Here is a 132,946-nt window from a genome sequence, read left to right as displayed (position 1 = left end):
TAGGTCTTAGCTTTCTAGCAGAAGTCAATGTTAACAAGTTGAACACTGTCTGTTATACATGCCTGCTGTCAGTTACACTGGATGAAAGAGAGGGAAAATTACCACAGTTGTCTGCTTAGAATTGGTTCAGATCAAAGCAGATTGAAAAGACACCTCACATTATTTTCATTGTCCACCCTCAAATGTATTTTGCAGTTTCAATTCAAAACAGGAACGTGAAAGGCATCTCTCTGAGTACAATTAGGAGAAAGTTCAGAATGAGAAACAAGCAGCCTGAACACAGAGCAGCTGCAAGCAGGCACTCTCTCCAATCCATTGTGGTCTGGACTACCTACTTCTTACAGAACTATTGGCTTTTCATTTTACATTGCCTTTTATTCAAATGTAAAAACAAGGGATAATAAAAGAGTAGGAAAGAAATGTAACAGAAATACAGCCAGTGCAAATTCCAGCTCACCAGCTTTATGCACATAATTATTCCCCTTTATTTCTCCAAACTCTAGCTCCTCCATCCCATGCAAGTAAAAGAAATGGACAACTATCAAAAATTAAAGTTATACCAGCATGTTTTCCCCTTTTCATCAGGGGATTTTGACAAGGACTAACATAATTTTGTGCGTGTAAGAATGAGTTCTTATATTTGAAACAAACAAACAAAATTTAGACTACAATCAGTTTGTTACTTTTTACCAGAACTGTGTCTGGCATGCATCCAGGCTCACACAGCTGGCCATAAATACTGGAAGTATTTCAGTCACGATTCCCACGTCAGATCAGAGGCTCAAAAGAGATCCATGCATCCTGTTCTTATCTTTGTATTTTCTTTTTATCTTCCTCTAATACAAACTCAGGATCTGTCTAAAATCAGAATATCCAGGTAACATAATTTGGTAATACTAATAGTGACAGCAATAAAACAATAAGCAGCCAATCATAAAGTGCAGGCTTCAGCAGTCTTAGCACATTAGGTAAACCATATGATAGTTTGTCTTCCATGGTCAGTGACATTTATATTTCATGTCTGCAGACGAAGTCTTACAAAATCTAAACAGATGAGGCAGAAAGGGATATGACTTCACAAAAGAGGCACAGAGAGCTGATCTTGTGAAGGGAGGAGAGCCTGGTACCAATCCCTGAAGACCCTGAGATGGCCCTAATTTGGTCATAGAAAAACAAAAGAGTGGCCTTGCAGAAGAGAATACTTCAGTGCACTATTGCAGGGGCAGGACCTGGTGGAGACAGAGGAGTTCCAGATAACATGCTGAAAATACATCCCAATGAGGAAACCTACCTGTGCCACAAGATACACCACCTGAGCAATCCTGAGAGGACAGCTGGTCCTGTGCATGCTTCTTGTAGTTATACCATACCAGACAGAAGGCAGAGGAACTAAACACCTTAAAAGCTGTTACATTACAGAGGTTCATGGTCAGAATTTCTGCTGATGTACACTGGCAAGAAATTTTCATGGATCTGTCCTTCAGTTTAATTCACCTCTAAAGAAAGATGCAAATAAAGCAGTTCAGGAACAGCTTCCTCCTTTTAAAGAGGCCCACCTCACTTACCTTTATGCTGTCCACACTCTTCATTTAAGCACTGCATTTCAGTGTGGACACCTTGAATTGGTTGCAATCTACGGGCATGTTATCCTCACAGCCAGATATTGGTGGGAGCAGCATGGAGACTTGGGGCTCTGTGGACAGCCTGCAGGCAATTCTTGGGATGCAGCAGGTTGAAATATTCATTACTTCTGTTACTACAGGCTGCTGCTCTGAGGCATGATATCCCTTCTGGGCATAAAAAACAGCAATTAGCAATGGCAAACAGGTTTGGATAACAGTCTGCTCTGAGATAGTCACACACATCTACAAGGGGGGTCTGCTAAAATGGTCATGTTCACCACTGTATTTGCTATGTACTCAGCTGCAGTAAACACCAGGCAAAGAGAAAAAGTAAGTCGGAGATCAGAAAGGGCATTTCCAGTGCTTTAGGTCAGATGTCAGACAGCCCCAGGGCTTTCAACTGGCTTGCTAGGAGAACTGGAAGGGTCTTCAGGAGAACAATAATTATTATTAGGGCCCATGTTAGCAGCTGCTACTAAGAGTAAAAAAGTTAATTGGTTTTGTTATTTCCAGGATAGATGCCTGTGGTAGCACGGTACCTACCCAGCAGCTCAAGGTGAATAGATGAAGACACTGAATATGTACTGGGGCCCAAAATGATCTTTAGATGGAAAAAACAGGCTTGACAATGCCACAGAGCCATTCCAGGCTTTGTAGAGTCTAGAGCTGCCTGGGAGATGTAAAGCTCTGTATCAGTAGTGATAGTTAGACTTGAACAACCTTCTTGAAGAGAACCCAGACACACCATCATTAAAAAAGAAAAAAGTAACAAGGATGATTTTGCTGAATGAGAAGCATTATAGAGTAACATTCTACATCAGCAAGCCTTAGCAGCAATACTAAAGCATCAGTACTTGTTTAGAGCGTAGTCCTTTAAAAAGGTATGGAACACTTTAAGTGAAAGCCTAACAACAACATTCCAGATAGGTCAGGAAAACAGGAACTACCACAAAAGAGGACACGGGACAGAGCAAGCATGACTGACTAAAGACTGGCAAAGAGGAATAGAACAACACAGCTTCCCTGAAGAAGCACATAACAAGACTTATGTCATGGCAGAAAAGTTCATGCTACACCCTAGGAAAAGTTTTCAAGCAGTAATGATAGTTACACTTGAAGAACCTTCTTGAAGAGAACCCAGACACACCATCCAGACACTTCAAGAATGTGCTATACAGATCTGTCATGGTTTCTTTAAGTATAGTTGGTTCTGCATTAGGGCAGTGGGGGAAATACGGCTTTCGTAAAGCCATGTGTGTGTGCCCAGAGCCCATATTGGTAAATGCAGCATAGGAACTAGGTGTAGGGTGCCTGGGGTTCCTCTGAGCAAACACATCAGTTTCTTAAGTATCACCCTGACTTTTCAGACTACTGCTTACTCTTAAGCAGTTCCTGGCCTCTATCCCACACAAAGAGTGTTGCAAGCAGACAAAAGCAGCAAAAAGAAGCGGGTTTTTACAATACACCTTGTACACAGATCTATTTATTAATCCAAGTCTAAAGTTAAAAGAATATGTATTGTAATGCACAGGAAAATCTGGGTAGTGTAAAGACTCATAAAAACAGCCCTTGCTCTTCTGTATCAAAACGCTTCTGAGCCAGCATGTTCCACCAGTCACTTTTTCTTCACAGGAGATTTTTTTGTAATTTTCACCCCACTTTTCTCTATAGATAAGAAGTATCACACATCTTGTGTATTCTCATTTTCTGGACCAGAATGCTTACTTTGTTCACACAAAGACTTCCCTTTCAGTATCTTTGTTAGCAATCAAGGACACATAACCACAGGTGTAGTTATATGTGGTGCTTTATTTCAGTGCTGGGAAACCAGGGGTTCACACCCAAAGCTGGCTTCCCAGGTCAGTTTAAGTTACACAGTATTTATACAGTCCATTCACATACATATTCATATATTCATTAAGGTACATAACGGTTACTCAGTATTGATTACAACATCGATTGCAACATCTTGGAACTATTTTGATCATGTGCAGTGTCCTCACTCTATGCGTATTTAGGTTAAGATAAAAGCTAGGCTGTTAAGATAAGAATATACTCGAACACGATATGCTTGAACATCCTCTCAGGGACAGTTTACAAAACTGATTCATCCTTTCAGGAACATTTTGTAAAACTGGTTCGGTTACTAACATTTCCCCTCTTTGAAAATGCTTTTCTATTCTTAGACAATGCATTTTCACCTCAATCAATTTCTTCAATTATTGATTGGTAATTCCCTTCAGGTGTGATAGTTCCAGTCATGCCTCTTCATAAGCTGGAGGGTTATCAAATATAGGATTAGCATAATTCCTACTCAGGGTACTGAAAATGCGATTATTCCTAGCAATCGTTTGACTAATTATGCGCTTAATACCTACATACAACAAACAAAGAAGAACAATCACAATTGCAAGTACAACTACACTTTCTAGTAGTGAATGTACCCATCCTCCCAAATTTAAATCGAATTTATTCAACAGAGCTTCTATCCAGCTCTGTTCTGCATCTTGTCTTTCCTTTTGCAGCTCCACTTGTGTTTGGGTCAGCTCGGAGATGTCTTTCTCAACCTCTGAAGTTACTTCTGGAATATTGATGCAGCAGTGATCGATTCTGTCTTTCAAATATCCACAGACACCATTTTCTTTCAATAACATTATGTTGAGTGCCATTCTATTCTGCAAGGTCATTTTAGTCGTAGTTTGTAATTGTATATTAAGATCCCAAAAACCTTTTTTAGTTATTCTGGCCAATCGATCCATTTGCCCGATCAATTTATCAATCATTTCTCTATTCCTATAGCTGCAATTGGTGCAAAGAAAGATTCTAGTGCCCAGCTAAATTTAACACTGCTTGATGGTTCATGCCACACATCATCCTCGTTTATTTCTCGTTTATGTCTGACCTGTAAAAGTTCTTGCTTATTTTTCAAAGGTGACCTTTTCCAAATGGGACATAGTGTTGGCAACCCCAAAGTAATTTCTCTAATTGGTCCTCCCATTGGCAAATGTGTAGTCCAGGTCCCATCACTTAAGGCCCAAACTAAATGTCCCATACTGCCTATAACTCCTTTACAGTCAATTTTGTCTTTATCAATGCCAATTTTAAAGGCTGCCTGTGAGTCTAATTGTTTCCGACAAATGCAGCCTGTAATCACTGCTACTTTGACCAATGGACAAAGGTATCTCTTTAATGTCTGTTTGACAAGTAATCACCCGTGAGCAATTCCACCATGGCACTGTCATTCCTTCTGTTACATCGGACCATCGTATGCACCATGGAATTGCTTCACTGTATTGGTATTGTTGTACAATACTTAATGTCCACATATTGTTCCATAATTCAGTTATGTTTTTGTTATCCTGATCTTTGCATTCCCAGTAGGTCTGTTCAACCTTTTGATTCACTATTTTAGTGGTCCACTTGTCATAGAAGCACCATCCTACATTGTGGAATTGTCCTATTGTAATATACCTTGCTTTAGGTAATTTTAAGCAATCTGCCCTGTGTCCTGGCATTTTCCATTTTTGTCATTCCCTTATCCTTTGTTCAGTTGGAACTTCTTCTATTCTAGTGTGAGATTCACATGCTATCTTACCAGTTCTGTTTATTTCTGGTAAGGTAGTAGCGATTATTCCCCACTGTACTGAGTCCTCAGCTGATTTTGGTATGGGAAGGCAGGCAGTGATGCTACTGATATTTTGTGTTCGCGCAAAATCTCAGATTAATCCTATCATTAGGTTCTCTGCCTGATTTTGTACACTTTGTACTACCTGTGGTATCTGGGTACTTTCATTACTATCTACTGCTCTTCATGGCCTGATTTGCAACTCCATTCAAATAGTCTCATTTTTGCATTTATAAATTTTCCATGCATCGGGCAAGCTTTCCCATTGTCTATCAGGGGCCTTGTGGAATAGAGTGGCACTTCCCTCTCCAATTTTCAAAAGCACAGAAACTCCGGGTATAACCAAAACCAAAGCTTGGTAATGCAAACCAGGCATTATTGCGATGTAATCTTGAGTGTGGTTGGACCTAGGATATGTGATGACCACGCTCTCGGAACCTTCTTCACACGGGTGTAATGTATCCAGGAGTCCACTCCGGCAACTTTAACTGCGGTAAATGTGGTCAAGAGTACTTGGTAGGGTCCGTCCCAACGTTCTCTCAAAGGCTCTTCATTCCAGTTTTTCACATATACAGTGTCCCCAGGTTCTATATTATGTACTGGATTTTCAAGTGCCAGTGGTCGATTCCACACTAATGCAGATGGGAGTCGATTCAGTGTCCTGCCAAGAGACAACACATAATTGTACAAGTCCTGATTACCCTTTATGTGGACCTCTGGATTTGAGTTTGGTGCTTCACAGGGTTTGCTATACAGAATTTCGTACGGACTTACTGACATTCCGCTCTTAGGTTTTATCCTGATACGCAACAATGCTATTGGTAAGGCCTGCGGCCATTGAATCTTTGCCTCCTGACAGACCTTACTAAGTTGTCGTTTTAAAGTTTGGTTCATTTTCTCTACCTCTTCACTGGACTGGGACCTCCAGGGAGTATGCCACTGAATCCTTAAACATCTGCTAACCTCCTTTACCAGTTGTGCCACAAAATGGGGCCCCCTATCAGATGATAATCCTATTGGTAACCCAAATCTAGGGATTATTTCTTTTAATAACCATTTCACAGTTTCTTTTGCTTGGTTGGTGTGACAAGGGAAGGCTTCTGGCCATCCAGAAAAGGTATCCACCACAACGAGTAGATATCTATATCCACGAGTTCTGGGGAGTTCCATGTAATCTATTTGCCAATAATCCCCGGGTTGCGTGCCTGTCTTAATTTTCCCCATTTCTATTTTTCTTTTTACTAGAGGATTATTTTTCAAGCAAATTTCACACTTAGCTGTAATAGACTTTGCCATTGTTAACATCTGGACCGAGATAATTTGTTTTCTTAGATAAGTTACCAATGCTTCTGCACCCCAGTGACACTTCTGGCGTTTCGTCTGAAGTATTCCTCTCATAATAGTGGTTGGCACCACAACTTGTCCATTGGTGGTTACTTACCACCCAGAATTATTCTTGCTGGCTCTTACTAGACTTGCCAGTTTTTCATCTTCTATGGAATATTTAGGTGGCTCTGAAGGTAATAAATCAATTTCTCTTACCTTCTAGGAGACAAGACCCACCATTGTTCTCGCTGAGTTCCAATGCCCTGGTTAAAGTGATTAATTCCGCTTTTTGTGATGAGGTGTTTGGTGGTAAGGGTTTGGCCTCAATTACTGTCTTGACAGTAGTGACCGCATATCCTGCATACCGTACTCCACTTTCCACAAAGCTACTGCCATCAGTAAAGAGTTCCCAGTCAGTTTCTGCCAGTGGGGTGTCTCTCAAATCAGGACGACTTGCATGGGTGTATTCGATAACTTCCACACAATCAAGTTTCAGGTCTCCTTCTTCAGTACCTGCACCCAAAAACTCAGCAAGATACATTAGGTTAGTAGTTTTTAGAACAACATCATCTTGTTCTGTCAGAATTACCTGGTATTTCATCATTCTGCTTGGGGAAAGCCAATGACCCCCATTTTGTTCCAATACTGTTGTCACCATATGGGATACAAACACTTCTATCCTTTTTCCCATAGTTAATTTTCGGACCTCCTGGATCAGCATTACTGTAGCAGCTACCACCTGTAAGCATGCCAGCCACCCAGAACTTACCGGATCTAGCTGTTTGGAAAAATAGCCAACAGGTCTTTTTCAGGATTCTAGTCGCTGGGTTAATACTCCCAAGGCAAGTCTTTGTCGCTCGTGTACAAACAACTGGAAGTCTTTGCTCAAGTCCGACAGGCCCAAAGCAGGTGCCTGCGTCAAAGCCTGTTTTAGCTTTTGGAAGGCCTCACATTGTGGCTTTCCCCACTTGAACGTTTTACTCCCTTGTGCTTCATACAAAGGTTTGGCGATCAACCCATAGTCCATAATCCAGAGTCTGCACCATCCTGTCATTCCTAAAAAAGATCTCAACACATGTAAGTTTTGTGGTTCTGGAATAGCACAAATAGCATGTATCCTGTTCAGGCTTAGCCTTCGCTGTCCTTGGGAGAGCTCGCATCCTAAATAGATCACAGTCTCGGATGCAATCTGAGCTTTATTTTTCGATACCTTGTACCCGTTCATTCCCAATGAGTTCAATATTTCAATTGTTACCTGGATGCAGAGTTCTCGTGTCTCAGTCGCAATCAGAATATCATCTACATATTGTAGCAACAAATACCATTGTCGAGGGATCATGATACGACCTTTTGTAGTCCATTCCTCAAGTTCCTTGGCTAGTTCCTTGGCTAGAAAGATGGTTGGGCTATTCTTGAACCCTTGTGGAAGGCGTGTCCAGCTTAATTGCGTTTTCCTTCCATTGTGTGGATTTTCCCATTCAAAGGCAAATAGCTTTTTGCTTTCATGATCAAGGGGTATGCAGAAGAAGTCATCTTTTAGATAAAGTACAGTAAACCATTTATATTTCTCTTTCACAGATGTTAACAAGGTATATGGATTTGCAACTACTGGATAAAGGTCCTTAGTGATCTGGTTTACAGCCTGCAAACCTTGGACTAATCGATAACTACCATCAGGTTTCTTTACTGAAAAAATTGGAGTATTATATTCTGATTCACATTCCTCTAGAATACCATATTTCAAGAATTTTTCAATTAGAGGTACTATTCCTAACCTAGCTTCTAGTTTCAGTGGGTACTGCCTCAACTGTACTGCCTTGGCATCTTCCTTCAGTTCCACTTTTACGGGCTGGGCTGTTTTTGATTTCCCAGGTATGTCAGTCTCCCATACCATAGGAATCACAGCCTCCTCCACTGCTTGCAGTATTTTCACTACCAGGTTTTCTTTTAATAACAGAATTTGTCCTACCTTAGATTCTGGAATTTTCATTACCAGGTTTCCATCCTCAAATGTTATTACGGCATCCAATTTGGTCAATAAATCCCGTCCTAAAAGGGAAACTGGACAGTCTGGAACATATAAGAACTTGTGGGTTAGTTCCTTTTCTCCAAAACACAAATCCAAGGGTTGTGGGAATGGCAGTATTTCCTCCTTCCCTGTGCCACCAACAATTGTTGTAGCTCTGTGACCTACCAACCCCTGTAAGGAATTCAGTACAGACTAAGTAGCCCCTGTGTCTACTAAAAAATTTTACATCCCGGTTTTGGCAGCTTCTTTTAATCTTTCTAAAAAAGCCGAGGGAGACTCATTCTTTTCCTGCATCACATTATACAATTTTGACCAATTCATTTGCTTTGGCATAGCAGTTTGAACGCCAATCAATAACCAATCCTGATACCTCCGGAGACGGCATAACCCACCTCCTGTATCATAATTCCATTGGGGATCTTCTTTTGGAAAGTTCTCATCAATGTTAGCCTCTACTTTCCCGTTCCGAATATCTTCTCTCACTTTATCCCTCGCAACCTGTATAACCACATCTTTTTCTGTAGAGTTCACTAGTGTATCCAAAATCACTTGTAAATCATCCCAATCAGGATTCTACATTTTAATTATCATCTTAATTATTGCAACCTTATCTGGATTTTCCCGATAAGGACCAGCCAATTGCTTCCAGATTACTAAATCCCCTGGCGAAAACAGAACTTTTACATAGACTGGTTTGCCCCCACACCTACTGCCTGCCGCAGGGGTGCTATTACATTTGATGATCCCCCCCCACTTCGTCCCCCACGGGCGGTGAGTCAGGAGGAGAGGAGCTGCAGCCTCAGCATTTTTTTTTTTTTTTTTTTTCCCTTAGTTATCAAGGAGAAGCTGCCGGGCACAGGTTTGGGCTCCTTTTGCCCTTTTCTCTCTTCATTTAATTCTTGTGATTATAAACTTTATATGTAATTCCAATTAGCTGAACAATAGTTACATCCCTCAGCTCCAACCTTTTGTAACTTCTTACAGCATATACAATAAACAGCATATTAAGCATCAATCCCTGACATTAATTTTAGATCCAAATCAGTCTATCCAGAGAACAACACTAACTGCAATACAGCTAACTCAATTTACTTTCATTTGTACAGATGCATCTGAAGGAGGAGCAAGGTGGCACTTTAGTAACGGAACCGGTTCTTATTTTGTAATTATTTCCCCAAACAAATTCTTTTGGTACCAAATATAAACATACAAACTAAAATACTGAGCTCAGACATGCAAACCGAATACCGAATTCAAATATGCAAACAGATCACAATTACACTTCTTTTATGCATAAACTCTCCAAACCCAGCCGCCTTCTAAGGTTTCAGAAAGCAATTTGACAGCGATATGTTTGAATTGGACATATCAACACAGAAGGATACAGATAACTAACACAGAAAGATAACACAGGTAACTTTACCAGAACAACAGTAAACAGGATCAAATCACCGGTTTCAACAGTAAATACAGATTAAATCACCAGAACTACAGACCAGGTGCTGAGCAGCACAAATAACCAGACCAGGTGCACACAAATAACAGACCAGGTGCACACAAATAATCAGACCAGGTGCCGAGCCTGCGGCACAAATAACCAGACCAGACCAGATGCCGAGCCTGCAGAGGTTTCCCTCTGTCTGACGGACGGCTGCCTAGGCAATACCCTGGGAGCTCTCTGCCCAACCGAGCATGGCTTTCGCCGCGTCTGACCGGCAGGCTACCAGATGCCTGACCAGCAGGCTACCAGACCAGATGGGTACACAATAATCCAGATAAAGCACCTTCTTACCAGTCAGAGGTCCGTCGTGAGCAGCAGAGGGTCGGTCGCATCCGATGCACTCCCCAAGAATACCTCAGTGCTAGCCAGAGCAGGATCGGGATGCGATCCACCTCAGCAGCCCACGACGTCCCATCTGTGTCACCAAAATGTTAGCAATCAAGGACACATAACCACGGGCGTAGTTATATGCGGTGCTTTATTTCAGCGCTGGGAAACCAGGGGTTCACACCCAAAGCTGGCTTCCCAGGTCAGTTTAAGTTACACAGTATTTATACAGTCCATTCACATACATATTTATATATTCATTAAGATACATAACGGTTACTCAGTATTGATTACAACATCGATTGCAACATCTTGGAACTATTTTGATCATGTGCAGTGTCCTCACTCTATGCATATTTAGGCTAAGATAAAAGCTAGGCTGTTAAGATAAGAGTATACTCGAACACGATATGCTTGAACATCCTCTCAGGGACAGTTTACAAAACTGATTCATCCTTTCAGGAACATTTTGTAACACTGGTTCGGTTACTAACATCTTAACAATCCTTATGTTCCCTTTTTCATTCCAGACAGCAGAAATCCAGTGCTTTGGTAGTCAATTTGTTCTGGATATTCACATATCCTTTCTTAAACAGTGGGATTTTGCAGATAGAGTGCAGTCTTCCACTCTAACCTTTTGTCTGTTGAGTGCATCCAGTCATGCAAGTGACAGGAGCTGAACAAACCTTTATCTCCATTCAGTTGCCATGTTTGTTCTGAATACACTGTTAAATATTTACTTCAGAAAGAAAGACTTACATAAACAGCAAAGGCTCTACTGAGGCAGATATGAGCTGCTTTTTAGCTTTTTCAAGCCAGTCTTGACTGTCAGAAGAGAAATGACTGGCCTCTAGAGGCATTCAAGTACCATTATGAACAATTAACTCTTGTAATTCTGTTTTCTTTACATGATGGCCATCCATTAAAAATTCATAGTCCTACTTTGCTATTCAGTAATTTTACATAAAAATTAATAACCATTTTTAACATCATATTCCCACTGTTGCATACTTTTGTCTTGGTTTGGATTATTTTCCCAACTATGTCCTATGGTTCACCATGCAAGAAAAGCTATCCTGGAATAAGCAACTTGGATGTGTTGTGCTATCAGACTGCTAGACAAATCCTACCACGGATCATACAGTATTGGCATCAGTGGTCATCCACATATAATAAAATCACCATTGAAAATGACTAAACAGACAAGTTCCACTTATTTCTGCAGTACTTCTTTATTCAACACATCAGGAAGTCAAGCCACCAGTCTACATCCACCTGTGGACTTAGCCTAGCTGCAGGCTATTGTGTTTTATTCTGTTTACAAATTTTTTAATTATTAAAAAAAAATCAATGAATCATAATCTGATTAATACTCTCATAAAAATTAAGACATTGATCTAAACCTAGTCTCCTAATCTATGACAAAAGAATCGACATTATACTGAAGTACAGATGTACAGAGAATCAGATTAGCATATTCCAAATCTGTTTTCTGTTTTGATTAGAAACAAAAGTCTTTAGTCTTCATAGTACAGAAAAGATCAGAAAAATATTTTTTCACTTGTAATTTTCTATTTCAATTAATTGAATATAATAATTTTATTTAATATTTTACATTTTACTGTATAAATGAAAATTATTATTAATGAAAACTGTTGTTTTTAAATATTTGCATTTTAAGACTATTTAAACCAGTGCAATATTTCTGACTTTTATCTTGTACTCAGAACACTTTTTTAGTGTTGGCACTATTCATGAGATTAATTACTAACATAAGGTATGTCAAGGACCATTTGAGAGAAAACAGATTGTTACATGAGAGCAAGTCCAATTTGTTTAATGGAAATTCCTCAAGTAATACTTTAAAATATTTGCTTCTGAAGTTAGAAAACTAATTTTATTTAAAATTAGCCTTTGACTGTAAGTGAAAATTTGAAATTTCGGCCCATAGTCTCTTTTTTAAATCAAAGTGACGAAACTGAAAATCTGAAATAATTATCATTTACACAAATTTTCTTCCATTAGAGGTAAAGGGCAAAAGGAAAAGAGACTTAAAAACCACTAAAACCCAGAAAAATACTTAGAGCACACTAAAAAAGTTCCAGAAACATTAGAAAGTTGCTTTTGCAAAGCAGTAAGCATTTGTTATCTTCTATAGAATTGCATGCTTTTTGGACAGTGAATGTATCACAAAACCCCCACCTATGACACAAGTAGGACACATATCTCTGTCCTGCTGAGTTGTTCAAAAGCTTGCCGTGACCTAAAGTATTCAGCAGCTGGAACAGACTATGGATGTTCAGAAATGATATATGAGAGGACACATGGAAGCTGTACAAGAAACTGAGCTCTCCCAGAGAGACCACCAGACCACCACAACTTTCAGGAAGAAGTATCACACATGGAAGGAGGACTCAAGATCAAAATAATCATGAGGAGGAGGCTCTTCATACATCTCGATGGGCTACTAATACTTCTTGCCAAAAGATATAAATACTTGACGTTCTCCTAGAAACTGAAAAACACCAGAGAAAGACTAAGGACAGATATTCCTTAACAGAAAGAAACATCTGATACAGAAAGTCCCCATAGCAGATGAAAGCCAGTATGTTCTTAGGGAAAATACATAACTTGACCTGTTCTCACTCTTTTTCAGGCATCTGTTCAAAGCCATGGTGTTTCATTCCTGATTTCTTTTTTTAGCTTCAGAAATACTCTGTGTTTGTCAATAACATTAGAGTCACAAACTTCATCTGGGTACAAACAGAGCTAACAAACACTTAAAGCACGTGCTGACTCATTGCTCCCATCAACCACATGTACAAGACTGAAATGTCAGCACCTTGTTATACTGAGCAGGGGGGTTCTTCTATGCATACAGCCAGTAGAAAGGCTGTTACTATTCTGTTCAAAGATTGAATGGAGGAGAGGTGTTGAACTCAGACACCATCAGTCAAGGGGAACCCTGAGCAGAGGCCTAGTTTTACATAACGTCCAAGAAAAATGGAAGACCAAGGCTAGCATTCAGGTGTTCTTATGCAAATATCCTAAATAACAGATGAAATCAGGATAATTCAGCACAAAAATGACAGTTAAGGAGACTTGACTTAATGTGTGATATTGCAGAAAACTTCAAAGCCTGCCATGGTTGTGCAGAACTGTGTAACTGCAGACTCACCTTTTAAACATCCACTTTAATAACTTGTGTAGCTGGGCAAGATAACTTCGTGGTGAGAGAGGCTTGACTGTCCCAGAAGCCTGACATCCCCATCTGACCTGCAGCCAAGAGTGCCATAAATGAGGACCTTTACCCAGACTTGAAGGGTACCACCCAGATCTATGAAGAGACACAGAACAGAGCTAAGCTATCCCTTTTTTTGAGTATTTTTCAGTCTCATGGTATCCTACTAAAAACCAGCTAAATCTGGTAATATTCCTCTCTCTCCTTGCACATCGTAGGAGAAAACAGCAACAAGACTGGCTGCCTATAGAAGCACACCCAAATCTTAGATGCCTGCATCATTCTCTGCACCTAGCCGCTCAAATGCATTCTTTGAAACAAATAGAGGATATGTCTGAAGTGCTGCTGGAGATACAACAGGTCTACAGCTATGAAACTAGATAGTCAACAGTTTTGGAAGCATAATAGTGCACATACAGTGACTGTCTCAAAACAGACCAACTAGGCCAGCTCAGGCCACATAAACCACCAATGCTCCTGGCACTGCACAGGTAAGCTGCATTACTCTATATGTCTTCAGGACTGGAAATTCTTCTGGCTCATAACATTCTGATTCATTTCCCCGTTGTTATTCTCCAGGTAAATGAATACCAAGGGACCAAGAGACCTGTTAATTCCCTATGCATAACATTAATCTCTGCTTTTTCTTCTGTGAGTGAAGCCGGGAAGCTCCGGAGTCCAGAAAGCTCCACTGATTGTTATGGTCTTCAGGATTCCAAGTTACTTGTATTTATTTATTTTGAAGCCCAGGTCTTTCACTGTAACAGTTTCCTAAGAGAGGCCAGCACTGGCTGTTTGCAAGGGACAAAATGAGTCATGGAAGCAAGAGAAGTCATCAGAATCTTTGCAGTCAGCAGAAATATGACCATAGATGAAAATCGCTCAGAAGCAGTTCAAGCAGCCAAAAAGGAGAAGATAAAAAAGAAAGTAGAGAAAAAGAGCATAATATTTCTGGAGACAGACAGATGGGGAGAAGGCTGCTTCCTGTAGTCTGAGGGGAATGAAGAATGATTTCAAGGTCTTGGGAAGGATGGTGAAAGACTCAGGGGCTCAAGTGATCTTCTCTTCACTCCTTCCATCTTCAAGTGATGATGTGGGATGAAATAGGAAAATTCAGTCTCTAAATGGTTGGCTCCAGGACTAGTGCTACAGGCAGGGCTTTGAATTTTTTGATAATGGTTGGTTTTATAAGTCTCCAGTCCAGACAGTGTTACGCGGGAAAGGTTTATCTCGCAGGGGCAAAAGGATGCAGGGGCAGGAATTAGCTGGGCTCGTTTGGAGAGCTTTAAACTAGGCTCGAAGAGGGATGGGGTTGTAGCTGTGCTTGTCCCAGTGGGGCAGCATTCTAAAACTGATGAGGACCAGGTGGCCTCCTATGCCCCTAGGGAGAAATTGGTGTGCTCTGCTCGCTCCCTGAAATGCCTGTACGCCAATGCGAGCAGCATGGGGAATAAGCAGGAGGAGTTAGAATCCTGTGTTCAGTCGGGAGATTATGATCTGGTGGCAATTGCAGAAATATGGCGGGACAGTTCACATGACTGGAATGTGGTCATGGATGGCTATGCCCTTTTCAGGAAAGATAGGCGTGGTGGTGGAGTTGCTCTCTATGTGGGAGAGCAACTACGATGTACTAAATTCTGCCCAGGAGCGGATGACGAGCGAGTTGAGAGTGTATGGGCCAGAATTAAGGGGCAGGCTGGCAGGGGTGACTCTGTTGTGGGCATCTATTACAGGCCACCAGATCAGGCTGAGGAAGTTGATGAGGCCTTCTATGGGCAGCTGAGAGTGGCCTCACAGTCACAGGCCCTGGTTGTTGTGGGGGATTTTAACTTCCCTGATGTTTGCTGGAAGGACCATTCAGCCAGCCAGCCACAGTCCAGGAGGTTCCTCCAGTGCATTGATGATAACTTCCCTGATGCAACTGGTGGAGGAGCCGACTAGGAGAGTTGCACTGCTGGATCTCATCCTCACTAAAAGGAGGGTCTGGTCGAAGCAGTAAAGGTTGAGGGCTGCCTGGGTTGCAGTGACCACGAGATGGTGGAGTTCAGCATCTTGTGTGGCAGGAATAGAATAGCAAGTAGAATTGCAATCCTGGACTTTAGCAGGGCTAACTTTGGCCTTTTCAAGCAATTGCTGCGGGAAATCCCATGGGCAAGACTGCTTGAAGGAAAAGGGGCCCAAGATAGCTGGATTGCATTCAGAGATTGCTTCTTCCACACTCAGGATCAGAGCATCCCCACATGTAGGAAGTCAAGAAAGGGAGCCAGGAGGCCTGCGTGGTTGAATAGGGATCTGTTGGGTATGCTCAAGCAGAAGAGGATACTTTACAGGTCATGGAAGCAGGGGCTGGCCACTTGGGAAGAATATAAAGCTGCTGTTAGGGGATGTAGGAAGGCAGCTAGGATAGCCAAGGCCTCCTTAGAATTACAGCTGGCGAGAGGGGTCAAGGACAGCAAAAAGAACTTTTTCAAATACATAGCAGATAAAACTAATACCAGAGGCAATGTAGGCCCACTGATGAATGGGGTGGGTGCCCTGGTGGCAGAAGATACAGAGAAGGCAGAATTACTGAATGCCTTCTTTGTCTCTGTCTACTCTGCGGGAGGTTGTCCTGGGGAGCCCTGTACCCCTGAGACCCCGGATGAAGCCAAGTCAATGGAGGAGTTTGCTTTAGTCGATGAGGACTGGGTTAGAGAGCAATTAAATAGTCTGGACATCCATAAATCCACAGGTCCAGATGGGATGCATCCGCGGGTGATGAGGGAGCTGGCTGAAGTCATTGCTAGACTGCTCTCCATCATCTTTGCCAAGTCTTGGGAAACAGGAGAGGTGCCCGAGGATTGGAGGAAAGCAAATATCTCTCCAGTCTTCAAAAAGGGCAAGAAGGAGGACCTGGGTAATTATAGACCAGTCAGCCTCACCTCTGTCCCTGGAAAAGTAATGGAACAGCTTATCCTTGGTGCCATCTCAAGGCATATCAAGGATAAGAGGGTTATTAGGGGCAGTCAGCATGGCTTTACCAAGGGTAAGTCATGCTTGACCAACCTCATAGCCTTTTATGAGAATGTAACAAGGTGGATGGATGATGGCAGAGCGGTGGATGTGGTCTACCTTGACTTCAGTAAAGCCTTTGACACAGTCTCCCACAACATCCTCCCAGCTAAGTTGAGGAGGTGTGGTCTAGACAATAGAGTAGTGAGGTGGGTTGCAAACTGGCTTAAGGAGAGAAGCCAGAGAGTGGTAGTCAATGGTGCGGAGTCTAGCTGGAGGCCAGTATCTAGTGGAGTGCCTCAGGAGTCAGTACTGGGGCCAGTATTATTCAATATATTAATTAACAATTATAGAAGAGGTAATTGAGTGTACTATCAGCAAGTTTGCTGATGACACAAAGCTGGGAGGAGTGGTTGACACGCCAGAAGGCTGTTCTGCCATCCAGCAGGACCTGGACAGGCTGGAGAGTTGGGTGGGGAGTAACCTGATGAAATTTAACAAGAGAAAGTGTAGAGTCCTGCATCTGGGCAGGAACAACCTCAGGTTCCAGTATAGGTTTGGAAATTACATATTAGAGAGCAGTGTAGGGGAAAGGAACCTGGGGGTCCTGGTGGACAACAGGATGACCATGAGCCAGCAGTGTGCCCTTGTGGCCAGGAAGGCCAATGGCATCCTGGGGTGTATTAGAAGGGGGGTGGTTAGTAGATCGAGAGAGGTCCTCCTTCCCCTCTACTCCGCCCTGGTGACACCCCATTTAGAATATTGTGTCCAATTCTGGGCCCCTCACAGAATCACAGAATCACAGAATCACAGAATCGACTGGGTTGGAAGAGACCTCAGAGATCATCGAGTCCAACCCTTGGTCCAACTCTAGTCCGTTTACTAGATCATGGCACTAAGTGCCATGTCCAATCTCAGTTTAAAAACCTCCAGGGACGGCGAGTCCACTACCTCCCTGGGCAGGCCATTCCAATGCCTGATCACTCTCTCTGTAAAGAATTTCTTCCTAATATCCAGCCTAAATTTCCCCTGGTAGAGTTTAAGCCCATGCCCCCTTGTCCTATTGCTAACTGCCTGGGAGAAGAGACCAATCCCCACCTGGCTATAACTTCCCTTCAGGTAGTTATAGAGAGTGATGAGGTCACCTCTAAGCCTCCTCTTCTCTAGACTAAACAACCCCAGCTCCCTCAGCCTCTCCTCATAGGTCTTATGTTCAAGTCCCTTCACCAGTCGTGTTGCTCTTCTCTGGACCCGCTCCAGCACTTCAATGTCTTTCCTGAACTGAGGGGCCCAGAACTGAACACAATACTCCAGGTGTGGCCTCACCAATGCAGAGTACAGGGGAAGGATCACTTCCCTTGTCCTGCTGACCACGCTGTTTTTGATACAGGACAGGATACCGTTGGCCTTCTTGGCCACCTGGGCACACTGTTGGCTCATGTTGAGCTTCCTGTCAATTAGCACCCCCAGGTCCCTTTCTGTCTGACTGCTCTCCAGCCACTCTGCGCCCAGCCTGTAGCGCTGCAGGGGGTTGTTGTGACCAAAGTGCAACACCCGGCATTTGGCCTTATTGAACTTCATCCCATTGGAATCAGCCCATTTTTCCAGTCTATCCAGATCCCTCTGCAGAGCCCTCCTGCCTTCCAGCAGGTCGACACTCCCTCCCAACTTGGTGTCATCAGCAAATTTGCTGATGATGGTCTCAATCCCCTCGTCTAAATCATCAATAAAGATGTTAAACAGGACTGGACCCAACACTGACCCCTGGGGAACACCACTAGTGACTGGCCGCCAGCTGGATGCAGCCCCATTCACCAGCACTCTCTGGGCCCGGCCCTCCAGCCAGTTCTTAACCCAGCGTAGAGTACACTTGTCCAAGCCACGGGCTACCAGCTTTTGCAAGAGTATATTATGGGAGACAGTGTCAAAGGCCTTGCTGAAGTCCAGATAGACCACATCCACAGCTTTCCCCTCATCCACCAGGTGAGTCACCTGATCATAGAAGGAGATCAGGTTGGTCAGACAGGACCTGCCCCTCCTAAACCCATGCTGGCTGGGTCTGATCGCTTGTCCATCCTGAAGGTGCTGTGTGATTCCATTCAGGATGATCTGCTCCATAACCCTGCCAGGCACCGAGGTCAGGCTGACAGGCCTGTAGTTGCCAGGGTCAGCTCTGCAGCCCTTTTTGTGGACTGGGGTAACGTTGGCCAATTTCCAATCATATGGGACCTCCCCAGTGAGCCAGGACTGTTGGAAGATGATGGAGAGCGGCTTGGCAAGTTCTTCTGCTAGCTCCCTCATCACCCTAGGATGGATCCCATCTGGTCCCATAGACTTGTGAGGATCCAGATGGCTCAGTAAATCACCAACTATGTCCTCCTGGAATACAAGGGGCCTATTTGGCTTCCTATCTCTGCCAACCACCTCCAGAGATGAGTTGTCCTGAGGGCCACCTGTATTACTGGTAAAAACTGAGGCAAAGTAGGTATTAAGTACCTCAGCTTTCTCCTCATCTTTGTTAACTATATTTCCTTCAGAGTCCAACAGAGAATGGAGGTTTTCCTTGCCCCTCCTTTTGTTATTAACATATTTGAAGAAGGACTTTTTATTATCCCTGACAGAATTGGCCAAGTTAACTTCAGTTCCAGAAGGACAGGGAACTGCTGGAGAGGGTCCAGCGTAGGGCAACAAAGATGATTAAGGGAGTGGAGCACCTCCCTTATGAAGAAAGGCTGAGGGAACTGGGTCTCTTTAGTTTGGAGGAGACTGAGGCGTGACCATATTAATGCTTATAAATATATAAAGGATGAGTGCCACGAGGACGGAGCCAGGTTTTTCTCGGTGGCAAACAATGATAGGACAAGGGCTAATGGGATCAAGCTGGAACACAAGAGGTTCCACTTAAATTTGAGAAAAAACTTCTTCTCAGTGAGGGTGACAGAGCACTGGAACAGGCTGCCCAGGGGGGTTGTGGAGTCTCCTTCTCTGGAGACATTCAAAACCTGCCTGGACATATTCTGTACGACCTCACCTAGGCGTTCCTGCTCCAGCAGGGGGATTGGACTAGATGATCTTTTGAGGTCCCTTCCAATCCCAAACAAACTGTGATACTGTGTGACAAGATTTGGCCATGAGAAGAGAATCTCTGAGGTGCTGGGAGAAAGTTGCTACAGTTCTGCAGACCAGAACTAAGCTAGCTCCAGTTTCCCAACTAATCAACCCACAGGAGATAGGGAATAACCTTGACAAGGTTAAAATGCAAGAGCTGAGTGCTAAAGAAGACAGACCAAACTGTCAGAAAATTGGGATATTTAAAGTATCGTGCTAGAACTGCCCCAAAACAGCGGTATGCAGAAACATAGAGTGTCTGCAGAACACTAGCAACCTCTCTGGTTTATATGCTGATTTAAGTCTACAACTCGGTGGAGGAAAGGCAATGGAAGGATAGGATGTAACTGTGTGGTTCTGGTTTGCATTTTAATAGACCCCCAAAGCTTCTTGCATATGGCTTAAGGCTGCAGAGGGGAGGAGGAAAATATGTTTTTTTCCACATATGCTTACTGATTCAAGGAACAAAGCAAACGAGAAGCAGGCAGGCAGAGGAGCACACAGGAAATACATGTTATTAGTACACAGAATGGCTGGCTGTGGGTATGATAATTCAAACTTTTCCTAGAAGTAGTACAGCAAAGCAGTATTTTAAACAAAGAAATTGGGAAAATTCAGGATCAGGTGCTGAAAGTCTTTTCCTTTATAACCCAGTTGATTTAAAGAAAGAAACAAAGAGGCAAAAATCTACTCCAAGAACACCTTTTTCTGAATATTGCTGCTTCTGTGCAGCATTCTCATGCCAATAAATATGGGACTGGATGAAGGGTCCCAATCAAACTTTGCAAAGTGTATTGATAAGAGCTGTTAAAAGTTTAGGAAAAAACAAACAAGCACACAAAAACCAAACCAAAACAAAAGCCACAAACAAACAAACAAACACTACAAACAAACACACAAAAAACAAACAAGCAAACCAAAAAACCCCAAACCAGCTTATAATGTCTTCATTTGGTTTGGGGGTCTTCACTGTAGTTATATCTCATATTTTATGATCTTTTAATAGTCTAAATTCTGTGGCTTAGGATGTTGAGCTTCAAATCAGAGCTCTGTTACAGATACCATTGCATGATCTTGAGAAACTCTACTTAACCTCATTTTTCTTTAATCTATAAAACAGAAACACTACTTCTGCTTTCCATTGTTAGGGTAAGATGAGTAAAAATATTCACATCATCTCTATAGACAACTGCAGTCATGCTGGGAAATTAAGTAGAAAGGGACAGAAACAGCAGTTATGTGATCTTACCATATACAAACATGTATGTAACTACACAGATAAAGTAATGTACATATTTTTAATGTTAATGTTTATGGGGTTTTGTGTTGGTTTGTTTGTTTGTTTTCTTTGATTTGTTTTCCAGGGATAGGATTGTGAATGACTCACCATGGTAAAGTTACTTTCAGATGAATATTTCTAATACAGGTTTGTTAGCAACTGACGTATAATTTCATAGTCCCAGCACAAGTTTCACCTTTCAGCATTCTGTATGTGCATTTTATTCAACAGCCAGACATTATTGCTTAATGACAGAAGTCCTGTAAAAAAACACGTGACGAAGTTTTTAACTCAAGATGCCTGTTAACCGTTAACAGCATTCAAGCTGTTAACAGTATTCAAGCATTTACATATGTGATGTCCATGAGTGAATAGATCCCAATATCTAATAAAAAAGGAATCATGAAGGGAAAACAAACAGTAATTCACCAAGGGGAAAAACAAACAAACAAAGAATCAGACAACTAAACAAACCAACCAACAGAATTATCTTCTGCAGATGTAGCAATTCCTAGCTGCAGGAACAGGACATGAGTCTCCATATAGCAGAACATAGGGAAATTTTCCAGCAGGAAAGCTACCAGCTTGTGTTTGTTCCTAGTTTGGTCATGGAAGCAGGAACTCTATTTAAAAAAAGGAAAGACACATGAATTAGATCCCTAGATCTCTTTATTTTCTTTTTTTTTTTTTTTTTTTTTTCCTGCAACTTACAAGAATCCTGTCACCATCTACAAGTCTAGGCAAGCACAGCAATGACATCCAAACCCATGACACGTAGATAACTTCTTTCACCCACAGACTCATCAGGCACCCTAACAGAACCTGCCCATTTTCAAAGGCAGACTTCTTGGTGGTGATTTCTCACTGTTCTTGGCATACTCTGGCTGTTGGAAACTGAAAAGACAGTTTTTGATTGTGTAAGCCACCCGAAGTTCGTTGTTTATGTTTGCAAAATGATCTGCAGAATTTCGTATTTTTGATAATACAGGGATTCTCCAGGCAACATTGGTTTTGTTTGGTATGATAGGATGCTGAATTATGGAAAAAATTCCATTAAGTTTTTCATCACTAAAAGACTGAGTAACTCCCTGTGAACTACAAGTGTCCTTCTCTGATTTATCTCTTTTTGCAGAAGGACAATAGGGTGCTTGGAGGCCTTGAGGAAATACATAATTTCCAGTTGACTGTTACTGAAAGTTTATATCTGAGACATCTGCAGTCCCAGCTAAAACTAACTCACAGAATTGGAAAGCAAGCATAAGAATCTGTCTCTTCCAGTTGGATGACAACAACTTATGTTATTGTTAGCAGTATGTCACCTAGTTTATGCTGAAAATGCAATGGGAACCATCAAGTATCAATGGCTGTACAACTGCTGTTTGTCTTACTTCATCTGCTGGGACATGCAGCTCTCTGCAAAAGCATAGCAGAAGGCACAAACTTCAGATGAATTTGTGACATCTGAGTATGCTCCTCTACTTATGAAGTGAAGTTACAATGTCAAACAAAGTAAATACTAATAATTTGTAAACTGCTAGAAACATAAGATAAACATTCACCTCCAGTTCATACATGGAAAGTGAACCAAAGAGGGATGGCATGCATACAACAACAAACTCATCTAGTAAGCACAGCAAGGGAAAATGAAAAGTACCTTTCTAGCACTTATCATGTGCTCAGTATTTTACAGTGGTAAGCATATTCCCAGATCAGATTGTGCTTCATATTGTGAATGGGGAATTAGTACAAAGAGAGCTTGCCTGTGCTTCTCTTTCTGCAGTTGTCCTGCCCTTTCCAAAACAGTAGCAAAAGACAAGACAACCACTGCAGAGAATATTAAAGAAGAACTTCAGACACAGACACTTTCTGCCAGCTTGCAGAAGGTTTCCAGAGCGTAATTTAATTTAATGTAATTTAAAACAGATTCTGTCAATGAAAGGCTTTCAGCCTAAAATGTCAAAAAGGGTGGGAGAAAGGAAGGGTCACTGCATTTAGCAGACAAAAAGCTAGCCTTGGAGTTCTATCTTCTGAACTACAGAGCCTATAGGTTCTGCAACAATATACCTCACCAGTGCATCTGAAATTTTGCCAGGGAAGAAGTGTGTTACGTCTGTTATTAACTCTGGAAATAAAGTGAGTATGTCACTAAATTTTATGCTCACAAGCATGCCATGCAACAACATAAACAGCAAACACTACCACCATTGGGGTAGTGTGCCTTCTCCTTCTAAATTGATATCCAAAGTGCCATCAAGTACTGATTGTGCCCAGGCTTGTTTTCCCTTCTGCTATTGCAAATGAAGAAGCCACTCCAATATTCTTCGCTGTGCTCACACCAGGGTATAAGTATTCTCAAATCGAGTACTACTAGTTTTCATAAATGTCTTTCAGATTCTACTTTCTTATCAGTGCTGCAGGAAATTCTCCACAGGGAACTGAAAAAAACTCATATTGCATGGAAAGAGAGTACATGCATGTGCACAAACACATACGCAAACCAGAGGATTAGGTTTCAGGTATTGTATGCAGCTGGTGAAGATAATCAGATGATTGCAGTCAAACTAGTAGCTTCATAAATCTATTGAATAGATATTCTCCTAAAGACTAAACCAGTTCTCACAATTCGAAGGGGCTGTTAAAGTTTAGCTCCAGCCCCCCACTCCTCACCTGGACAGCTAAAATCATGTGCTGCTTGCTGGCCCTCCCCTGCCCCCAGTGGGATGGAGAGGAGAATCAGAAAACAAGGGCAAAACTTGTGGCTTGGGATAAAAGCAATTTAACAGAACAGTGAACAAAAATGAACAAACAGTAACAACAACAGTAATGATAGAACCTACATAGCAATGGACACACAGCGCAACCTAGTCATGTGGCCGTCCTTTGGCAGCAGCCTGCGCTGAAACCACCCACCACAGCTTGTGCTGAAACTGCCCCCCCTTGCCCAAACTGTGTCTTGCACCCAAAATACAAAAAACCTAACTGCACAGTCCAGAAAGAACTGAGACTGCCTCGCTGGCCTGCCCACCTAGTAACTGAGCATGACCTTATGCGGTATCGAATACCCCCTTTGGCTAGTTCTGGGTCAGCTGCCCTGGTAGTGTAGAAATTAAACCTATCTCAGCCAACCGAACACAGGGGCTGAGATACCTGAGCGATACTAGGCTGATTTTGTAAATTACAGAGGTAAATTGATCTCAAAATGGCTAACCTACAAAATTACCCACACCAATTATCCACACAATTTCACATACAGCACTTAGATCACATCAGCTTGCAACTTGAAACCCGTACTCAGTTCAGACAACAGCCAATCCAGATGATCAAGGATTGCCTAAGAAGCCCTAGGTTTATTACATACTTTACATCTATTTCACTTATCTTAAAATTGGAGCAGATCAAGGAGGGTTCAGTTCCATTTGCACTTGTGTGGCAGTTGCACATCCCCCTCCCTCCCCTTTCCTTTGATGTGAAAGGTGCATGCACATCCCCCTCTTCCCCAACACATCCCCCCTGCTCCTTCAGTGGGGCAGTTAATATCTCCTTTTGTTTGCTGTTAGCCAGGAGAGGAGAGAGGCACCGAGAATTTGGGAAGTTTCTGGGCGCCTATAGCCAGAGCCGGGGCCGGGGGGGTGTGCAGAGAAGCAGAGAAGTTTTGGGGCGCCCACAGCCAGAGTGGGAGGGTGCAGAGAAGCCGAGAAGCTTCTGAAGTGCCCACAGCCAGATCTGAAAAGATTATAAAAATGGAGTTCCTACCAACGATCCCCTTTGTGTGGTCCTCTCGGACCCATGGGTCTGCTGCCGTCGCGAGCCCTCCCCTTAGGCTGGGACGCCATCTAAGGTAACCTCCTGGAACTGGGACTGCCTCACCTCCGCGTGTGGGTGAGTGATAACTTACTAGATATTTTCCTCACTGCATAAGCATAAACATTTGACAGACAGCTGTGTGGAGCTCTTTGGAGACGGCGAAATAACTCTGGCAAAACTAAAGTCTTAAAACAGTGTGCTTCTTCACTTGGTCTGGCTGAAAAACAGTGGGAAGGTAATTTCTTTCTGCAGTATAACTTTCAGGTAAATTTGGTACACTGATAACCCTGGTGAAATAAATAACTTACGTTTTTTCTATGGATAAACAACATTTAATCCAATTCCTTGTATTCCTTAAACACGTGTTCATTAGAGCATAAGCAAAACAGCGCTGGGTGCGCGGGGGATTCGCTCCGCCCAACACGAACACCTTTAAACAATAAGAAGTGTGCTTAAATACAGTAAGGTATTACATATTCACAATGACCCCAGGAAAGCCTATACATATTCATAACCTTTCCCCGCTTCTGATTAAAACAAGTCTCAGATAACCATTTCCATAGACCCTGCCCTGTTGCGCAGTGCCACTTGGTGAATTTGAGGAGGGGTCTTTGGATGAAGGCTATATTCAATATTTACACAACAGAGAAGGGGCATTTAGTCCAGGCAGATGAATAGAGGTATGACATCATGAAAGCATGTGACTGAGGATGTGACATTTGCAGCAGTGTCAAACATTTGCAGCAGCATGTGGAAAAATCTCCAAAATACTGCTGTAATACACTGATTATTATCTGCCTTGTATTTAGTCTTCTATGCTCAACACAAACTGTGTGCTGCCTTGTTAAAGAGTTTGAACAGAGCTGTATTTCACAACTTAATTATCCAATGCTGCTAGCTTAATGCAAGCTGTGTCAGGTGTCATGCATTAATGGGGTCAGAGCTCATCACTGCCTGAGTTTTGTCCACTTATCTACTAGAGGTTTTTGATTGCGCAAGCCTCATTTTGTATAAGCTTTACATGTTAATGCAAAATGAGGCTTATGCAACACAAAATCTGTAAGAATTTAATTCTACTAATATATTTATAAGATCAGCAAGAGATGTAACTGTGTTAAAAATAGCTTGAGAGAGCTGCCTTCACCCAGGCTGCCAGCATTTTAAGAAAGCAGAGCTGAAGTTTAATCTATGAAGTGACAGCAAATGGAATTAAAATCATATAGCTAATGCTAGTAGGGTCAAGCCACAGTGTGATCTGTAATTGAAAAGATCTGTTGGTGAATTTGGTAGTGCTCTTAAAGCCCTTGAGGGCCCTTAAGCTATTTATGTTAGTCAAACCTGGTGCATATACAGCTGTCATAGCACAATTGTTTCATTGTATTTCCTAAACTCAAGTGGCTTGGAAACACTAATGATCATACACAACATCATGCGCTACAAACCACTGTTGACCTGTACACTCACACATCAGTCAAGTCAGTGAAAATATATGCTTTTATATAGGCTTGGGATAATTTACTAATTAATTTCCAAGGCATAACAAATGTCAATCGCTGGGTGTTTAGAGACCCCCTCTGAATTTATCATTGTCCACTGTCCAAAAGATTGCAATGGGAGTTTGTTTAGGCCAGACAGTAAGGTGCCATATCTTGCTATCTAGACCACAGAAGCTTTACTATGGCCTTTCTTGAGAGAAACAAACTTAGTCTCAGATATTATTCTTATTCCTCAGCAATTCTTGTTCTTTATCTATGATCTATTCCATTTCGTCATATATCACCACTTCTTGCTTATAGGGATGCATTGGTCTTGAGCTTGGAGGAAGTGATGTTTGAATATTAACCAGCTCTCTTGGACTCTCCTACCTTCTAGAGCCCTACCCCATGAGCTTCTTCCAAGCAGGACCTTGAAGAGGCCAAAGTTCACCCTGCTGAAGTCCATGGCTTTAGTCCTACTTATTGCTCTGCTTCCCCCATGCAGGACCCTGAACTCTACCATCTCATGGTCGCTGCAGCTAAGGCTGCCCCAGCCTTCACATCTCCAACCAGTTCTTCTTGGATTGTCAGGACAAGGTCCAGCAGCATACTTCTCTGCACTGATTTTTCCACCACCTGTGTCAAGAAGTTGTCATCAATGATCTGTAGGAACCTCGTGGACTGTGTGTGCTTAGCTGTGGAGTTTTCCGAAGTAGATGTCAGGGTGATTTAAGTCCCCTATGAGAATCAGGGCATGTGATTGTAAGGTTGCTATCAGCTGTCTGTAGAAATCCTCATCAACTTCCTGATCAAGTGGCCTGTAGTAAACACCCAAAATAGTGTCCCCTTGTTAGCGGGTCCCTCAGTTTTTAACCATAAGAACTCAACTCATTCCTCATGTCCCCACAGGCAGACTTCAAGACATATGAGTTGTTTTTTCACACGAAGTGCACCCCCTCCACCTCACCTTCTTGGCCTGTCTTTCCTGAAGAGTACATAGCCTTCTGTTGTGGGGGAGTGATTTAGGCCACACCTTCCATGACAATATTCCATTGATGTGAGCTGTTCCACTATGCCTCTGTAATTGTAATGAGATCATGGCCTTACAACCGCACATAGAACTCTGATTCTTTTTCTGTTTATTTCACATGCTACATGTGTTGCTGTACAGACACTTCAGAGAAGTAATTGAGCATGCAGGTCTCCCATGAGGGGTGCAGAAGGATTCAAAATAGTCATATATACCCTTGAGGTGGTGTGCTGGTTTGACTGAAAATGACTTAATTTTCTTCGTGCAGTTAGAAACCTTTCTTTTTCATAGCTAGCACGGTTATTATTTGGATTTAGTTTGACAACAAAAAGATAACATCCTGGGACAGGGTAGCAATACAACCATGATAGCCACTCACCCACCCCCTTTCCCTCCCCTTGCCCCCCCCAGAATAGGGGAAAATTGAAAGGGAAGGGAGAAACTTGGATTGAGTTAAACACAATTTCATGAAATAACAAAATACTAATACAGTACTAGTAAATATATAAAATAGAAATAAAAGATGCTCCATGCAATTCCTCACAAACTCCAACCACAACTGAGCAGCCGCTCTCAAGAAGCAGCACTCTGGTCCCAAACAGCGAAAAAAGAGGAAAAGGGCAGAAAAGCCCAGAGGCCTCTGAAAAATGGCAAAAGGCCAAACTAAATGTCCTGAACCGAACTCCTCAGGCTCTGATAAAAAAAACCTTAAGAAAAAAATACAAACGCACAAGAGGGAAAACACCTGAGAGTGAGCAAAAGTGAGGACACCCGAGAGAGATGGAGACTGGAAGATCCCTACTCTCCTTGAATATGAAGCATGATGCTAATGGGATCAGTCTGGATGTCAGTCAAGCTCTGCCTCATCTATGTCTCCCTTCCTTTGTGCCTCACACTGTAGGCAGAGCACTCAGAACACCCTTGGCTCTCAGACCAGAACAATTAAAAACATTAACTCTGTGCTGGGGTGTTATCTCTTGTTCTCAAATTAAGTCTAAATACTGACTGTGCTAGCTATGAATAAGAAAGGTTTCTAACTGCATGAAGAAAATCAACTCATTTTCAGTCAAACCAGCACACTTTTCCATACCAGCACAAATAGGAATGAAAGTAAATATACCTAAAGGATCTGTGCTGTTTTTGAAGGTGATGGAGTGTACTCCGCACTGCCTTCATGTTGATACTCAAAATACAGGACCGAAAAAGGAGCTAGCTATGACAATTAACAAGTCCTTGAGATGGGGCTGGGTGTGAACAAAAGGGATGTGTTGCATGTTGGGGACACAACACGTCTCTCAAATCCCTGAACCTCAAGGGAAGGTCTGGGGTAGCCAAGTCCCTCCCATCATAGGAGAAGATCAGGTCTGAGACCATATAAGGAACCTGAACATACAGAAGTCTGTAGGACCTGATCAGATGCATCTGAGGGTCCTGAGGGACCTGGCAGATGTAGTTGCTAAGCAACTCCATTATACTTGAAAAGTCATGGCAGTCAGGTGACAACCCCCAAGTGACAGGAGAAAAAGGAATATTGCACACATTTTAAAAAAGTGTAATGAGAAGGACTCCAGGAATTACCAGCCAGGAAGCCTCATATCAGTGCCCAGTAAAATCATGGAACAGATGATCCTGAAATGTATCTCAAAGCATACAGAAAACAGGTGATCAAGGACATCCAACATGGCTTCAGAAGGGCAAATCGTGCCTGACTGATCTAGTGGCCTTTTACGATAGAGTGACTGCATCAGTGGACAATGGAAGAGCAACTAATGTCATCCACCTGGAGTTCTGTAAGGCCTTTGACGCGGTTCCACACAACATTCTTGCCTCTAAATTGTAGAGATATGCATTTGATGGACTGACTATTCGATAGATAAGGAGTTGGCAGGATAGCCATATTCAAAGAGATTCAGTCAATGGTTCAACGTCCAAATGGAGATCAGTAACAAGTGGTGTTCCTCCAGTGACTACACTGGGAATGGTACTGTTTAATACCTTTATTAAAGGCATAGACAGAAGGATCAAGTGCACTTTCAGCAAGTTAGTGCATGACACGAAGCTGAGTAGTACAGTCAATAGGCCAGAGGCATGTCATCCAGAGGGAGCATGACATGCTTGAGGAGTGGGTCAGCGTGAAAGTCATAAAGTTAAACAAGGCCAAGTGCAAGGGCCTGCACCTGGGGGCAGTTCCTCACTCTCAATACAGGCTGGCGGATGAATAGATTGAGAGCAGCACTATGAAGAAGGACTTGGGGATATTTGTAGATGAAAAATTAAATATGAGCCAGCAATGTGTACTTGCAGTCCAAAAACCAATTGCAAACTGAGCAGCCTTTTTAAAGAAGTGTGGTCAGCAGGTTGAGAGAAGTAATTTTCCCCATCTGGTCTGCTCTCATGAGACCCCATTGAGAGTATTGTGTCCAGCTCTGTGTCCCCCAGTACAAGAAATACATGGACTTGTTTGAGTGGGTCCAGAGGAGGGTCACAAAATTTATCAGAGGGCTGGAACACCTCTCCTATGAACAAAGAGTGAGAGAGTTCAGGTTGTTCAGCCTGTAGAAGAAAAGTCTCTGGGAAGACCTTATTGTGGCCTTTTAATTCGTAAAGAGGGTTTGTAAAAAAGATGAAAAGTGACTCATTACCAGCACCTGTAGTTAAAGGACAAGGAGCAATGCTAGATTTAGATATATGGAAGAATTTTTTTTTAAGATGAGAGTGGAGAGACACTGAAACATGTTGTCCAATGAAGTTGTAGCTGCCCCACCACTGCAAGTGTTCAAGGTCAGGTTGGAGGGGGCTTTGAACAACCTGATCTAATGAAAAAAGTCCCTGTCTATAGGAAGGGGGTTGGATCAAATGATCTTTGAAGGTCCTTTCCAACTCAAACATTCTACCATTCTACAGTGCAAATGCAATGACCACGTGCTGAAAATTAAATAGAGTGCACCTATTTTTCCTATTAACTGCAGCTTCCAGAGATATAATGTCTAAGATCCTTCAAGGAGTGGAAGCCTAAGGCCTCTGAAACATACAAGTTCCTACAAGAACTACTCACTTTACAAAACTTAATTTCCTGCCAGACACTGATTACTCTTGACCTTTTTGAGAGCAAGGAGAGGAGCATGGCACTCCTCTGTAGCATAATACAAATCAATTCAGCTGCCACTGGACACATGCAGCACCATCTTCTCCCACCTCTGTCCTGGGATGTCTCTGCCCAAAACACATGTAGGAAAAAGAAATTAACGCAATTCACCCACAAAGACGAGTATTTAGAAGCCCTTTGAACACTTTATAATTGTCCCTCAGAAGCATGAGAGGGAAAATTTGCAATCAAGAATTCAGTAAAGAAAACCAGGCTACAAACAGTTAAACAGCTTTTATCAGTGATTGTACCTGAGCTGCAGCATGAACAAAAGCTTTTTCTGTTGTTGTCAAGTCACACCAAAACACAGCTGGCTCCATATCAGAACAGGAACAGAGCCACTCTGGTTTTGCAGTCCCACATTGTCAGTGTAGAGAGGGAAGAAACACAGAGAAGCTCTCCAGAGAACACAGTACTTATTTTATTCTCGTACCATTTGCTTATCGCTTTCCAAAAGAAATGGATCAGATCCTACTGTGAGTGAATGCATTCCACCTTGAACAGTTATTATGCAAAAAAAGAATAAATTAAAAAGCAAGAGAATAAATTCGAAACATCATTATAAATATATATTTATCAGCAAGGCTCACCTTATCTCCTATACTAGGTCAGCCTTGCTCGGATTTTAAAACTTATTCAGAGCTCCTTATACAATTCAATCACATCCTATCCAAGCAACGGGGATTTAAGGCCTTGTCTGGCTGTTGTTGCAGTGAAGAGACTAAATTTTGATTCACACATGTATTTTCTGCAAGTACAGGCTCATAGACAGTTTATATATTATTATATTTTATAAAGACTATGTATTAACTATCCATTGTGACGTGTATCAATATTTTTGAATGTCTGAGATGCAATTTATGAACAGAATTCAAATATAATGTCCTTCCAGAAGACCCAAGAAATGCTCACCTATTTATATATATAAAATACACATGCATGTCTTATTTTCCATAGCTGAGTATGCCTTGATTTTTGTAGAGAGAGCTTATTTACCATGGACAACAGAGTCTGAGAAACTGTCTCAAAAACCAACCAAACAACACAGATTCATAGAATCATTTAGGTTGGAAAAAGCCCTTAAGATCATCACATCCAACACTTACTTGAACATCATGGTACCCTCATTCAGGTTTCATACAATACTCTTATTTTGATATGCATTACTAAGGTACAAATATCCAAGCTACTGTGGGAAATCTGAGAAGAGCAATTTGTCTGATAAGTGATTGTACCGTGGAAAGGACTGTGACTGAGAGGAGTAACATAAATGAAGGTAGATAGGAACACTGGCTGGCTAAAATAAACCACCTTGTTCATTTGTTAGTGCCAACATATACCAGGGTGTAATTATGGCTGGTGTTGCACAGTCTTCATGCCAGGGAATCTGCACCCTGGAGTAGGAAGACAAGACAGGGACAGGTAGCACACACTCAGCTGAAGCTGGAGGTACACTCAAGTCTCCAGCAGAAACAAAATCCCTGAAGTCCCTTTCCAGTGTTTTAGTCAGCTGTGCTGCAGTTTGAAACTGACTGGCATATGCTCAGCCTCCAGGGGTCCTCTGGTTCACGTCAGCTCATGTCCTCGTAAACTAGTAAAGATAAAACAGAAAGACTGTGATGCAAGTCTGCAAATATAGGGCCAATATTCTAGCGATTCATACATGGGTGAAACACCAGAACAGATGCAGAAAATTATTTGAATCACAGAGGTTTAACTATAGTTAGGTTCATCTGACCTAGCCAATATTCTAATTCAGACACAGTCATTCATAGCTCCTGTCAAGGAGAGAACTAATTGTTTTTAGAGACTAAATCTTGTTGTCTGTTTTCAGACATCCACCGTAGGATGGTAACATTTCCATCCATACAGTGCCTGTTTCTCACTGGCAACTAGAATTCTGGTGGGGACACATACAACCAGTCAATCAAGTTCCAGATAGGATACCTCACACTGTTAGGTCTGTAGGAATTGGTAGTTTGCATCACCTACTATGGCACTGGAAGACACCTGTTTTAACTAGCAACACTAAAGAACTCTCTGAGAATTAACCTGTCTATTTGTGAAAAACACTATTTGTATTTGGCATTAGTGACTCACCTCTTCTCCTGCATTTGAGAGCAATGGCATGGCTGCTTTCAGGGTTGAGAAGGGAAGTGAAGGATATTGGCTGTTCTCAAGCGCATTCGTATTTTTCGATAGTCTTATGGATGGAAACAGCTGAAATGCAATGATGCAGAAATGTAACACTAATGGACATGTTAATTAGCTTTATTAATGGAGGATAATGATAATAAAAAAGTGAAATTAAGCAAATCTGCACAGGTGCAAATGAATGTATCAAAAACTTTGATAAGCCCGGTTAAAAACATGCTGCAGAATTACATCACTGCAAATGGAGGTTGGCTGACAATTCATGTAACTGCCAAAGCTTCTCTAAGAAAGAAACATCTCCAAAGTGAAGACTTTTGGCACAAACTGGGAAGTCATTTTGGAGGAAGGATCTTTCCATACTTCTGTTTCTTTGAATAAGTGTCTTCAGCCTTTGAATAAGTGTCTGTTTAGAAGAAGGTAACCGACTGACAGACCTCCAGGCTAATCTGGAATGCATTCTTTGTCAGCATCTTTGACTTACATGTGCAGTGTTTTTCCATTTTTTTTTTTTTTTCAGGGTGTTGTGTCTGGTGACAGACAGAAACCTTGCTGCTTCCATTCCAGACTTCTGAAAGAATATTTTTTATAAACATACCAAATCAAGAGCTCTTCTAAAAGACTGGAGTACATTAAGTCCAGTGCTGCATGTGGGAAATGGAAAACATCCAGGCTATCATCTTGCCTGTAGTCAAGACGACAGTAAGCATGCCTTAGAGCACAGTGAAGCACTTCTAAATTGAAGAAGGATCAATGCACAATTTGTGCTTTTATCATAGATACTTTATGTCTAACTGAATTGGTGACTTTCCTTAGTCACTTATTTTCTAGACAAAGGAAATGTGCTGGTGTTCTTTTGTATGGATTTCAGTGAAGCATTGATCAGCAGTCAGATATGAAACTTATGATGGAGATAAAGAAAATTACCAAAAGAAGCTAGATTTTGGGAGATAAGTAGCAAAAATAAAGAAGAGCAAACAGCACTGAAACAATTGAGCTTGGCAGATACTGAAGACCTGAAGCAATTTCAGAGAAATTACATCCACCACACTGATGCTGCTGTGTGACACAAGGTTTCCAGTATAAAAGCCTTTGTTCCATGGGTGGAAAAAGACAGGGGAGGATAAGTTTCTTGAGTGAGTTTCTAGTATCTAATCCATGGCTGGGTGAAAAATATTTTTTCTCTTGGTAGTGACTCAAATTTAAGTCTCTTGCCTTCATCCAACTGAGACAGATATTTTATTAAAACTTTAAAGCAAACTTTCCTTGAGACCTCTGTCCTTTTATAAACTTGCCTGAAATCAGCTGTTTTATAAACTTGGCTGTAATCAATTGGCAGGTTAAAAATTTTGTAAGGGAACAGAAAAACTGTTATAGTTTCTGCATGCCCACATATATTATTCCATAGCCTTTTCCCTCTGGGAAGCCTTGTTTAAAATATTCATTATATATGAAAAATGTATTAAGTTATTTATAATTATAATACTAAAAAGAGCATCTGTAGCATTGAAAGTGTAAAGCATTATATGAGGTTGTCACAAAGGATGGTCTGCATTGCTACTAGATGTTCACAGCTCTTGCATATTAACCCCCTCAGCTTGCAAGCCTTTTGTTTGATACTAAATTTTGGCAGTCCCTTCTCTGAAGGACAGTGGAAAAAGGGACCTGGTGAGCTGGCCTGGAGATGGTGTCTGCTGTTGTTGCTTACAATGTTGAATCTGTCTTCCTTGAAGGTAGAATAAAGCAATCAAGTTAATGAAAAAGGAATGCCAAAGTACAATAGAAAAATACAGCTTCTCTGGCTTAGCACCAAGTGTCCAACTTTGAAAGTCCCCCATGCTGGTGGAGGGCACAACCAGCACTTGTGCCCATTTTCAGGCTCTGCATAAGATTCTTATCCTCATATGCAGTCCTAAAGATAACTAAATTAACTACAAACTTAGTTAATTACACAGCCTCTGTCAAGCAGAGGACAGATGGTAAACGGTGTTTTCCTAGCAGAAACAAAAACATAAAACCCCAGTTGTCTTTCTTCTGCTGAAAGAATAAACTCCAAACAACAAATATGTACCCCTGGGGATTCAGCAGTTTCACTGGTTCAGTGAGATAACCGGAGGACCTCAGCGTCCCACTGTTGTGGATGAGTGATTCAGGGTTCTGCTTACTACAGAGCAATGTTACTATCACTTAAAGTACGACTTAAAAGAGTTCAATGGCAAGGTTCACTCTATTAATTACTACATTGAGGAAGCATGCCAAGCAAAATTGGATGAGAGTTGTTTTAGAGTGATTTCTATAGGGACAAGAGATATGAAAGGACAGAGGGAGGCCCTCCCGTTGAGTCACAGTTCAGAATGGACCCCCTTGCTTTCTGACCTCCTTCTCAGAGAGGAGCCTAGGTGCGGCTGTATCCAAACTTAGTCCCAGACTTGATGTCTAAGACACGTAGAGAGCAAGGGAAAACAGTTAAGGGTTTCTATGTACTTATGGCCAAAGGATTGTATGTGCACACCTGATTCTTTGTATTGCTTGGCTAGGATTTCAAAGTTTCACAAATCCACATCTCAACCTGCTTACTTCCCCTCCAGGGCCTTGGTGTCAGGTTGTTCTGAAATCTGGATTCTAGGCCTTTCAAAGCAAACTCTCAGGCATCAGAGTTTGTGTAAATAAATAATTTCGTAGAGTAGTATAGCAGCAGTGTTAGCTTGAGCTGGGTGCCTTTGCAGAGGTCCCAGCCAATCACAGAAATCTCTGGGTTTTTATACCCCTGCAGACTATTCACCTACCCCTCACACCATGATTCAGTCCAATAGCAATATTTGAGTCTGAGGTCTTCTTGCTTCTCATTGAATCTTTTTCACTGATCTCAGATGGGCCTTTGTTTTGTTTAACTGTAATATATTCTTTATAGCTCATAGCTTTGACGGTGGTGTTCTGTCTGAATGAATCCTATTTCTTCCCAGTAAAGTGCAAAACAGGCCTTATCTCACTGATGTTCACTGTAGCGGCTTTGTTTATGTTAAGTAGATATAAGTTTGGCAAATATCAGCAGAACTTTACAGCATACAGCTTAAGATTTCAGCAAATTCAGCTCACTAGGTAACATGAAGCATATAGTATATTAAAAATCACTCAACCTTATAATTCTAAGTGATTTGTTCTATCTAGTATTTCTTTACTTAAGCTAAATGACTGGTATTAAACTTAAATTTGGCTTATCCAGGGATCTGTGAGTAGTAAAACATCATTGCCATGTATAGTAGAGAGACCTCAAAGTAGTCTCACCCAGGCTACCACATTTATAGAATAAAGTGGCTGATTCACAGTCAAATTGTATACAGTGGGAAAAGTAAGCACAAGCCTCCTTGTACCTACAATGTATCGGTGTTCAGTGTGCTGTTCTACTTCCTTGTGGATTTCCTAAAAGGAGTTCTTGGCCTCGCAGCATCTTACGCCTTTGCCTCCTTCGGAGTCTGTACCAAACTGCTCCTGGTTTGGCTGGTGGGGGAGGAAGGGTGTTGAGTGTATCATCTGCCACATCCACGTGGGCAAAAGGGTATATAAAGGACTAAACAGCTAGAATGTTTCATACGTTTGGCAAAATATTTTGGCAAGGATGAAACTACACTGGCAATCAAATTGTGCAGGAAGAACCCATCTTGCTTTTGAATAAACTGACAACGTGCCCAGATACAGAGGAAGGACACATCTTGAAGGGCTTCCAGCTTCACCTAGAGACTTATTCTCTTCCTGGTGTACTCTTCTACAGTATTCTCTCGTCTCACAATCCCTCTCTGTCAGAAAGTAAAATGTGGGAAAGCAAGATGTGCAGTTCCAGCCACATGAAAGATAAAGGAAGATCAATACTAACATGACCATCTGGATGATCAAAGACATAATACTAACATAATAATATATAAAGGGCCTTGGACAGATTACTTTGAAGTACACTTCTCATAATTGTAAAAAGTTATAGCCCAGTCTCGTGAGAATGGTATCTCGGGCCGGATAACTGCCCCCAAGTGCATGGGATGTGTGAATGTCCTTGGGCCTGGTCTGTGAATGAGTGGAAAAACAAGTGAGACAAACATCACATGAGTTCAGGGTGTTTTTAATCACAATTAGTGGAAAACCACCTTTTGTAAATATCTTAGTCCAGGCCCATACCTGTAAATCCTATACATTGTCAATGTTGAATAAAGAAGGCAGTCTAGGCCTAGGTCAGCTCTCTGCTTGGCCAGGCTCTGCGTTCCTTCCTGAACAAGATCTCTGCCTCTGCGTGAATTTCTGTCTGCGTCCTGGTACACGTCGTTTCTAATTGCCGCACCTCTCCTGTCCTGTTAAATTTGAAAAGAGGAACCAGTTTTTAATCCAGCTCAATGGAATCCTCTTCTTAATAGGAACTTTTAGAGACTTGTTTAAAGCAAAAAATTAATAAATAATAATTATGCACACAGTGCAGAACCATGGTTGCAAGCTTCACATTAGTATTTCCTGTCTTTCAAGTGCCCAACAACACAAAATTTATACCCTTTTAACACAGGTTTTCTGAGGGAGATTGAAGTTGCTTGTAAAGTACTTTGCACATGAAAAGCCTCTGTTTAAATGATGTATTTATGATTAATAGTAATAACGTAGGTGCAGAGCAGCCAAGTGTGATTGCCTTTTTGAGGATCACAGACGCTTCCCACCAATAAGAACAAAAAAGCACTTCAAGCTCTAGACCCAACAGAAATATACATAACTACTTCAGTCCAAAGTTCTTGACTCAACACTAAATAAAGTATGAGGAAGTCAGAGTGGCATAGGGAAGAGCTATGGAGCAAGGAGATGCTGGCTAATGCCCTCTACATTTGGGACACTCATTGATCCACGATGAAGAAAGCCTCCTACCACTTAAATAGGAAGCAGAGTTCCTACGGGCCTGTGAAATAAAAGAGACTCCAGGATGTATGTTGTTTCAGTTGGCACAAGTAAAAGCAGCAAAAAAGCAACAACAGAGTCTCTAGCACAAGCTAAAAAGCAGCATGTCAGTCCCCTGCCTGCTGATCCAGTCAACATCTCCACTTCTTTCCTTTGTACCAGGAAGCAGCATGGTGGGAGGTGCCTGTAATAGAGACACGTCAACTAATGTCTCCCTTTTCTTACCCTGCTCAACTGGGAAAATTGTGTAATCTCCTACACTTTTGTTCTTTCTTTCCCTACAGCTCAAGGTAACAACAAAATGGGAGTTTTTCCCAAAGCATGCATGGCTTATCCTGAGATCTCAGAGTGGCTCTGATATACAATTCAGGCAGCACATGACCCAGGTGTGGTCTTCAAATTAGAAGCAGATATTCACATTTTCCTGCCTTTCCCTCCCCTGGATATCTAAATTCAGATTCATGGACAGACCTGTTCTCATCTTTGCACTGTTAAAGATGCCAATGTGACTGCTGGATGGTTGATGTCAAAAATCACCAGCAATATTTGATGTGGCTCCAGACTATTCTGGGGCTGTCAAGTTAAAAACTGAGGCTTCCAGGTTAAAAACTGACTGACATCTGTAAAAATGCATTACAAAACTCCTTCCAGGACTTTGGATACCACAGAATCACAGGATGTTAGGGATTGGAAGGGATCTCAAAAGATCATCTAGTCCAATTCCCCCGTCAGAGCAGGAACACCTAGATGAAGTTACACAGGAATGTGTCCAGGCAGGTTTTGAATGTCTCCAGAGAAGGAGACTCCACAACCTCCCCGGGCAGCCTGTTCCAGCGTTCTGCTACCCTCACTGTGAAGAAGTTTCTTCTCATATTTAAGTGGAACCTCCTGTGTTCTAGTTTGTATCCATTGCCCCTTGTCTCAGTTGTCACTGAGAAGAGCCTGGCTCCATCCTCGTGACACTCACCCTTTACATATTTGTAAACATTAATGAGGTCAACGTTTGTTGGTGTCCTGTCAGGAAAAACTAGCCAACAACCACACTTGGGGAGAGTGGCACTCAGAGAAGCTATGTGGACTGAGTTGTGCATCATCTCCCACCAGCTTCCTACCCTGAAGTTCCATGGGGATGCAAGGGAGTAAAAATCTGCAGATCGAACACTTACCACAAGCCAGATGGGTACAGGAGGTGCTGTCAAAGGTATAGCATAGTTTATCAAAGTACTAAAGGTACTGCTTTCTTTACCAAAGACTAACATTTACCAAGATGCACAGAACTTCACAGGCATGTGAAACAGAGACACACTAAACACAGACATGGGAAATTAGGTTACTGTGAAGTCAGTAAAGCTGTAATGATGTTTGAAGAGAACAAGGCAGATGTGATGGGGGACATCAGATGGGAACAATTCTGTTATTTGGAATGGTGAAAGACCATCAGGCTACCAACACTTTCCCTATAGGGCAACTTGTTCGGAATCTCATTCTCCAGGGTGTTCCCAAGGAGATCACAGACGTTACCACGAGTTACTTAGGTTTATTCATATGACCAAGTTTGAGCCTGTCAGGGACCGTATTTTAAGTTGTCTCAAAGTTTGCTTGCTCCTCTCTTTGCTGCAAATGATGATGTCACTCTTCAGAAGCCTGCCCAGCTACAAGAAACGTGCCTAGCTACAAGTAATAGGAGACCTGTCCTGTGGGGATCCTGCCTGGCTACAGGTAATGGGAGGCTGGCCTGGTCACAGGCCAATCACCTGCCTCTGCCAGAGCATGTGTGGTGCTGCACAGGATCAGCGTGCCGGGACTGGGGAAGTGTGTGTAAAGGCACTATAAAGAACTGTATGACCATGCGGGATGTGTGTGACCCGGGGATCCCCACCACCAACCAGCACCATGCGTATACCTCCCAGGGATGTAAGGGGCAGGCACATCATGAGCAACAGATGACCTACCTCCCTGGGACATGCCGCTCTGCCTAACAGAGAAGATGATTGAATCCTGGATCCATGGTGGTAATTTCTCTCTTGCAAACCTGTCCCCACCACCTGCTAAGTCTCCTACTTTCAAAATATTTTCATTTCCATCCTGTCCTATCACTATTTTCTTTACCAGTGTTCAATAAAGTTCCCAAATTTGGTGGCATTTGACCTCGTTTGCATCTTAATCTCACTCCAGGCAATATTAAAGAATCTCTCTGGTTCAAGGCTTCCTGGACCAGAAGCTAAGAGAGCCCAAGAAGCCCTGCAGTTTGGTGTCTAGCTGGAGTACAGCTAGTTCAAGCATACACAAACAAAATCTCAGCATAAGTCTTCCACCCTCAGTGAAATCCATCCCAGCCTTTACAAAGTAAATCCCGGCTCACCAGAGTCAAAAGCTGTTGTCAGTTCCTCTAAGCTGGCAGAAGATACATAAACACCTACATGATTGTATTGATTACTTCTGTGGGATCCAGAGCCTCACTGGGGAACAATTGTAGATCACCACAACCATTAATGTCAAAGACAAAGTATTAGAGGTCTGAACCACAAAGACTCCAACCCCAAGACCAAAGAAGTCAGACAGATTTTTTCGAATTACTTCCACACACTCTGAAATTTGAAAGAACCAACACTCTGATCACTATTTTCCTAAGAGAGTTAGTTGTAGCTGTGTAACAGTTATACAGTTGAATACAAAGAGCTAACCCCATAATAGTCGTATAGCTACCATTTGAATCTACATCAGCTCTTAGGTATGCTCATAAGCCATGATGACCTCTATATAAGCAGACTTAAGAGATGAAGCTTCTTTCTGGTTTTGAAACCAAAACCTGTAATTATCTTACCCAGGAATTCTAACACAGATAATTTTATTTGTGAACACTGTTGCACAAGTTTCAGCAGCATGAAGGTATTTAGCATACAAAGGGCAGTGTTAAACATCAGTGAATTAAGTCAGGTGGCAATATTTGGCAAGAGGGTTGTTGGTCAGATATCTTTTAGCATCTTATTAATGACCTGGAAGATGAGGGTCAACAGCATGCCAGTTAAATTCACTGAAACACTTAATTTGGAAGTGTCATTACCATCTCTGGGTTCTCAGAAAGTGATGTGAAACACAGAAAGGAAAAGTAAACGCATGGTTCACTTGGAAAATACCATATTCCTGAACCCGAGAAAAAGCTCCAGCTCTTCTGTGGGGAGAGGATATTTCTTTGGGGACACACAACTAACAAGTAATAGTTTGTCTTCTTTACAAACTGACCTTTAGTGGAGTTTAAGCACAATAATTGTGCTTAATTTGCACCTTCAGAAATACTTAGGGGTTTTATGTCTTGGGTTTTGGTTTGGTGTTTGTTCTGTTTTTTTTGGTTTGGGGGTTTTGTTGTTTTTGGTTGGATTGGAATTTTCATTTGTTTGTTGCTTTCTTTGTTTTGCTTTTAAAGCTGTGAATAACCTTTCTTACAATATTCAAAATCCAGGTCACATTCCTTGTTAGGAACAATCTAGTGAATTCTGTCATACACTGAAAAGAGGACACTACACAGAGATGAAAAAGCAATTTAAACTTCAAATTTTCGATTTTGTGTCATTATAAACACTTTGTCTTCCTGTCATCCCTGTGGTAACTTTTATAATACTTCCTGCTTACTAAACTATCATGGTTTAACCCCAGCTGGCAACTAAGCACCACACAGCCACTCCTGCTGGGATGAGGGAGAGAATCAAAAGAATAAAAGCAAAAAAACTTGTGGGTTGAGATAAAGACAGTTTAAGAAGTTAATCAAAAGCCATGCAAGCCAGGAAAGCAAAACAAATAATTTATTGCCTGCTTCCTGTCAGCAGTCAGGCATTCAGCCATCTCCAGGAAAGCAGGGCTCCCTGATATGTAAGTTACTTGGGAAGACAAATGACATAATTCTAAACATCCTCCCCATCCTTCTTCTTCCCCCGGGGTTTATATACTGAGCATGACATCATATGGTATAGAACATCCCTATGGCCAGTTGGGGTCAGCAGTCTCTGGTATGTTTCACAGAATCACAGAATTGACTGGGTTGGAAAAGACCTCAGAGATCATCAAGTCCAACCCTTGGTCCAACTCTAGTCCGTTTACTAGATCATGGCACTAAGTGCCATGTCCAATCTCAGTTTAAAAACCTCTAGGGACGGCGAGTCCACTACCTCCCTGGGCAGGCCATTCCAATGCCTGATCACTCTCTCTGTAAAGAATTTCTTTCTAATATCCAGCCTAAATTTCCCCTGGTAGAGTTTAAGCCCATGCCCCCTTGTCCTATTGCTAACTGCCTGGGAGAAGAGACCAATCCCCACCTGGCTATAACTTCCCTTCAGGTAGTTATAGAGAGTGATGAGGTCACCTCTAAGCCTCCTCTTCTCTAGACTAAACAACCCCAGCTCCCTCAGCCTCTCCTCATAGGTCTTATGTTCAAGTCCCTTCACCAGTCGTGTTGCTCTTCTCTGGACCCGCTCCAGCACTTCAATGTCTTTCCTGAACTGAGGGGCCCAGAACTGAACACAATACTCCAGGGGAGGATCACTTCCCTTGTCCTGCTGACCACGCTGTTTTTGATACAGGACAGGATACCGTTGGTCTTCTTGGCCACCTGGGCACACTGTTGGCTCATGTTGAGCTTCCTGTCAATTAGCACCCCCAGGTCCCTTTCTGTCTGACTGCTCTCCAGCCACTCTGCGCCCAGCCTGTAGCGCTGCAGGGGGTTGTTGTGACCAAAGTGCAGCACCCGGCACTTGGCCTTATTGAACTTCATCCCATTGGAATCAGCCCATTTTTCCAGTCTATCCAGATCCCTCTGCAGAGCCCTCCTGCCTTCCAGCAGGTCGACACTCCCTCCCAGCTTGGTGTCATCAGCAAATTTGCTGATGATGGTCTCAATCCCCTCGTCTAAATCATCAATAAAGATGTTAAACAGGACTGGACCCAACACTGACCCCTGGGGAACACCACTAGTGACTGGCCGCCAGCTGGATTCACCAGCACTCTCTGGGCCCGGCCCTCCAGCCAGTTCTTAACCCAGCGTAGAGTACACTTGTCCAAGCCACGGGCTACCAGTTTTTGCAAGAGTATATTATGGGAGACAGTGTCAAAGGCCTTGCTGAAGTCCAGATAGACCACAGATAGACCTCCTAACTTTTCATGTACTCCCAGCCTCCTCACTAGCAGGGTGGTATGAGGAGCTGAAAACGCCTTGACTCTGTAAGTACTGCTCAGAAGTAACTTAAACTTCCCTGTTTCCAGCTCAGATCCAGAACATAGCCCCATATCAGTTACTATGACAAAAAAATAACCTTATCCCAGCCAAACCCAGCACATAAACAAAAAGTCAGTGGTATCATAAGGTGCCTCTTTCATAAAAAATTCAAAAATCAATACCAGGTGAGATTTTGCTCTCCTGTTCCATAGGAGTTTTCTATCTTCTCTGGACTCACCACCAGAGGCTGCATTTTGGTTTGACAGATATAATGACCTAGTGTGAATCCCTATCTGATGCTGTCTCCTGGCACCTGGAGCTATAATTTCTGCACTACTGTGAATGTCACATTCATATAAGCTGAGGGGCATGGCAAGGAACAAGCTAGACCAATCTTTGCTTGTGTTGTCAATAGTAAGGTGGGCCATTCTTTAAAGTATAAGTGAACTAAAAGCAGTCAGGTGGCACTGAACCTCTGTTACCTCCTGAAGTCCTATCCTCCCCTGGCCTGCTCTCCTGGAATTATTTGAGGAATTGCCACAGAGTATATCTGCCAGCATATAATCCAAAATGACATCCCTCAAAGGTCTGGTGTCACATCAAAACACAGAAGACCCATTATGGACACAGCAGACCATCTTTCATGAATTCTCAGGAGGTCAGCTCAGAATACATGATTAATAGTTACCTTTGGCAGAAGACACAGTATTTGGTGAAGCTCTTTCCTTCACATTCCAAGATTGCTGCAAGCATTCTTAGATAGACAGCCAGGACCATGCTAGTCCCTTCCACCAGAGATCAACCTTCAGGTTTTTCAAATCTGTTATCATGCAAGAGGATTCCTCATGTGTTTTCATCATGTTTACAGTCTCCACAAGTCTCTTTGACCTTCGGCCATAGCTTCCCAAGAGCAGGGCATGGAAACATGGAAACTGTGCTAGATTCTCTCCCCTTCCTTCTTATCAATAGAAGATTCACTTGCAGAACTCTCTGCAGACAGAGATCCTGCTTGGTCGCTTTGTAGAAATAAATTCACCACTTGGAGGAGGTGAGTCAGCTCTCTCTTCTGAGAGGAAAAAAAAAAAAAAAGCTATATGCAGTTTGGTCTTGTTGTTTTGTTTGTTTGTTTTTGTTTTGTTTTGTATTGTTGTTGGTTTTGGTTTTTTTTTGGTTTTGTGTTTTTTTCCCCTCGGTTCAGCCCTGAGCTATCTTCAGGCTCAGACTATATTTCAGAAAATAAGGGCAAAGTTCATATCTTCCCCAGCTCTTGCTTATCTCCTCCTTCTCCCTTCAAAACTCTTTGTTATACAAAACAAGGCCCTGTCATGTTCAAGGCTTTGGTACCCCTTATGGTCAAAGGATAGAATTGTAACTCACCATCAACATTGTCTGTTAAGTGACTTGTTCAGTAGCTGTTAGTTCCTGTTGCCTTCCCAAAGAGACTGAACCTTGCACACCCATCCTAAGGTGTCTTCATTCATTGTTTCCCACATTCTCTAAATGTAGGATGAGGAATAGGTAAAGAAATGAAGAAACGAACTTAATAACAGAGTCAATTATACTTTTAAGCAGCATTCTTTGTTTTATCAACGCTGGGGAGCTCTGGAGATTGTCCTCCATAAGTCCTCCAAAGACCTAATGCTCTTGCCTTGCTTATATTAATGTAATTATTACATATGCGTTACAATTTTTGAAAATTTTGACATACATCTATACTAAAAAAAATTGATGATATTAGTTATAATGGTTTAGTTTCTTTCTTACAATACATCTATTAATTATTAGTTAAATATAAACTAAGCACTCTGCTTCTAAACAATGTGTTACTTTATCTTCTGTCTCTCTCTTGTCATGAAGAAGGATCTAAAACTTGAAAAATATCCCCTTGTTTTGCAGGTGGTCAGAAAGCATTTATCATGTCAATCGGTTAATGATGGGTACATCTTTTGTAACTTAATAACAGTATACATTAATTTAGCAGCTTCTCTTCAGTAAAACAAGAGAAAGCATTTGCTAGGTCATCACTAAGTCATAAGAAAGCAATTGACTCCTGACTCCCAGCCTCTATCTCGGCTGCTTGCACCTGAAGTGCTTATATCACAGATGCAAAGTGAATACAGAGTTCAATTAGCATGCATTGAAAAGTTTATGTGGATGACCGCCCTTCTGATTCATAACGTACAGAGCTGTTCTGTGTTCTTTGAAGTTTTTTTTTTGTTTTCCCACCAGTGTTTTAAAAGCACTGAGAAATTTTCATCTGCCTTCACACTTTTCACTCTTCCTTATTTTTCAGTTCATCCAGGGTCTTCAATTTTGCACACCTGTTTGCAATCAAGACTACTTCACTGTCACATTTCCCCTTCTGTGTAACATCCACATCATTATTAAGACCGCATACAGTTCCATAAGAAACTGGACCATTTCTTCTAGGAAAGGAAACAATCAGCGCAAGAGTATTATTAGTCCCACCATTATTTTTGGTCAAAGTGGATTTATGATGGTCTTTTTAGTGTTTGGTGTGCTGTTTGTTTTACAGTGTGGTCAGCCTGAAGTCAGCAAAGAGATATATTACTAAATATCTAGAAAAACAAAATTGTTCAATGGAATCTACATCTAAATAAAAATAAACTGGTTTTGTAGAACACAGAGTTAAACAAATGAAGTGTAATCTGATTCTTATCTTCTTTCCATGCAATAAGTTTATCAGGTTTACCTTTTTTCCATTATCATTTGTTTCCTAAGAAGTCACATTTATAATGGAGGTTAGTGGGTCTGGAAGGGTGTTGAAGGCAAATATTAAAAAAAATTGAAGCAAGTCAAGCTACTGAAATTCTGATCAGAACCGGTCCCTGGCTAATCAAACTTGTCTGCACTAGAGTCATTAAAATGGGATAATCAGAACACTCTCTATCCATGCATAAGTCCTGTGTTCTAGGAGAGGCTTGTCCCAAAAGTTGTTATAACTGATCAGTTGTAATTCTTCTTTCCATGGAAGAACTTTTTACTTAGGTCACCCAAGCTGCCCTGCCTGTAGTGCCAGGCTTGAAATTTCTCCCAGCATGCCCTTGTTACAGGACTGAAACCGCAAATATGAAAGAAGAGTATGGAAAGAGGAAATAAGAATGACTTTGCAGGCAAGGGCACCCAACCAAGCAATGCTGATTTCAGTGTTTATGTTCAGATGTAAATCTAGACAAACTTCTCTGAAAGAAAAGGGGGAAGAGGAAAGGAAAATGGAGAAAATAATTAAACTAAAAAGACGAAAGCAGCAGAGACATTATCCTTCACTAAGCCAAATGCACAACAGGTGACTATGCAACCCCAGGAAACACACTCACTCTACCACATCAGAGAAAACATCTCCCAAGGCAAATGACAGTCATGGCATGCTGGTCACACCTTCAAGTCCTCCAGAAGTCTTATTGAGTTCAACAATAGCTGTTGGCAGCTCCAGACTTTTGTGAGATAAGCTGATGATGATAAGCACAAGTCTTCCCATGTATGTGAGCTTCGGTAGCAGAATAAGCACAACAAGCACTTAAAGGAAGTCACACATCTCAAAGTGGGAAAGGAGGTTAAATCATAATAATAAAAAAATTGGAGTATGTCAGTGACATTTCAAGTTCTCTGGATTTTTTTTCCATTCAAAATCATGGTTTTGTTGCCAATAGTCCCAGTAAGCAAAACACAGGATTTTTCAATCACTCACTGTAATAAAGCAAAAAGAACTATTTGACAGAATCTGAAAATAAATCACTAGGAGAACTAGATCTGCGTTGTCACTTTCCAGACTGGTTTCTCAAATCAATAAGCTAGCCTAGAGGCCTGTTTTTCATCTCATTATTATTGAAAGGAGTTCAAATCAAATGAAACTATCAGAAATCAGAGTAGGTTCCCCAAATTAAAATTATCAGTAGAAGTGTTAAATTGTAGTGCTTGATTACACTGTATAATCATTTCAGGTTGTATAACTGATGCAACATTAAGTGACAGAACTGATGAAATGCCAAGAATAACACATTAACTGAGAACAGGTTCCAGGCTCTCAATGCAGAATAGTTGTAACCAAGAGCTGCAGCTGTGGAACTTTCATTTGGTGGAGAGGTTTCTACAGGTCAAACAGTAATTTGGATCAAATATCTTTTTCAGCAACAGGTACATATGCAAATTCCTTCAAATCCTACCAATTCTTCATATGATTTTAACCAAGAGATTTGAGGTCCTGTCTGTTTTTCTCTGGTGCTCTTTTCCACTGATTTATTTATATACTACTTTGTCACAGAGGCACCCCAAAAGTCAATTTTAGGTGGACAAGAAGTTCCAAAACAGACTGTATTCTAGCTGGAAAAATGTAGCCCATAAACCAACTAGAAATAGGGTTTATACAATTATTTAGCACTCCAACAACATAAAATACAGATTTGGGTATTAGTTGAGGAGATTATTGGGGTATGACAATATAAGAATAATGAGGGTCCATAACGTGCACTCATTCACTCACAAGAAACAAAACAAGAGGCCTCTCACTCATGGCTACCCAGAAGAAATAATCACTCACCTGCGTTAGGCAAGGGCTCACACTTGCTTGGGTTAGGCAAGGACTCCTTCAAGGATATATCCAGTAGAGAAAAATAATCACTCACGGAGACAAGGACGTCAGTCACTCTCAGTCCTGGAAAGTCTCCTTAGACAGCTTCCCGGTCTAACGAGAGCACTCCAGTTGGCAGACCTGCTGCTCTGAGAAGACCACTCAAAGGGGGTCTTTGTTGGGGATCCTGTTTTATAGTCTGGTCAGATCTGGCTGTGGGCATTACAACATGGTCCAGAAGCTTCTCAGCTTCTCTGGGCACCTCCTTTATTGAGGACGCTGTTAATCGACTGAGGGTCCCACCCTTCCTACACCACCCAGCTGGGTGGAGGTGAAGTCACCCTGCCTCAGGACAGGGGATGTCACAGCTATGAAGTAAAATTTCTAATACCAATAATACCAACAAGGAATATTTTGCAGTTTCAGATTTGACCTGTGCAGACATTTCTTTTAGTTCCTTTTGGGCTATAATAGCTTTCACTAAAGATTAGTGTAACATCTAACTAGGAATAAAAGCATTTGTTACTGCAGTTATACCTTCTAGAGTCACTGAGGTCAATGCTGAGAAAACTGTGAAGTGGTAGGTCTACTAGTTATGACCTGTTCTGCTTCTTATCTGATGCTTTCTTCACTCTTGAATAGTGAATCCAGGCAGGTTGCTCTTCAATCTTGATTGCAGTAAAGGCCATCAGCAACACCTGGAACGGTTCATTTCACTTCTCTTCTAAAGGTGGACCTGAAAAAGCTTTAACATAAACTTAATCTCTTGTCTTGAAAGAAAATACCCCTTGGCTCAAGGCTTAACTCTAATTCTGAGCAGCACTAAAGGTAGTGCTTGTTTTTACTCCAAATTAGCTTCTTGACAAATTTTATTTAACTGCTGTTTGATTATATGACTAATTTGCTTTTCTACCTGTCCAATTGCTTAAGGCTTGTAGGGAGTATGCAACTACCAATCAATCTCTAACGTTCTACTGACTTATAGTACTACCTATGCAACAAAATTGCCCTCTATCAGAGGACATCACAGTAGGCACCCCAAATTGAGGTATGATTTCATTTAACAAAGCCTTAGTTACTTTTCTGACTTTACTAGTTTGGCAGGGGAATGCTTTTGGCCAACCTGAGAAGGTATCTCTTAATACCAGCAAATATCAATACTCCCCTTTTCTAGGGAGTTTGGAGAAATTTATTTGCCAATATTGTCCTAGTACATTTCCCTTTTCCAATTGTTCTTATTTGTACCCAGTTTACAGTATTGAGATTGTTTTCCAGACATAATTCACATTGCTGTGTCACTTGTTTCTAAATAGTATATAAATTCGCTCTTACCTTTTAATCAAATCTTGGTATGAAGCATAAGCTCCCCAATGAGTTTTGTTGTGTTCTAATACAATTTCCCATAACATACTGCAAGGCGTAGTTTACTGATGTTGGTTTGAGAAGAGAGCCCTCCAGGATCAGATGTATCACTTTCAAATCTGCCTCTGTCATTTCAACAGCTTGTCTCACAGTATAATCTGCCCATTTATTTCCAATTTCCTGATCAGTGTTTCCCTTTTGATGCTCCTTGAAATGCATGATGGCAACTTTTCTAGTAACAGCACAGGTTCCAACAATTGGAGTATCATGTTTAATCTGTTTTCCTTGTGTTGTTAATAAACTTCATTTTTTTTCAAATGGATCCATAGGTATGCACCATTCTAAAAGCATACCTTAAATCAGTCCAAGTATTAACATTCTTCTCTTTGGATAATTTTAATGCTCATGGGAGTGCAGCTTCCTGGGCAGAAGTCCTAGGAGGCAAAGGTTTAGCTTTGATTACCTTGTGGGTAGTTGTCACCATAAACCCAGCTTTACATGCTCCTTACTTTACAAAGCTGCTTCAGCTGATGAACAATGAGTCTTGAGCATCTTCCAGTGGCTGTTCCTTTAAATCCGGTCTGCTGGAGTAAACAGCTTCTGTTGTTTTCAAACAATTGTGAACCACAGGCTCTGAAACAGATCCACTGAGGAAAGAAGCTGGATTGACAATGTTAGCAGTGACTATATTTACATCATCTTGTTCTACTAACACCACCTGGTATTTCAGGAATCTTGAGGGGGATAACCAATGCTTACCCTTCTGCTCCAGTACGGTTGTGACTGTATGGGACACAAACACAGTCCTTTTCTGTCCCGTAGTGAATTTGTGAGCTTCTTGTATATTGAGTACAACTGCTGCTGCAGCTCGAAGACATCCAGGTCAGCTTTTGCTCACTTCATCTAATTGCTTAGAGAAGCAGGCCACTGCTCACTTATAGGGTCCTAATCGCTGTGCTAGGACACCCAGAACAATGCCTAGCCTTTCATGTGAGAATAACCAAAATGGTTTGGTTACATCTGGGAGGCCCATGGCCAGAGCCCTCATCAGTTCCTTTTTAAGTTGTGAAAAGCCCGCCTGGCTTCTTCTATCCAATTCAACTTGGAAGTGTTTTCTTTTCACAGTTCATACAAAGGCTTTACTAAAAGTTCATAATTATAAATCCAAAGTCTGCACCAATCTGTCATTCCAAGAAATGTCTGGAGCTCTTTTACCATTGCAGGTTCTGGTGTGCGGCAAATAGCTTCTTTTTGCTCTGTCCCCAGCTCTCTGTTCTCTGGAGATCTTGAATCCCAGATACGTTACTTGGTGCCATATCAGTTGGGCTTTCTTTTGGGAAACTCGATACCCACTTAATCCCAGAAAATTAGTAAAATTACAGTCCATTGCACATGATATTCCTTGTGGGTTTTTTTTTGTGGCTATAAGGAGATTACAAAGTCCCATTTCCTGGAAGAGCTTCCCAGGCTTCAAGTTCCCTGCAGTAACACTGTCCAGGTTAACTGGGTCTTTCTCCCAGTATTGGGATTTTTCCATTCAAAAGCAAAAGCTTCTGACTCTCTTTGGCTAATGCAAGACAGAAAAAGGCGTCTTTCAAATCCAACAAACTAAACTATTTGTGATTATCTCACAATGTATTTAACAATGTATAAGGGTTAGCAACTACTGAGTGTAAATCTCCAGTAATTTTGTTTATTGTTCTCAAAAATTGCACTAACCTATAGCTTTTACCGTCTGTTTTTTTACCGACAGCAGTCTGTTCTGTCTTTTCTTGACTACCTCTCTGCATAATCTCACTCTCTATTCTGTGTGTATGAGTGTTGCAAGGACTCAGTGCCAATGGCTGGGCAACTGATGTGAGAGGACTGGGTGTCAGATGGGGGGTGTGCGACTCACTGGAGCAAGTGGGGGATCTTAGTGCCAGCAACGGGAGCAAGGGAGGTCCTTAATATCCAGCCATGGGGGCAGAAATGGTGTGTGTGTCCCCAAAGCCAGCTGCAGGGGAGATCAGAGTGACAAAGGGGCTCAGTGCTGGCAGCTGCACCTGGACCATGAGTCATGATGTGTTGCTTGTGCAGGCTGCTGAAGTCAGTTTAATCTAATTATGATTCAGTTAGAATGGATCTGGCAAAAAAAAGCAGGGCAGTGGAGATTTTTGCATGCCAAAGTAAAATTGCTAATTGACTGACCATCTAAAACAGTTTGAAGGATAGCCTAAAATCAAAAGGAAACAAGAAACTAGAAGATGTCTGGGAGATGGACTTGATAGAGAAGGACTTTCTCAATCACGCAGAGACAGTATAAGATCCAGGGCAAAGGAGGGGCTAAGGACAGATGCATTACTAAGTGGGCTATAGATGCTTCCAGGGTGGATTCAGCTGGACTGCAGGATAAAAAGGGAATGAGAAAAGTAAAAAATCAATGATGCATCAGAGAATCACATTGCAAGCCTATCTACAACCCAACATTAAATTTTGACAGCAGAGTCTGGGTAACAGCCACATGGTAAAAGACACGGAGGCTGGCCAGTCTATAAGCATTAGCTTATCATGGATGCAAAAGGAAAAAAAAGAAAAAAGCAAATCAGTCACCAAACAAAAAGATTTTCCAGGTGTATGATCATGGGTGAGGAGGCTTGCATTGAAAGAAAAGGCACTGCTTCCACAATACACAGCTAAAACCAATGCAGATTGTTCCCAGACAGCAGGCAATGATGCAAGGTGTGCTGTATAGCATGAAGAATACAGGATTTCATGCAGAGAGAAGATGACTGATGTGGCCTTGTGAATCCATCTCTCCTTCCAGCCTATCTCAGCTAAGTGCATCTCTTTTCTTCATATATCAATGAGGTACCAGGTAGTATCCAAGATATTGGTTACTTGTGTAGCTTCCCCTGACTGTACAGTCCTGTAGGACTAGATCTAGGCTGAAGATTATTTGGTCTTGGCCTTGTAGAAGCAGCTTTTAAGATTCACGTTTCCTCCTGTCTTACTGCCCTCTCCCATATGCTACAAAACCCAAGTCTGGCTTTTCCTCCTATTCCCAGTGGCTTAGATCCAGAACCATCTCTATTAGCTAGCCATTGCTATTCCCTCTCTAAGGCATTTCTTACACCTTTCACATACCCTCATCAGGCTACAGTTAAGATGCCACAGGAGAAAAAAAAAAAAGAAAAAAAAATCAATTTATTCCATACATATCTTCTCTGCTGGACTTTTAAAATTCAATTTGCCCAGGTCCAAACTGTGAATAATTCTACAGCTCTCCAATTTATTTCGTTTAGATGCACTGTGAGACCTGTATACTCCAAGACAAGTTCAAAAAGTCTGCTGCATTGGTTGTAAAGATTGCCATCTGTACAGTAAATTCACTGCCAACAAAATCAGCAGGAACAGCCAGTCACATTACCTGAGATGCTAAAATGGATCATTGTTAGAGACATCTCAAATTAGCATTTTTATTAAGTTTTTTTAAAGAAAGCATCAACTTTTTCTTAGGTTCGCAGATGACATATCTGACTACGGGGTGAACAGCCTTTCCTGTCCAGGCTGGTGGGACCAAGGCAGGAATGAACACACAGTTCAAGGGGAAGAGCCTGCATAGCAAAAGATGAGGTCTTCCTCTGAAAGAGTGCAAGGCAGAGAGAGAGGTGACTTCTAGAAGCATTATTTGCTGGTAGGTGCTAACAACTGGTTAGTAGACTGCTATAAATTTTCACATACTGCAACACAGTGCACAGTCAGTGCACTTCTGGGCAGAAGATGACAGTAGTAACCATATAACATCTCTACACAGATATCACAGTATGTTTGGGATTGGAAGGGACCTCAAAAGATCATCTAGTCCAATCCCCCTGCTGGAGCAGGAACACCTAAGTGAGGTCGCACAGGAACATGTCCAGGCAGGTTTTGAGTGTCTCCAGAGAATGAGACTCCACAACCTCCCTGGGCAGCCTGTTCCAGTGCTCTGTCACCCTTACTGAGAAGAAGTTTTTTCTCAAATTTAAGCGGAACCTCTTGTGTTCCAGCTTGATCTCATTACCCCTTGTCCTATCATTGTTTGCCACCGAGAAGAGCCTGGCTCCATCCTCATGGCACTCACCCTTTATATATCTATAAACATTAATGAGGTACCCCCTTAGTCTCCTCTTCTCCAAATTAAATAGACCCAGCTCCCTCAGCCTTTCTTCATAAGGGAGGTGCTCCACTCCCTTAATCATCTTCGTTGCCCTACGCTGGACCCTCTCCAGCAGTTCCCTGTCCTTCTTGAAATGAGGGGCCCAGAACTGGACACAATATTCCAGATGTGGTCTCACCAGGGCAGAGTAGAGGGGAAGGAGGACCTCTCTCGATCTACTAGCCACCCCGCTTCTAATACACCCCAGGATGCCATTGGCCTTCCTGGCCACAAGGGCACAGTGCTGGCTCATGGTCATCCTGTTGTTCACCAGGACCCCCAGGTCCCTTTCCCCTACACTGCTCTCTAATATGTAATTTCCAAACCTATACTGGAACCTGGGGTTGTTCCTGCCCAGATGCAGGACTCTACACTTTCTCTTGTTATATTTCATTAGGTTATTCCCCGCCCAACTCTTCAGCCTGTCCAGGTCCTGCTGGATGGCAGAACAGCCTTCTGGCGTGTCAGCCACCCCTCCCAGCTTAGTGTCATCAGCATACTTGCTGATAGTACACTCTATTCCCTCGTCTAAATTGTTAATGAATATATTGAATAATATTGGCCCCAGTACTGACCCCTGAGGCACTCCACTAGATACTGGCCTCCAACTAGACTCCGCACCATTGACTACCACTCTCTGGCTTCTCTCCTTAAGCCAGTTTGCAACCCACCTCACTACTCTATTGTCTAGACCACACCTCCTCAACTTAGCTGGGAGGATGCTGTGGGAGACTGTGTCAAAGGCTTTACTGAAGTCAAGGTAGACCACATCCACCGCTCTGCCATCATCCATCCACCTTGTTACATTCTCATAAAAGGCTATGAGGCTGGTCAAGCATGACTTACCCTTGGTAAAGCCATGCTGACTGCCCCTAATAACCCTCTTATCCTTGATATGCCTTGAGATGGCACCAAGGATAAGCTGTTCCATTACTTTCCCAGGGACAGAGGTGAGGCTGACTGGTCTATAATTACCCGGGTCCTCCTTCTTGCCCTTTTTTGAAGACTGGAGTGACATTTGCTTTCCTCCAATCCTCGGGCACCTCCCCCGTTTCCCAAGACTTGGCAAAGATGATGGAGAGCAGTCCAGCAATGATTTCAGCCAGCTACCTCAGCACCCACGGATGCATCCCATCTGGACCCATGGATTTATGGATGTCCAGACTATCTAATTGCTCCCTAACCCAGTCCTCATCAACTAAAGCAAACTCCTCCATTGATCTGGCTTCATCCAGGGTCTCAGGGGTACAGGGTTCCCCAGGACAGCCTCCGGCAGAGTAGACAGAGACAAAGAAGGCATTCAGTAATTCTGCCTTCTCTGTATCTTCTGCCACCAGGGCACCCACCCCATTCATCAGTGGGCCTACATTGCCTCTGGTATTAGTTTTATCTGCTATGTATTTGAAAAAGTTCTTTTTGCTGTCCTTGACCCCTCTCGCCAGCTGTAATTCTAAGGAGGCCTTGGCTATCCTAGCTGCCTTCCTACATCCTCTAACAGCAGCCTTATATTCTTCCCAAGTGGCCAGCCCCTGCTTCCACAACCTGCAAACTCTCCTCTTCTGCTTGAGCATACCCAACAGATCCCTATTCAACCACGCAGGCCTCCTGGCTCCCTTTCTTGACTTCCTTTGTGTGGGGATGCTCTGATCCTGAGCGTGGAAGAAGCAATCTCTGAATGCAATCCAGCTATCTTGGGCCCCTTTTCCTTCAAGCAGTCTTGCCCATGGGATTTCCCGCAGCAATTGCTTGAAAAGGCCAAAGTTAGCCCTGCTAAAGTCCAGGGTTGCAATTCTACTTGCTATTCTGTTCCTGCCACACAAGATGCTGAACTCCACCATCTCGTGGTCACTGCAACCCAGGCAGCCCTCAACCTTTACTGCTTTGACCAGACCCTCCTTGTTAGTGAGGATGAGATCCAGCAGTGCACCTCTCCTAGTCAGCTCCTCCACCATTTGCATCAGGGAAGTTATCATCAATGCACTGGAGGAACCTCCTGGACTGTGGCTGGCTGGCTGAATGGTCCTTCCAGCAAACATCAGGGAAGTTAAAATCCCCCACAACAACCAGGGCCTGTGACTGTGAGGTCACTCTCAACTGCCCATAGAAGGCCTCATCAACTTCCTCAGCCTGATCTGGTGGCCTGTAACAGATGCCCACAACAGCGTCACCCCTGCCAGCCTGCCCCTTGATCCTGACCCATACACTCTCAACTTGCTCCTCATCCACTTCTGGGCAGAATTTAGTACATTGTAGTTGCTCTCTCACATAGAGAGCAACTCCACCACTGGCTGGCCTGTCTTTCCTGAAAAGGGCATAGCCATCCATGACCACATTCCGTGGGACTCCTCCAAAAGCATGCACCCCATCTTGTCTCATTGCTGGCAGTCAGTGACAGAAATGCCAGAAGTATCCATTTAGAGTTGAAAGTAATGAACTATGACATGGTTATAGCACAAGTGAACGGGACTACAGTGGTCTACAACGTGTATCTGAAGTATTAATTACCTCATAGGAAGGAGGAAGTACTCAGAGCAGCACAAAGAAATGGAAAAGAGAAAAAGGACCCAGGAAAACATTCAGGTTGTCATCAGGAACTTCACATTGTCAGTACTAAGTGTGAGAGCCAATTTTAATTACAAGGGGAGACTATGCAGAGACATCAGACACTCCAATAAACTAGGCACTGGAAGTTCATTACATTTAACTGCTGTGCCTTAAGCAAGCAGAGAACTAGAAGGTTAACTCATTATATCTTACATCTACAGTCTTTGTCATGCTTGAGCTTTTGCTGTCTGTTAGATCACTAAGAGAAATTCACTGAGATTTCCACTCAGTGGAATTACAGCGAATAGTGGCTTGGCAGAAGTTTGTAACTGTATCATAAAACTTGGCAAGACTTTAACAACAAAATTCACAAGATATTACTCTTATGTGCCCACAATAAACTTAGAAAAAGAGAAAGAGACAGGAAAAAGAAATAGATTAAGATATAAGAAGAAAGGTAAGATCTCACCACTCCATTGTTCCATCTTGTGGTGGGTACGAAACTTGGTTAATGACACATGGCACACACATACACGTACTTGCAAACACACACAAAAAACCACTAACACAAACAGTAACACACAAGTATCCCATGAGGAGGTTTTATAACCCAGTCTATTTGCATGCAAGATAGGAGACAACAGCTCCTCTCCTCCCTCTGTTCACTATTCGTGTTAATTAAGAGAATGGTTCCAGAAGTTAGTCTGATGGTCAGAAAATTAGAGGAAAGGTCGCACTGCTGACCAGTAGTGTGTTGAATGTCCATTCGGAGTAGCTGGTGGTTTTGATTTATCCTAGCCGTTGATAGTCTGCTAGATGATCCATCTTGGCCATCCCAATTAACTGGGAATGAGGACTGATACCTTGGTAGGCTTCATGGAAGAGACATGGTTAATTTTCTCTATTTCAAAAAATTATGCCTTCATTTTGCAGGGCATTGAGGTGAAAACATAGAGTGTATGCCTTTGCAACACCTATGTTTTCCCATCCAAAATTGCAAAAACCAGCTGATTAAGGCATAACCTATACTGTTAATGAGTTGTCTGTTTTGAAAAGGATGGGGGTTGCTTCAAGGCTGTCACACTATCGTCACCCTCGTCAAGCTCTAGACAATCAAAAAACTCCCTAATGTACAGGGCTACCCCATCCCCTTTCCTTCCTTGCCTATCCCCTGCACCAACAGAGGTTGGCAGTTCACTTGATGATGACTAATAGAACAGCATGGGGGATCACTGCTATGAAAACAGCCCAAACTTCCAGAAGACTTCTAAAGAAAAAGCTTGTTGCTAGAAACAGCTCTGCATTGATGCAGAACCAGATTTTCTCTGCTTCTTTCATCTTAATTCATAATTTCATTATACAAGGTTTCAAAAATCAAATACATCTAATTACATAATTTCAAAATGCATCCAGAAATAGGAGGAGAGCAAGCTCACAATTAGCACAGTCCTTAATGCAATAAAGCCCAAAGCAATTAAGATGCAAAGCACCATAATTTACATAGGCAGACAAAAATAGGGGTGGGTGTAGAAATGTTTGCTTCAGAAACAAAACAGATATTACAAACAGCTCTAATACAAGACTGTACAAGCAGCTACAGCATGGATAATTGTACTGGGTTGGCTGAGATAGGGTTAAAATCTACACGGCCAGAACAGCTGATGCAGAACTACCCAAATGGGGTATTCGATACCACATAAGGTCATGCTGAGTTTAAAAAGTGTGGGGGGGTGTAGCTTCTCTTTCTCTTGCTCTTCCTGCTGGGAACAGGGCAGTCAGTGAAGCTCCTGGTTCTCTCTGGACCATGCATTTTGGTGGTTTTGTATTTCAGACACAAGCTGCAGTTTGGGGCAAGGGGGCAGTTTTGGCACAAACTGCAGCCAGGGTGGTGGGAGGTTTTGGTGCAAGCTGTGACCAGAAGTCCCCTTGATGCTTCAGAGTTGGAGTGGGCTGCTGTGGCAGGACTTCCACGGGGTGGTTGCGCTGTGTGTCCATTGCTTTGCAGGTTCTTCCATAATTGTTACTGTTGTTCGTTTTTCTTCTCTGTTCCATTAAACTGTTCCTATCCCAACCCATGAGTTTTGCTTTTGTTTTCTGATTCTCCTCCCCATCCCACTGAGGGAGTGAAGGAGGGGTGAGTAAGTGACATGTGGTTTTAGCTGCCAGCTAGGGGGGTCTGGAGCTAAACTACTACAATAATATTGTTTAGTGATTCTGACTGCTGCCTCCATAGACTTGGCTTCCTTCCAGATGGGACAGCAGTTGAGAAAGAGAGGCTGGGAAAGGACTGCTTCTATCAGAGGTTCCCACAACACAGCACAACAGCTAAAATATGCCAAGAGCTAGGGGACAGCTAAGAAAAAGCTCTTCCACATCAGTGTCTGGTCACAGAGCATCCAGGATGCAAAATGAGAACTTCACCCCACATTTTATGTGACAGCCTGTGATTACACCCCTGAAACTTCTGCAGGAATGTTACAAATCTCAGCATTTACACACTTTGCTGGACAGCAAATCACTACAATGACAGGGTGCTCCCAGGAATCCTACATATTCCAGCCCTCCCACCTACCCACTGCCATGGCGAGAAGTGTCTTGACCCCATAAGAGAAGGGGAGTACAAATCACTCTCTGAAGACCTCTCTGAGGAGTAACAGCCCTTAACTTCATTGGGAGAAGTTACTCTGCACCCTCATTGAGTATCTCCTCAACTACTCAGTTAGTGTTGTGGCTGCTCAAGACAATGGGAACAGTTAATCTTAAAGCTCCCTCACAGCCTTTGGGCCATGATGTCTAATCTGAGTGGGCAGGGGTCAGTCCTGGCCCCAATGGCCAACGTTTTCATATAAACAACTAATCTTTCAGGATCTGGAGAGGACACGCCAGTTCTCCAGACTGCTTTTCACCTAACTGCCTGATGGGTAGGGGCTCTGGGGCTTCCAGCTTATTTCAGCCATGCTGCTGGAAAACAGGAGAAATTTGCCTCTGAAGTATATTCACAGGCTGTGAGAGAAATATGTCATTTCCCCTTTTCATAAGAGTGAAAAGTATGTGGAAATGTCACAAACAATATCCCCACAGAAGAGGAATCCCTCTTTCAACCAGTTCACCTCTGAAACTCATCAGCATTCTGGTGTGCTTGCTGCCACTGTGGGCAAAACAAGCATAGCCAGAGGACTGTTCAAAGAGACCTCAGCCAGTCAGTCTCTACATAAACAAAACCTGCCCTACCTGGGATCACTACAGCATGTTCAACATATTTCCAGCTGCTCTGTATTTGTTAGGCATAGTCACTGTCAAGTGAGACAGCACAGGTGTTGACTCTGAGCTCTGAGTCATCAGACCAAAGACCTGAGTGGTGCCTGTTCTCCAGGGGTATATCCAAACAAAACCGGCCTGACTGCATGGCTCCCACAGCAGCCATTGTATTCTCTGGGATGTGTCCACCACAGTGTATTCACAATTCTCTCCTCTTAAGTCTGAGGAGCAACATAGGAACCTCACTGCCAAATGTTACTGATAGCACCCAAGAGCTGGTCCCAAAGCAGAGTTTGCCTGGTAACTCACTTCTCTGGAAGACAGCCAGCATTTTAAAAGTTAGAAGCCATTTGGGATCTGGCTGCAGGCGGCTCCCTCACAGCTCTTCACACATCAACACCTGCATACACCCTCTCAGAGAGGCAGCTGGGTCCTGGCTGGCATTAATAGGCACAAATTTCCATCCTGTTCCTGGCACTGCCATCTGCTGAGTAAAAGTACCATGTCAGCACATGCCAACCCACCAAAAGACTTCAAGCAAAACCAGAGTGTCAGTACAGATCTTTTAATCCTTGGAATTATTCTCTTCCCCCTGTGCACTAGATGGAAGTTATTGTAAAAAAATAATGCTCTGAAATGCTACAAAAGGTCAAAATCATTTAAAAGTAAATCACAGATTCAGAACAAAGCTGCTGTGTTTATGGACTGACATCTCTGGCAGGAAGCATCACTATGGAATTCACAATTGTACTGGCCATGGCCACAAGTGAAGAATATAATAAATATTTAGGAGTTTTATCTTCAAACACTTCCCAAGTGTTAGAACAGTGAGAAAAGCAAATCTTCTGGTCAGGCCTGTATCTCCTTACTGCATTGTCAGTGCAAACCAAGTGGCAAAAGAACTGACCTTCTCCTTGAAAGCAGTTTGGCTCCTTGCGAGAGGTTGAATTTGTGCCAACTTAAGCAGTGGATGGACATTGCTGTAGGATTTGATTTGCTATCGGGATGGATTGAGTAAATTTTTATATCCACTACAACATCTAAGCAGTTCTGCTGAGGAAGTTGTATTTGAGCCCATACCTCCATCCTGCAAGATTTAACACATTTGCTGAGGGTGGCAGCTTGAAAGGTGCTCAACTGCACCTCCTATAAACAAATCAGCTGCATTCATACTTGATGCCTATGGACCTTCCCCTGTCAGTGTGGATTAGAAGATTTTTAACCTAAATGTACTAGGGTTGAGAAGATTCATAGCCCTCAAAGGACTGCGTATCTACAGTTTCAAATCTGACCTCCTTGGCACTACATTACTTTCAGGTAGTTACCTACCTGCAACCTATTTATGGAAATTTTGAGGGGCACAAATCATGTAAGAAGCTACTAAGCCTTTCACTATCTTTAAACTGTGGTTGCAGAGTAGGAATTCATATAGTTTACTTTCCTGCTGTACTGGTTGATTTTTACTATTTGAGAACTTTGTTTTGCATTTAACCACAAGACTCGGGATTGTGTAATGTTGTATTTCAACTACTAATACCACATGCTGGTTTGATTGGATTTTTTAAACTTCTAAGATTTATTTGTCTTATTTTGGGCTGAAATTTCCTGTGATTTTTTTCATTCCCAAGATGGTCTAAGAAAAAAATCTGATCATGGTTGTTTCTGAATTCTGCTTCCACATAAGCTATACTATTTCTTCATGTTTCAACTGCAAACTGATAACTCAATATCTAAAACATTGCATACTCTTTACATTTTTCCTATATGCTGAGATGGCTCCACTAAATGTTAGAGGTTATATAAAGGGAATTCACTTAATGAACATGTGTTTCAATATTTGCAATTGGCAAATTTGCTAAACTTCACCAGTATCACCTATCCATATGCTGACTCCAATAACCACACCTCCAATATCAAAATGTTGAGGTCTGTGTTGCTCTTTAATATCTAGCTCTCTCTGACTGTAGATTCTGTGGTCCTTAGGATACACTGGAAAGTTCCTAACAGCTCAGAGGGAGAAATCTGGGCAATTACAGCTCCATGCCTATGAAAAGCCTTGGCTATGAATGCTTATGCTTCACCAGCTGAAGAGAGACTTTACAGGGTCCTTTATCTATTAATTCAGAGAATTTCTATCCTAACCTCTTCTCTGCATTACTTTCTTAAATACAGAGTTAAAAATCAGGAAATGCATCATTGGGTGAAAAAGATTTGGATTAAATCAACATGTCTACACCACATCTACAACTTTCTTTATTCATTGCCTCAAAAATCTGACAAGACTCTTCATAAAACAGGGGTTTCACAGTCCTGAGGCTACTAAGTTAAACAAAAATTCTGTTCTAATGTGTTTGAAACAGAAACTGTGCCTTCACACATTAAAAAAAAAACAAAAAACAAAAAACAAAAAACAAAAAAACCAACAACAACAAAAAAAAAAAAAAAAAAAAAAAAACAAAAAACAAAAAAACAAAGCCACAAGCCAGAGCATCTTTTCTCCAGTCCAGTATTAAAAAAAAAAAATTGACAGTAGCTGTGAGATTCACATCAGTTTTTCAGATATGAGCACAGGTCTCTGACACCCTGAGGAAGTCTGTGCTGTCCATAGGAGCAGGTCAGCCTGGACTGAGAGCAAGAAAAGTCTACCACAGAATAGTCAGCGGTGACATGAGCCTTTGATTTCCAATAAACTGAAGACTTGGTGGAAGCAGGGGGAAGGGATTCAGATAGTTTTGTTATTTGCTATAGTTGAGGAACCTGTTTTTAAACTCCCCTCTGTGCAGCAAAACTCAAGAAGATTTCCTTTTTTTTCTAGATTTCTTTGTTCTGCAAAATCCATTTTTCTTCTTAAGAGTTTTTTTTTTTTTCTCACAGCAGAATGGGGATATATTCCTTAGGACAAATGACTTGGTGTATTTATATACACCAAACAATAGACAATATAACTATGTTTACCAGAATACTCTAAATTGCTGAGTGACATATATTTGGATTTCTGTTGCATACTGAAGTCATAAAGCAGAGGCCAGACCTTTCAGCAAACACAGGCAGTTTTAGTATTGTTCTGTAAGGCACCTGCTGACAGGCAGATCTCGCAGTTGGCCTTCTATCACAGCACCCACGGACAAGGCCACATAGAAACCCAACAGCAGCTTGAGCCTGAAAACCAGGAGAGCACATGAGGTGTCAGACTTTGAGAAGGTACCCTGTCCTTCCCAAGACTTCACTAAATTGCAGAGGTAATGAACTGGGATACACCTTGCTCAACTGTGCGTGGGAGCTGGAGACACAAATACTGGCCATATAATGTATACCAAACCAGGACCATCCATTCTCAAAGGTTTGACTGCTTAAAAGAACATTTTACATTATAGATCCAGATTTTCATCTTTCCTCACTTTACCGGTACAAGCATTGACAATTCATAAAATCATAGACTGATAGAATGTCTTCAGCTAGAAGGGACTCCCAGGGATCATGAACTCCAATTCCTGTCACTGCACAGGACAACTCCAAAATTCACTCCATGTGTCTGAGGGCACTGTTCAAATGCTTCTTAAATACTGTCATGCCGCGATTGAGAGACGGGACGCAGTTTGATGCAAACAAAATGTCCGCTTTATTAGTGTGCTTCACATGCATTTATACTCTGCCTCAGCAACGTGCTTCGCGCTGATTGGTCTACATTGCACACTAGACATTTACAGATTGGCTAATGCCAAGACACCTTCTCAAACTGTTACCACCCCAACTCAAGCAATCTTCCCTGTGCAAAAACAAGAGTCCCCTTTTTACAGGACAACCTCATTAACTTGTGAACCTTGTTTAAACGTAGAATCAGCACTCTCCGCTCCTAATTAAGGTTCTCGCCTCTATCCTTCCCATGGCCTGTGACCAACAAGTTCCAGCACATCTCCTTTTACCAACTGATAAGTGCTGGGAGTTTTGCTGAGGCCAGCCAAATCCTGTCCCACACTGTCAGGCTTGGCCCAATGACTACCTACTAGGGGAGTCTGATCCAGTGTTCCATAACCCTCTAGTTGAAGAATCTTTTCCTAATATCCAACCTAAACCTCCCCTTGCATATCTTCCTGCCATTGTCTTTGGTCCTATCGTTGGTCACCAGAGAGAAGAGACCAGCATCTGCCCCTCTGTAAGACACTGAGAGGGTGATGTCTCAAACATTGTAGCAAAAACAGTTCAGCATCATCCAGCCAGAGAAGATGGGACATCCCTAGAAGCAGGAGGTGGGAAATTGTGAATTTACATTGTGATGAAATGTCAATGACAAGCTAAGAAGGACAGACAAAGACTGACTGGCTGATACAGGAGATGGGGGACATGTTGAAGGACACATAGCTTCATGTTCTGATAGGCCCAGCATGGCATTAAGGGAGAAGACCCTCGACCCTTCAAGGTGGCCCAAGACCCTTCAGAACTCTTCCCTCCTTCACAGTCACTGCCCAGTGACACCTGCACAAAAGATCAAAGATTATGCAAGCAGGCAATCCAAGGGACTATAAAAACCCCACCTCTACAAGCACTGACATTGCATCCGCCAACCTGAGGACTACTTTGCTCACAACACTCACCACAGGAACTGAACCAGACACCACAGGACAATGCACACTGCTGGATCGAAGACTACAAACCCCATCCTACTCATTGTGGAGCCATAAGGGTGGTGAAATCTCTCTCTCTCTTTTTCTTTACTATATTTCTAATCCTTTGCTTTCCTTTTTATAAGTAAAATAGTAACGTAAGGTTTGCAGCCCCATATGTGCCGGCAAACTTTTTACGTTTACCAATTGAACCTATAACAAAATTCCTTCTGCCAACAAATCATTTGCCATTTGGGCCAAGCTGCAAAATAAAAGACTTTCATTTATGGACCTCAGGTATTGTGTATACTCTTTTCCAATCAAGGGACTGATGAATCTTAGTCACCTCTCCCCCCCACACACACCTCTGAGCAGGACGTGACAACATGGCACAAGGCAGACCCACCCAAAACATAAAATTCAGGGAAAAAAAAGGAAAAAAAATCATTGCCAGTGATGGGGGTGAGACAAAATCTCCTCAGACCCTGATGACTGCTACAAGTCTCAAGGAAGACCAATGGCAGATCAATGGATAATTGCATCAACTAACCAAAGGGTAAGTACTAAAGAACTAGTCCCATGGAGTCAGTCAGCCAAAGACAAGGGTTGGAATGAACAGAGGATCCCAGAGAAGAATAAATATGCCCCAAAAAAGTTGTCAGCCTGCAGCCTGTAGTAAAAGCTCAACTGCTGACACGATTGCCACAAAGACTTCTTAAGAAAACAGGTTTATAATTGTCTTTGTTTTAAAAATGTTTGTAACTTAATTTTGGTAGCAAATTCACTTTTCCTTTTGAAATGTGTGTGTGCAGAGGCTGATGATTTCTTCTTTCCTATTTTCAGTCCACAGTTCATTTTTAGATCTAACCTCTTGTTTTAAGCCACGAGGGGAAAAAAAATACAGCAGTGAAAATTCCCACAGAGCAGAAAAAAAAAGATGTTGCAGAACACCATTTCTTGAGGAAGACACAGACTGACCTCAGCCCTTACTCAAGCCCCCACAAGATGATCTGTCTAACTTTGCCTGTGGCACTGTTTTAGCACCCTCTCCTTCCCCAGACTGCTACAGCCCTGCCCTTTAGAAGACTTCCTCCCTGACACACTATTTCCATCTGTTCCCAAGATCACTACAGGTTGCTGCGATGTGCAAAAGCCCCATAGCAGGCAGGTCAGCCCAAACATTGCCTAAGATCACCATAATTGCATAGATCATTGTAGACTAGCAAAGTTCATTAGAAAATGTGATTATTTAGAAAATACTGTAACATCGAAACATCCCGTAGCGACATAGGGAAAGATGGAAATATTTCACAGAAAGAAGACCAAAAAAAGAAATGTGCTTTACACAAAACCCATTTAAGTGCTTCTGTGTACAACTGATGTCACTGCTGACAAACTAAGCTGTTTATATTACAAAGGGGGGAGAAAAAAGAATAATAATAATAAAAAAAAAAAAAAAAGATTTTCACCAACTGGGGTTTAGCTTGATTCCAGGATAATATCATGGACACAAGAAGTTTCTCATTTTTGCTTCCTTAGTCTATCATTTCAAAAAACATTTTTCATAAGGAGAGTGATGCCTCTTAGTTTACAGTGCAACAGGCACTTACAAATTTTTCAGGGCAACAGATATTGGCACTAGAAAGCTAGACTGCATTGTTTAAAATTTGAATATGCATAACTGCTCTAATTTGCAACCTGCTTTGGCATGTTCAAACCCAGAAACTGCATCAAGAGCCACGTATTATTACATGGCTAAGAAACTCAAGTGGCTGTGAAGCACTTGCCCAGCATGGTTTGAAAGAAACAACACTGGCTAGGGGTGGAAAAACGTATGCATCACACATGGATCGTGATTACCCAAGTCCTTTCACTTGGAAGAGCAGCAACTTTCACACTCTCAGCTCTTTCACAAAGGTACTGCCCAGATGATAAGGTTAGTGAACTCCTTTGCACACACCGACTTTAAGCCTTTATAAGTACAGGGGCTTGGCAGTGCAGCAAATTCTGATTGTAAGCTGCATGTCCTTCCTCTAACATGTTGTCTGGGAAACAGCTGCATGAGTGGAGTAACCTATTGCTCTCCCTCCTTCTCTAAAAGATCCCACACAGTCCTCACAGGCAACCAGCATGGGAAGCTATCTTCTAAAGGGCAGCTCCTCAGGAATGCAATCCCAAAAGAACAAAAACCTGCAGAGAAGCAGCATCTCTTTTCTTGTTATTTAGCACCCTGAGATGCCAAACTCCACCGCTGTGCTGCCAAACTCCACCGCTGTGCTGCCAGAACAGAAAAACAATCAACTAAGTAATCTTCTAACTGAGGAAAATTCTGCCAGAGGAGACAGATTGGAGAAAAGCATTTCCCTGTTTTTCTAGCAGAGGGACATCTATTTCTCCAGTCATGTGCTCAACACAAATTTTTCCCATTTATACATCTGTCATGATACAGAAAGGATCGTGATTGAAGGTAATCGATCACTAAGGTCAGAATTAAGGCACAACCGAGGTCAGATGGCAGGAAGATACCAAAACTTTATTATATCATTCAACTCAATTTGAGAGGACAGAGCAAGAGAGAGAGTCACCACTATAGATCCAGCAACATCGCCTACAACCATTGTCCTCTTACCTTGGAGAGTGGTGGGGGGCAGGGCAGTGTCACTTGTGATATATAAAGGGTGAGTGTCACGAGGATGGAGCCAGGCTCTTCTCGGTGACAACCAATGATAGGATAAGGGGTAATAGGTTCAAACTGGAACACAAGAGGTTCCACTTAAATTTGAGATGAAACTTCATCTCGGTAAGAGTAACAGAGCACTGAAACAGGCTGCCCAGGGAGGTTGTGGAGTCCCATACTCTGGAGACATTCAAAACCCGCCTGGACACCTTCCCATGTAACCTCATCTAGGTTTTCCTGCTCTGGCAGGGGGATTGGACTAGATGATCTTTCGAGGTCCCTTCCAATCCCTAACTTTCTGTGATTCTGTGTGCCTGTCATCAGCTTTCATAGTCTTTGCCTCGGTGAGGATCTTCACCTGTTGCTATGTCTGCACTCGTCATGACACATTGTTACACTGTGCATGGGCAGAGCTGCCAGTAGCTCAGGTAGCTGTTCCCGCCATGACCGCACCATACGTTGTTGCAGTCCACGTGACACTGCACCATATATGCCGCTCTTCCAGCACATACGCTAAGGAGGGGGTAGGGGTTGCCAGGAGCATCCCCTCCTGCTTTGGGCAGATGCCTTCTTGTCCTTGTTCCATTGTATCAGAAAGCAGGGACTGCTGCTCTTTCCACCGAGTCCAATGTCTATCAACTTAATCCTTGAGAAATGAAGTCCATCAGAGCATTACAACATATATAGCTGAAAAGATTTTTTCTTTTCAAACAGTTCCCCAACTATTTTTTTCCAAGTGGGATAAGGCATGGGATGGCCCAAAATAGCAGCATCTTTCTCCATTGGTGAACTCCTACACCATAACACTCTTGTACAGATACAGGTTTTGCCCTTTCTTTGGCTTTCTTCCTATGGTTTCTAAGGTTCCCAATTTCCATTTGATTAAAGCATGGAAGAGGATACAGGCATTTTTTTCCCCGAGTATTAGATGGTGCATCTTTGAAAGGACTTCATAATCCTCTTCTCCCAGTTTACGGAATGCACTTGCTGGTGCATGCACCACAGCAGTTTTTCTTTATGATCTCTTTTCACCTCTGCAGTATTTTTCCTTTCCTTTGTGTCATAACAATACACAGAGGGTGCTCTATACTGCCCACACACACACTGCAAGAAGAGGCGCAATAAGGCCATTCTGAATTACATGCCTGCTAACTCAAACCAAGAGTAGAGCACAGCACAACACCATTCTCAAAACAAGGGAGATGAAGAGACATGCCAAATCACGTGCATTTCTACATATTTTTCCAAGGTGTCACAGAGCCTTCTCATGGGATGAGAGGGGGGAGGTAATAGAAGCTGTGAACCTGACTACCATCACAGAGGTGCTTAGGAAGAACTGTGATTCAGCTTATTGATTCTCAAAGACTCGGCAACTGCAAAGGAGCAGATGCTGTCACAAAAAGGCTGTGACTGTGAATTCATCAGCAGCACCACTAACCATCTAACATCTTTAGAGAAGCCTAACTCTACAGAGTAAGAATGGTCTAGTACCTAAAAATTCATATGTTGATCCCTAAGTATGTCTTCTGGGGGAGGGAGCGGAATCTTCATATATCTGCACATGCATACTGGCCATTCGATGAATATATATAAGAAAGATTTATGGTGCTGATACAGATCTTTTTCAGTCACCTAAAGGAAAATGCTTACATTACTATGAAACCAATGCTGCTGAAAACTGAACAGAAAATTATGGAATCGGTGATAACACCTTTGGAGAGGGGGAAATTCACAGTATTACATTTTACAGCTTTGGAAGCCTTTATGATCTGGAGACAAGGTTACCATTTTTCTATTATATCAACATGGAAGTGATCATGATGTGTTGAACATTAAATGCATCTCTAGGCCGTAAGCTTTTCAAGCTAGGAATCATCACTTTCTCCTATCTGTATAGCATGTAGTATAATGAAGCCTTCACTCTAGTAGTAACATGTAAAATGAAATCTTTCTGCTATTACTACTGATGATTGCACTATGCATTTGCCAGTTTCTGTTCTTTGAGAAAAGTTTAATGTCACATTCATGGGCCAAGAATGGTACAGAAATGTTTTCTGGCTCTGGCTCCAAGGTTGCTCCTGCAGACCTGAGGAATACCAGTGTCAGCCGTTTCTCCAGAAGTTGGAAATGGCTCCTTCTGTAGAAGGTATTAATTAGCATCTTACAACATCATCAGCAGGGGGGTGGGAGATGACAGGAAGCAGGGAAAGGTGAAAGCCAGTCAGAGCTTAGCGCAGGGTTAGTGTCCAACCCTTTGTCCCCCAGCCTGCGGATCTTGGAAGGATTTCATTCTGTACCACCCCAAAGGGACAAAGTTTGCTTACTGTGTGTGACAAAGCATCTGTGGATTCAGAACAAAGAAGCAATTCATGTTTTAACACAGCTGAATCCAAAGGATGTTCCTCCCCAACTCTCCCCAAGACTTTTCTGTCTCCACTGGGGCCAGTTTCCCTGGCCAGAGCTTGTGACATGCCCAGCTGCTCCTGCAACAAGGCTCCTCTGTAATGTGAAAACAACCTTGCTGTCTTTCTGGAGATGGAAAAAGAGAGTGCCCCACTGCAGAGTGCTGAAGGTTTGGCCATGCTGCTCAGCCAAGGCTGATGTCATTGAATTGGTCTCTTAGCCCAAAGCCATGTTGGAATTTCAGATGCTCCTAGGCAAGGATCCATCTAGCAATAGCTAGCTAAGCGTGAAATATGTGTAATATTTCAATGAGAGCCACCTCACATTATTAGATCTATCTGTAAAATTCATGCTCTCTTAAAGGGAACTTACACACAGATGTGTGACAGGGATATCACTTCCACACAATTTTTAAATTTAGTCTGTCATAATAATACCCTCTCTCTTTTGCCAGCAGAGAGCTGTCAAGAGCACTTGTCCCCTGAAATGCTCACTGTGACCAATTTTTTTACTGTTTCTCTGGTGAGGAAACAAGGCTCTGAACAAAAGCACTCAAAATTCTTCACCAGTTCTTATCGAGTGCGCAAAATTAGTAAACAGTGGTTATTTCAGGCCTAAATCAGTCTGATGGTTAAAAGCAGAAAACATTTGTCCTTCCCATCTCTGAGCTTCTTTCTTTGCCTCTTGTCCACACTGACATGCAGAAAAGTTCCACGGACAATCCATTCTATTGCAAATTCTATACAAGAACACAGAACTGAAAGCAAACACTATTCCTAGCCAGAGAAAAACATTTTATCTCTGTGTCTGTGAAGGCTATGTTTAATTTCAAAGTCTATTGTAACTTGCTGTAAAAAAACAGATACTGCCATTCATTTTGTAGAGCTTGGCAGTACATCAAAAATTATCTATTCTGATACTCAATTTTTTGAAGGTATGTAACAGTAATAAATTATAAAGAACTAAGAAAAAAAATTAAAATATGTAGCAGTACTTTCCCCTGTACAAAATCATGTGCATGACTTCCTTGGTCTCAAGGGGCTAAAATGTTTAATTAAAAAACAACTCACTTATCAAACCACTTGCAGAAAACTCATTTTAGAATTAATTTCAAGGTGGAATCTGGCTCTCCCAGGGCAACTGCAATTCACTTTTTTGACCTGACATTTGAAAGCAGACTAAGCAAAGCAAAGGCATAGAAATACACTGAAGAAGATGGCTGGGAAATGTGCAGTGACATTCTCTGCATTAGTAAGCAGTGAGACATGGACATGCACTATCAAAAAAAAGTAAATACACAATGACTTTGCAGGAAAGCAAATTAAATCCAGATTAATTGTATTTAGCATTGAATTAACAAATATTTTAGTATATCTCATATCATTACAGAATAGACATTTTCTGAGTATTTATAAAGTGGGATTTTTCTTTTATCAGCAACCCAAATTACATTACTGCAGTTTGACTTTCAGGCTGTGGTCTGCAAAATTAAGTAGTGGAATTTAGGTGAGGAGTGAAATTGTTGGTCAATGCTAAAATAGTTCTGCTCATGTATTTTCAGTAATTTTGTCAGCTGGACCAGTTCTTAGTATAAATCAGAGGTAATAAAGGCAACTGGCTGCTGTCACAGAAGTCACAAAGCCCTCTGAAAAAAGAATCGAGGTCTTGCAGTGCAAACCGAGGGGGCAGTGGACACAGTTGGCTCCCCCGTGGCAAGGTCAGGGAAGCAACCACCCAGAGCAGAGCGTTTTGATTTCCCCTTTCAAAAAGCGTTCACATCTACTTTCTTCATCGGAAGGGGCTGGTTTGGGGTAGACAGTACCGCAATTTTGTTAGAGGTGAATTTTACGGTGGCCCCATGTGGTTGCTGAAGGCGAGAGGTATAATGTAGGTGAAGCAGAATCTTGTGAGAAAGTAATTTTGTTCTGGCTCTGAGGGGAAAGTCTGGTACTGCAGGATTTCCCCAGGACTGGATGAGGTAATTCCTTTATAACAACATTGCCAGGATCAGAACTTCTGTGCGCTGAAAATGAGTCATCTAAAGTAGGTTGTATGGGAGTGAAAAGCTAAGTGTGAGTCACTGCACTACCATAACATACATTTAATTAAATCTCTCCCAAGAGAAGGTATGACGATTCTCATGAGAACTGCAAGTGATGGATTTGTAGCAAGATAGACTGAAGATTTTGAAATAACTAAAAGTTAGGCTAATAAGTAAAAGCTGAATGTTTAACTTTCTCTCTTTGGATCACCTTTTTGCTTAATAAAAGGTGTTTGATTTAATAAAAAGGTGATCCAAAAGAGAAGTATCATTTTTTTGAAGACTCATTTGAGGAACTTGAACTACTGTAGCATCTGCTTTGCAACTTTATTATATCGACTACGCATTTCAATTAATTTTGCCCTAAAAACTCTCCCATACCTTTGACCTGCTATTAAAATAAATCTCGAGGATTTTGAAGGAAAAAAATAAAAACAACAACCTTGTCAAGTTACGAAGAGGGCATGGACCAATGTTTGCCAGATACCACAAAAGACCAATTTTTTCAAAGGCAAAACATATTCAGTTCATTAATCAAAGCATCCCCTAAGAGACCATTTTTCCCCACTAGCAGCTCAGCAAAGTAATAAAATAAAATATAAAATAAAATAAAATAAAATAAAAGCAGAATATGTGTGAATATGTTTTTCAATTTGCCATGTGTCTAAGTGAACATCTGTACTCCAGAATGCTGAAGTTGGCCCCTGCACATCAACATCACCAGGTAAGGTAAGATTAAAAGTAACACATACAAGCCAGGTTAAGTAATTTTCCATCCACAGATATATAAAGACATCAGGGCAACTGTGTTTCTCCTCTTCGTAGCTGAAATTATTTCATTTATTAACTGCAGTTCCTTGCAACATACATTGTCACAGACATACTGCCATTCTGTGCAGTGGAGTAATACTTTGGGCCATGCTTGTGTTTTGACTAAAAGGCTGATTATGACAATGCAATACCGCACCACCACTGTTTCAGTCACTGTGTTTGTTCAGCACTGTGATATTTTGATGGCTAGTTCCTTATGTTCTTGGAGAAAAATGGGACAATAACTTCCAGCGTGGCAGTATTTCAGTTACTCTGCTTTTATTAACAAGCATAGAATATTAATTGGCAAAACACTGGATACAAGCTTCACTATCATAAAATCAAAACATTAAGCAATAATCCCAAAAGGCTTATTCAGACAAAACTAGCCACCAATAGTACAAAAATTACACAGCAACACAAAGCATAAAAAATTGTAAACTTTTAAATGAAGCTAAGCCAAAAATATGGTCTTACACTGTGACAGTTCCAGAATCTTTATTATGCCACATAAAAGGATAAAGGCTTAGTGGTTGCATTGGCTTATTGTCCCTTAACCATAAAATAGTCTTGTTGCAGAAGAACAAAGTCTCCTTTTGTTGAGATAAATCACTTAAATTCAAGATTCTATTAAGCCAATGCTTTGAGTTTCAAATAGAAATTAAAAAAAACCCAAACAACAACAACAAAAAAACAAAAACCAAACCAAAACAACAAAACAAAACTGGAACATCAGTATTCAAGAGTCAGGGTCCCTCCTTCAGCCACAGCTAACAATTCACATGAATGACCCTACTGGTTTGTATAAACCATCCAGTTTATCAGTAAAGTTATCAATGTAATTGTTCACAGAATTGGACACTTAGCTCCTACCCTACCACTAGTATCTGGGCAGGTCATTGAGGCTTTGGAAGATTTCCAAGCAGCCCTAAAGATGATCAAACATAGATCAAATACCAGGACCAGCGCTTTTAACTTTTATATAAATAAATCATAACTCCACAGTAAGACACTACTGCTCACTTGCCACAAGATACAAGTTCCTAGAAAGTGTACTGATTGCAAGTTTTGATTAAAGCAGAGATCGAAGCATTGTTCCATGTTCCTTAATGCTGTTATCTCTGTACCTTTTTACTTCAATAACAGATCTCAAGACCCTAGTTCAGTTAACTATATCTTACATAGAGATTCTATTGTATAGGACAATTTTTTGCCCTCTTAACAGCATTAGACAGACTAAGTGAAGGGTGCAGGAACGTTTCCAGTGAAAGATCCAAACTGAAGTGATTACCTGAGGAAATACAGAAACTAGATTTTTCTGTACAGTCAAGCCTTCTGCACAAAATGCATTTTAAGTACTCATTAAGATTCATCTTGCTGATGTACAAACAGGTTGGCTTTTTCCTATTATATTTAGTTCAATGCTATAAAATACACTAGTTGTATGGTTATATTTATCATGCAGTAGAAAAAAAAAAAACCCCGATGAATCTCCTAGGACTAACTATGTTGTTATAAAGACAATAAGAGCCAGGTAAGCTTTCAAAGGCTCATAGCCTATTGGAAAAAAACCAGCACCATCATAGTTGTAGTCTGATACTTCCTATGGTCCCATATCCCCAGAGCTGACAGTGTACTGACAGTATACTGTTGCACAACCAATACAAATATTCCCAGGTTTGATGGTACATAAACACACAAGACGTAACAATGGCACAAAACATTTTTAGAGAGGCTGCAAGCCTTGACAATTGCTTCCACAGTTCACATTAAGGTTTCTTGCAAGATCATGTATTTTGAAGTATTGCTGACAGATAGTTCTTGTACTTACACAAGTTAAAATCCCACACTTCACTCTTAAGATTAAAAAGGAGTAAATCAAAAAACAACACCCCCAAATAATAGCTCCAAATAAAAACCCATTCAAAGAAGTGAGAAAAGCCATCTACATTCCTTTTAAGTTTAATGGTAAGTAGATGCCACATTTACAATTTAAACATATGCTTAATTAATGCATGTTTCAAATCTATTGCACAAAAGCATAAGTAATGCTCTTTATCCATATAAAACAAAAACACACAAATAAAAGCTACTCAAACTCAATGTAAAAGGAAGAAGCTTGTAAAAACATCTTACAATTTCATTTTATATGCCCGTAAATAAAGCTGGACCACTGAAACCAAAAATACTTGGATGGTAAAATAAGACAGAATGCTAAAAATAGAATAAATAATTTTATAAAGATAAAATTTAAACCCCCAAATCTTATTTAAATTCAATATTATATATCTATCTGAATTCTCTATTTTTAATGAAACTATGTTAATGAGACTCTGAGCCTGGGTGATTCAGTCTCATTGCTGCTGAGGATAATGCAACAAGATACATCTTTACTGCAATTATTTACCAGCGTAAGCAATTGTGAAAACTACTTCATGGTAATGGCATCTTCACGAAAGCCAAAACAAACTAACACTATCTCACTAAGACTAACATATCTATGCTGAGTCCAGCTTTTTGTCCAACTTAGAACAGTATCAGGATTATTTTACACAATATAATCTTGATATAAATTAACTGTCTCTTAAGCTTCACAGAAGTGAAAAAAGGCTCTGACCCAAAGGACCTCACTCTGACCTTCATTGAATTGCATTGTAGTCTTTTATTAAGGCTAAAGGAAATAAAAATATGGTCCAGACACAGTCACATCCATCCTGAGGGAAAGAGTTTCTGTAGCTAGATCTTGCAACATGTGATTCAGAAAAATAACTGGTGGTTTTATATTTGTTTGTATTTGACTCCTTTTGTTGTGTTGTCTTTTGTGTGTGTTTGTTTGTTTTACTGGTAAGGTATTATCAGACTAAACATTGCAAAAGCAGTTACACACAAATATTAGAAAAAAAAAGTTGTAGGTATTAATACTGGCTTGGATTTATGTATCCATATAGGTATGTATATATATGGATAGCACCATAACAAATTCAAGTGAGTCTAAAGATGGTTATAAACTTATATTTTCTGTACTGCAGATTGTTACAGTAAGAGAGAGATTTGAAAGGCTTCTGAATTTGTGTGTTTGTAACTAGTTTCTCAGTTGCACAAGTACACAGGAAAGTACTAAAATCCTAATGCACTTTAACAGTACTGCATCAATATCTAGTCATACAAAAAGTTTCTGCAGTACACACATTCTGAGGTAGACAGATCTCTCTCACACACAAATATATATATATATATATATATATATATATATACACACACACATATCCTGACCAAGGTGGTTCATCAAATTGCTGTCTGGCAGCTTTAGTTTCATGTCTACATCAGGTACAGCTAGTGTCTGTTTACTCAGGGTGCACAGAGGGTGAACAATAACAGCCCTGTTCATACTCGCAGTGCCTCAGTGGCTAGAGCAAGTCCCTTATTTATACTAGGACAGTAACAAGTACATTAACAGCTCCAGAAGGGCCCAGTATGTCAGTGTACACATCCATACCACCTGCATTCACTGCTTCATGAAAAGATAATAAAAATGGTAGATCCATAATCTCATTTGTTCTCTTCTGCCAGTTCAAGTAATTTGAAAGACAGAAAAAAAAAAAAAAAAAAGCTAAAATACATATATCTGAGTCCACAAACAGTAAGATAAAACCAAAGCCAAGGTTGATTCCAATGCTTGTATGCATGCACACACACTCCCCTTCCCACAAACCCAGCCGCCTGGCCTCACTGTGGAGCTGTGCCTAAACCAAACATTGAAATGCAGCATCTGCACTTTTGGTTTTTGTGTGGCCCTTCTTTCCATTTCCACATTTTAGTAGGCTCCCTCTTATTCTCTGCTTGCATACTTTTTTATTTCCTTCCTATTCATGTCTATGACTGCAATTAAAAATGAGGAACCCTGTTTTCAAAGGTAAACACAAGTTTTATAATCCCTTCTGAAACACCACAGCTGAGAAAGGAGGACTGAAGAATTTAAAGTAGGAAATTATGGGACACATGCTAAGGAATGTTGTACTTTGAAAGCCCAAGAAGAGGAAGAGGATAAAATGCTTGGATAAACCTCTTGCAGTATCAGCTTCCTGTTATCAAGTAATACTTTATAGCACAAGAGGGGAAGAAACACAGCTAGAGGAAGCAGGGCAGTTACAAGAAAACTTGTTTTCTTATCCAAACACAATTTATATAAAGACAACAGGGTTTAATAATAGGAATAGCCACTAGCATTTTCAGGTGACTGTAAAACTCTTCCAGAAATTAGAAGGTTAACTATTTCCAGCTGCCAATAATATGGCAAAGCTTGTTTTCAGTGACTTGACACCTGTGCTAGACAAATACTCTCGCAATCATACTATATATGCTATATTTTATACAGTTTGCAGAAATCACTTTCAACTATTGTTTTTAAAAAGCCAACAATTTCAAAAACCCTTACAAAAAGTGCAGTGAACCCTGCTAAGTTCTATTGAGAGTGTATTCTATAACATATGTAGTTATGTGCGTGTATAGATGTAAACACACATACATGCATACATATTACCTTGCATCCATTAGGACTGATGCAAGTAAAGTTATCATTTAAGTCCAGAAGGTGCTAGAATAATCTCATCTGACCACCGCCTGCCTCCCCCTCACCCCCCCAAAGGACAGCTAGGAATTGCACTACAGAAAATGCTATAGTTTCATAAGAAAACAGGTAAAGGAAATACAAAGCTGCTCATAATGATCTTAGGAATTTTTAATCACTGAAATGAAAATTGTGCAATAACACCCAAAATTGCCCAAGTGCCAGTGTTTCAATAGCTAGTGAGAGAAAATTCTCTCTAGATTAAAAAATGATTTCTGCAAGATTTCTACATAAGAAATGTTTATTTTTTAAAAATTTCACACATCTAGAACTGAGTATTTGTCATTGTCTGGTGCAATTTATGCCAGAGCAAGATATCAGGGCACATTAAAATTGACTGCAATTATTTCTGTTAATCATACCAAATCAATGTGCATAGGTGACTATCAAAAGTTTACTGAAACACAAAGTGAAGAAGAGTAATAACTGGGCAAAAATTACAAACTCATTGGCTTCCCAGATTTTCAGAAATTTTCAATGCAGCATAATAAATTATTACCAGTCACTATATCATTATGTATGTTCAATGCCCTATAGAATAATATGAAAAAAAAACCAATGCAATCAGGCATACTATATAAGACAACAACACTTAGCAAAAATATATTTTTTAAATATTCAGATTGTGAAAAGTAGCTAAATGCAACTTGGTGTCAAAAGCAACATTTTAAAATCACCTCACAACATTCTAACTTATTTCTGTGTAACTGTAAGAGAAAAATCAGGCTGAGCTACATGGAACTGTGAAGTGTTTTCAGTATCTGTAAACTTAGTGCTTGTTGAGTTGCGACTTCTTTCTTCCATACAAAAAAAGTATAAATATTTTATGTCCAAAAATCTAGGTAACACATCCCTAGAAGAAATTTTCAGAAGGACAGTCCGCTATGAAAGCACTACGGTCTTCCGAAATTATTCAGCTGGTTTGTGTCATGTGATTAGTGATGCACTAAGAAGGTGCCAGATGATAGTCTCTGCAAAAAACTCTGTCCAGAAGGACAATAAAGTTGTCTTACAGCAAGTCCATTTTGGGTCTGTAATGTAGCAGTAGAGGTGCTTTCTGCAACACAAAAATACCAGATAAGAAACAAAACCAGAACTAACCTGTTCAGTAAACAACACTTTTATTTCATAAACTAAAGCTTAAAGTAACTATCAGGGTAGCTATCTGACATGTCAAAATTCCACCAAGACAAACGATGTAATTTCATCTGTGGAGCTCAAACAACAGATGAAAAATCCTTTCCATTTTGTCTCGGGAGCTGATGAGTTTTACCAGATCTGTTTAACCTGGAAAACCCATCCCTAGTAAGAGAAATTACAAACAGGTAAACTTCTCATATCCACAATTTCCTGCACCAAGGTGTTCTGTGTCTCCTCTTGTTTGTTCTGGACCTCCCACCTCTCAGTTTCATTTTATATCCCCTACCTCTCTCACTTGAGAAGGCAGTTAGCAGTTCCATTTTCTGTGTGACTTACAATTTCATAGATTTCCATGATAAAGATGAACAGTAGACTTCTACAGATGCACATCAATTTGATGCTCTTGTTTGGTTCTCTTTCAGCCATCCGTCCTTCACACCAAATCCCTAACATTTGCTTTGTGTCCTTTTATGTTTACCTACATTGAACTTAACGTGCTCACTAAACATCTGTCACTCAGAACTGTAAAGGCTTGCTTTAATCCTTTGTCATCAGTCTTCACTATCCTAAATAACCACAATGCACTAATCACATCCCTTTCCAGGTCATTCAGGAACATCACATGAAACTGATTCCAGTAAGAGTCCACTTGTGACCTCTCTGCATTTCAAAGACTGACCTTTGACTTCTATCCTGTGTCTCTTATGCAAGTCAATTATTTTTCTACACATAGACAGAAAAATGCAGCCCTACTCCCACGTGCACCTCTTCTAGATACACATCAAAAGCCAGCAAGTGGTTCTACCTCAGTGTACATTGTAAGCTTAGACTGTGTTCCTTGTCCATTATGAATACTAACTCCTAGTTCAAATATCCCCAAATACATATATGCTGACTCTCTAAGTGCGATGTGCCTCTGAAGTGTTCAATTTTGCAATTCATTCTTACACCCACTTAACTTGAGCTACCATTATTAATGTAATAACTAATACTCAGAATGAATGCCCTACTGTTTACTATTCGGTTTCCAGGAAGTTGTTTAAATAAACCACAATAAGCAAGTCAAAGACATACTCAAATATTTTTAACCAGCCTTGCTTATGCCTACTAAATGCTGCTAGATGTTTCCTTAACTAAGGCAGACAAGCATTCCAATTACTGCCCCTTCTTTAGAAAACAGCCTTCTTGAGTTACAGAAGAGAACTGTGTTGAAAATGTCTGCCTTTTCTGCATCACAATCTATTTCCTTACCTATGTCAATTAAAGGCAGTTTTACTTGAAGTAGCTAAAAATAATCACAGAATGTTAGGGATTGGAAGGGACTTCGAAAGATCATCTAGTCCAATCCCCCTGCCAGAACAGGAACACCTAGGTGAGGTTACACAGGAATGTGTCCAGGAAGGTTTTGAATGTCTCCAGAGAAGGAGACTCCACAACCTCCCTGGGCAGCCTGTTCCAGTGTTCTGTCACCCTCACTGTGAAGAAGTTTCTTCTCATATTTAATTGGAACCTCCTGTGTTCCAGTTTGTACCCATTGCCCCTTGTCTTATCATTGTTTGCCACTGAGAAAAGCCTGGCTCCATCCTCGTGACACTCACCCTTTACATATTTATAAACATTAATGAGGTCACCCCTCAGTTTTCTCTTCTGCAGGCTAAAGAGACCCACCTCCCTCAGCCTTTCCTTGTAAGGGAGATAATTTCTTCTGTCTTCCACTTCCTTTGCCAGACTTGAAAACAACTTGACAATCAATGCAGTGTTCACTTCTCATTTTCTTGGAAACAAATTAATACTTGGCATTCAGGGATGTTGTATTAGATATTTATTAGAGTGTCTTTCTATTGAGTTTGCAGTTACTGCAGTATAGTTCCAAATTATGCCTATTTATAAACATTTTATTTGGCCACTTCATGGTTTACGTGGAACCACTGTATCATACCTTAAATCTCCATCTAGTAACGACTACAAACTTGAGCGTGTGGTCCTTGCCGAGAATCTCTTCATTGCATAATATGTCCAGCTGACAAAACAAAGGCAACAGTTAAATCATTGGGACACAGTACATGAAACATATTTCAGATAATATTACAAATGTTTTACAAGATTGTTTTCCTCTGAAGACACTGGAACCATTCATGTTGTAGTTGCTCTGCACACAAAAAAAGTGCCAGGAAATAAAAGCGAATCTATTTTCTCAACATGAAGTGCTGAAAGACCATGCCTGTGCCTACCTAGGAAATATGGCATGAATTGGACTTAAATGTTTGATTTAGCTTCCCAAGCTGTACTAATGCACTTTCCTGAATGCTTTAGATGTTTTTAAAAATGCCCAATAAAATAATGAAGGGGACAGAATTCACAAATCTCAAAGATGGCTGTTATTTAATATACTATGAATTTTTTTTACCTAATGATCAGCTAAGTGGCTGGTACGAGGATACTTTTTTTCAAAAAAACCCTGTCTGCCACCTCCCTTAAATACTGTATTTATGGATTATTTTTTTTTTTCAGATATTCAACAGCTAGTTTTATTTTTCTGTCTCAGTAGTTAAAGATCTAGATATTAGAAACAGTGAGGTTTAACCATAAATACATGAGGATCATATGACTACTAAAAGCTGATCTACAATAGCTGAACATGAACTAAAACAGGGAACATGCATGAAACAGTAAGTTCTACCATGGTGGCTTATATTAAAGATGACTTATCACACAATCCAGAAAGGTCTGAATGTACATGCAGACTACTTACATGCTTTATCTAACCGGCAATAACTCAAACCTGCAGTAATCTATAGCAATCAGCTAAGTGCCCACAAGCTTAAATCCTTCTGCTATGCACCACTTCCTTGGTACTGGTACACTGATTACAACACAATTTATGTACTCTTTAAGAAGATTGGAAGGGATAGCAAAGGAATAAACAGTACTCCTGAAAGTTTGTTCCTTCAGTAAAAGCCAAGGAAGGGATAGCAAAGGAATAAACAGTACTCCTGAAAGTTTGTTCCTTCAGTAAAAGACAAGCAGGTTGTTAAGTCACAGACTGGCACGGTGGAATGAAGGGCTTAAACACACAAACACACTCAAAAAACCCTCTTTTGAACAGTGATGGTAGAAGGAGTCAAACACTTCCAGTGGGCTGAGATACAGTTTTGTTTCACAAAGACTAGCAGAGTTTGGGGACATACTCCAACCAGAAGACAGAGTGTTGAAGTATACAGAAGCTAGGAAGGAAGAGTGACACAGACACAAATTAGCTGTTGTAAAGTTTGAGCAGAAAGGTGTGTTGACACATGGGACTGGAAAGCAGATTATTTCATTTGAATAAAAATCTTAAAGAAAGTCAGTGAACCAGTGACATAATATGCGGTTGGGAGATGTCAAGCTGAGAGTCAACTGAGATGTCTAGAGGCTGTGACCAAGACCCAGTAAAGTGGTAAACATACACTGTATTCATATGTTTGCCACGGGTAACTTCAAATCTGAACTAAGAAGTGCAAACAACCACCTTTCTTTCTGTACCTTTCATTACAAATCCTTCCCATGATTCCAAGTATTCCCTACAAAGGAAGGGAAGTGTAGATAACTGATAACACTCTGCTTGTGGTAGGTAGCAACTTTGGGTTAAGCTTCACTGAGAGCAAAAAAAAGAAACAAAATATGCTTTCTCTTAAGCTGGGCATAAGTAGTGTTAAAGTGCTCCCTGCACTACATGTGAAATATGTGAAAGGGTGTGGTATACTTGACTACAAGTTGTGAAACAAAGCACCTTACCAGAGTCTATTTCAACATATGTGGAAGCACGTAACAAAGCCTTTTAGCTCAACTATTTATATATGGACATGAAAAGATGCAGTGCAAACTAAGTGGCAAGTCCTGGATAGACCCAAGTAAAGAAAACAAAATGACTATGTAACATATAATTCACAACACGGTACATGCTTCTATTTTCTGAGAATATCACACTAAAAGACATTCCTTTGCAAAGGAACAATCCAACACTTTTTTGTAAGGCTTTCATATCTTCAAAGTAATTTTAAAAAATTACAATATTACCTCATTAAAAGAAGAAAGGTTAAGTTTTTTGGCAATGAACTTCTTTAGATGCAAGACTGTCGCTTGTGCTGAGCAGCGAATCCATTTTCGCTTCAATCCCCGCAATTTGCTGCTATTGCACTCCAAGCAGATGCTTACCTTCATGAAAAGCAAACAGTCAGGGTTGGTTGGAACAATTTTCTGCAGTCCTCATTATGTATCCACATACAGTTTTTATTAATTAAAAAAGGTGGAAAAGTAGAGTACAAGTATTTCTTAAACTGAAATGCCTGTAATCCTATTAAAACTTGGTCTAACATCTTGTCAGTTTAATGATAAGCACTACTGCAACCAAAAGAGATCTAGACAACAAAGTTCACAAAATAATTTTTGATGTTGGAACAAGCATGCCCTAGTTCAAATTCACAGGCTGCCAATAGCTCAAGGGGACCCTAAGTCAAAAGCTAGAGTAAGATAAACTGTAAGAATATCATTGCCAACTTTTAATGATTGCTTCTAGCATAACTTCTTGCTTCTAATGCAACTACTAAATCCAGTTTAAAAACTTAATTTTAACACATAATATAAATATAATTTATTTATAAAATTATAAATTATAAATAAAATTTACAGTTTAAAAAGAATGGATACAAATGACTTAACAAATTTTAGAATTCTAAAGATTACAACCCAAAACGCCTCTTCTCTAATTTCTCTGCTTCAATTCTTACTTTTCTCATGCAGCTGTTCATTGCTTAGACTACGCTTTTTGTAATTATTTACTTTATGCGCTAAGAGGATCTAGTACTAAGTACAATCACTTTGAAAGTACCCTTACATTATAATTGAAAAGAAGACTAATCCAAATTTAATTTACTCTGGACACACATAAGAGGAAAACATAAAAGAAATCGCATATTTGTCACAAAAGAAGATTTCACTTTCAAACATGATCAGTGTCTAAAACTTACTGGTGAACTTCCTGGCTTTCATACTATTTTTATGGTCTTGTCTTAGTATTAGAGGTTTAAAACAAAATAAATAGTAAGTTAATAGAAGTGCAAAAGGTTTTATTCATAATTATTGATACACATTCAGCTCAATATATCACTATAACACTGGGATATACTCCTTCAGAAGGGGGGGCCAAATAAATTTGTTTTGAATGCAAATAAATATTTTGGAAACTCATAAACAAACAAGTCAGAACTACTAAATCTTAATGCAGATGTCTTTAACATATGCTCCATTCGTGCCAACAACCAAACATGAAACTCATGCTTGCACAAAAGTATTGAGCAACACTGCACCTTGTTTGTATCAGAAGACAGAAAATGTAGCTTGAAACATTTACTTTTTTTCTCTTTTAGCTTACCAACACACTAAAGCTAAGATAAAACTAAAACATGCCCAATGAGCTCACCTGTTCATCACTTCGATGGTAGTCATTATCTTCTTCCTGTTTTTCCTCAGAAGTTTCTTTGTTTGAATTTTCATCTGCTTTAGTTTCACCTTAGATAAGAAACCAGATATATGGGATAACACTCAGCAGCAGCTTGTAATGCTAATGTGATTAAAACAGCACAGTTCAGGACTACTATATAGAATTAACTTTGCTACTCCCAAGTTGCACTCTTCTTCTTAGGCAACCCCAGCTGCCAACAGCCCCACACATGAAAGAGAGGCATAACATATAGAGCAAAACCTTCAGTGCAACTAGTAGCAGCCCAGAATTTCAGAGGCCCCATGTAGGCACTACTGCAGAGATCTCCTTTGCCAAGAGTAATATGCAACGACCAGCTAAAAAGAGTCTATGCACAAATAAGAGACAAAGCAACAATCCTACACCTACTGTACTGTGCAGTGTTACAAAACAATAGTGACTGTAATAAACCAACTAGGCACATACCACCCACAGGCCTGTTCATCAATTTACTGGCCCTCACCCATCCAAGACAGAATAAATAAAGGACCATTTACCGTTTCTGTGGGAATCTAGGTGCTGTTTTGTAGAACATGTCTCCCCTTTGATGTCCCCTGGAACTTCCATGCCCAGTTTGTGATAAAACTCTCTTTGCTTTTTCATTTCCGCTGTTTAAAATCGTAAATACTAATAACTGTAATAAAGTTCTAATGCAATATTTATGAAGTTATTCCAAATCCCTTCCCTCTTAAGTGAAACAGGCTTACCAACAAATAGTCATTTTGTCAGTATTTGCTACCCTTATGTCTTTGCTATTGCATCAAGTCATGCCTCGTTTTCAGAGTTAGAATACTGCAAAGTCATATGTATACCTACTATTATAGCATTCGTATTAGAATGAGACAGTATTTAAAATACTATACATTATTTTGAATCTCTTCCCCCCCCCCCCATATTTCAGTCAAATAACTAGTTTTGAATTCTTATAGTTCTGTTATTCAATCTGCTAGAAATAATTTTAAAATAATCTATTTAATCTTGGTAATGCTTGAGAATGTTCCGGGTTTTCAGCTTAAATGGATTAAAATACTCTATTTAAATGAAAGTTGTAACATACATTAAGACAGAAAATTACTGAGCAGCTACTCTAAGGTACTACTTTAGTTGAACAGATCCAGTCTCAAAGATTATTATTAAAACACAAATTTAAAGTCACATGCTAAGGACGGACTCACACAGTAGCAGAAACTTCACTGAAACTAAAAGCTGTTCTGTATTACATTCTACTTCTGAGAATTCTAGAAAGCTGGTTTAAGTACACAGTTTAACAAGAACAAATGAGAGTTACATTGTGCCAGCATTCAAAAGCCGAACTTCTATTCCACTTTACGTAATACTAATTTTTGAAGAAATACCTCATCTTTCCTCCTACAACCCTCACTCACACTTTCAGCTACTACAGCTATGAAATTAAACTAAAAATGACACAAATGAAGGAATATATTTTCCATTGTATTTTTCCTCAGTTCTCCCCATTACTGCATTTTCATGGCCTGAAACTACATTTTCAAGTTGCAAAAGAAATATGTGCAAAATGACCTCTAAAAAAGGTCATACCACAACATACCTTCTTGAAGGCCTGGCACAAGTTTGTAAACAATATCTTGCATTGTTCTGTCATGACTAGTAAGGGAAATAAATAAATAAACAAATATCAAAAGTTCAAGTCAACCATCTTGATTCAAAACATTTCTCTTAAAAAAGTTCCAGTACTAAACTAATGTAAAATCTTTAAATTCACTTAAGAAGAATTTCAATTCTCAAATTATTATTTATATCAAACAAGACAGGACAGTAAAACGAAACAAATTATGGAAAAGCACAGTCTAAGACAGAAACCTAATCAAAGTTTGGGAAAGAATAGTCTCAAACATCTGGAGGGTGATGCCCCATGGAACATTGCATCCTGCATCAAGGGAAGTTATGTCATAAATAATCTCAAAATTCTTTGACAGCTTTGGGGTAAACTCATTTTTATTACAAAAGTATCAAGTGTAGTCCATTTATTACCCCTAGAGACTCATCTCTCACATTTGCAGATTACTTAGTTATCATTACTAGGTCTTCCAAAAAAGCAAGAAAACAGCTCACAGAAAAAGACCACAAGAACAAAAATTTTACTTTACTCTTAAAAGCCAACGTTTTAACTGTGAACAACATTGTGTAGCTCAGAAGACTTTAATCCCACTGGAACTGCAGCAGCAGAACCAGTTAAGATTCTAAACTTTAATTTCCAGCTCATCTAGACAAAATTCTGTTTTAGTCTAAAATAAGTCACTCTCTGAAAGAAAAAAAAAACCTAAATAAAAAAAAAAATCCAATTGATAAATAAAATTAGAAATATTTCAAATGTCTGTCTTGGCTGCAACTAGGTCATTACCCCAACACAGCTTGCAATACCAAATCCTGAATCTGACTTAAACATGAGAAGAGGCTTACAAGAGTAATCTCAGGCCCCTTATCACCTGACATGAGCACTTCACAACAGTGGAGATGAGTGAACAAGCACAGAAATGGTGACAAATCAAGAGATTTACCATCAACCACCACAGTCTTTAAAGTGGTACTAAAAGAAGAATCAAAATATCATTAATTCTAAATTCATGTCTTTTGAACCATTAGCAATGCCATTTGCACAGGCCGGGATTTTCAAGCATCACATATGGAGTGTAGAAACATCTCCAAAAAATATTTCAACATGAGCAGTAAATCAACCACCACTATTAGATCAGAGGTAAGAATTTAACAGCATTCAGAAATGTGAAATAGGAGACACAATTGGTTTACCTATTTCCCAGGTAAAGGGAGATTAATAGCACTGCACATATACATTCTAAGACATATTGTAAAATTCTTGACTGTCAATTCTTCATTAGAAGTATATGTATATCCAAAAGTAGACTGGGCAAAGGCTGTTTCAGTCTCGAAAGGGCAGTATTTTATAACCAGCTTGGGCAAAATACTTCCTTTGAAGTGTATTCAATAACCAACACCAAGTAGCAAATTCCTTTCTAGCTCAGTTCTCAATTTAATGCTGTTTCCTGGCCCCTTTTAGCACAGAAAATAAGCTTTTGAACTAAGGCACTGGTGTATTCCTTTTGCAGAAGACAAACATACTGTCTTAAGTGTTATTTATTCATGCTTGCCTATTGGCATCTACTTGTCCCTTCAAAGCGTACACTCATATAGGGTATTATAATTGTATATACAATGCTTTATCAGTCTATATTATTATTCTTCAAATGCAGAGATGGCATAATTGGTTTCAGGCTCCTGAATCAGGATCAGCTTGAGCAATGTAAGTATGTATGGAACATCTGCAGTTTTCTGTAAAGTGAAATCAGACTCATTTTCTATAAGCATTGCTTCAGAAGTTGTTCTAGAACTGAGAAATGCATTTGAAAACTGCCACAAATGAAAGCAAACTCTTCATAAAGGTAGGCGAAACACTTTTGCACTTGCACTTTGCCAGGGCAAACACACTGTCACAATGGATTTTCATCTGCAAAAGTTACTACAGTTCAGTAAAACGAAAGGAAAGCACTGAAAAAAATGAATGTCTCCTGTGAAAAAAACAAGCAAACAAAAAACCGTTACTATTAAAAAAAAAAAAAAAAAAAGAAAAAAAAAAGAAAAAAGAAACCAATGAACAATACCACATGCATGTTAGGTCAGAAAGTGAGAGCATTCTGTGTGGAGATCAAAACAGAACAAAGGACAATATTATTCCATTCTAGAGATCAAAGGCACTGGTCTAATATTTTTGCTGCCATATTGTTTCCTGTCCCTATGAACCAAACAGGCCTTTGAAAGATTAACTGAACAATAAAGCTGACAATTATTTCTCTCATTACTCTGTCAGACACTGAAAAGCACCATTAAACTATGACTAATTATTTTGAGGATTTTGTAGAAGTACAATTTCTACAAATGTTTCATTTATTTGACTTTTACGACCCAAGCATATGAAATGAGGAATGACTAAATTCACACAAATTAAACAGTAAAGTGCATGCTTTGCTTGCTTTTAAGTGTGCAAGAAGCTAACAGATGTCAAGGAGTTGCAAATTCATAGCAAAGTTTGATCCCATATCTCCTCAATCACCTTCAACCTTCCTTTTAAATGTTTAACATGCTGAAAAAAAAGTAAGAAAATTTAGGGAAAAGCTGTGCTGTATTAAAAGAGGCTGAAACAGTCGAGGGTGAAGCTAGTTGCACTTTTACTGTCATACTTACCCAATATACTGTAGTGGGTGGCTCTGATGTATAACAATTCTACAGGTTGGACAGGTGTTGTTTTCCTCCAAATATTTCACTAGGCAGCTTCTACAGACTGGTAACACGGACATTGATAATTAAAAAGAAACAAAAGAAGCATAATGAAAGAAAAATGAAGTTTTTATACAGTCACAGAAAGGTGCCTTACTGAAATTTACACAAAGTTCATCTTTACCTCATGTAAACATGATGTCTGATCATGCAGAATACAGTTTCTAGCATATTTCATTAATGTTCTTGATAGAGGGAAGTGATGCACTAGAATTAAGGCATCTGTACCTAGCCAAGACTTCATAATATAGCACACAACACACAGTCTCACTCCAGAATTTACTAGAACAGCAATTTCTAGCAGATCAGCTCCATGTTGCTTGTACCATTCAGCTTGCACAGATGATATTACAGGAACTGTGTGCCATTAAGATACTAAGCCTATTTTCTTTAACCATGGCCACACACAGAATTAAAGTGCATGGTAGCAGTGAACCCAACACAAAAACAAGAATATTCCAAAATTGGATACTTTTTAAAAGAACAGAAAACTTTCAAAAAGTGGATATCCAGGTGCTATTTTAACTCTAACTTTCAGAGAGTACACTACAGGTAAACTTCCACCAGTAAAAAATTTACATGAACACAGACCTTCAGTATTTGTAAAATGTCCTCGTAAAATTTGCTAAAGCAGTCACTCATTATAAAGCTACGTGCATTTGGAGCTCTTTCCACATGCATACACACAATTACCCATATTTCATTCAAAGTATACTATTTACAATTCCCCCCCACTCCCAGAAAGAAATACTCATAATATACACTACTCCATGATATCCTTACTCACTTGAAGCTACAACTCAAAAATGTAGGGAAAAAAAAAAAAAAAAAAAGAAGAGAGAGAAGGTGGGAAAATAGCTTTTTCTTAAAAAGCAGAAGTTCATGTAGTCCTGATATTAGCACGATCATTCTTATCACATAAAATGAAAAATTCTGTAACTACAGTGCCATCTACCTCTGAGACAAGACGATAGTACAATTAAACAAACACACATTAATACCCCCAAAAGTAAGCAGCAGCAAATAAGCATAATAAGTTTTCATTCTGCATTGTATTTACATACTTAAGATGACAGTACTCTTGCTTGTAGAGGTTATGGTTGGACCAAACTTCATAGCTTTGCACACTAAGCACAGATGTTGCACAGCAGTCTGCTCCAGCGGAATGCCAGAGCAGTAGATTCATTTACAAAAGTTAAGCCAAAGCCTCATCTTACCAAGTCAAGGAAAGCAGAACTTGACAGTGGAAGCAAAGACAGGTATCCTGGGAAGAGTAACTACAGGGACCCTGTCTAGTTGCAAAGGGATGGCGTCAGGAAGGCCAAGGTGCAGCTGGAGCTGAACATGGCAAGGGACACAAAGAATAACAAGAACAGCTTCTTTAGGTATGTCAGCCAGAAAAGGCAGGTCAAAGAGAACATACCCCCTCAAAGAGCAAGACTGGCAAACTGGTAACAATGGATGAGGAGAAGGCTGAGATACTCAGCAACTTCTTTGCCCCAGTCTTCGCTGTCAAGCCCTCTTTCCACACCTCTCAAGTGGCTGGACCTCAATGCAGAGATTAGGAGAGCAAAGAGAAGATCAGGTTTGTGACCACCTGAGGAACCTGAACATACATACGTCTATGGGAGCTGATGAGACACAAGTCCTAAGGGAATTGTCTGAGGTACTTGTAAAGCCACTGTCCATGATATTTGAAAAGTCATGGCAGTCAGGAGAAGTCCCTGGGAAGCAGAAAAGGGGAAACATAGCGACTGTTATTAAAAAGGGTAGAAAGGGAGGTTCCCTGGAACAATCAGCCTGCCAGCCTCACCTCTGTGCCTGGAAGATCATGGAACAGGTACTTCTAGAAGCTATGGTAAGCCACATCGAGGACAGGGAGGTGATTTGTCACAGCCAGCATGGCTTCACCAAGGGCAAGTCCTGCCTGAGCAACCAAATGGCCTTCTATGATGGAATGACTACATCAGTGACAAGGGAAGAGCTACAGATGTCATCTCTCTGGTCTTCTGTAAGGCCTTTGACATGGTGCCCCAGAACATCCTTCTCTCAAAACTGGAGAGATAGGGATTTGTTGGGTGGACTGTTCAGTGTATAAGGAATTGACTGGACGAGAGAGTAGGAATCCAGAGAGCAGAGCTCAGCAGAGCAATGGTCAGATGGACACCTGTGACAAGTAGTGTCCCCCAGGGGTCTGTACTGGAATCAGTACCATTTCATATCTTCATCGATGACATAAACAGGGGGATTTAGTGCATCCTCAGCAAATTTGTGGGAGACAACAAGGTGATTGGTGCAGTTGATGCACCTGATGGACAGGATGCCACACGGAGCGACCTGGACAAGCTCAAGATGTGGGCCCATGCAAACCTCATGAGGTTCAAGAAGGAAAAATGCAAAGTCCTGCACCTGGGTCAAAGCAACCTCCAGTATCAATACAGGCTGGGGGATGAAGGGATTTAGAGCAGCCTTGTGGAGAAGGGCTTGGAGGTACTGGCAGATGAAAGATTGGACATGAGCCAACAATGTGTTCTTGCACCCCAGAACCCCAAGTTCATCTTGGGCTGCATCAAAAGGAGCAAGAAATTCAGGAGAGGTGATTCTGCCCCTCTGCTCAGGCCTCACCTGCAGTACTGTGTCCACGTCTGGAGCTCTCAGTACAGAAAATATAAGGACCTGTTGGAGATGGCCCAGAGGAGGGCCACAGAAATGATCAGTTATCCCATCTCCCCTGCCATTGCATCTTTGTGCTCCTTTGTGGGTATGCATTTATCTTTACCATGTAACCTAACAGATCTCTCTAAACATGTTCACAGAAGTATATTCCAAATAAATTGGAGAGAGATGAGTTTGATGGATGGATTGTAAGATGGATGAGGAACTGGCTGGATGGCTGCATCCAAACAGTTACAGTCAATGGCTCAGTGTCCAAGTGGACACTAGGAATGAGTGGTGTCCCTCGAGTGTCTGTATTAGGACCAGTAATATTTGATATCACAATCAGTGACACAGCAGGATTGAGTGCACTCTAAGCAAGTCTGCAGGTGACACCAAGATGAGTAGTGTAGTGGATACGCTTGAAAGAAGTGGTATTGCCGAAGGGACCTGGACAAGCTCGAGGTGTGGGCCCATGGAAACCTCACGAGGTTCAACATAAAAAAGTGCAAAGTCCTGCACCTGGGTCATGGCAACGCCCAGTATGAATATAGGCTGGGGGATGAAGGGATTTAGAGCAGTCCCACAGAGAAGGACACGAGGGCACTGGTGGACAAAAGAGCCAACAATGTGTGCTTGCAACCCAGAAGACAAAACATATCTTGGGCTGCATCAAAATAAGTATGGCCAGCAGGTCAACGGAGGTGATTCTGCCCCTCTGCTCTGCTCTGGTGAGGCCTCACCTGCAGTACTCTGTCCACCTCTGAAGCCCTCAGTACGGGAAAGACCTGTTGGAGAGGGTTCAGAGGAGGGTCATTAAAAAAGATCAGAGTGATGGAATGCCTCTCCTATGAGGGCAGGCTGGGAGAGTTGGGGTTGTTCAGCCTGGCAAAGAGTAGGTTGCAGGTAGACCTTATTGCATCCTTTCGTTACATAAAAATGGGCTTATAAAATGGGGACACAGACTTTTTAGTACAGTCTACAGGGACACAACATGGGGTAATGGTTTTAAACCAAAGGAGGGAAGATATGAGTAATTTTTTTTTTTTTTTTTTTCTTACAATGAGGGTGGTGAAACACTGGAACAGGTTGCCCAGAGAGATGGTAGATACCCCATTCCTGAAAGCATTTATGGCCAGCCTGGATGGGACTCCGAGCAACCTGATTAGTTGAAGATGTCCCTGCTTCCTTGTAGTGCAGTTGGTCTAGGTGACCTTTGTAGGTCCCTTTGAACCCAAACTATTCTATGATACCTTCTAAAACAGACTCTGATTTCACTACATCTTCCAGTTTGGACTAGCTATACATGAACTCCTCCTAAACTGAACTCGTCACAAGTTGGCTCAGGTTCCAGCAGGTTTACTAGTCTAAGCATAGCATCAAAACAAATGCAAATAGACAGTTTATGGATGGTGCTGCAGTGTTCTAGATTGTCATTTTTTTTCACAGGGTCAAGCTGGGATTCACAAACTCTTGTCAAACTGGAAGTCGTAGGAGTATAGTACAGCCAATATGGGAACCATTCTAAGGTCTGAAACAATAGTATTTCTAGACTTTTTCCTGCACCTGGGATTTTCAAAGTCTCCGATTTCCATTTACCCAGATATTTTGGTACTGTTTGTAGGCCTGAACTGAGCTGTATATTTTCTGGTTACTTTTACAGTACATTTAAACGTATCAGGGAACTGTCATTAGAAAAAGGCAAGGTTAATCCTTACCGTTATTCCCCCGAACAGTTATATTCCTCTTAACTTTTTAAATTTCTCTGTCCAGTTCAAGAAATACAGTTGGTCTTCCATTACCCTTATGAATCCACAAAACAATAGCTTTCATAACATATGAGGCTTTCCCTTTCATAATGTACAAGGACAGCTTTCATATGTAAACACCAATGAAACTCAAATTAGAAATGTAAAAGTTTAACAAGACCTGGATACATCTTCTACGCTGGAATTCTAATCAACAAACAGGTGTAAGCTAGGAAAGATTTAACAAAGAGTTACTACTAATGAAGCTTTTGACTACTGGCTTATAGGACTGCTTGCCATCAAGAAACTAAAGATATAGCAGAGAAATAAGTAGTAAAGGGATCAAGAAGCTTGTTTTCCCCTGAATTCTGTTTTACAAAAGAAGTAGGCCCTGTCCCTTCAAAGGACTGGCCCTGGTCCTCCATATGACTCTCACTAAAGGACCAAAGAACTACCTTTACTACTGAAGTGGAGAGTCTCTGTATGTCTGAAGGACAGGAAATTGGAGAAAAATTTAAAATAAGAAAATTGTGATGTTCCGAGTTGAAACAGAAATAAAATTTCAAGGTAGTGTAATTCAGCACAGAATTCACTATCTCAACTGACAGGGAACTTTCAGGATAATTTTTACAATTATGCTTTACCAGGAACATAGATTATTAGTATTAACATATACAACACAAAAGATGCCAATGTGTATAAAGATCTTAATAAAGAGAGGCCTCTGTCCCTCTTCTCAGAAAACTCTAATTCTACAGGATACAGACTCAGGGAGTATTCTGAAAATACAAGCTGCCAAAACAAGGACAGGGCAAACCACAAGGAAAAAAAAAAAAAAAAAAAGCTAGCAAGGAGGATTCCCTGGGTTTTGAAGCAAGCACTGTATCACTGGAGATTAATCTAAACTTTTCCACCATAAGCAAATATAAGAAATGGTGTAGATGATGTCATGTGAGTTCAGTAGGTTTTGTGGGTTTGTTTGGTTGCTTTTTTGTTTGTTTTGTTGTGGGCTTTTGGGTTGGTTGGTTGTTTTTTGAAGAACAACAAAAAATGACTGTCTAACTCCACGTCAGACATGTTAACTTATTATATAATAATACTTGGTTTGTACAAAATCTTGTTAAAAGCAGCAGTAAAGAATTTTGGGCAACGAAAAACTCATTAAAGCTGATGAGCAGAACTTCTAAATGAAATACGATGGAAAACAATCTCTGACAAATCACGAGCATTGTATTTCCCCTTTGCAAGAAATTTTAGGTGAAGAATTAGTCTGCTGAAACTTTCATTTTGTGGAGATGAAACCACTGTCACCAATTAAAGTTTAGGACTATGGGCCATTAAGCTATTGAAACAACATAGTAGCTTTATAAAAGAAGCATTTTAAAACATGAGATGTTTGAAGTTGCATGACAAATACAATTTAATAGATTAATGCAGGCACATGTAAACAAAACAAATTATATTCTCCGGACAGGCAAAACTGGACAAATGGAAGCTCCTGGCTGACAATGACACATCAGTAAATGGCAGGGATTCTGAAGACACAGCTAGAAAATGTACATTTTGTAAAACCCTCTAATGTAATGTGTAAAGTCATTAATGTGGCTACTACAGATGATATTTAATGTCACTAAGGTCTGGATATTTAATATCAATGATGTTTGGCCTAATGATTAATTCCCCAGCTGATTCCTACCTTGGCAAAGGAAACTGAGGATCAGGAAAGATTCATGACAAAGAGTTTTGGAGTTACCACTTTGGACTACAAGGTTGCTTCTCCTCAGAAAGAACTTTTCTAGATCTGTAGTTGGAACTGTGCTAATATGCCAGGTTTCCATCAGAATATTGCAAAGCCTAGCACTTCTATATCCCACAACATCAACAACAAAGACGCACTTAAACCTTCCGTTTTCTTAAAGCATAAGGTTTCGCAAGATACTAGGGTACATTTCACTGATGTGAAACTAGAAATTGACAAAGTAACTGAACAACAACCAACTCCCTCATCACTATATTTTGGAGCAAAAGTTTATTTCTAGGGTACAATACAATATATATATTCTCTATCAATAAACTATGGCTGCTTTCTGCAGAGGAACAGGAAAGCAAGAGGCATTTGAAAGGTTCCAGCTGGAGAACAAATGCTATGTCAACCAAAGAGAGAACTAGGCATTCCACATTTCTTCAGCAAGAAGATGGACTGCATTCTTGAAAGCATACACTACCACTAATTGTATATGGCTTCAAGTATATGCAGTACAGCTTTAATGTTCTCTTCATTTGCTTTGTTGAAAAAGCAGATCATCTGTTAAAAAAAGCAGTGTCTAGTAAAGCACGCACTATTTGAGCTGATGCACAGGTTTTAAATTTCAAGTAAAAACCATTAAAACATGTTGCACATCAAATTAAAACAAACAAACAAAACCCCACAACAATTTATCTTAATTATACTTCTACTTACAAGTATGTAAGCATTCTGTTACAGTAGTAGCATCAATCAGGTATCCATTGCACAGACGACAGGTTATATGGGCATTAATGTCCCAAAGTTTAATCTTTCTCGTTAGCATCTTTGGTGTCTGCAGAAAAGACATATCATAAATTAACACAGCTGCAGTGATCAGGTAAAAGTCATTCAGGAATAAGTGATTAACAAGAATTAACCCTAAAGATATCTTTATACTGCTTTATGCTCTCATATAATGTATAGGCGTGTGCATGCACACACAATGATATCACTAACTTTTAAAGTATGTGAAATAAAGCAATGTAAAGATGGTGTTAAGTTCCTTCATCAACAAAGGGACTTGGATTTAAGGTGAAACACTGCTAGTCTAGTGATCTGTTATCATATTTGGTCTAGTAATGAGGAGAAATTAAAAAAATTTGGAGAAAGAAAATCCTCAAACGAATTTGAGAATTAAAAGCATTTTAATCATAACTAAGTCTGATTTGGCATAGTACATTTAACCACAGTTTTTAGTGTTTGCCTTGTGCTAGTACGGTTAAAGCATAATTTTTAAGCTGTGCCTCAATAATGGAGCTGAAAAATACAGCTTCTGAAATCCCACTTCGTTTAAACTCAAGGTAATTAAAGAGCACATTATAAACTAAAATAGTCTCATTGGCAGAGATGCAGTTTGTTGTATGTGAACTAGAATATGAACTAGAAATTTTTCCTTGAGAGCAAGGGATGGCATTACCACCCTTAAAGAGGAAGAAAAATTAGAAATTATAAATGAAACATGAAACCGTTTTTTTTGCAGCAACATCATTTTTTTTAGAGAAAACACCAGAAAATAGCGCACGCCTTAATAAACTAACTGTTACCTTTTATATACAGTTATATATTATTTTTCAAGATATACTGGAAAGAAAAATTCTACTGTTACATAAGTTGACAGCATTCAAGTTAATTAACAGAGCTGGTTAAATTTGTCTAGAACCTATTACATGTGGTTCCCACACTGCAGAAGTCACAAAATTACACTGATTTCCATTGAAGTCCCTGGCTCAAAAATACTAATTTTCATCTACCTTAGTTTGCAATACATTTCAGAATTTGAATGGTGACATGTGTTCACTAAATTTCACATAGAGATATCCTAAGAAGGTTCACAGAATCACAGAATGCTAGGGATTGGAAGGGACCTTGAGAGATCATCTAGTCCAATCCCCCCACTGGAGCAGGAACACCTAGATGAGGTTACACAGAGAGGCATCCAGGAGGGTTTTGAACGTCTCCAGAGAAGGAGACTCTGCAACCTCCCTGGGCAGTCTGTTCAAGGTTGTATCATCATTAATTTAATTTGTCATATTCTTTTTCTATGTTTAATAAAGTAGTACTAAACCAAAAGAGCTATCAAAAGGCAAACTCTCACACTAATTTGAACTATACCAGCAATTTCACATGGTCCTCCATGACATCCTTCTCTTGAAACTGGAGAGACAGGGATTTGATGGGTGGACTGTTCAGTGTATAAGGAATTGGCTGGATGGTTGAAGCCAGAAAGTAGGAAGCCAAAGAGTAGAGTTCAGCAGATCAATGGCCAGATGGACACCTGCGACAAGTAGTGTCCCCCAGGGGTCTGTACTGGATTCAGTATCAGTATTTCATATCTTTATCAATGACATAGACAAGAGGATTGAGTGCAAGCAAGTTTGGGGATGACAACAAGCTGATTGGTGCAGTTGACACACCTGAGGTACAGGATGCCACCCAGAGGAGCCTGGACAAGCTCAAGGTGTGGGCCCATGGAAACCTCATGAGGTTCAACAAAGAAAGGTGCAAAGTCCTGCACCTGGGTCAAGGCAACCCCTGGTATCAATACAGGCTGGGGGATGAAAGGATTGATAGCAGCTTTGTGAAGAGGGGCTTGGGGGTACTGGTGGATGAAAGACTGCACATGAGCCAACAATGCGTGCTTGCAGCCCAGAAGGCCAAGCTTGGGCTGCATTTTCAGGCTAGATACGAGTGTTAATTTTTTTTTTTTTTTTTTTTTACAGTGAGGGTGGTGAAACACTTGAACAGCTTGCCCAGAAAGGTGGTAGATAGCCCATCCCTGGAAGCATTTATGGCTAGCCTGGATGGGGCTCTGAGCAACTTGTTTCATTGAAGATGTCCCTGCTGATGTTACCCAGTGCAGTTGGTAACACAAATCAAACTTATTTTATTGTATTTGACATTTCTTAATTAATCTAGTGACTAATCATTACAGAAGTATGAAAACACAACTTGGTTTTGCCATACACAAGACAGGTGAGAATCTATGCTAGGAAACTACCTTTCTAAATTGTGTTTTATATATTTATTTCAAATCAACTGAAAAACAGCCACATCTTAAAACTTTGGAAGTCAGTGTCTGATGTCTCCAGTTACAGAAGCCACTGCATGAAATAAGTAGATTTCTATGGCACAGAGGAGGAGTTATTCAACATCATTATTTAAGAAGACTTCAGAAGATGGTTTAAAACCACCAGTTAAACAGAAAGTCAGCACATTAGAAAACATAATTTATGACAGTCAAATGAGACATTAAGCTACAAGGATACTTAAAAAGGCAGTATCAATATCACTCTAGTTACTTGCCTAGGCAGGAATTCAGAAAAAAGGTGTTCAGGATCACCAGACTGAATGTAAGTACTAATAAGGCAGAAAAGCTAAAGATAGTATGGTGAAAAATGAAGCAAACAAATAATTTATTTTCTGGAAAAGGCATGACAATTTTTCCTCATTAGCAGAGACAAGCACAGCTCCTAAAAAAAAAAAAAAAAAAAAAAGTAACAAAGAATGGGATGGGGTAGAGACAGGAAGAGAAAGAAGAATGAATTAACCATATAATGAACAAGGTAAAAATACTACAGAATGGTAATGAAGTCCATTGTGCCAGAAAAAGAGGATAGCAAAGATAATACATTCTTCACTGACTGAATAGGAAACAGAATCATATACCTTTTGGCAATGTAAAAATGTCTTTTCGAATATCCAGAGCAAGCCTGTCAAATCAACCTAATGAAAATTTTATATACCTTTCAAGAAGGACGCAAAATCCCTCTCATTAGATGTTTAAAGACTAGAAACCAGGAACTATTGGAAGAAGCAACAGAATGGGAACAGCTGTTTTCCAGGGCACTAGACACCTTAGTTTCAAAGCAAGACAAAATGTAGTAGAGGACTTCCCCATAAGGCTTCATCCACATTGCTATCTTGTAGCTTCTAAAACAAGAGAACAAACTCTTTGCATTTGCAGAGGCGCAGACATGACAGTATCAATGCAGTTTGGATCTCCAATAAGTAATGTAACTTCTAAGGTTTGTAGGCAAGCTGCCAGTGTCAGACTCCACTTTAACCTGCATCTTGTACAATTGAGACCTGTCCTCTAGTCTCAGGAAAAAGAAGAAAATGGGAATGCCTCTCTTATTTTTCAAAGCAGTCAACCTGTAACAATTGGAGGCTTCACTTAAAACAAACAAACAAACACACACACAGAGACCAAAAGAAAAGGCCAGAGTGGTTAATATCTATTTAGAAAGGAAGGGAGTAGATAGCAACAAAATGGCATATTACCAAAATGTCAGTTCAGTTAGACAACGTATTTAAAGACTCAGACTTTGAAGACTTCTTGAATTGTTTCCAAAACAGAAACAAACAAACAAACAAACAGCAAAACTACTGACATATATAAGGAAAATATAAAAGGACTAACGTTACCATCTCATATAAGAAATTAAATTCATTAATAACAGCAACAAATTAAAAATATAAAGTAATTCCACGTTCATCATCTGTCCTGTATAATTTCAGAGGAAAGTAGAAAATATAATTGCAAATTTCACATTCACTTACTTTATCATTATTAATGTATTCTAAAAGGATACACAGTCATACTACAAAATATGAAGCTAACCTACCGCTCAGAACACTTAGGAAGAAACTCTCCATGTGGGTAGATGGCTAATATAGGATGTCTTCCACGTTCCTATCTGGAATATGTTAACGGCTATCAGCTCAGACACAGTACTAGTCTATTTGAACCTCACATCTGCTTGAGAGGGACTTTCAACATTCTCATGTTCCTACAGCCTACTGCCAAATAGAAATTAAAAGTCACCTTCACCATACAAGACAGTCAAGCTCTTATCACCTGTCCTGGTTTTAGCTGGAATAGAGCTAATTTTCTAGTAGCTGATAACACACTGATGTTTTAGTATAAGCACTATGTAGCAACAACTAAGTCGAGGACTTTTCAGCTTCCCATGCCCTTCCAGTGAGGTGGTGCACAAGAATCTGGGAGGGGGCACAGCTAGGACAGCTGACCCAAACTGGCTCAAGGGATAATCCACACCATATGATATCATGCACAGTATATAAAATGGGCAAGTTGGCCAGGAGGCTGGATCACTGCTCAGGGATGGGCTGTGTATTGGTCAAGGGGTAGTAAGCAATTGTACTGTGCATCACTCATTTTGTATATTCTGTTATCTTTACTATTATTTTATCTTATCTTCCTTTGCTGCCCTGTTAAACTGTTTTTATCTCAATCAATGAGTTTTACTTTGTTTGATTCTCCTTCCCATCCCACTGAGGGAGGGAAGGAGAGAGCGAGCAGCTCCATGGTGCTCAGTTGTCAGCTGGGGTTAAACCATGACATTACCCCACAAAAAGAAACACCCCAAATGTATTTGTCAAGTAACCATATATACACTGAAGTATACTGCTGTAGCAGAAAAAAAAAAGTGGATTAGATCTGAAGATTAGAAGCAAACAGAAGGTACAAAAAATTTCCAAGATATTAATGCTGACAAGCGTAATATAAATAAATCCCCAAACACTATTTCTATGTCATCTTAACTCCACCTTAATTGTTATAAAGACTGTTACTCACATTATGAGTACAGTAATGAGTTAAAAATCTATTTATTAAAAATTTAAGATTTTACATCAGTCTAATCAGCTTGCAAATTGTACCTGAAATACTGAGTTTACTAACCAAGTGATTGAAAACTTAGTTAATTTTTCTTAACTGCTGGGCTCTCATGAAATCAATTTGACATATATCTCGAGAAAATCTCAGTATCCTTCAGAAGTCTCAGCATCTGTATTTGTAATTTAAGCAGCACTCTCGAAGAGTTACTTTTACCTTATTAACATGTAGTAACACAAAGAAAAGAGAAGCAGGACATTCACTAGCCTCTGGATTTCTCTGAACAATTCTGAACGAAGTCACATCCTTCTGCTTAGACTGACAATTTCTGCACACACAATTAATCCATGTTAGTAATCTCATACAAGTTGGAACTAAACAGCAAAACTACACAATCTTTAAAAAAGAAGTTTCACTAAGAACCATCAAGATTAGCCAGCTTGTTTTAACCAATCTATTTTTCTATTTTCTAGGCAAATCCAAGTATCCTTTTAATACCTTCCTTTTGAAAAAGAACATGAGGTTTTCCCAAATCTGAAATCCAGAGGATTTCTTCCACAAATCTCATCTTCCCCTCTCTCTAACAGTGATATGTTGAAAAGAAAGCTAAAAGTGAATTCAGGAATTTCCAAAACAAGTAATCTAACCTTAAAAAGAAAAACAACAGAAGTCCAAACCATCTCTGAAAACACTCTCCCAAGCAAGCTTGCAGCTTAAGGCCTGGAAACATTCAGACAACTGGAGAAAACACTGAGCAACCTGGTCTAATCTCACAGATTACTCTGCTTTAAACAGTTGGATTACATGATCTTCTGATGTCTTCTCCAATCTGGATTGTCCTATGATCCTATGAACTTACTACACTATTACACTACCTTCATCTATACATGCAAGCAGAATTTCTTACTGTTTTGACTGCTCTGAAGCAGCAAATGGAGTACTTCAAGCAATGGTTATTTGGTCAGAATCACACAGACATCTACTTAATGAAGCTAGCATGAGCTCAAAATCTAAAATTGGTTGCTTTAAAAAGAAAACTGGCAGAATCAGGTTGAGCTTAAAATCACACATATGAGCTTAAAGAAATAACAGGAGGGGACGACAAGTTTATTCTTCCAAAGCACCACCTAGGCTGATGTCTACTTGCATGACATTTTAAATATCTAAAGAAAACTAAAACATATCTCCAAATTGAGCCTTATTTTTTACAGACACTTTATAAACTCACCAGACTTCATATGACTTAGTGTGAAAAATATACCTCTACAAAAAACTGAGGCTATTTGAATTTGCCTTATTTTGTAATGTGTAATAGCCCCTTTTTCACAGTCAAAAAATGCAGATCTCAGGCTCCCAACCTCTATGGCAGTTAGCAGACAACAGAAATATCATACCTTAATTGAGTTTTTAAAAAGCTAAAGCCAAATAAGGCAAATCTGTAGGACACAAAGGTTCCTTAGGTCTTCTACACAGTTACCTGTTTGAATAGTAACCTACTACACCAAGCAATCTCAAACTTTAAGAACTGTTGATAACTTTGAGACTCTCAATCCACTGACTGAATAGTGACATTTGATAAAAGATTAAAAAAAAAAAAAAAACAAAAATAAAAATCAAAGTGTTTCTCTCTTTATCTATTCAACAAGTGAACACTAGAGCCAAAGAACAACACACTTCCCTCAAACCATGTTGCTGGAATAGGAAGAAGTTACTCTAACTCCTCAGTTCTATAATCACAAAACACTTCTCAAATACAGTTGCTTCTTTTTTAAAACACGAACAAACCCACAGCAACCTGAGCCTCACCTATTTTTATAGGAAATGCACAAAAAGTGGCCCCAGAGCAGGTTACATAGATTCATAGGATAATGTAGACCGGAAGTAACTTCCAAACTGCTCTAATCCAACCTTGGACTCAAAGCAGGCCCGCTTAAAATGAGTTGCTGTGAGCCTATTCCTGCTGCATTCAGATAACCTTCAAAAATGGAGATTCCACAACCTTTTTAGGCAACCTGTTCCAGGGTCTGACCACCCTTGCTGCCAAAAAGTGCTCCCACTGTCTCACAGGAATGTTCTGCTTTGCAACTTGTATGCAATGCCTCTCATCCTACAAGTGTGCACCTCCAGAATTAGCGCAGCACCATCTTCTTGATTTCATGCAACATGTGTATTGCGATCAGTAATAATACTTTTCCTCATTCTTAGCATCATTTTCTTCAGGACCTTTGTAAACACAGCATAAGAACCAGCAACAACAGAATCTCAGTCAATAGCTGAAGAGTCACTTTTAACTCAAGTTGTTAGTACTTTACACAGGGAATTATTTTTGAGTCAGAACAAAACAAATTAGCACTATACTGCTTTTAGAGAAACAGGAAACCTTTTAAAGCTTCAGAGACCTGAATCAGGCCTAAGAAAGAATTAAGAGGTCCTGTCTAAAAAAAATTAAAATGAGAGCCCTGAAAAGACTGGATTTGACAAATCTTTCTCTTAGAAAGACAAACAAACCCTACTTTCTTAAAATCTGCCACTTATGAATCCTGAAATGGATGTGAGACATAATAGACGAGCTATCCAACTCAATTTCAAGAGACTGCTTTCCTAAAAGTTGTAAAGTAATCCATTATTCAGAAACAACATATTAACAGTGGAGAGAGAACAGGCAGTCTCCTTAAGAGCGGGAACACGAAATCCCAAACAAACACACAAAACATTCCAAATATACAGCTAATATGCAAAAATGATCACTTGTACAAAGATTAATATTCCTTCATGTTGGTTCCAACTGATATTATTTTATAGCACACTGTTAGCATGGTGTCAGCCTCTCCCCGTCTGTCACATCTTACATCACACAAACAGGAAGTGAGTCAAGACAATTACAAAGGCATCTGGACTATATTCCCAGTTAAAAAAAAAGAAACAAACAAAATCCCTCATATAGAGCCAGGAGAGGCTGGCAGGGCATACAAACATGTCAGATAGTCAACTGGTTTTGTTTATGCTATGCTTCATCCACTAAGCAGTGACCTCTCTGCTGAAACTGTCACCAAGAAGGGAAGCCTGGCTCTGTACAAGCTTTCACATTTCAGAGAGATTTCAGCACTGAAAACTATTATTCATGCAAGGATCAGCAGAGGGACTTCTTCAAAGTACAGCCTTATCATTTGTATATACACTAGTGAGGGGTATTTTGGCCCACATGAGGCGTACCTCTTAAAACAGCATTTCTTTTCAGAGTCTGCCATCCAGAGACCTGAAAAGACAAAAACAGTCTGAAAGTTAACATCCAAAATTCCATAAAACCCATCTGCCACAAGAAATTCTTAGCTCACTAAATTCAACTGCAAGTATCTAAGTATCTACACTAACTGAAGGTAACAGTGGGGCAGGTACACTTCTGAGTAAGAAAAATAATTAGATCCTCAGGAAAAAAAAAAGGGGGTGCTGGGGGAGAGGATGTAATACAGTTTCCTATGAAAGGACACACATAGGCAAGGAAAATTACTCAAAAATCCAAGTATTCCTGTCACCATGTGATAAGAAAATGAAATTCATTATCTTCACAAATGACAGGGAAAATAACCAAATAAATAAGCAGGAACCCTGAACGACAAGTTATGGACTAAATAGTTATCAACCTGTAACAAAAGAAAACATTTTAGATTGAAGATCCACAGCCAGATGAGTATTATTCTCATTTTTCAAGTTTTACTTGCAAGTAATCTGCTCTTTTGTCTTAAGTTTCAAAAAATACTTTCAAGGAAATAATCAGCATTTCCAGAATCTTTAGTTAATTTTCGAAACTAAAATTATATTTAAAAAAAAAAAAAAAAAAGACAGACCTTTGTATCACCTTTAGCCAAAGGATGAATAGATTAGCTTGACAGATGAAGGCAATTTTTCTTACTAAGTTTATTCACACAGGAAATACTCAGGTGGTACAGAGACAAGTAAAGAGTAGTACTGTTTCCATTGTCCTGCTTTGAAAAAACCAAAGGCATAGCCTGTAATTACTGATCTTACTGTTATATTGCTAAGGGAATTATAAATACAATGATACAAGAAAATATTCATGATAGCACTAGGCGAGAACTTCAGTACAATGCAAATAATCCCTTGGCTATTCCACTGTAAATATTTTTTACTGTATTCAGAGAAAAAAAATTACTATAAACTGAAGGTAATGCAGAGTTGCATAAGATACTCTTTTGTTGCAGCTGACAATAAAAAGTCCTCACTGAAGATGAAAAGCTTCTCATATGGACAGGGGAAGAAACTCCAGAAAGGATTTGCCAAAAAAAAGATCTATTTCTGCAGCAAAATGTGGAGAACAGAGCAGTCAATGGCACTGCTTCTCAAGAAACCAAGTCAGAGGCATATCACCAGTCCAAGAGCACATCAAAAAAGTAAAAACTTTTCAAAAGGAATTGCCATACATCTTCCATCACTGCTACAGGAAGAGGACAAGCTAACAGCTGGAAGAAGAGACTGGTGCTCAACAACAAAGTTGATCATACATCACCATCACATTCTTCATATTCTGGTTACAGGAAGATAGTGATGCATTATAAATGCTAGAAGACAGTGAAATTCAGTCCATTTTTACATCTAGAGGTTGCTGGAAACCAGGCCAATGGATCACTCTACTCATCCTGCATGCTAACAAGTCAGAAGTGAGTACTAATATTCCAAAACAGATTTTATTTAAAGGACTGTTCAACTTCTATGACTGCTCTTGATAACTATAATTCTCATTTGCACCACCTAGCTTTGTAAAGCAAACCAGCAAGTTATCCTTATGAGGTACAGATCCAGAACTGAAGTGAATGTCTGAAGGATTTACAAACCATTACAGCCTTGCTCTATTTTAAAAGGATAAAAACATATCTGTATTTCTTTTGCTGCAATATAGTGTAATAATGTTACTTCATTAAAAAGCAGAAGTGGAGAGAGCCTGAGAAAAAAAGCTATACACAGCAGATCCTAGCAATAGTGCTGAATAATTACTGAAATGTACTACGGCCACACAGCATTGAAAGCTGAATGACAAGAGTACTATTAATAGAAGCAGCATGTATACCTAAATTCACAAGGACAGTGTTATCAAAGTGAAAGTCATAGGTCTAAGAACAAAACATTACAAGACCTCGTGGACTTTTGTGAGTAGCTGCATGCAGCTGACAACCAGTAGACAAACCTAGGTTCACAATGAGATTCATTAAACTGTGGAAAAAGAGACAGTCCCTGCTAGGACAGCCAGTTTAATTGTTCTCAAAGACATCCAATAAATATTGATACATTAAGTATTCAAACATTAATTTAAATATTAATATTAAATTCTTAAATATCATTAAATATTTTCAATTTTAACAGTTGTTTCCATCTAATTCCACAATCTACGTTAGCTGAACAGGCCTCCAAACAAATCATTCCATCAAGACTGGGTCCACAAACAGCTCCTGATATTGTGAACATAGACATGTAACCAAAGAACTAATGGCTGGTTAACAGGGAAGTCTACTTCACACTTCCAATACAATGCATCTGCAGGCAGTGTTGCATGGTCATGAGGTCACAGATTATCAATAAATAGAAGCACAGCATTTGTGCCTTCTCAACTAGCTGGATTCAAACATAAAACTAGTCTGTTACTATAATAAATTGCAATAGAAAGATATAAGTTGTTAACAGCTGAACAGACAAGGAAGGAAATTCATTATGCAAGGAAATTTATCTGGCAGTAACTTAGTAGAATAACATTATGCTGACCCACAACAGATCAAAATAATTATGGCTAAGTGAAATGAATTAAATAACCCCATTAGCTTATCATAAAGTCACTTGTACCTCTGCAAATCTTTCCATCACAGGGCAAGATATTTATGAGTCAAAATTTATTTCAAGAGAACTGGAGACGCAGTCATAGTTCTACTTTCATTGCTAACAAAGTCAAGACAGCCTATACTGTAGTCCAGAAAATGATGCGGATATTACCTCAGGTAAACAACGTAACATGCAGGACACCTTTTTAAAGAAATGGCAGGATAAAGAAAACATTTCTGGCTGATTTGGCTTCAGATATCCAAGTTATTTATTTCAACTGCTGTCACGTTTATGTTGTTGAATTTTTACTTTCAAACTTAATGTATCAGCCACTTAAAAAAAAAGAACAGTTACTCAAAACATGCTAGCAGTGAGAATGTTACACTAGCTTTAGCAAAATGCAGTAACAGAAGCAAAATTTTCTTCCAAATTGAGATTTAAAGGACTGTAAACTTCAACAAAATTCTTTATGTTGTGTTTGCAAAGAACTATTTAATAAAATAAACTACTAGAAATACATCTTTTTATTGAGCAGAAATAGGATTAAACATTTACATTTGCTTAGCAAGCCAAGTCATGATTAACAGTCCATGTGCAGCCTTTTATGACTTACTTCATCCACATAATTATACATTAAGGCAGCAAATACATCTTTTTAGTACCATACCAAGTTTCTCAATTCTCAGTGGACTACCTTAGAAGTAATTTTCCCCATTTCTGAGAATGTATTACCACCACCAGATGGCACCATTGTCTTAACGTCAATAAAGCAGCTCTACATGTTGATAACATAAGGAGGACCTCCTCTGAACAGAAATTAAAACCAATTTTTACACATTTGTTGTCTCTGTCTTCTTAAAACAAAGATCCACTGAGCACAAACACATCATGCTGTTAATTTGAATCAGTACACAATATTTTGACATTATTGCGAAACCAGCACTACTCCCAGAATACAGAGAGCAGCATGCTTCCTTATGCATTTTTTCAGCATGTTTTCTTGTTATTTTACCTGCTGCCGAGTGGAATACTGTATTTCAGTTCTGTGCCTACTTCATGGCAGCGCTGAGCAATTTGCAGAGATGACATTACATATGAACTGACAGGTCAGGTCTCCCTTGTTCCAGTGGAAATTAAGGTATTAATTTTTAATAATCTCAGAAAAAATAGAGATGGCCTACAAGAATAGTACACTGCTTTTTTTCATTTTCCTGTGTATTTGCTTCACTGTTACATCACTAAAACACTACTAAAAACTGACATGCAGTTAGTCTGAAAGAAGGATTTTAAATAATCTAATATAACCTACAGAAATGAATGCTATACTCTATTACCACACTTTTGCAAGGAAAGCCATTTGCCTGTCACCCTACTTACAGTAAGTGTTCTTTTCCTCCAAAAAGATTCAGGAGTGATAATTGATTTCTCTACTGGTGGACACTGTGGAGGTGAAAGGCAGAGCAACAAAGAAGACTTAAGAGAAAATCACTGTACCTAGAGGCCCAAAAGGGTTGATGCCACAGCAGCTCGAAGACACCAGATACAACTTGTAGAGAGGCTGAGCATATATTCAGAGATGGCATGCACGTAGACAGAAAGCACACATATACATACAACACATAGACACCACAGACAGCAACAAGACAGACACACATAGCATGCAAACAAACCCAAACAGCACTAATACGCCCACCCTGCTCCCCTCTCTGGCTGCATAGGAGTTCACTAGTGAGAATACATACATGTAAGATGGGTCCCCCCAGCAGCTGGACTCAGGCACCAAGCCTGGCCCTGGATCCCAGTCTCCGACATTGCCATGTGTGACACATGGACATACATGCCTTCAAGGCCACTATCCCACTCCATTTGCTGGTAGAGACTGTCTAGGGTCTAAATGCTGGTATGCATTTAGACACACAGACGCATGCACACACAGAGTTCACTGGGACCCTTTTACTCCCCCAGTGGTTTCCCCCTCCCCTCCCTGCCATGATCTCACACTGTCAAAGACACACGGGCACACACACACACACACAAATGGCTGAGACACTGGTGGTCTTCCAGTAGCCAATCCCCTGTGGTTTTGCCCAGACATTCACCAGCAGCCTCATCCTTAGAGATCCACAGACCCTACAGTATCCCTGGCAGCCATCCTGACTCACTTGGTCACCCTAACAGTAAGTTCCTGCTCTGGTCTTCCCCTTAGAGAGGCACAAATGCCCGACCACTTCACCTACGTGCAGGCTAGTTTGGCTTGCTCTTCACTAATGCTCACTTTCACTTAATGTAATTGCTGGCACTATGACATGCGGGCATCAAACCACTGGTCCTACCCCAGCATCTAGCACTTGGTTTCACTCATCTCTAGCCACTGGAACTCAAGCACATGGTCCCTCTTGCCTGCAGTCCCACTTCAGCTGCAGTGCCCAGATACTCACTTGCTCCAGTTCCTGGCACCATGGACGCATGTGCCCCAGTGACCTGAGGTCCCACTCTTGTTCCTGGCACTTATCTCCACTCATGCTCATCTCTCCAGCTGTTGACACTGTGGGCCCTCCGACCCATGGTTTGACTTGCAGCTGCAGGCACTCAGACCTCCACAAACAAACCTGCACACAGCGACTCTCACCCAGCGAGTAGCTTAAGGAATTTAAGATGAACAGACACTGCATGACCAGTACTATTTAATATTGTCATCAACGACAGTAGGATCAAGTGCACGCTCAGGAAGTTTGTGGGTGACACCAAAGCGAGTGGTACACTTGATCTGCCTGAGAGACATGATGCCATCCAGAGGGACCTGGATGAGCCCTCAAGAAGTGGGCCCATGAAAACCTCATGAAGTTCAACAAGGAAAAGTGCAAGGTCCTGCACCTGGGTCAGGGCAAGCCCCAGTATCAATACGAGCTGGGGGATGAAGAGATTTAGAGCAGTCTTGCAGAGAAGGGCTTGGGGTACTGGTGCATGAAAGACTGGATATGAGCTGGCAATCTCTGCCTGCAGCCCAGAAGGCCAATCATATCTTGGGCTGCATCAAAAGGAGCATGGCCAGCACATCAAGGGAAGTGATTCTGCCCCTCTACTCTGCTCTGGTGAGGCTCCACCTGGAGTTCTGCATCCAGCTCTGGAGCCCTCAGTACAGGAAAGACAAGGACCTCTTGGGGAGGGTCCAGAGGAGAACCACTACAATGATCAGCAGGATAGAGCATCTCTCCTGTGAGAACAGGCTGGAAGAGTTGGGGTTATTCAGCCTGGAGAAGACAAAGCTGCAGGGAGACCTTAATGCAACCTTTCAGTACTTAAAGGGGCCTATAAGAAAGATGGGGACAGACTTTTTAGCAGGGCCTGTTACAACAGGACAAGGGGTTATGGTTTTAAATTAAAAGAGGGAGGTTCACGTTGGACATGAGGAAGAAATTTTTCACAATGAGGGTGGTGAAGCACTGGAACAGCTTGCCCAGAGAGGTGGTAGATGCCCCACCCCTGGAAACATTCAAAGCCAGGCTGGATGGTACTCTGAGCAACCTGATCTAGTTGAAGATGTCCCTGCTCATTGCAGTGGGGTTGGACTAGATGATCTTTGAAGGTCACTTCCAACCCAAATAATTCCCTGATTTTAAGTATAGTAAACGTAAGCTATTCTTCAGTGCTGCAAAAGGGAAATACTTAAAACAGCAGGTGCAGAACACAGGATGAATCCTCACCAAGTACAGTTCTTCTTCCAAGAAGTTATTTCTCAGCTAGCTAATGAGCAACTATTATTTTATCTTTACCATACCTATCAAAATAGGGCATTCCACTGTGTGCTTAGTTATAGTTATCCCTTCTTAGTCTCTCACAGCAAAGCTTGTGGAGCATACAAATGCCAAACCAGAGTAAACTGCTGACATACTTCAGCTGCAGTTCAGAAAAGAAGAGAAACACACGTGCATGACCAAGCAGTATAACTTTACTTTCATGTGCTCAGGTCTAGGACAGTGTAGATGATCCCTTAAAGAAATCCACAGGAAAATCTGCTAAATGAACATTTTGTGAAGTCCTCTTAATATTTAGAGTTTATGGCAATTAAAAAACACAACAGTCATCAGGCTCAGAAGTCATAATACATATATTTAAAACCCAGTTAGAGCTAGACCAAAGACTATTTCCCAAATCTTCCAAATTACAAATAGTCTACCAAATCTATTTAAGAACAGGGTGAACCTCTACAGACTTTAACTCAGCCATATCTTTTACTCTGTGTATTGGAAACGTGTAGGAAGAATATAGCCTCTCAAAGCTCCTGTTGTCTTAAAATATGACATTAGAATAAAGAACCTTAATTTAATATCACATCTAAAATAGTAGCTGTCTTTACCACTAGAAAAATGGGTCTAACCACTTAACAATTTCACTTAACAAAGAAAGAGTGCACATAATTATTCAGACAAGCCACTACTCCACTATTTCTTTTAAGAACTTGCCTGCCTGCCACAGCTAAGTGTAGGTTAACAGCCTGATTCTTATAACACAACTTTCTCCACTATTTGAGTTTCTAGCCAATTACAACCCAATATAACTTCCTTTGTAATCACTATTTCAAAACACAGGTGTAGGTTAATTTCACTAAAGGTGAAAACTAGGATATTAAAAGGCCTATATAAAAGTGGTATTATTAGAATGGACTTAATCTTTCATGAAAGGATTAAAAAGCCACCATGCCCTCTTAGAGCAAGCAAACATTAATACCTATTTCATTTTTACATATTCCAATATTACGGGGTTTTTTGAGGAGCGGTGCAGGAGGTAGGGTTGGGGTACTGAGACATTTCACTGTTCCCTAATGAATCAGGAGCTTTATTTAGAAGGTATAACTTTATAAGCTGCAGGCAAGTTATTGATTTTTTCCCAGTATTATAAATTATCAGAGGTTTGTGTCAGAGGTACTGCCTCCTGGCATCGACAACACTTTGCTTGCAGAAGACATTGACAAAGCCAGTCACACAACTAAGCGAAAGGGTAAGTGAAAAGACAAGCACAACTAGAACAGTACCTAAATGTGTAGAATGCTGTGGCATTTTTCTCTCTGAAATATTCCTTAAAACCTAAGTCTATTTGTTTTAAGAACTGTTTTGAAGAACTACAAAAACCAAAACCACATTCTTAAACAGTAAGTAAAAGCCCCTTCAAGACAGACATCCAAAAAGTTTTAGTTAATACAAGAGTATTACAATCCCCACAGGAATACTAGGAATTTTACTTCTTTTTTAAAAAAAAAAAGCTCATTAACCCAATTTTAAACTGACTACATGAGTTGGTAACAGAAAGGGTCGGGTTTTGGTGGTTTGGTCATTTTTGGTTTGGGTTTTTTTTAATCCCTGGTTCTGGTTCCACAACTAGACAAATGAGTGGGATGTTTTTTCTAGCCATGTGGGCAACCACCTAGCAACCAAAATAAGCTCTGCCTGAATACTTCTGCAGTAAAATCACCTGTACATAGTGACTATAACCTGATCTTCATTATTACTCCCCAAGACACTGCTTCAGCTAGTCAGATTAAGTCAGAAATTCTTACTATTCACTAGTGATTACACATTATTCTTAAGCTTTTAACAATTTATTCATGATAAAAAGTCAAACAGCAGGAGGTGACTAGACAAGTCAAGCAAACTAGGAATAACGTGATATTTGGCCAAGTGATTTGAAACAAAGCCTGCCATGTTCTCACTTTAGAGAATTTAGATCGTGATTAATAGCAAAATCAGACATTGGATGATAAAAAACAAAGAGACTAATATCACATCACTTTAATGAAAACATACTCTGAAAATTACCATGATATGACTCATACCTTTGGTCTATTATACTCAAGACTAATTCCATCTTTTTTTGAGAGGACTTGATTAACAGGTTAAAGAGAAACTACTTGTGGTATAGTCACACCATTACTAATAACTGCACTAGAGTTGCTTAAATGTCCACCTCAAAGCAAAACACATTCAATTTTACATAGGCCTCATTCATTTTAATGTAAAGTAAAAGGCACAGCTGTTAATGAGTGACATCTAAAAAGTAACACAAATGTTTGAGATAAAGTAGAAATACTAATCAGGACACAGTGGTATTAAATCTACCTATTTAATCTTTATGCACACCCTATACTTACCTTCCATGCACAGTGAGAGACTGATATATCTGATAGTTTTCCATTAAACACCTGTTTCTGTCTACACAAAATTAATTATGCCCTCCAGTAAGTTGTCAAAACAGCAAAGATTCAAAATTTGTCTTGCATGTTATTAGTAAGAGACATAATAAGGAAAAGAAGGACTTCAGTAATGCAGGAGAAATAACAATACAGTTGAAGACTACTGCCTGACTCAAAACTGGGTCCTATGCTCTTTCACACAAATTTTGCTAACTTATTCTCCAGCATTTCACTTCGCAGAGGGTAAACATTGCCTCCTCCCAGCTGTTACAGGAATTAACTTCTTATAAAATGCACAAAATACAAGTACTATTGAAAAAAAGAGCTATTCAATCTCAGTTTGGCATCTAATGATAAAGAGGTCAAAGTTACTACACACATAATTGATAGCATGGCTGGATACTAAGACATTTTAATATAAGGTTTTGCTTAATTTTTTTTCTTATACATTGCTTATATTTAGAGCCTGTATTATAACTGACTGTATTAGAGTCCTGAAGTCTAATACCTGCTTCATAAATTTTAGCTGAAAATGGTCACACATCCAATCTCTCAAACTGTCTGCAACCAAAGAGATATACAAATACCCAAATCATTTAAGTTAGCTCTTTTCTTTAACTTTTCATCAGAAAGAAGATGCTTGCTTATAAAGCACTAAATTAAGGAAGACACTTTGAAAATCAAGTAAATAATTAACTGTTATTCCTTTAAGAAAATCAACTGAGAGCATATCAGGTGGCCCTACTGCAACAGCATGAAAATTTTAAGTTTCATTGTACCTGCAGCACCAGCTGCCAAGAGAAACAGGATCCTCTCATCTTCAACCCCAGACTTCCCAATCACTGACTCTTTTTAACGTCTGAGGCAAGTAATGAAGTGGACAGAGTAGAAGTCAGCAGAAGAAACGCAGGGGGAAGAGAAAGGGCAAGACAAAAAGGTTTTGGCAACATCAAAACTCTTTTAAAACTGGGTGTCTTGCACTGATTTTGGTAGCTCTGTTTATACTCAACATCGGTGAAATTAGAGATGTGGTACCTAACTACAATTGTCAGTTATTAAAACAATACTAAGAGAAAGTTAGGATGAAATTTTATTAACAAGAATTTTATGTCCTCCTTTTACACACCCCAACAGACTGAGTACGATCTCAGAAAAGAAAAAAAAAAAAAAAAAGAAAAAAGGTATTAAATAGAAAGAATCATAGGACAACTAATTATCTTTCGTAACTTTTGCACTCACCTGCTGTTAATGGGGACAGCAAAGCTTTTAAAACTCCCCTGATTGTCTTGTGCATACCTCTACAGGTTTGTATTTAAGCTCAGTCAGCACCCTAACCCCATAGAAACCAGTTTCACACAGTTGCTTTTACTGATTTTGAGAGTTGCAGAAGTATGCAAATAGTGAGTAACAGCAAGCATTTAAACTATCTATCAATATTCTAAAATAATTTTAAGGTGATGCAAGCCATTTCATTCTGGTAGAGTTTAGGCAGGTGGAGCATAAGCAGAGAAGAACTAAGACAGGAAAACGAGGACACTGTCTCAAAGCAGACGCTTCATTTAATAAATCTTCCCAATTGTAACATAATCCAATTAGAAAAGGTGGTTTAATGGTCTCAAAGCTCTAAAATATCAACACAATTATTTTAATTTTAATCAGATAGACTTACCACTGTATTTGTTGTTTATTGTACAATACCTGCATGTACACAAAGTTCTTTCACATAGACTAGTAAGACATACAACTAAAATGTAGTTTAGTTAATGAACTTTTGTTTAGAAAAGCTTTTACAAATTACATCATTAGTAAACTTTCCTGGAATAAAAAAAATCTTTTGCCATTTTGAAGTAGAAAATATTTTTTCTTATCTGCCATCTAGCTGTCTTGATTAGCAGAACTTTAGAATTCCATCACTGTATTGTTCAAAGCAGCTCTTATTAGTCTCATTAAACCAGCATCTTCCATACAGGTGGTGCTGGGTTTTTTTGGTGGTGCTTAGGGATGCTTTGGGAATGACTCACGAATATGTGGAGAGTCTTCTGCTGGACTGATAAATTCACTTATTCACATTAAGGTAAAGCAGAACTTAAGAATGCTCCAGGTAAGAGGATGCACTGCACAGTGAAAACTGAACTTTGTTTGGCATCAGCAAGCCATTAGATTTTCTCCACAGCTTCTGAAAGCACATCCTTCAAAACTCTTAAAGTGCATTTCAGACACCTTTTCCAATTAAAAAAAAAGTTGTTCAGATCATGACTTGTTCATGGTAGGTTTTGAAATAGTTCTAAGAGTATTGGAATGCAGAAAAATATGTATGTAACAGAAGTTTAAATTTTCTGCAAGATAACCTGGATTAAAAACAATGTCTGACTGGCCAGATTTGATCCTACTAAACCAATTTTCCATTTCTGACAAAGACTCACTGGTTTAATTACATTCAAATTCCTCTTTATATTCTGCTATTTCCTTTGTTTATTGCTAAGGGAACAACAGTGTTTCCTATCAACATGCATTACAACCATTGATAAAACTGGGAAGAGGTCTTAAAGTGTCCAAGTTCATAAAGCTTTTAAAAATTCTATAAAAACACAGCTTTATCTCAGGAGTGAACTTCATTTCACTAATGAATATCACTACAATCTCCACTGAATAAATTCTGGCTCACTATCAGCCATCAAAATCACTGCTAGGGGCAGCACACTTTTGAAGGAAAGATTATTCTTAACCTGAATATTACCACAGACTAAGTTTTGACAAAAATTTACATTTTTCGTACACTGGAAGAATAGGCTCCAACATCCTGCTCACTGAGAATTTAGAGACAGAAACCACAAGTCATTAAAAAGATCCTTTGTTTCAACTCAGTACACATGGATCAGACAGATATGAAGAGATCTATGACTTCCAGTAATTAAAAGTTGGTAAAAAACAGCCTTGAAACTCAATGAATTATGAAGTCCTTTAAAACCAAAACTTCTGTGAGATTGTACTGACTGAACCCGCATCACTTTTTGAATGTTTAATATCCATGAACTTCAGGTAAAGTAATTGAGGACTTAATCACAGCCGAAACAGACTGCAATCTTCATTCAAAAATTCTAATCCTAGGTACGATGAAAACATCTAGTTACGTATATATGTCATATGTGATTCTACAATCCCAGAAACCAACCACTTATTAACAAAGACAAGGAAAAGTTATATGCCTAGTGAGTAACTGTATGGTAACCAAAGTATTGACATTTTTGTACCTTTTATCTGAAGCAGTTACACATCTCTATCAGAAACAATTTTCCTATTCTTATGCAAATATTGCCTATTTTTTGAGAAAGACTGGATAAAGAATCTTCATATAGAAACCAAAGACAGCTACTCTTGGTATTTAGTAAAAGGCCTTTAAAAATTCAGGTTTTCAGTCACTTGCCTCCTCATTCACTTGTCATTTACAGTGACAGCCTAGTAAAAAACAATAGCTGTCAAAACTGAAATCTGTAGTAGGAAGGCAGAAGCTAACAGCAAGTAAGAGGTAGGAAGGTGCTGAAATTCAGCTGAATGCACATTTTACCAACCATCACTTTTCTTTTTAACATCTCCACATAGTTTAAGACCAGAACACAGCACTTAACAGTTCATTAATCCAAACAATACTTAATGATTTGAAAGGATATAAAAAATTACAGATACATGCCTTTGGTTAAAAAATTTCAGTGATCAGAGCTTTCAGCTTCACTGACCTGCCCAGTTACTGCCTCTGTACCGCTATGACAGAAGATAAGCAAATGTTGCTAGAATTGCCCCACACCTTGCAAATGGTTAATAGAAATTCTCTATTCTTTCTGGATTCAAATGTACACACAGTAATATATATGAAGTTAGGTACCTATGAACTATACAAACCAAATGAAAAGGAGCCTTGCAAAAATCTTTCTTCTTTTGTTCTTGAAACCTCAGGAGGGCTTTAAGATGCAGTCTGCTCACACTTCTATTGTCCTGGCATTCCGCTCTTTCAATATAAACTGAAGCAAGAATGTAACACAGTTATTCAGTCTTCTTTGAACTCTTGCCGCTGCAGCTTTCTTACCCTAGACACAATCCTAACTTTTCAACTGACTGATTACGTGAAAACAAACTTGATAGTTAGCATTGTTGTTTTAGTATGAAATTATATAACAGCAACCTAACCAATAAAGCAGAAAAGTTTTTTTTTTCTTTCCACCAAAACGTGTTCAGCCCTCCATATCTTCCAGTATTTGATTGCCTCAATTCTTACCTTGAAGTCTTGAAACTTCAGTTTTGAAAACATTTTTCCTCTTTAATTCTTTTTTTCTCTCTTAAATCAAATTGTTATGGTGAAGACATCGAGGAAAGGACACAAGAATGCAATACAACATCAGGACCACCTGAGCTGGGATTTTCAGATGTCAAAATAGTGCAAAAGCACCAGAGGCTTGTATATGCTGCTGCAAGATTTTTCCTTGTTAAAGATATTGTAGAATGCACTATTGAAAGCTTTCTTTTTCTTAACAAGGAGATATACAAATCATTTCAATAATACATCAACGCATTAACAGTTGGAATAAAGTTATGCTTGTCAATCACTGCCAGCAGGAAAAACATTCATAACCTCTGAAGTTTACTCCAATAGACTGTAATTCTTTGTCAACATACCTGCAATGGGCAGGATTCATAATCTAAAAACTTCATTTCACTACTGTGGCATATTTTTCAAGTATCCAAGCAATCTCCTTTCATTATGTCTAAGAACATTTCACTTTATTCATTTTAAAGGAGTTTGCACTGCTAGACATTGTGAACCTAAAAGAAATAGTTAGCTTTGAATGTTCACTAGTATAAAACCAACTGATTTTAAAAATCAAAATTGTATGGGTTTTAAACATTTTATCAAATTTGGATACCACTAATTTTACAGCAGACAGCATTCTGCATGTACTTTATGTTTAGAGGGTACAAAGCATAGTAAGCACAAATGGAGAACTTTGGCTTTACTATGAAAGGCATACAACTTTCTTTTAACTAGGTGTTAATGCAAAGGAAACAGAATCTGTTTTCACAGTGACCATTTTCCAAGTTTTATAGGAACCACCTGTTGCAACTACTCATTATTGCTTTAAGCTCTCAAGTATGACAGGAGAGGAGAGAGATACTCATATCACCTGCACTGATGCCATTTATGACAAAATCTAAGCAATACCAAATAGCACTGGCAGAGCCGTTTTTCTTGACAAGACATTGTTAATTTTTATATTCAAATGTACACACAGTCACTTTCCAACATCACTGATTTTTACATTTCCATCAGCATAATGTAAAGAATGGGAGGGTGCCAAAGCAAGTTTTGAAGTCTAGTATACCTGCATCTTGATCTGCACTAGTTTAATGAAGCACTCAGACAATAGCCCATGCCAATCCTGTTCTGGCCTACTATGTTTCTATTCCAAAACTCCCACTCTGCTATGCATATTTGCCTGTTTCCTTGAACAAACACACCAGTCTGAGCACACACTTAGCTCATTCAAGAAGCTTGCTCGGTCCAAAACTAAGCTAAAATAGAATTATATCGTTGCCCTAACACTCCCAAGTAGAGAATATCTTATCAGGTGATAAACCCCCACATCAGTACATATTTACTTCTCATGGATAAAACTGACTGCACTAGTCAAGACAACCCAATCCTATCCAACACCATTTTACCTGCAAAAAGCTTGATTATTTTTAATAAGCAGGAACACAATAGTGCTAATATTTGGAGACAACATAATAACAACTGACTTCTCCTTTATGAGGACTTGCCGTTTTCTTCACTAAATACCCTGGACTGTGTCAAGTGAACTACTAAAATATATTAGTCCTAGACTGAAAAATCTAAAGTCAAAAGTTTCAAGTTTTCAGTAAGACAAGAATTCTCATTTCTACTTCTTTGATTAGTAGAATCTTTAACATAGGTGAAATATTAGGAACTTAAGTATTTTTAAAACAAAATTAATCTTTAGTTCAGTAAGCTTATGACAGTAGAGAGTAATACCCAAAGTAGCCAATTCTATCTTTTCAGGTGCTTTTAGGGAGAAATGTACAATAGTTCATATATAAATTTCAGCTTAAATGTCTTAGAAGACAAACATATTATTGAAAACTACTTTGTTCACAACAGTATCATGGAACTTTTCAAATCGTACTAAGAAGCTCTTAGCCCAAATTATGTCACCTAACTTTCCGCCAAGCTAAACTGCTGCTTGTTGCATAGAATCATAGAATGGTTTAGGTTTAAAGTGACCCTAAAGATCATCTAGTTCCAACTCCCCTCGCATGGGCAGGGACACCTTCCACCAGACCAGGTTGCTCAAAGCCCCATTCAATTTGGCTTTGAACACTTCCAGGGACGGGGCATCCACAACATCTCCAGGGAATGTGTTCCAGTGCCTCACCACCCTCATAGTTTCTTCCTAATATCTAATCTAAATCTACGCTCTTTCAGTTTTAAGCCATTACTCCCTGTCCTATTACTACATAACCTTGCAAAAAGTCCCTCTGAGATTTCTAGTACCCTTTAGGTACTGAAGGTTGCTATAATGTCTCCCCAGAGTCTGCTTCAACTGAACAGCTGCAACTCTCTTAGCCTTTCTTCATAGCACATGTGCTCCAGCCCTCTGATCATCTTTGTGGCCATCCTCTAGACTCACTCCAATAGGTTCATGTCCTTCTTCTGTTTGCTGTCATCTTCTCTCTCTCTCTTTCCACAAGCAATATCCATAACAAAATACCAGGAGAAAATCATCACTTACTAGAGAGGCTGTGTTTGTTGTGAAGCAGAATCGTCTCTTATTCTACCACTCTTCTTTAGTGTGAGCCCTATAGGCTTCATGCAGCACACATATTTCTCATGGTAAGCCATTTGAGTATCATCCATTACACGTGACAAATTTCCCTTGAAAGACAGTGGACAGCCAGGCACAATGCTGAAGGCCCAACAGGCATTTCTATCAACCTGCAACAGAGTAGCTGAACTGTTAAGACACTGTGAGGCCCTCTATTCCACAGCTGTGCAAATAACCCTTAGGACCATTTGCCTTCTGCAGAATCAATGGCAATAGTTAAGCAGTTGTCAGCCCTAGAAAGGCATGGAAAAAACAACCTGCACAAAGCAAGTGTGCTCAGCGGAACTCTCCTTTTCTCCTGTTTTACCCATGTAAACTGCACTGAAAAATAGGCTTCAACATAAACAGCACTTAAAATAAAGGTTAACGGTTGAGAGGAATCAGGAAAGAAGTGGGAATGTTCAACATGTAATAGAAAGGAATGTGAAAAATCAGTAGTTCGAACAAATGAAGAAGAAAAGTTTTTCTCCAAGAAGAAAATTAAACACTGGAATGTAGTCTAGTTTACTATGTGGGGGTTTTTTAATTCTTTCCCATTTATGATGACATAGACTATAATGACATGGAAAAAACCTGCCATCATGCAATAAGCACAAAAAACATTCCTCTAGTACAGTAATTCTAGCTTTTTCAGCTCTTGACTTATTTTGACAAGCTGACCATACCACCTTTACCATACTAAAACAGAACAAGAACATAAAGAGCAGCCTTAGACTGCTGATATTCTAACCCAGCCATCTTAATAGCTAAAAAGCTGTAAAGGTAAAGAACTGTTAAGTGCATTAACTTTATCCATTAGAAGCAGCAAACAGCACAGAAATTTGAAAGTTATCTTTTACCAAAACACAGAAGACATTAATAACTACATTTCACCAACCATATGTCTTGTAGCCCGTATCTTCTGAACTCATCTTAATATGTTTGTACTGGAGCTGGTCACATTGCATACGGGAAAGACTTCACCTCACACTTTTGGCAGGCTTAATGAAAGCATGAAAGTGACATGAGCCCAGTATCTCCAAAATGTCCTTAAATTGCTATGTGTCCTCATGTAAAAGAAATACTACATTTTCAAGTCAGAATGCAGAAGTCAGCATTCTCAAGTACCTGTCTAGCTGACCACCAAACTATTTTTTTTTTTTGGTTTTGTTTTGGGTTTTTTGGGGGTGGGGAGGGAAGGAGGTGGAGCATGGGGTTTGGGTTTCCTTTGTCTTTTAAGAACTGAAACAATCATCCTTTTTCAACCCAATCCCATTGCAAATGATTGATGAATGCTCCAACTTTCCAGTTCAAAAAGGTTCACAACATTCTCAACAAAATAACAGTGTTTGAAAACCGAAACTTGTAGAAAGAATTATATCTTTAAAGCCCTCACATGTCATTTATTTTCATTTCCTCATCATCATTAGATCTAGTGTTCTGCATGTGTGTAGGAAGGGAGTGAAGAAATTAAATGTCTAGCTTTGGGGGGGGTTGTTGTTGTTGTTTGTTTCAATTTTATTATTATTATTATTATTATTATTATTTTACGTTTCACTGGCCATGTTGCAGTAAGGAAAGGTTTCCAAAATGTAACTGTTAAGACATTTTTTAAACTGCATAATCTAATAACGTGTCACAGTTCAAGAAAACCTCACAGAACATCATTCAATCATTCTAAACTTTGCATCAAAGTCAATATTCTGCTAACTCTGACCAAAAAGCAGCGCAACACTATTAGAACACCGCTGTCTTGTCTATCAGTCCTAACACTGCAACATGACACTTGTTTAAGGGACAAGGGCCCTTGACAGAAAAATCCAGTGGAAAACAATAGCATCGGAGGATTCAGCACTTACAAAAATTATTGACTGTGACCTAATCACTCCTACGACCTGCTGTAGTAGATGCATTTCTCCCAGACCCATCATCCACCAGAAACTGCTAGACCAATAGACCATTATGGTCACGCACACACACAGACAGCTCAACAGGTCAACAGACAGGGCCCTTGACTAATGAGACACCTCAGCTAAGAGAAGTTTCTGGACCACTACCATAAATAACCACAGCTCAGAATCAACTATGGTATAAACAGAGCCTGCTGGAGACCCTATTTTGAGTTTGCCTTCCTTGGAGCAGCGGGTCCACAGCTGAAGATTCTCCTCCTTAGACTGGACCTCAAGGAAAGTTCATTGAGAACTGAGATACCTTGCCTTATTAGTAAGTGACCTTCTGGGTACCCTTAAGGGTCCTCACTTTGTAAGAGGGGGAAGACGTGCATTTTGAATCATCACTCTAGAGTTTTGGGATCTGATCACTTAATTCTGAATCAGCTGTGTGGTAACTGAACTCCTAACCGGTATCACGGAATCACAGAACGTTAGGGATTGGAAGGGACCTCAAAAGATCATCTAGTCCAATACCCCTGCTGGAGCAGAAACACCTAGATGAGGTTACGCAGGAAGGCGTCCAGGTGGGTTTTGAATGTCTCCAGAGCAGGAGACTCCACAAGCACCCTGGGCAGCCTATTTTATAACACTGTCAGTGTGCTGAATAATTTTGGATAAACATTGTTTCTAGCTGGTTTTCCATTGAAGAGTTATGATTAAAGTTGGTTTGGAGCTTACCACCTGCCTAAAACAATTCTGGGGTGCCTCTGTGACACCTGTGACGTGACTTTTGCTGTTCCATTATAACAGAGAAAATTTGCTGGGCAACAGGCAACCGAATCTTAGACAACATAAGCAACTACCAGTTTCCCTTACTACAACTTAGCACCTGCAACAGTACATATTCCAGTTAGCAAGAGAAATTACCTGCCTTCTCAAAAGAAGTTTCTCTTTCCAGCCCTGCACATAGTCATTTTGTCACATGCTCAAGGTCTGTCTCTCTAGAGTCACAAGTATAGAAAACACATCTTTGAATAGTACAAAAGTTAAATTGCTCTTCCTTATCCAGTCATGGTAATGATACTCTACAGCCTCTGGAGGAGTTTAGTTTTAGCTCATAAATGAGTTGAATACACACTCTGCACTTTAATCTTAGCACTAAACGCCTCAGATTCCCTTAAAACAAGGCACAGATATCAGCTTTTATAGGAAAGGGAAGAATGTTGGTGAAAATGAAGTTGAAACAGAAAATCAACAGCTAAGCCATTATCTCTTTCAAACTTCAAGTAAATAAAACTAGCACTAACAGACAGATGAAATACTGTAATAGCCCTAATAAAAAATAAAATCAGTAGTGTAGTTCTCTTCAATCATGAGCACTAGCAAAGTATTTCAGGGGAAAAAAGTTCATTCTTTTCATTTTGGATTCAAGCTAGGAGAAGAGAGACCTGAATTTTTTTCCATTTGCATGGTAAAATTTCAATGTCTGCAGATGGCAATAATGGATAACTCAAAAAGAAGTTACTTAGCACAGGAAGCATTAAGTAGCTATTGAATCCAGAGAAGCTAAAGCAGCTCATTTTGTCTTCACTCTTCCAGTGAATATATCTTACAGTTACATCAGGCTTATTAATCGAGGCTACAGAAGAGCAATCTGGAAGGTTTTCACTTATCCTTACACTCTGTGTTTCCATATTCTAAAGATACATCTCCATGACACTTTCCAGTCATCACCAGAAATTAAACTCAACGTCAACTGATGCTTGTGACTGGGCAATAAAAGCCTTGACAGAGCACTGGTTTTAGAAGTCTACTTCTAGTTCCACTAAGCAAGTCATTTGACCCATGTGGTGGAGCGATGGAGGGAGGAACTGAAACATTGGAGAGAATGTACTTTCCCTTCCCACAGAGAAGTACCAAAATATTTCATTTGAAGACCATAATCCATTTATATAATTGATCACGAAGTGGCTTATATACAGAGTTAGGCCTACACTTATTTGTGTCCCATTTCAAGGATAATTTCAGTAAAAAGTAAAAAAGGCCATTTTGTCCAAACAAAATGAAAACAGAACAAGGTGTTATCCTCTCTCTAACACTTTGTCCAAATTCAAAGCATTTCTAGTCATAAAATCATAATTGTGCATCCCATGAGCTATTATCATCTGGACACTATAACCTTACATAATTTTAATAACTTCTACAGATAAGAGCAAACATTCATGGTAAATTCTGGTGGTAGCATCTTAGATTATGCCTAAAAAGGTTAATTAAAAATTACTGCAACTAATACAGTACCTTTTGCACCTACATATTTCAAAGATAGTCACAAGTGCCAAGATTCACTTAATACCATGTCGATAAACATACACAGACTACTTCTGGTAACTTGGGTCAAATCTTGAAAGAATCTCATATGCAAAAAAGTGAACTGAAGAAAATTAGCTCCACCCAGATGGCTTTTTATCTGGTCCAGTGCCATTTATGCTACTTCAGATATAAGCCTATACAAATCTGGACTAGTTTTCTTGTGGACAACTGTCAAAATAAGATGTTTAAATTAAGCATTTTATGAATATAAACACAAGTATTTTCTGAAATTTCTATAGAATTACCTGATCTTGGGAGGGATATCTCTACCTCATTCTAGCCAGTCAAGAAATAGAAGTACAAGATTAGAAACACAAGATTAATAAATTAGTATGCAAATAAAATACTTACTCTAGTGCCACCAAGCATAATGCTACCATTAACAAGGATGTTATTTAAAAACAACTTTCAATTAAACTGTTCCTCCTCAACAGAAGACTGAAAATCTTGGTAAAATAAGGAATTATCACAGTATTTCAAATAGACTAGATTTTATATTTCACTGCAGGAAAAGACACAGATTGTAGCAATGAACTTCAGAATCTGGAAGTACAGATTCAAGGTAAGGTAATGCCAGTTTATCACATCCAAACACATTGAATACATTGGGAGAAGAGCGTTGGGAAGGAAAACACATATATGGATTTTCCAGGGAGAAAAACAAACCAACCAAACACCAAACAGGCATCTCTTCACAATTTGTCTGAAAACAGTATAAGCAGAGATCAAATAACTTTCTTTTAACAAGATTTTAACTAAACATCTGTGAACTAATCATCATGACAACCCAAGAAAAAAGCACAGTCTTAAAGCATAAATAGATTTAAGATTCAAGGCTGCTTTCCAATAAGGAAACTGCTAAAGGAAAAGGCAGTTTAGTTACTTATTTTATTAAACAAATACAATAAATTCATGCAGCTGTTCCTAAAAATGGTAAATGTATATCTCTAAACCTGACAGATTTCACTCACAGAGTATTTTTACTATTTTGTTTCCACACCAACACAAAAAAACTTTCCACAGCTTCAGATTTTTGCAGAGAAGAGCAACTTGCACTCATGGATAAGAAATTCCAAGTGCACATTTCACAAGTGGTGATGTTGTGTGTGCTTTTCCCTGAAGATGATTCAGGAAAAAGTAAGTAAAAGTACCAGCTAGTACAATGCTAAAGCAAGAAAGCCTTAAGAGAATCACTTCCTGTGGCACAGCAGCTGGGGACCTTTCATAGGTGTGGACAGAACTGATCAGGCAAACACTGTACACTGGTTTGGGCTCCACACCTTAGAAGAAAGAAATAATTCAAAAATGGAAAGAAAAGCATTTCAAGCATTAAGAGGATTGATTCTATTACAGTGAGTTAGCAATCTCTTAAAGTGAGGAAATAGTATTAAAAGTATCTTTAACAGATACAGATTTAATAAAACTCAGGGTCTGAAATATTAAAAATTCATTTAGAAACAAGGGCATATGTATTTTCAGCAGTGTGCATTATTAGGTACTTAGACCAGCTCACAAAAAAATCCCTTACCTCTTGCTTATTTTGAATCCTCAAATCAAGATCGGAGTCCTCGTGTCTAGAACATACTTTATATTTTAGGAAAAAAAAAAAAAAAAAAGAAAAAACACCCAGTTATTGTCACAGTGGAACGGTATGAAATATAATAATCCAAAACACAGGTGTTAAGATCCAAGTCCATTTTCACCCAGGACACAACTTTGATTTCCAAATGTGTTTATGTCTAAATGATTTTTGAGATAGGCTACCTTGAATGAACAAAGCATGCCACTAAGTTTAAAAAAAAAAAAAAAAAAAATCCCATTCCCCAAATAAATTCTGCTGATTGCCACTGCTCAGTATGATAAATTCGTTACAATAAAAATAAACATTTTGTCTAGTAAGTTCAAATAAATTTGGCAATGTCCTTCAACTAAGTGATCAACTGACTCATAGCTTTCATTTTGCTAATCTGTTTACTTTAATAGTTCAGGTGCAACAAGAAATGTCAGAGACAATACTCAGAATTAAAGAATATATTAGTGAGCTGTACTGTACCTTTCAGCTTGTTCTTTCAGGTGACAAACTAGAAAAAGCTGTAAAGCACAACACATTACTTGAAAAATCAGCAAACACTGCACTGGCAATGCTTACGTATTTTCATGCATACACATTTATGGTTACAAACATTATATTTGCATGCCCACTGCAAGATAAAATAGCAGAGATGAACTCTTCTGGCATACCACCACACATAATGCACAAAAGATTTCTATTACATTCAGTAACATCACAATGACTATGTTATAATCAACTAAAGAAAGTATCATACACTCACTGTCAGGTTATGCAGAGTGAAAAGAAAGTTCTTAACTAAAGCTGAAAAAGTTGACAAGACAGCCACTTGCAAGTCAGCCAATAAAATGATACTCATTCTAGCAACCAGAAAAACAAAACCAAACCAAAAACACTTTCTTAATTAAGCAAATACTGCACAGCACACTCTCACCCACCCACAACCTACAAAGAATGCTTCCTACCTTAAATCAAAATGAATTTATGCTATTCACAAGGCACAGATTTCTTCACTTTCCGACAGTAAGGATAGCCTCAGTTTCAAACGAGAAGAATTCTTATTGCTGCCAAAACACAAGCCCTTTGAATGTATAAAAATTTCTAAGTTATAGTCAGTCACAGGCTCAGAACACAAAATAGTTATCTGTTAATACCAACTTAAATGTATGTCTGTAGGGATAACAATAAGTCTCCTTATCACTTCTCAGAGATGGAAAACAATTGTAGAGCTAGTTTAAGTAAGTTCTTCCACTAGCAGCAAAACTACAAACAAGCTTGGTTTTCTTCACACTTGCACATTTCTTCCTTACAATCTTACCCTGCATCATAGTAAAGCCAACACACACTTCAGTCATCTCCAGTTCTTCCCCCCAACCACTCAACAATTTCCCCCACCGGCTCTGTCAAAACTGTGATTTGATAAAGAGACAGTCATAACTGTGAGAGCAGTCATCTTTTTGGCACAAAGAACACGTACTAATAACTTGAGCTCACCACACTTCATCAGTCCCCCTACTTTTGAATGATCTGTACTACTCCCTACTTTTGAACATGTGCTATGTTTGACAAATGAATAAAAAGACCCTTAAATTCTTATGTATACTATGAAGTTTATACTAATATAAAGCAGTGTTTCTGATTAAGGAAAAAAAAAATAAGGAAGAAAAGAAAAAGGGGAAAGAATATCATTAATCAGCACAATGCAGTTTTATTTCTTCCTACAATGCTGGCTCTGCAATACCATTGCAAGACTTCAGCTCTCTGCAGTAGCAAAATTCAATCAAACTTTCAATAGCAAGTAAGGCTTTCAGTTTCACTAATTCTCACATACTGACTAATTCGCATCACTCATTTTCATAGTCTGTTGATTTAAATGGACTTATTCAGTAAAATTAACCTGAGAATATCTAATTCAGATATAACCACTAAGTTTTTTCTTGGATCTTCAGAGCAATTATAGAACAAACCACTATTTACAGTGTGTCTTCAGTTACATATCACAATAGCAAAGAGTGCTTTTAATGCAGAACAACCCATTTCTCTCTTCACTGTTATTGCATTTATGAATTCCACATATTAGCTAAACTTACAGTCTAGTAGACCAAGCTTGTATTTTAAAAGGGGAGGTGCAAGGAATAAACAACTATAATTTTACTTGAAGACATAGCTCCAAAACAAGTCTGGTATAAGCTAAGAGGCATGAACCGCTTCTGCTTGGCTTTTAACCTACTCCAATCAAACTGCCCTAAGAAGGTTTTCTCCAAGTTTCCTTTAAATGTTACATCATATCTAACCTAGGAAATTGGAGTAGTTTCAACCATTGTTAATCACCCTTACTAGCAATGACAAAAAGACAACAGAGTTTAAACTACTAAACTCTCAGGAATGCCAGCAGTTCTAAATTCATTGCATCTCCAAACACCATTATCCAAATAAGCTTCTATTTAATAATTCTGCTTCCACATGTGTACAAATTAAGACAGTAGATCCAAAACAGAGAGAAAATGTTTGGTTTATAACATACAAGGTCTCATTACGCTTTCTGTAAGCTGGTATCATCTCATAACACAGTAGTTGAAAAGTGAAACAATATCAACATGCATGATTTCAAAGCATCATATCCACATATACTTTTTAGGTCATACCTAGCTTAGACCATCACTGAAAATGCTTCTACTTCTTACAGAGTTTCCCAGAAAGTTCAGAAATCTAATCTAGAATTATTTCAGTCCTGAGACATGATTACCTGACAAATGCTTCAAAGGCCACCTAGATTAAACAGTCACATTGGAAAAAAAGAAATGGAAGTTATTAAAGCAAATATACAAAGGTCCTTGGTAAGAAGGCTTACCAATATCTCAAATATAAAGCTTAGAGACTACCTCCTCTAAATCATGTAGGTAGTCAGGTGAAGTAAGAGTAGGTTTGGCAGCTGGAGCAACTAGAAGCTACACTTTACAGTTTCTTAGCAGCTGAAGTCTTCCATATCATGCTAATTAATTTCTGCCATTCTAGGCATTAGTATTAGGCTAGCATAATCACAAACTTTAAACCAGCTTTAATACAACATGTACAAGTGTTCAGTCTAGATTTTCTATGGTGACAGCAAAGTAACAAGCTCAAGCTGGCTAGATCAGCTCACAAAAAGAATTCAAACAGAATTTCCTCAAAAAGTGGCTTACAAAATGCTTTACAATTTATTTCCAAGCTTTCTGTTGTGGTACCCTTATGCATCTCTCTAGAAAACCACCTGACACTTTTCAGATGCAGCCTACATGATCTCACCAAGTACCTTCAGTTCTGCACAGGTTCTCTGAACAACATTATAAAATATCTACTAGTACAACTTAAACTGAAACAGTAAAGCTACTGGAAGGGTACAAGGTTTCTATTTTTATTCACTTTGTCACCAACTAAAGAATTTTACAAATTGCAGAGCATCTTTATGAAATACATGGTAAGTATCACAGTTCAGATTCTTATCTGACCTGCCACTAAGAGAATTAATACAAAATTCATAAGTGTCCTACCTAAAAATAATACACAATAATTTTTAAAAAGCACACTACCTACTATTAAAAAGACCCATAACAACATATTTAGCATATGCCTAGTTATCCGTGTAGTATAAAGAAAACCAAATTACAATGGAAGATATATACATAGGATGCTTCTTAAACATAAAGTTAATCTCAACTTTGCAATTCAAACCTTTTCATCCATATATTTAATTATTTTGTGAAACTCTGGAAGATAATTATGTAGGATTATTTTTAAAAATGCCAAACAAAATACTTCCAGAAGAACATTCCGGGGCATATACAGATAATAAACCAGAATTTCTTGAACTGTTTTCTCAGAGGCATGTGTTTCATACAGAAGGCAGGAAACACCTAAACAGATTTGACACAAAGCGTACATAGAGTGATACTTTCATAAAATTACAAAGAAACAAACCAACAACAACAAAAACAAACATGAAGTAACAAAGGAACATCCAAGTACTTAATAAACGATAATAACCAAACATCCTGTGAGCCTTACTAATGTCAGGACATGCTAAATTTTCCACACAGGACACTCTGAAGTAATACCTGACACTTTCAGACTAAAAGAGACCAAATCTGACAGCACCACAACTCACTAAAACCTAGTGGATGAGTAAACAATCAGAATTTTGTAATATCAAATATATATATGTATACATGTATATGTGTGTGTGTACATATATCCTTAGACCTTAAAACAACTCAAACCACAAGCGTTCTACACCTGCAAGTATCACTTATTTTCCTATTTCTCGCAAGACTTAAAATCCCATATGCCACTTAGATACACAGCATTGAAGACACACACCCGTGCAGCCGAGGTCATACACACGAGGGCCAGGTACCCTCTATAACTTGCTGGAAAGGGTATCTCCAGCACCACCCACCCCACAAAGCGACCCCTACTCCCAAAACCGTGGGGTTTTGGAGTCCTGCAAACTCACACCTGAAGCGGGGGAAGAATCCAGGGACAACTCTGAACAGCTCCACCTACGCCAGCCCCCACAGGCAGGACTGCCTTGTCCGCAGCTGAGCTGCCCCAGGCTCCTCCACACCACAGGGTAGGAAGGGGTGGAGTGAGGGATGTCAAGAGTTTCCCCCAGGAGAGCCACCTTCTCCTAGGGCGAGGAGGGGTAGCTGAGAAGGACAAGCATAGCCGCTCCCCTGACCCACAGAAGACCCCCTGCTTCGGGAGGGGTGTTTGGAGAGGGGAAGCCCCACATAAAACATCCCCCACCCCCCAAGCATGCAGAGTGCTTGTAGCAGCACAGAAAGTTCAAGCACAGCCCTCCTTCCCCAAATCCCGGACACCTGGGGGGCAAAAGGCCTGCTCCTCCGCAGCCCCCACCACCTTGGAGCAGAAACGGCCCCGCACCCAAGCACACGGGAGGCCCTCCACAGCCCTCCACCGCACATAGACCGAAGAGGGGTGGCAGACCTGCCCCGCCCCCAGGACACTCGTCTGGCCTCACACAGCCCGTGGCCGCGATAGTGGGGCGAGGGAAGGCCGAGACCTCGGTCCTGACACCGGCGGATGCCCACGCCACGCCGCGGACCCGAACTGACCTGATCGGGGAGGGGCGACGCCGTGTCGGTTGGCGGGGGAGGGACGCGATCTTCTCTCGGGGCTGGCGGGGTATTTTCCTCCTTGCTACCGATCCTCCGCTCCACGGCCCGTCCCTCCCCGGCAGCCACCACAGGGAAAATGCAGAGGACGCGAGTGTGGTAACGCGAGACAGAGGGAAACACCAGCCCCTCTTTTCGTTCCCCAGCCAAAAAATTAAAACAAAACAAAGCCAAAACCAAACAAAGACACACCAAAAAGAAAAAAGAGAAAAGGCAGGGGAGATAAAATTAAAAGGGTCGTCCCAGAGTTTAAAACAAAGAGGCGGAAATAGCCGACCGCGGCCCGAGCGGAGCCGAGCGGGGGCGCCGTCCTCAGGGCGCATGCGCCTGGGGTTCTCACCCGGGCACGACTCAGCTCCCCCTCCCCGAGGAGCCGGGCTGGCCCATGCGCGCTCCCCGACCCTCGCCGCGCACACGTGCCGTGGACGGGTGGGATCCGGCCGCGGCGTTCGCTGTGCTGGCAGCCTCCGGCCGTCCTGGGAGCCCGGACCGAAGGGCCACAGGAAGATATCCGGGTCCGCGGGGTGCCCAACCTTGAAAAATCAGCTGAACTTGTGAGCAAGATGAGGTTTAATGAATTTGAGGTACTTTTTGGTGGGGTATTGCTCTCCAGTGGTCCCAGCTGTCTTGTGTCTCAGGGTTTTCCTCAAAAGCACACAGGTGTCTTTTTAACAGATGGATACAGAAGCTTGAATAGGAGCTGGGAGCACTGGTAGCAAGACACACAAATCGATGACAAACTCAAACACCCCAGCTGATTAAATTAAAATTTTTGCTTCCTAAATGTTGAAACATGGGAGGTCTTAGGTCAAGGAGCATGCATAAAGCTTGGGAAGGCCATGCCAAGTTTAACTTCACACCAAGTGCCTGAATGCCAAGGTTGTAGAGACAAATACTTGAAAATTAACCTATCCAGACTCTAAGACATCAGAGCAAGTTTTATGTTCTCAATTATGTGTATATTTTTGATACAATGCTTTAAAATACCTCTTTCTTTCCTCCTTGCTAACAAGGAATGAGCCACGAGATAGCCTTCCACCTTGACTGAGAATGGAACTGGAAATGGACTGTCTCTGACACAGCACAGAGCTATATGTCTTCCTTGTCCAACAAACTACTGAGCCTTTATTGTGTACCTAGACTTCAAGATATGTGCTTAGCTCTAAGAGCTGTGTTATTCAGGAAGTAAGGCTGTGTTAATAGAAAATATGCCGGGACTGTAGATTTGCTCAGTTTGACTTCAAGGGTTGTGCAGTTAAATGGATGCATCTTGTCTGTCAGAAATCTAAATTTTGTTTTCGGTTTAACCACAAATGACTTTGCATGGGCCTTGGCTATAGGGCTAAACTGTAGTGATATATTGTAGAAAATAATGGGGCTGCCTGCCTGACTTTTGGAATAGGGTTCAAGTAGCCAGAAGCAAAAGCAACGAACTGTTAGAATGTGCATGAAATTATAAACTGGATGGCCATTTGTTGTTGTTCCTAGAATGTCCAGGGCCAAACACTGCAGATTAAGAAAACCATTAACGCCAACATCTAAAGGTTTTGGTTTTCTCTTACTATAGATATTCTTTAGAAGATGATACCTGAAGCAAGATGATATGGCCATGCCTACTCAAACAATCTACTTTCATACACTCCTTGTGACGAGACTGTTGTGATCCTTGGAGGGCCAAGGCAATGGTTTGCTTTCTTTTCAACATCACTACCCAAACATCAGTTCTAATGCCTTTGGTAGTGCCATTAAAGAGTGTGTTAGCCTTTAATTGCTATTTCTAAAATATTAGTTTAGCCAGTGGCCAGAATATCTAAGATCACAATTGAGTAGACTAGACTGAGTGATTAGAGTATCTAAGATCATAAATAAGTACATATAAGTGCCTTGTCTGAACTGCAGCACTTGATATTATAATCATAGAATCAAAGAAAATTTTGGTTGAAAGAGACCTTTAAGATCATCAAGTCCAATGTAACCTAAATCTAGCACTAAACAATGTCCCTAGTACCAAAAAGTCAGCAAAAAGACTCCCTAACACTGTTTTGAAAGTGTTAAAAAGCTGGCACTTTTATTGGAGTGTGCTGGTCACTCACAGGATAGTTCCTCTAATTGAGCATGTGTATGATTCACATTTCTTGGTATTTATTACATATTCCTATTGAATACTCATTTGTCTCTACTGCTTAGTTAATGCATTAAACATATTATTATTAAACAGATTATTTCCATAATCTTGCTCTTTGCTGGAAGTCCATCTTTGGCATTCCAGAGTCTTCATCGGGGGCTCTAGTGGTACCCGGGGGTCTCTGCAGCCTGGTGCTGTCCCTCCCCGCTCTCGCCCCTCTCCCCCCCCGGTGTCAACTTCTTGACCTAATTTCTTGAGCATGCATAATGTCATTTTGTGCTGCTACTCAGAAAAAGCCATGTAGCTCCTTCTTCATTTAGTGGAACATTCCACCTTCCCAACTTGTAAAACAAGGACATCACGCTTTGCCTCGGGTCCGTTTCTATAGAGCTACTGTTTCTCTCTTAGGTTTCTGTTACATTTTGTCTAGTCTTGCTACATTAGGCCTAGTCTTGCTACATTATGCGTAGGGGTTTTAAAAAGATTTTTGTTTCTCTTATCATCCCTAAGAGTCTCATCTGCACGTCTTTTAAACACCTCCAGGGGTGGTGACTCCACCACTTCCCTGGGCAGTCTGTACCACTGCTTCAAAACCCTTAGAAGTCTAACTTTTTGTTAACATTGTGGTCAGCGAACTGTGATCAAACTACAGAATGTCAGAGAATGACTCAAGGGGAACTACAAACAGCATTTAAAAGATTCCTTCTGTTAGCTTTACATGCATCAGTCCTCAGAGTTTTCATACAAACAAAAGCATTACATGCCCATAGGTGAACTGGAGATCTGGCTTCCGGAAGTATGTATTTTCTAGCTAAAACAAGTAATGGAAGAGAATCTGTCTGTGACCTTTTGACAGGAAAAAATACCCAAAACATTTCAGGTAAAAGAAGTTTATTGTGTCCTTTAGGATTTCTAACAGTGAAAAGGTATCAGTTAGCATAAGCACATTGATGGTAATGGTATAAACAGGGAAATGGTTGGAAACCCAGGAAAACAGGATATTTTCATGAACAGTAGTAAAGCACAAAGTAGGCAAATGTATGACTTAATGATTCTAGTTTGAGACTGGTCATAATAGTGTTTACAAACAGCAAAGCTGAGAACGAATATTTCTAGTAGTTGCTCAGTTCTGTTCCAGAGCAATAAAGCTGTATCAATCTTGTAGGTCTATGGACTAGACTGGCTGCATCTGAGGGTGCTGAAAGAGCCTGTTGATCCCGTTGCAAGGCTTCTACCTCTCTATTAGCTCTGCAAGATCACGGTGACCAGGAGAATCCCCCAGTACTGGAGAACAGTAAATATTCCAACTGCCTTTGAAAACAGTGAGAAAGATAATTCAGCCTCATGTTGTTCCCTGAGAGACACATGGAACAACTCCACCCATGCCATTTGTGAACACATGAAGGAGAAGAACATGTCTTACCAAAGGTAAATCATGGTGACCAACCTGATTGTCTTCTATGGTAAAATGACTGGCTTTGTGGATGCGAGGAATGTGGTGAATGTTGTGCACTTGGACTTTAGCAAGGCTTTTGATACAGTCTACCATGGTGTTGTTGCCCCACATTAGGACATTATGGCCTGGAAAAGTGAAGCACCGAGTGGGTGAAATATTAGCTAGATTGTTGGTCTGAAAGAGTACTGGTTAATGGGTCATATTCTGTGTGAAGGCTGGTGACAGCATGAAGTTCTTCAGCAGGTTTCCCTGGGACCTGTTTAATATCTTTGTCGATGAGTTGGACATACAGAAATAAGTCTGTGGACAACACCAAACTGGGAATTCAGTCTATATGCCTGAGGACGGAGCTGTCATTAGGAGGGACCTAAACAGACTGCAGGATTAAAATTCAGAAAATACAAATTTCTGCATCTGGAACAGACTTAACTTCCTTCAGTGGTACAAGATGGGGTGTGACTGACTAGCTGGAAAGCAGGTCTGGTGAAAATATTTTGTGAATTCTTGAGGAGAGTAGGCTAAACATGAGCCACCAGTGTGCCCTGGCTCTCACGAGAATTAACAGCATATTGGGATGCATTAACAGGCTGGTACACTGAGGGATTGTTCCTCTTTAGGTGATACTTTTTAGAATCAGTCTAACATAGTGCATACAATTTTGGGTGCAACAACCTAAGAAAGATACTGATAAACTTGATCAAGTCCAGCAGAGGCCACCAGAACGGTAGAGGGTCTCGAGAACATGTCGTACAAGGGGAAGCTGACGGAATTGTAATAGTTCAGCCTGGA

The 132,946-nt window shown here is 40.1% G+C and overlaps 1 protein-coding gene across 40 annotated transcripts; it reads right to left on the bottom strand.

Moving 5' to 3' along the window:
* Positions 1-62,312: 62,312 nt before the first annotated feature.
* PCGF3 (polycomb group ring finger 3) lies at positions 62,313-128,924 on the bottom strand. 40 transcript variants are annotated; one of them, XM_065045526.1, is made up of 15 exons: positions 128,517-128,904; positions 124,368-124,483; positions 123,886-123,923; positions 123,361-123,416; positions 117,499-117,701; positions 114,596-114,714; positions 101,899-101,941; positions 93,723-93,840; positions 86,766-86,862; positions 84,097-84,152; positions 83,027-83,137; positions 82,470-82,558; positions 81,068-81,205; positions 78,951-79,031; positions 62,313-63,185 (listed from the first exon to the last, which is right to left on the bottom strand). In XM_065045526.1, the coding sequence occupies exons 8-15, from the start codon at positions 93,829-93,831 to the stop codon at positions 62,994-62,996; spliced, it is 873 nt and encodes a 290-aa protein (XP_064901598.1). In that variant the 5' UTR covers positions 93,832-93,840; positions 101,899-101,941; positions 114,596-114,714; positions 117,499-117,701; positions 123,361-123,416; positions 123,886-123,923; positions 124,368-124,483; positions 128,517-128,904; the 3' UTR covers positions 62,313-62,993. The 40 variants fall into 40 exon arrangements, with proteins under 40 accessions (XP_064901598.1, XP_064901600.1, XP_064901610.1 ...); XM_065045528.1 differs by lacking the exons at positions 114,596-114,714; positions 117,499-117,701 and adding an exon at positions 96,351-96,517; XM_065045538.1 differs by lacking the exon at positions 124,368-124,483.
* Between the last annotated feature and the right edge of the window lie 4,022 nt (positions 128,925-132,946).

This window comes from Columba livia, chromosome Z, assembly GCF_036013475.1.
Source record: "Columba livia isolate bColLiv1 breed racing homer chromosome Z, bColLiv1.pat.W.v2, whole genome shotgun sequence".
NCBI lineage: Eukaryota > Metazoa > Chordata > Aves > Columbiformes > Columbidae > Columba > Columba livia.
The sequence above is the reverse complement of the archived record's forward strand: the minus strand, read 5'-3'. Positions and strand labels throughout refer to the sequence as shown.

What these genes read in the sequence shown, in the direction of transcription:
- PCGF3 (XM_065045529.1), bottom strand. Translation starts at nt 93,831, where the DNA reads ATGCTAACGAGAAAGATTAAACTTTGGGACATTAATGCCCATATAACC. An exon ending in TGTGCCAGGCCTTCAAGAAG is followed by an intron (nt 83,138 to 84,096) that starts GTATGTTGTGGT and finishes GATTTTAAACAG; the next exon opens with CGGAAATGAAAAAGCAAAGA. An exon ending in ACCTTTCTTCTTTTAATGAG is followed by an intron (nt 79,032 to 81,067) that starts GTAATATTGTAA and finishes TTGTTTTGTCAG; the next exon opens with CTGGACATATTATGCAATGA.